General features: G+C 38.3%; 6 protein-coding genes across 11 annotated transcripts; 3 read left to right on the forward strand and 3 right to left on the reverse strand.

Moving 5' to 3' along the window:
• Window positions 1-28,384: 28,384 nt before the first annotated feature.
• On the forward strand, window positions 28,385-42,358 carry amacr (alpha-methylacyl-CoA racemase). Of its 3 annotated transcripts, none has more exons than XM_042396239.1 (7): window positions 28,385-28,466; window positions 29,228-29,309; window positions 30,988-31,244; window positions 32,217-32,360; window positions 33,696-33,856; window positions 38,852-39,038; window positions 40,981-42,358. In XM_042396239.1, exons 3-7 carry the CDS (start codon window positions 30,998-31,000, stop codon window positions 41,388-41,390), a joined length of 1,149 nt encoding a protein of 382 aa, XP_042252173.1. In that variant the 5' UTR covers window positions 28,385-28,466; window positions 29,228-29,309; window positions 30,988-30,997; the 3' UTR covers window positions 41,391-42,358. The 3 variants fall into 3 exon arrangements, with proteins under 3 accessions (XP_042252173.1, XP_042252174.1, XP_042252175.1); XM_042396240.1 differs by lacking the exon at window positions 28,385-28,466 and adding an exon at window positions 29,016-29,126; XM_042396241.1 differs by lacking the exons at window positions 28,385-28,466; window positions 29,228-29,309 and adding an exon at window positions 29,377-29,401.
• A 14,939-nt stretch (window positions 42,359-57,297) lies between these two features.
• Window positions 57,298-76,705, forward strand: slc45a2 (solute carrier family 45 member 2). 2 transcript variants are annotated; one of them, XM_042395642.1, is made up of 8 exons: window positions 57,298-57,679; window positions 57,910-58,362; window positions 61,648-61,824; window positions 68,009-68,382; window positions 70,824-70,967; window positions 72,961-73,084; window positions 74,239-74,444; window positions 76,484-76,705. In XM_042395642.1, exons 2-8 carry the CDS (start codon window positions 58,017-58,019, stop codon window positions 76,703-76,705), a joined length of 1,593 nt encoding a protein of 530 aa, XP_042251576.1. In that variant the 5' UTR covers window positions 57,298-57,679; window positions 57,910-58,016. The 2 variants fall into 2 exon arrangements, with proteins under 2 accessions (XP_042251576.1, XP_042251575.1); XM_042395641.1 differs by having other exon boundaries at window positions 57,298-58,362.
• A 4,272-nt stretch (window positions 76,706-80,977) lies between these two features.
• rxfp3 (relaxin family peptide receptor 3) lies at window positions 80,978-83,097 on the reverse strand. The gene has a single exon (XM_042396113.1). It carries the CDS (start codon window positions 82,542-82,544, stop codon window positions 81,342-81,344), a length of 1,203 nt encoding a protein of 400 aa, XP_042252047.1. The 5' UTR covers window positions 82,545-83,097; the 3' UTR covers window positions 80,978-81,341.
• A 5,192-nt stretch (window positions 83,098-88,289) lies between these two features.
• Window positions 88,290-94,885, reverse strand: btc (betacellulin, epidermal growth factor family member). 3 transcript variants are annotated; one of them, XM_042396115.1, is made up of 6 exons: window positions 94,596-94,885; window positions 93,645-93,752; window positions 91,284-91,398; window positions 90,812-90,958; window positions 90,397-90,539; window positions 88,290-90,257 (listed from the first exon to the last, which is right to left on the reverse strand). In XM_042396115.1, the coding sequence occupies exons 1-5, from the start codon at window positions 94,633-94,635 to the stop codon at window positions 90,398-90,400; spliced, it is 552 nt and encodes a 183-aa protein (XP_042252049.1). In that variant the 5' UTR covers window positions 94,636-94,885; the 3' UTR covers window positions 88,290-90,257; window position 90,397. The 3 variants fall into 3 exon arrangements, with proteins under 3 accessions (XP_042252049.1, XP_042252048.1, XP_042252050.1); XM_042396114.1 differs by having other exon boundaries at window positions 91,284-91,401; XM_042396116.1 differs by lacking the exon at window positions 93,645-93,752 and having other exon boundaries at window positions 91,284-91,401.
• A 5,518-nt stretch (window positions 94,886-100,403) lies between these two features.
• On the reverse strand, window positions 100,404-102,542 carry gng10 (guanine nucleotide binding protein (G protein), gamma 10). Its single transcript, XM_042395689.1, has 3 exons — window positions 102,207-102,542; window positions 100,741-100,877; window positions 100,404-100,638 (listed from the first exon to the last, which is right to left on the reverse strand). The coding sequence occupies exons 1-2, from the start codon at window positions 102,285-102,287 to the stop codon at window positions 100,752-100,754; spliced, it is 207 nt and encodes a 68-aa protein (XP_042251623.1). The 5' UTR covers window positions 102,288-102,542; the 3' UTR covers window positions 100,404-100,638; window positions 100,741-100,751.
• A 2,903-nt stretch (window positions 102,543-105,445) lies between these two features.
• nxnl2 (nucleoredoxin like 2) lies at window positions 105,446-108,219 on the forward strand. Its single transcript, XM_042395418.1, has 2 exons — window positions 105,446-106,077; window positions 107,890-108,219. The coding sequence occupies exons 1-2, from the start codon at window positions 105,776-105,778 to the stop codon at window positions 108,056-108,058; spliced, it is 471 nt and encodes a 156-aa protein (XP_042251352.1). The 5' UTR covers window positions 105,446-105,775; the 3' UTR covers window positions 108,059-108,219.
• Window positions 108,220-109,249: the final 1,030 nt, after the last annotated feature.

The raw sequence follows: 109,249 nt of genomic DNA on the forward strand, positions 1-109,249 counted from the left end.
AGTGAAGCTAAAATGGGAGAAATATGATCTCTTTTTCTAGGGTTTTTCAGTACACGTGCAGCTGCATTTTGGACCAGCTGGGGAGTCTTTAAAGACTTGTTAGGGCAGCCTGAAAATAAGAGATTGCAATAATCCAGTTTAGAAGTAACAAATGTGTATACTACTATATCATGAGATAATGTGTTTCTAAGGTGTTTAGGACCAAGCACAATAACTTCAGTTTCATCTGAGTTTAGTAGCAGAAAATTGCAGGTCCATGTCCTTAGAGCATGCTTGGAGTTTAGTTAACTGATTGGTTTCATCTGGCTTCATTGATAAATATAAGTATTGTCCACATAACAATGAAAATTGTCATGCCAATTAAATGCTCCAATCTCTGTAATAGGATGTGGTCAATGGTGCTACGAGCTGCCAGCCCTGGTAGTTTGCTGAGGTTTAAGAGTCACAGTTAACTATTAAACATAATTGTCATAAAAATTATTACACTGTGTATGTGAGTTACTATTTTACATAGATCATGATGAATTGTTCCTGTCTTGTACTGCAACTCTGCAACATCAGCAGACTTATCAGCTAAGGTTAAAGGCAGTTCAGCATTCTATTTGTAAAGAGGACGATGTAGAAATTAAAATTTGTTGGAGACAGGGTGAGACATGTTATCTGGGGGTCAGTTGGGCAAGTTCACTCCCGGACAGGAGAACTGAAAACAGACATATTATCTATAAGTCTGTATTTGACAGATTAAGAAAAGAACTGTAATGCCCACTTAAGTTATATAAAACCCTATTGTAGGTGCTCCTCTGGGAGCCTTTTTCTTTTTAACCTCATCCTGTGTGTTGCATTGTGAAACGCTCCTTCTTGTACAAGAAAATAAATTCTGTTAAATTTTGGCACTTTGGCTCCGGTCTCTATTGTTTGATGGTCATTAAGAAGAAATTTTTTTAACAATAATAGTTGGAAAAGGTCAGCCTTTGCTTTTTATTTTCTCCAATACTACCTACCCTTGTTGTGAATATAATAAAATATGGTTATTTATGTTAGAGGGAGGGTCATGCATTTTTCCCCAGTCAATCGAGGAGGTTCAAGGAAAAATATGTGTAGCTCTGGGGACGGTCAAGATAAAAAGAAAAACCGACGTCACACCCCAGCCATCCCCCTCCCACTGATAAATAACGAGCAGTCCCTAAGGGGTAGTAATAGGTGCCTCCTCTGTAAATACTGCGCCCACTGGCCTATTTCTATGAACTAAAATATGAGGCAAGCTCTATAGCCTATAAGCTATGGCTATTGCTGTGAAGCCCTTGTTAATGCAAACCGAACATTTCCGGCTACTGCTTCATATCAAAAGTCCTTAGACACCTAATTGAATGGAAGGAATCTGGTTGGCACAGTATATGTGACAGGTGCATTATGCTGTTTGGGAGAACTACCGCTTTAAAATAGCAAAGCAACAGCTGGTATCCAACCATGTGGAACTGGGGGTGCATATTATGAAAATGACAACTATCTTATCATCACCCACAATAAATTATTTGCATTTTATACACGCTCTCTCAGTTTCAATAACTAAACTTTATGTAAAGCAAAAAGATAATAAAACTTTAAATTACAGGTTTTCAAGAAAGTAGTCTATTCTGTTCTATTATACGGGCTGAACCTGTTATATTTATATTTTTTCCTTGCAGCAAGGTAAAACATAAAATGCATATAGCCTTGAAGAATATAGAAAATGTGATAAAATATGTAAAACATATCATATAGTAGGCTATGTAAAACATATGAACTATTAACTTAAAACCTGGAACCTACCACCACATTAAATACAGTGTATAGAAAGTGACAGCATAATATAAAACCTGGTGAACATCCAGCCACCATCATACAACTAAGTCATCATGTTTAAAATATCATCACCCACCAGCTGAAACATCATGCGCATTTAACAATATGATGTCATGAGAGATAAAATGATTAGACCTGGCCCGTAATACACTTAAATCTCTGTCCAAGGGCAGAAATTCAAACTCTCCTAAAACAGGATGTAGACAACACAGAGGGATTCAAGCCTTTGAAATTGCTCTCTTGCTGAAGTTGTGAGACGGATCAGGAAGATTAACACCAATGATTTTACTGGCCGCTTTATGTGATGCAGTCTGACCTTGTCACCCCTGGATAGTTTACCAGAATCTAGTAATAATATGAAGACAGTACAATCATCCTGTCCCCAAATAGTGGTCTGAGTATGAGTATTGGGCTTCTGCTAGAATAAACACACGTCTTAAGTTTTCATTACATTCAGATTGAAAGAACCGCTCACACTACTGAACATAATCATCTTACCCCACCTTAACCACGGGATTGTAAGCACAGCACCACCCCTGTAACAGACTCACAATGACTGAATGAACTGGAAACTTTTGAACTTCTGCAATTGTTAGTCAATTGTATGCATAAAGGTCATAGGACACATACCACACAACATATCACACATCTACCCTGACACACTAGGATCTGTCCCAGGTCAACAATTATAAATATCAGTATCAGACTCTGTACTTGTAGCATTCAGAATTGAATTATTAAAAAAAGTCTACTATTGCAATGATGGTGAACCCTACACAGAGGCAATGTTTGATGTGGCCTCTATTGATCGGGGAGAAACATTTGCTGAGCACACTTGAGCACAGCGCTGTTTCACATTCATATAGTCATGCACCGTAGAGCTGCCTGCCTGTAATGGAAAATCTTCAATGAAATAAAAGTCTCAATACAACTTTATTCAATGTGCACGGGAAGTAGTACATTAATGCCAGCTTCAAAGAATATGTGTGATCAGTAACTTATGTACCATATTTGTGTGAACTTTGACCAACTCTGACTCCTGTCTCACTCCTTGGAGTTTCACTACCCCTTAAATAGCAATGACTTCTTGAATCAGGGTCATCATATGAATCAGATGTACTTAAAAAAAGCTTTTTTGGTTCCCTTCCTAACATATTTTGCCCACACAAGATAAAGCACATGACTGGCATAACATCTAAATGTGATTACATCATACAAAGGTCATAGATTCAAAAATCAGTGATTAAATGAATTACTTCAGTTACAGTATGCAGGTGTTTAATAAGTATGACACATAGTCTAACAATTCTATCAATACTGTTGTATCTAAATTTCCACAACTTGCCAGTACTAGTTTGTCTGCCACTGAGCAGTTTGAAAGGAAGAGCTGAAGGCACCTTGAAGAGTTTACTTATTTAAATGCCCTTTTCACTATAATTAGTGTAACGGCTTCACTGTATAAGTCCAGAGGGTGTTTAGTCTTAACGCCACAGTAGTTTTGAGAATGCAAATGGTGCATCTGGCAAACAAGTGTTAATGCAAACACAGACAACATATACTGTGACTTCAAATGGCAACCTTATTGAAGAACAATATCAAGAGTCTTTTTCATCTGCTGTCCTAATTTTTATAAATAGGCTATAGGAAACATATCCATTGTCACACTGTCCCTCTGTAGTTTGCATTGTATAGGCCACGGCAGCCTAAACATCAAGCCTATGTTACACGCAACAGGAAAATGCAATCAGTAGCGCACCTAGTTTCAATAGGATGTTGCTCCTTTGAATGACCATTGTTTGAAGCAACAGTGACAGAGGTGACAGGATATACATATCTACAGTTTAACCACAAAAGAATTACAGTCTCAAGTAATTGGATACTAGATATTTAAGTAGGCCTTCATTGAATTTAAGGTGTATGATCTTTGTTTGGATTTTTAGAAATGTAAAATACGGTTAAATGATAATTTCCTCTGGTAACGTAGAGAGAATGGTTCTGAAGTTTACACACATACATATATATGTACATATAACATTTGATTTGATTTTCGGGTAGCATCACTGCACAGTGGCACAACATCTCAGGGTTAAAAGAGACTATTGAGCTAAACTGGGCTACCTGCAAAAGATTACATATAGAACTGATTAGTCATAGTGCGCCTGTGTCTGTTTGTCATATGTTTTTGCTGAAGTATAGTAGTATGTGGAAATGGAAAAATATCATTCTTTAAAAAAACAACAAGAAAAGAATACAATTTCACAAAAAGCCACACTATTCAATTAGTAGTTATCCTGTTCTGTCAGACAGATCAGATAATCTTTTGTTTACTGTCTCAACTGTGGACTCTATCTTACTATTAAGTAATGTTTACATCCACAAACTGCTGCTGTGCTACTATAGGCTTCTCACTACACCTCCTGTACTGACCTCACTTCATTGGCTCTCATGGAAGCTGATTTGAATGATTTATGGTTTAGGGCACTGACTGGGTTGGCATCTTCTTATAACCCTGAACTCCTCCGCCCTATTTTACCTCTTGGGTCACTCAGGCCCTCTGATCAGCTGCTTTTGGGTCTTGCATGTGTTCAGAAGCAAAGCAAAATAAAGATCATGGCCTTGCTGCAACTGTCCCAGAGGTGTGGAATATTTGACCCATGCACAGTAGCTTTTGCTCTGGTTTAAACTATCTCTTTGGTCTTTGAGGGTGATTGACTACTTTATCATGAGGTTCAGAGAAGTATCTGCTATCAATGTAACTAACCCTATCCCTAACCCTAACCCTATTTTCTTGTAGGTTAAAAGAAAGCAAAACATGTGTAATTTTATCCTGTTTTTTTTAGGATGCTGGGATTAAATGTATGCCAGGCTATTTGAGTTGAAATTGTGAAACTGTGAGTTTACTGGCTATCCACGTTTTCTTATTTTCATCAGAACCGTGCATTCACAGTGCAGCAACACCAAAAACCAGATCATATCTTATGTTAAAAATATTTGATGTCATTCTTCTTTGTTTTGGATATCTTGGCATTGCTGCTATTATTTTAATGGGTATTTAATGCTGGGAAATCCAAGGGAAAGCAATGCAAGTGACTCCTCACTCACTCGGACTCAAAGACACACACACACACACACACACACACACACACACACACACGCACACACGCACACAAGCCAACAAACTCAAAAAAAAAAAAAAAAAACATACAAGAAGATAAAATTCCTCAATAATCACCATGAAATATGTGGCTTCCATATGAGTGAACTTATCTGCCCTCTCTGGCAGGGTACGTCTGTTTTTTACATTAACATTCTGGGAAAAAAGGTCCTGATCGCGTCATCTGACCTGAGAGAGCCCTACAGCAGGAGAGGTGAAAGACTAGACTTTGACATGTTTCACTGAAAGTAAATAAAACGATAAATGCAAAAACAGAGGAGTTTTGCTTACGTTTGACATAATGCAATGCACACATTTTTTATGTACATGGCTTTTTGTGCTTATTATCAGTTATTGTATCTCACTTAAGGTTCAGCTGTGTACACACAAACATCTTGGCATGGTTCTCACCGGGGGTGAACCTGTTAATTTAAGCCCACAGAACAGTTAAGCATCAGGGTGCAATGTCAAGTTAAGAATAGTTCACTCATGGGGGAGGGTTCAAGGAAAAAAGATGTTAATAACATAGGCATTATGTGTATTGCTTATGTACACATTGGCTGCTGCTCAACATTCCTCTATACAGATACCATGCTCCCAGAAAATTCAGTATATAATTCAGGAGTACACTCTTCAGCATGTATTTTGTATAATGTCTTCTGTGTGTTTTTTGCTTTGCACTGTTTGTTGTTGTGCTGTTGTATGTTTTGGTTGTGGGGGACTACAGATGTACATTAGCTTTGAGCTAACTCTGGTACAGTGCATCATTTACTTTAAAAACTGTACACTGTCCCGATAAATAAATACAATACAATTACCGTTTAACTTTATGATGCATTAGGGAAGGTTGTAAGTTGTATGTTACTGATCATGTACATGCAACTTATTCTCACTGTAAATTGTTTCCTATTTTATTCCTTATTGACTGTTGTGGGTTCCTGGTTTGAATTTTAGTTGTCAACAAATCATTATTAATGTAGTTGTTATTGTTCCTACAAATTTTAAGCTTTCGTCTTTCCTTTAGTGAAATATATGTAGGATACAGGGACATGAAATATATAGTGTCCTATTTGAAGGTCTTATCTTTTTTCAAAGAATGGCTTAATAATAGTCTTGTTATCTAATTCTTCAGCTTAGTGCAGAGTTACATACATTTGGGCAGTCTTTGGGTAATGTCCTATTTTTTTCATACATATGAAGAAGGGCAGATGAGAGTCCATGGCACATTTGTTGGTTGATATTTTCACTGCCCTCATCTGCTGATTTAAGTGGAAGATATTTATAATAATAAAAAAAACAAGTCTACAGCCTTGCTAGCAGCTCTATGAGGCTGCACTTAGGCACAGCAGTGATGTGAGCTAAATGCTAATGTCAGCCTGCTAACGTGTTGTTGCTTGGCGGGTATAATGTTTTCTATATTTACCATCTTAGTTTAGCGTGTTACTATGCTAACATTTGGTAATATTATGAAAGTGGCCCTAAACACATGAGACCATAAATGTCTATTTATAATAGCAATCTATCTCATAGTTGTTGAGATATTTCAATTTGAACCAAAATGGTGGACTGACCAACAGACCACTATTGCCATCCCTAGAGCCGTGCTGCTAACATGGCTGAAAAACAAAGCTTTCCTTTGTCCTATGCGGTACTGCCACACAGGAGAAAGGTGGAGCAGCAGCTGTACACACTACATGTTAGTTGTTATTTCAAGCTTGAAATGACCATGGAACCATGATAAAACTGCTGCTACAGTCACTGTTAATTCTAAGGCTGTAGTTTCCTGGTCAACTAGTTGGTCGATATGCTCTCGTCCGACTAAATTCTCTTTGGTCGAATAATCTCCGTGTTACAAAAGATATTATTTTAATGCCAAAAATAACGCTAAATATCAGTAGCGTAACTCCATTTAGGAATAGGCCAGTGCTTAGTATGTTTGTGTAGCGAGTGGGAAAGAGTGGCAGGAAAGTGACGGTGGATGCGAGCGGAGCAGAGGAAAAGGTTAGCGGTAAGTTCTCAGTCTGGCAATAAATGTACAGCACAGACTCCAGTGCAACAGTTAATAAATGATAAAAAGTCAGGTCTGTTGTTTCCCAAAGTACTGGAAAAGTGAATGGGGTTAGCTCCAAAGTTAGCAACAATAGATTAGCCTAACCTGAAGAGGCAAAATGGAGAAATGTGAGTTCACTGTGCACTCTGTCCTGGAACAGCAACTAATCGATTACTTGAAGATTATGTATTTTCTTTGGTTGACTAAAGCCCTAGTTAATTCCCTTGAGACTATGACTCTACCTTACTCATACAACTGCAAAATCAAGGTGGCAATCTGTTAATCTCATCAGACAGGCTGTACACAAATATAGATTGCAGTGGGTTTAGATTACAATCTGTAAGGTTAAGTTCTGCCCAGTTAAGGCTGCATGTTTGGTCATAATGTTACAAGCTCTGAAATATGCATTTGCATGCACTAATTTGTAATAAATGTAGTTAATGAAAGAGGTCTAATGCTTTTACTGTAGGTATTCTTTTCTATTCTACTGAAGGCATTTGCTCCGTTAAGCATATCATCATGAGCACTTCTTGTGTTTTGACTGTGGGAGAACATCTGTAGAGCGCCAGTCAAAACATTCTAAATCAGTCTTTATCAGCCTTCGAAAAGAACTTACCGGTCTCACTACTTTTTAAATGATGCAAGAACAAATGCATCCAACTTCTCTCATTATCAGCCTGGAACAGTAGGAAACACATTTCCCAAGGAAGATGTGAGAAGTGAACTCCCAATGTTTATTTTTTACCAATTTCTAACGCATGTTTATCCATTCTACCAACTGCTTGATCGTCATTTCCAAGGTATTGTCCAAGAAACTGCTCAGAAGATTGATATGCAGTGACACAACAATCAATCAGCTGTATAGACAGGGTTCTTAAATGAGTATCAGTATTGATTTTAAGGGCAAAATAATTATATTGAACATCACAGTGATATTTATATTTAAATCAATGTGTCACTTGTCACTAATTGCTGCAGCATCGTCCGTGAACAGATGCTGCAGTTTAGCTGTTTTGTCACTGTTTTGTCACTGAATTAATCCAAATTTCGCAACAAAACATGCCTCGGGATTTTAAGTAAATGGTATTGTGATGTAGGAATCACCTTTGTTCAACTTTTAGACGCCCATCATCCACTGTACAGGATGTATCATGTCCTTGTACATGGCCCTTATGTTTATCTCACTTCCTAATGTTTTTCCACACAGTTTGAGGATACAGGATAGGAAACATTGGGGGGACTACAGTGAGGAACACCACACCCACAGCAATAGGTTAATACTGACATCAGAGCATACAATGCACTATTGATGCAAATTCAGTTGTTTTTATAAAATTAGGAAACATACTGTATTATGTTTATTGATATGTTTGTTCATATTGAAAATTAAATATTTAGGGGAATATCTGACTATTTGTCACAACATATTCAGTGACTGATATTGTCACCACCCCAGCCTTTGTTACTAATTGGCTGAGACATTATTGGAATGCCCTGAACAGCTGGCAACGCAGTTACAAGATGTCTGTATTTCCAATTAAATATATTCTAGGGGCTGTTCTTCATGAATGAATGATTGATTGTTTCCTGTTCGAAACAATAACTTGAGTATATCTGAATTGCTATCTGCTGATGTAATAATATTCTGAAAAACAACAATCACAACAACAGCTTCATTACCACTTATTTCTTTTTGTAATTGAAATTCTTCAATATATACAAAATGTAAAAAACACAAGCCCATATATTACAGTAATTTAATGAAAAATAAGTTATAAAAAAAAACAAAACTAAATAAATAAAAAGAAAAAACAATAAATTAAATACCACATAAATAGGATAGTACATTTTCCTTAAAAAAAAAGTACAAGTATTTACTTACACTAGGTTTCTTCCTTTATATACATCAGAAAATTAGACCAAACTTCACAAAACTTCTCTTTGCAATTATTGGTCCTTGTGATTAGAGATTCAAAAGATGCAATGTCTGTCATCAATTTTAACCATTCAGCAAAATCCGGCTTTGTTTGACTGAACAATGAAGTGGCAATGAAGCCTGATTGTCATGTATTTCACGTAATATCTAATGGGTACCACATGTTGGCCATTGTGTGTATATTGTGCTGTGACTTTATAATAATGTTATTTTATATCACTCATACATTATTTGTAATATGCAGATATTGGTAAAATATACATTTGAACATAACACAGCTTCATTTTCTTGATGAGCACATTTGTTATTGGACAAAAACTGTTTTCCTTCTGACCTCTGCTGACCTATCAGCATGCAATAAAGGCATTTTTCTAGTCTAAAACATTTTGCATTGGGCAGTTTAAAAAAATAAGAACCTATTGTGTGCTAATATTTACCTTTATTTTAATAAAATGTTTTCGGAAATGTCTCCACAGACTTCCATACAGAATGTCCGAAAATATCTGAAAATATCTGTGGGGCAGATTTCCAGTAATAATAATAGTACAAATACCGCAATAGAGATGGGTCACTCTATGACAATGGACTTTTGGAGCACATCCTGAGCTCCTTGCCAAGGCCACTAAGGTTAACTTTTTTTAACAACGACAAAACACTTCAAGATATATGACTGATTCACATTGAAATCATGAAAGTTAATTGTAACATTTTGGTCACCTAAGAAAGTCTTGTTCAGCGTTTGGTTGTACTAAAAGACCCTCTGAGGAGTCAGATGTTCTGTTTTTCCGGTAAGTACATTTTGTTTTAATGGTCTTAAGCCCATTTTTAAGTTTAAAAGAATAAGCTAGAACCATCCATTGCCACTCTATGACAATGGACTTTTGGAGCACATCCTGAGCTCCTTGCCAAGGCCACCAATGTTTACTTTCTTTAACAACGACAAAACACTTCAAGAACTATAGACAACATGCAAAGTCATGCACTTGGTTTCCCATCAGTGGTTTGTATGGCACTATTGTAGGTGATACTGGGACAGTTATATTATTATTATCATACATCATGTATTTATATTTTAGATACTTGTCTGCTTTTCTATAGTTTAAAATGATTAACTTTTAAGGTGTCAAATTACTGTTGTACAAAAATATTAGAGAAGTCATTCTCTAAATTGCCTGGCTTCAGCAACAACTGATAAGATACTCTTTGGATTGTGAAATAAACAAACTGGTAAAGAAATGATTCAGAGTTAGTTAGTTATTGCTGCAGCCTGCAGTAACAGATGCAGATTTATTGTAAAGACAGAGGGAAATACCTGCAGGTTACATGAGTAATAATGCATTGTAAGTACTGCAAACAGCAACTACCATAGACAAATGTTAGAGGTATTAGTGTACATCCATGACTGTCACTGACAAAACAATCACCATTGTCATGAGTAAGACACTGATACAGATAACGTGAGGCAAGACTGTTTTATTCATTTCACTACAATACACCTGACTGAATCTTGTGTCATCTGTAGTTCCTTCTGCCACAGCAGCTGCACGTGAGTTTTCTTCCTGTAGGTGGAATGTAGTTAATAAAGTTTATGACACACTTAGGTTAGTACTTTATTACTGTATGAACCTTCATGTTGGTTTTCATTGTACGTCATAGCCATATATGTAGGTCATATCAGTGCGGCTGAAGCTGTTAACCTTTGTTTGCCAAGATCCAACATAGAGATGGTTTGCTGAGTAACATTTTCTTGGAAAATTACCAATCACATTGGTATTTGTTACATATACAAGTGGGAATTTTGGTCAGATGGTGGCACTCCAGGAAAGCTCAGAAGGTCACCAAAAACATTATCAACCATCTACTGAAGACAGAAAATATTGACTGCAAACTACATGGAAAATCTTCTTGTATTTTGTGGAATACCTTAACTGTTGGTCACAGGGAATATTTTGTACCTCACAGCAGTAGCACAGGAAAGGTCAGGTTGCAGAGGTCACCGAAGATTGTGAACAATCCTTTGGGAGCCATCACAAATTTCCTCTCAATCTAGTCCTTGTTGATGTGTCTCACCCTTCACCAAAGTTCTGGAGCGAGAGAAAGAGACAGACCAACCAACTTACATCCTGTTATTATCTTTCTTACAGATGGTATGCTAGCAGGGCAAGAAAGGTTCATACTGTAAATTAAAGAAAACAAGCGGTTTTCTTCTACCTAAACACATGTTTTTTTAAAAAGCTAAATTGTGTCCCTGGCTTTTGTGTCTTTAGTTTTTTATGCCCATATACTACTGATTTGGACAGTGGATCTGACTATACATCTTTGTTAATTTTCTTTATTTAACTTTTCAAACTGCTGCTGCTGCTTGTTATAAAAATAGTTAGAGCAACTCTGACCTTTGAGACCAAAGTAAGTACTTTTTTTGAACACACAATTTTGTGTATAACCTGGTAATCCTGAACAGTTGTGTTTAATTACTTTAAAATGTTAAATACAATCACATTTTTGTTTGGAGGATTGAAACAAACAGGTGGGATCTGTCCTGGTACCTGGTATTTATGTATAGACATGGAGTGTGTTTACATGCACATTAGTATCTCAGTTTTGAGGGTTATCCTGGTTTTGATCATATTTAGGATATGGCACTTACATGTAACATGAGAAACCTGGTTATTTGTCAGAAATAAGGGTACAATAGGAGTCCATTTCTGTCCCCCAATGTTCAATCTACACTAATGTTACCCCCCCAGGGCTCACTACTGGACCTCAAGGTAAGTGTACCTTTTTGAGGGCCAAAAAGGTACATATATGTTCCCAAGCAGTAAAAGGTACATACATGTACCGTTTCTTCTAAATGTTAAGGTGCAATATCAGGAGACAGTGTGTGTTAGGCCAAATACAAAAAAGTTAGGTAAAATATTAATTTTACTTAAATTAGATTAGATTAGATTAGATTTGACTGTTTCCTTGCTTAAGGTTGATTTTAACTTGTAGGCTATGGTTGAGTAGCCTTGACATAAAAGAAATAAATGTTTTGTAAGTAGATTTGTGGATATGAAAAATTGCTAATATTATCCAGTAATTATGATATGATATTGACTGTAAGTAAATGAAAAACTACACACACACACACACACACACACACACACACACACACACACACACACACAGAGCTAAATCCTGAGAACAGATATATGACTGATTCACATTGAAATATATATTGGACCTATTTTACATGAGCAACATTCTGGCAATAAATTGGTATTTTTTCAGACAAACAAATCTTCATTTCCTCTTGTGTTTCAGACAAAACAAAACACATTGATGTAATACATTGGAAAAATACATGGAAAAATGAAGCCAATGTGGAAGTGCCTTAAACTTGCATTGTGGTTGGTTAGGTAACGTAAACATGGCGTAACCCCAGATTCACAGAGTATAGGCGTAGCTGTAGCTGTCACTATTTCAGTGTGTTTTCAGTTCATGAAAGTTAATTGTAACATTTTGGTCACCTAAGAAAGTCTTGTTCAGCGTTTGGTTGTACTAAAAGACCCTCTGAGGAGTCAGATGTTCTGTTTTTCCAGTAAGTACATTTTGTTTTAATGGTCTTAAGCCCATTTTTGTTACCGAAAATTAGCATTAGCATTATCACAGTTAACCATAGACAGTAAATGCACCCTGCTAACCAAGCTAGCAGCTAGCATTAGGGTCAGCTCCACCCTCTCGTCCAAATATGGTCACTTATCATCACTTCTGGCTCCAAAAATCCAAGATGGCGATGGTCAAAAGTCCAAACATGAGACTTCAAAAACAATGTATTATAAGAGCTCTTATAATATGTGAAGATGTATCTTGAGGTGGTAATTGGGATTCTTACCCACATATATAATGGTACAATGTGTTCAAAAAGGCAAAATGTGTACAAAAGTGTTCCTAATATTTTGCCCCCCCCCCCCCCCATGTATGTTAATGGAGTGGACAAAATATTAGGAACAACATTCAATATAATGCACCCCAGTACACCACCACCCACTACGACCTCAATAATATACATAAAGTAGAATTACCACCTTTCTGACAATGTCAACAAAAACTGAAAATGTGTATGGCGGGTGAGTGAAAAAACATTTTACACCATATAGTAAGGCTGTTAAGTTCCTTTGCTTTGTTTGTCTTTTTTCCTTTTGGTTTTGAATAGTGTGATCCCGACAGCCTGTACCAAACTGTTCAGTTGACTGATCAAGACTGGAAAGTGGATGACATCGAGGTGTGTCGCAGCTCAGGATTAGACTAAGGGATCATCTTAGCCTTCTGCATGTACTTCGTCTTCAATCTTGCATAACCAAAACACCACTCTCATGTTCCTCCAAAGACACATTGCCAAAATAGTTGAGGATGGTGACCAGCCTCTGCCAATATCTGTCACTCGGCAGATAAATCTCCTCTATTGGCTTCACCATGCCTTCTTTATTCACCATGCCTAGTCCATACCAGTGCTCCAAATGCACCAGGAAAACATTCACCTTGATGATACACAAAATTTCGGCAGTTATGGGTAACCATTTTAAAATATTGGTGCTTGCCCCCAAATTTCATGCATCATAACAACACAGTGACCCATATTTTTCTATCAGTCTTGCGTAATGGATTAAGTAATGACACTTGGGTGTAATAACATCCCCAAATGTCAACTGTCAGGAACTCAATCAGTCAATTTAACAAAAAAAGAGTCTTTCCTCTCACCTTCAGAGACATCAGAATCTCAATAATTTCTTGACATAACAGAAAAAGTAATATTTGCCATCAGTAGCAGTAGGTTTCAAGATGACATTCAAACCACGCTGTGACATACGAATAGTGTACCAACAACACTACATGTAACTTATCAGACAATGCTGGGAGTTTCCTTCACAGAGTATGCTAAGTGAGTTTGAAAAGGTGCCTGGAAAAAGTGACCACTCCATTTTTGTCTTAACCTGTGGAACTGCAGAGAGCCCTGACAATCGATCACAATCTCTGTAATGTAGATTTTATGGACAAAACTATCCAATGTGTGTCTGAAGTAACAGTCAACAATATCAAGTATGCCATCAGAGATGTATTTGTCATAGATGTACTGCATTTATAGATAATTCCACTATTTTGGCAAATCAAGTACATTTTAACATAGACACCATGTGGATCATTTGTGGTAAAATGCTGGTTCCTCTGTGACCGTCACTTTCATGTATACAGTGTCAAAGTTGATGGAGAATGGACTTTACTGAAACCAGGAGATGAAATGGACTTCCAGGGAAATGACACTTAATCTGTAGATAATAGTTTATATGTCACAGTTCAACACTGTGTTTAAAAATGAAATTAAATTGAAATGTGAAAAAGAAAAGGATTTAATAAATTCTGATGAGTTCCATTCTGTATTTGTCCTGTAAATAAATAACATTATATATGACAGGGTTCTACGGTACTCTGTAAAAGCCAAATTTGTACCCTTTTTAAAGGTCCATTTTTGTACTGTTAAATTAAGGTATAGAATTATCACCAGAGGTACAAGACTGGTCTCTATAAGGTGCAAACCACAAGGGTACAACTACCCAATGTCAAGGGTACAAAAGCTGTACCTTAGAGCATACCGCCCAAGTGACAAGCCGTTGTACCCCTAAAGGTACGATGATATACTTACTTACTTTCTGAGAGTATACATGATTCTATCAGTATCCAGGTTTCTAATCAACTGTGTATATCTTAATTTCTCACCATTTCAACCACTATGTTCTGTACTAGTAAAGAATGTTCAGAAAACAGGATAAGGTGTTAACACACGACAGTATCCTGGAATAGTCCAAGTAGCACATCCAAAATCAGGATAAGGTGTTAATTTTAAATGTGCAAAACATAACCAGGATACTCCAAAAACCCGGTCATTACCAGGATACTTATGTGCACGTAAACATGCTGAGTGTCTGCATTTTTATGATTTTATGATTTTGTCACAACACCTTAATCTATAATAGTTTAAATGTCAAGGTATTAAGTCAGTATATGTTCTAATTATATATCAAGATATTTAGGTATGTAAACCACTACTTTCATTTGAAAATGTGTTCTTTTAACGTTTAATCATTATATTGTAGCAGCTGGCTGAGTGATGCTATTCACGCTATTCATTTACTTTTAAATCCAGTGAAACCTACTTTCTACAGACTGACAATGAGATAGCTAATGGATTTAAGTGATTTTTCATTAAAGCCCTGTATTCCAATTCTTGTCACAACTGCAAAATACTATTTATAGAGCATGATGAGATACTTATTAAGCTTTTGAGCATGTGTGTAGGGCAGGAAATAGCTCTTTCATGTTGAACTCTGGAATGCTAAACAGCTAGACAACAGTTTTGGAGACCATCAGGGTCAAGTGCCCACCTGTCCTTACAAACAGGGTCAGCAATTACATTTTCACAGTAAGATGACAAATGGAAAACAAAGGAGAAAAAAAAGAATAGCTTTACAAACTTTTAACAGTGTTCTTACATTATGTACTGTGAAAGTTAAATCTGTAGCTTGTTGGTTATGTATAATGCTCATTCTTGTCTTGTATCTATGACCCCATGCATCACCTCGCACTCAATCCTCTCATCCCTCCCCTCGACCCTCAGTCACCCCACTCTGCCCAACCCTCATCCAACCCTTTCCAAATCCACCCGCCAAACCAAATAAACAATTTTGTGTACACCATACAAATGGCGTGGTCTTTGTTAGTGAAATAGCAATATAATGTGAACAGCAGATGGCATCCAGGATAAGAATGTTCAAACATGTTCGATGGGGTTGAGGTCAAGACTGTGTTGGCCTCGACCTTGACTGCCTCGGAAAATCATTTCCCTATGTACCTGACTATTTTGTTGTGTTTATTGTCAAGTTGAAACAGGAAAGAGAATTCCCCATACAGCTGCTACAAAGTTGGAAACATCTCTCTATCTCAGTTTTAAGATTGTCCTTAAAGTGACCTACAAAATGCTTATCTTAAAGGACCAGAGGAACAGGAAATGATCATGTTAATTATTGTTTACACAAGGATTGATGATAATGACTTTGGAGTATATAACACCCAGCAGTAACTTTGCTTATTACCACTAATGAAGTCATCACATCCGGGTTAACCTTTGTCACATAGCATCTGTAAGTCAAAGCTATCTCTCAGTGAGCATAATTTGTGACCCAGGGGTTTATTATCCATATTCTGAGACAAACCGGCATCTACATTCAACAACTGCTACTTCAGATTCGCTACAAAGGTTAATGTCAATGTCAGAAAATGGTGAAAAATGTTGATCGCTGTTTCCCAAAGCACAAGATGATGTCCTCAAATGTCTTGTTTTATCCCGACTTAGAGTCCACAACCCAAAGATATTTAATTTACTATCACAGAACACTAAGTCAACTAGAAAATATTCATATTTGAGAAGTTGGAACCAGAGATATTTTTTCTTCAAAAATTACTCAGGGTGATGACTCGATTGTAAAAAATAATTGGTTTCGATTGACAAATTGTCGTGGCTCTTGTCTGAGTCAATGGATGAGTTGGTAAACCTTGGTTCCGTTTCTTTTCACACAGGAAAAAAAGTCATGGAAACTGTTAAAAATGCAGACTGCAATTTGTCTTTGCATCACTGTTTGTTTCCTGCAGGCTCTACTGTTGCAGAAAATACATAATTTGTTTACAGAAAGAGGCTAGACATCAACACTAGCTAACAACTAATAATAAAATGAGGATCACAGACACCCATTGCAATAGCAACAGGCCAAATACTTAATGTATGAAATCATTCTACACTTACCTTTTATGTTGTTTCAGGAGAAACATGGACAATGCAATGTTTGCTAATTCTAGCTTCTATAGCAAGCACTAAAACAATACAGTTCTTTAGGTTATAACATTAGGAATACTGCTAGGCTGGCAGATGGAAAATACTGAAAACTGAACCATAAACAAAATTGTGAACTCTGTGAGACAAAGGAGGAAAAGGTAAAAGCAGAGTGGACATCAGCTATTTCATGCTATAATTAGAGGATAAATAATTACATGACTGCAGGTTGCAAGTTTCAGTTTTCTTGTTTTTCAATCATTGTTTTCATTTACGGTACCAATTTGGGTTCATGATTTAGATAATTTGACACCATAGAACCAAACGACACGCTGCTAAGAAAGGTTAACAGAACCCGGAAGCTCTTTATTTGCTTTATAGAGTTAAATAACAAGATCGATACCATGCTAATGTCTAATAGTGGTTTTAATCTTCTCATCTGACTCTCAATCAGAAAACACAAACGTGTATTTCCCAAAATGTCAAACTGTTCCTTTAAACTGCCCCATAAGACTGTAGATACTGGACTGTTTCCAGAAGTGGAATTATGTAACTTTGGGAAGGCACTGCGGGAAAAGTACATCCATGGTAACTTACCCTGATAAAAAAAGGTTCTCAGAAGGAATCTCAGACCTTGACGACTCAAAAAACCTACTGCTGCCAGACAGCAGTTCATGCCTCTATGCTCACTCAGCTGAAGCTTCATATTAGCTTCAAATAAACTTTTAAATACATTTTTGCATGAAAAGAGGGCCTTGGATTTTGTCCTCCATCACTTACACAGTAAGTGCATTATGAAGGGATATGTTAATGGCCAGAATGAAAAGAAGGAATGACTGCAGTTAGAAAAACGTGTAAATATTAATTTGAGCAAGTGACTATTGTTTTAAGACAGACCTGAAAAATTGTGAACGTCTCCTTTAAGAGTGGCAGTTCACTTTAATGACAGGGGGATTTACTGTTATACAAATGTTATAAAAATGAGATTCTGGTTTATGACTAGTTTATGACTTACCTGTAATCACTAGTGGTAATTTGTTTATGCAGAACAGACTGATTTAATGTACTGTATGTTCCATGATTTCCAACCTTACCTGTGGAAGATGACTGTGCGCACCTCTGAAAGATCTTTTGACAAAAAATGAGTTGGCCAAGCCAGTGTCAGAACAGTATCAGGGTAAATCATTTCTTTTAAGACTGCTCATGATGAAACAAAAATGAAACACAATTCAATACGGTGGGACACTTTGAAGATAACAATGCCAAGATATACATGGTCCTGGTTTATTTTTTCTATATTCTCAGGCTAAGCAGCACCAAAGACATCCCTTGTTCCTCTTTTACCAGAGGGAACATTTCATCAAAGTTCATTCCGAGCATAAAAATCCACTTAATGTCACATCAGAGATACATTTCACAGCGAGCTTTGAAGTTCGTCTGCATACCTAGAGGTATTATAGAGATAATTTTCTGCAGGAACACACACACAATGAGACACACACAGTAGGTATTACAGCACAGTCCAGCAGTAGCGATTATTATAACATCTTGATCTGTGCATTTCTACTCCACTATCTTGTGAATTTTCCAACTCATAATCGAACACTTTTGTCTCTTTGCTTTGCATTTGCAGTCAACAGAGGGCAGCAGAGCTTTGCAATGTCCTTTCACTCTTCCTCCTCTTATCCCATCAGCTGAACCAAACCTCTAGCCTATGATTTGCAAGATGGTATTTTTGACCACATCCACTCTGATTGTGTTGCATTTTTTTTTCATAGGCCTCTAAACAGGTGTCATTAGAAAGACTCCGTCCTTTATGTGCTACTACTGCTGCTGCCACTGAACATGCAAGAGCAAATTTATTGTGTCAGAGCTGTTATTGAGCTGTTGTTAAGAGGCCAAAAATTGACCCCTTCTGGAGAAAGAAATGACTAACTATTAGCCTTCGCCCCTTGTGTGTCTTGTGTGTGGTTGGATGAAAATTTCTTGGGAAATTGCATTCAGCCAACCAGGCTTTCTGCCATTCAGTTTTTCAAATCCAAAGAGCTGCTTTTACTATGAAAGCTCTAATAGTGACAAGGTCCTGTTACTCAGTGCACCCAACTGTGGAAAAAAGACTTAACTCTTTTAACTTTGATATGATCAATATGGCATTGGATTTTTTTCTCAACATTCATGTCTTCCAAAATCTGAAAAAAGTCAAATAAATTCATTAGTCCATGTGCCTCATCCCCATAATTGCCATTGGTTTCAAGGCAGACTTCAACACTGTACAGTAATTTGAATTTAAACCCACTTCACTAACTATTATCGAGGCAATACTCAAGATACAAGAACTGTGCTTAATGCAAATATGTTTTGATGTGCAGTATTTCAACCATACACCATAGTACCACATAGTACCATCATAGTAATTACTTGTGGGTGAAGCACTGAAATGTCATGGTCTCTGTTGGTTTAAGTGGCATTACCAAATCAATTAAGCAATGGCTCATTTTGCAATTTAATATTGCCAATTTTAAGCCCAAAACAGCAACAAAGGATTCAATGAAGAAGGAAGTATGAAGGGGTTACAATGTAATTGACCTTTTCAGAAAAAATACACCAATCAATCATTCCTTCTCTTAATTGTTATAACCCCACAATGTTTCATGTAACCCAGGAATTCTGCTGTGGTGCTACAATTTCCTTTTTAGTGTAATCAACCAGCACTGACAACATGCTAGTTAGTTTAGCATGTTAATTAGTAAGGCTGGTTAACTTAACTTTATTAGTTACATGCCACAGACATGTCAAAGCTTGGCATGTTCATGACTGTACAAAGTCTGGTGACTGGCTTATATGTGCCTGGTGATGTTGGCTATTATAAGTCTCCATTGTTTGATGGTAAGAGTACTTTGATGACTGGCAAGGATAGGCTTTTTGCTAGCAGAGGTAGCATGTGTCTCAGACATTAGTCAAACAGTGTTCATTTCCTTTGGAGGACTGTTGAGTGTGTAGCTGCAGGTAAACATGCGGTAGGCTCTACTGGAACACACAACTCAAACAAAGTTGAGTTGGGGCCCACCTGACGACCCCAGAGACTTGCCTGCACTCTCTAACACTCACACTCAGCTTGAAATTCAAACCATTTTTTCTTTTACTAAGGCAGGTCAAGGGGTCAAGACTCCAGCAACACCCGCAGTATAAGTAATTTGAATTTATTATGAAACCAAGACAACACACAACAAAGTAGTTTGTTGCTGGAGTATCGATCCCTTCGGACTTCTTTCCTTCTCCATGAGCCTTGGAAGTAGGTGAAGTTGTGCCAGAAATCCCTACTCTGGGTCAAGGGACAGGATTCATGTGTGGAAAGTTTATGATACCAGATGGGTTGCTATTAAGGGTGTATTAGTGGAACTAGATAAACAGTCATGTTGGCTGGACAGCTGAATAGGCCATGGCGTTCAGACAGGGCTGGTCCTGACTATGTTGGTGCCTCAGGTGAGATTTTAGATCGGAGCCCCTGTAGGTTTAGAGTGGAGCCCCTAAAAAAGTGCAACAATAGTGCGTCCATTCCAAGAATTTCAAATATGAATTCACACACAAAAGAGCAAAAATTATATTTCCAGTCAATGCAAGTCAATAGGGCTAAAATAGAGAAAAATGTTTAACAAAGGGTACCAGTGCATATTTCCAAAAGCTGTATACAAACACACCTGTAGGTAAAAAAAACCAAAACACATCCCCCTCATTTGGCGACCTATGCGACTGCCTATGTGGCCTATGCTACAGGCTGTCCCAGCATTTAGATTAAACTGCCTATCAAGCCAATTGGGCCAGCCATTATAATGTAGCCTAAGCAGATAGAGTACAATGTAGATAAAAGGCCTGGTTAAGCAGCCAATATCTTTTCTTTGCTTGGTTACAGGTTAAAGGTACTTTAGGTCAGGGCTTGAGAATGGTTTTGCCTGTCAGAGTGCTCAGAAGATTTATGATGGCCCACTGCAGGGCCTAATGATAGGTCAAAACATTTAACATTACTACTAGGCCTCCATAGGAATGCTCATATTTCACCATGTGTATGTTTAATTAATGTCTATGACAGTTAACAATTTCCTACTCTTTGGAGCATGGCTTTTAACAGCTTCCTGGTTGGATTAACCTCCTAGGGAACCCTAGGGTAATAATTAGCAGCATGCGTACAGGTAACAAAGCACCTATCTTCAGACCTTTATCAGTCAAATTTCTAAACAAACCCCAAGCTTTAAGGGACCCTGGATTTCTGTGGCCTTGGGGCAATTGTCTGGTTTGCCTAGTTGACAATCCAGCCTTGTTCCTAAGAAGGAAGTTCTCCTCTGTGCTTTAGGGACAGTTCTGGCTCCCAGTAGCAGCAGAGAAATCAATATTGCTTCCTCTTCTGCAATTGATCACTTACTATATTGTGGAATGTTGCAGCAAATGAACGAGGTGGAAGCAGCGCAGAAAAATAGAAGATAAAGAAAATGAGTAAGTAAGTAAAGTTTATTATTACTTTTAGTTTATTACTATTTATAGCACCTTTCACTGAGCAAGGTCACAAAGTGCTTCACAAGTAAAATTGTTGAAAAAATAAGACCATAAAATAGTAAAAAGAAACAGACAATCAAACATAAACAACAGACCTTTAAAACACAAAATTATTACACAGTACAAGGCCAGTTTGAATAATTAAGTCTGCTTTTTAGGACTTGAGATAAAAATGGACTTTCCACAATACTTAAGAAAATTAAAGAGATGGTTGGTTAAAATCAGATGTGGTCAACCTGGACTGTTGAAGAACTGTGTCATTTGTTTTCATGTGGACTATTAGTCTTTTAATGGAGGACTGGCATGATGGCAGTAAACCCTGGAGCTTTTTTTGAATGTCAGAGGCACCAGGGAAATACATGACACACATTCCAAGTAATGGAAACACAGACAATTAGTGTTGAAGGGGATAAAAGTGGCTGAGGGGGTGAAAAGCTGGGCTCTGTCATGAATAAACAGAACACGTTCAACAGCATCCATAGTGTGCGCTGCATTCACCGACCATGGACGGATGAACTCATTGTACATGAACTTTCAAAGGCATTAACTGGATATTTCCCTTTGAGACTGACAGGTAGACGCAGGGAAATTCTTTATTTAGAAGAAACGGTCTGGCAGCTTACCCCATGGTCCATAATACAATGCACTAATCAGATGCAGAGAAAGGTGGTTCAGGTGTGATGTGCAGTACAGGAACATGTCTAATAAGCACAGTGAGTACAAGCAAAAGGTACCCCATATGTAACTCCTTGGTCCTGATCCTCAACTCAGAGTGTAAATAGTTAAACAGGTTTTCAAGGTTAAACTTCTGATGTCTTGTCATTATTAATAAGAATCATTGTCCAAGAAAGGCAATGAATTTTACATGAGTCAACAGGATGTGACTGACTCCTATCTGACATTGGACCAGAATGTTAAAATTTATCACATTTATTTTCACTTGTGGAAAAAGGAAGTCATAGAATTATTAATTTACTCCAGTACTTCAACTATATTTAACTGAGATATCAATAGTTGAGATACAAAAACCAAGTGGAGTTTTCTGTCATATCTTATGATGGAGTTTGCCCAGCATGAATAGATTTTCAAATTTCCTTGTTCTCTTAGCAATTTAGGGACTGCTAAGAGATCACAGAAACAGCTGTTGTCAAAACAGTCTCAATCTAATTTGTGGGTTCATTTGGAGACTAACTCTAACAGAGCTTACAAGTGGTTCAGTTGTTTTGTAATAAGGTTTAATAATCACAGAAGGACAGATTTTCCTCTCCGGCAGCATTGTAAATAGACATTATAACACAGTGCTGGAAATTTCAAATTTAAGTGATCTAATTTCCCGTTTCCCTTGATTCAAGCTTGCTTTGATTCTCATTCAAAGGGCAGTGTAGCAGCATAAAAAAGAACAAAAATATCACCTTGACTGTCCAGGAACCATGCAGATCACTGTAATCCCTCAACATAATAGCTATAAATTTACTCTGCAGTAAATATCAGAGAGATATCAACAAGGGTGATACAGTTATTCAAAGATACAGAAAACATTGGTTTCATTTTACTCATTTTAAGCTGAGTTTTCATGTTACAGATGGCATCATTTGAGTGAGGCTTTGTATGGAATAAATATGGTGACTCATGAGAGATAATTCAGCTGCAAGCTGTAATCATCTGTTATGTAGGTGATGAATGTGGGTAAGTGATTTCCCCTTCATTGGGATGATCACAATACAGAAACCTCCTCTTTTCTCCTCTCCTGCTCCTTTTCTTTTTGAAATGTTGAGAAAAAAATCTTAGTATAGGTACACCTCTTTCTAACTAATCTTCAATATAAATTGGCATTTATGAAATGATCCATATAAATCTTGCATAAACCTGGTGTCCATCTATACCGGTATCCATCTGGGTTGTGTAAAAGTTGACATTTCAGTTGTTGTAGATATTTGCACCACAAATGAATAGGCACAGTTGCTCTAAATCTCAGAGAGGTTTTTCTTTTAACTGACCATGAGTCCCAATGGCAGCAACAAGCTCAGTCTGATCGATATATTTGAGACAACCTGTGACATAATCAAGGTCACACTATTTCATTCTTCCTGACCGCCAGAGATGGTATGTACCCCCCAGACACCCAGCAGTCATCTCCTTTTCATCTTCTCGCCTAAATGTGCAGGTTGTATATGTTGTTACCATTAGCTAACATCAGTGCTTTACTGCCTATGCCAGTAGCCCCATAATCTATCAGTTAGAGCTATGTTTCGTCCTTCAGAGGCTGCATAATTGGTGCTCATCTCTGCTGAGAGTTTTGCTGCAACTCCAACCACAAAGCGTTGGACTTTCCCAGGTAATTGGCCACCTTGATTTCCCTGGTGGGCTTGCCTTGCTAACTTACCCACTTAGCACCTCTACTCATTGTGGGTGAATTACTATTGTGTGCTGTATTAGCTTGTTGTTTTTATACTTGACCGACCAGTCTCAAGAGGTGTTTTTGCCTCGTTATGATGACTGTGTCGACAGTTAGGGAATCATAGTGGAGAGGTTTTTTTTTTGCTCCTTGGCTTCAGACTTAACACTTGTCAATGGTAAACATTGATGGTAAGGGTAACTTGTGTGAGTTGCCTGGCGTTATAGGTGCTGGTTTATTTCAGATTTGTAGATGAGTGTGTCTCACTCTACTGCTATAATCAAACTATAGGGTGCTACACGTGCTGAGGTGTGCTCACCTTGGTGGTGTCTCTGTGGGGTAGGAATGGCTTCAATACCCCACCACCCATTACACCATCTTATTCCTCAGGCTGCTGGTTTATGATAGTAACTCCGTCCTGAAGTCAATTATGTTCCAGAGGATGGCCATGACAGATGTTGTGTCTCGGCATCGAACACCTAAGGCAGGCACTGACAGATAACTGCTGCTTGCACTAATTGCAGCAGCATGTCGTTAACGAGGACCATAAGGGTGGCCAGGTATGACAGGAGCATTGCTAAGGCTGGCTTACCTCCTTCAGGAATGCCTATACTCAGCCCCCATTCAGGTTCTAAGCACCACACACACACACACACAAGGTGACACCTCCAATAATAGGGAGAAACAGAAGTGTGATGAACCTTTGGCTTTAAAGGTGGACACATTGGCCTCTGAGTTTGCCCAGATTAATTTACATCCAGGCCTATAATGAAAGTGATGTCCTAGCTACTTGGCCTATCCTCATTATGGCCTAGCATAATGAGGATGCACTATCTGTTGCAGCCTCAGGGAATCTTTTTACTGAAAAGGAAGCAGGAGACCAGGTGGAACTGGAGAGGGAGTGTGCCCTCCCCTTGGTGACAGGTTCTCAAGGGTCAGAAGCAGATTCTTTGAAGGATGCTGAGGCTGGTCATTCCACTTGTAAGTAAGCCAATTAAACAAGCCAATTCAGTTCAATTGGCCATCTCACGACTTGGTCTGGATGCTCCCCCTGTAGAGGCTGCTCCCTCAAGTGCCTTTTTCAAGTGCACTCCACAACCATCTGCCTTCAACTCTGAAGGCAGATGGTTGATGTGTTGCACCTGTGTCTCATTGTCTCCCCTCCCCCGGAGTATATAGTCTCACTGTTCCCTTCCTTCTGTGACAGTTCGTCTTGTTTCCTGTGTGACAGCGTTCCAGCCTATTTCTCCTTGTGAGCCTTCTAGTTTCCTGACCTGTTTTTGCCTTCGACCTTGCCTTTAGCCTACTGATTTGGATATCTTGTTTTGCTGACTGATCACCTGTGTACCGACCCAGCTGTGATTAAAGGACTGACTTTTGAACTTGCCAACTGAATCTGTCTGCATTTGAGTCCAAGCCGTTGTTTAGTTCTTGACAAGATGTTTTAAATGTCACTCAACCAGGAGTGTCTACACTTCTTTGGCTGCCTTGAGAGGTGTTCCACTGAGTGACATCTGTGCTGCAGCTACGTGGGCTTCTTCCTGTACCTTTGCCTACTTCTACAGAGTTAACGTGGCTGCCCCTCATCGTGTGGTGACAGTGGTCTTGTCTGCTCCTTTGGTCTGCAACTGAGGCATAGTGACTACAAATTCCTTGTGACTTTGTCGGTAGGGGTCATCCAGGTATTACATACTGTCTCTGGTGGTCAGGAAGAATGAAACAGAATGAGAGTTACGAATGTAACTAAGGTTCTACGAATTCTGGATGAATGCCAGAGTTCATTGTCATGCGGAGTCTTGATGAAAACGTTCTGTAGGAGTCAACTGTTGGGTGCCAGGCCCCTTTATCAGGTTGCTTGTTTCACCCTGGTCACATGACTTTGTTGACCTTCTGTGCATGCATATCCAGGTATTACATGCCGTCTCTGGTTGTCATCCAGAATTCATAGAACCTTAGTTACACTCATAACTCTCATTTTACACTTTATACATTACAACTGTAGAAGATGAACTGACACAACACAGTTGGGAGTAACTGTGTAGAGGTGTGGGAAAACAAAAACAGCTAAGCACACTACAGAAAAGAGCAACAAGAATTATAAATAAGGTGGATCCAACAAACCAACTAGTCACAAGTAATAAAACTGAATAATATAGTTGAATTTAAAACATTTTAAACTATTATTTATGTACAGAGCCAAAAACAGATTATTGTCTTAAAATGTGTTTGTGTAAAGATCAGGTGATGATATTCTCAGGAGGAAATTTCATTCCAAAACTCACATACTGCACTGAAGTACTACATTTAAGCATATGTGTAGTTCATCATCTTCCTGTTGTACTGGACAGCTACAGCATTGACAAAACTTTCTGCTGTCAGTAAAGCATGATTCAATAATATATTAACATAATTTCCTCACAAACAACAATGAATCAGAAACATTAGAATTGCACGGCATGAAAATAAATCTTTATCCCTGAAAAAAGCTTTCAAACAGCATGCTGGTGAACAGGCATTTTATAGTAAATAGTGTTTAATTGGACTACAGGGACTCTCTTGAAGAAAGAAATTTAATTTAAACACCTAAAGGATTCTCAGAGGTAATGGTCTGTTATTTCTTTAGTACTAACAGCATTTTAAAGGCCATTACCCTCAGCCTGTAAAGCTAATTTCTCTCAGATCTGCTGATGCACTAAAATGAAACAAAATGAAGTAAAGCTACCCACTTCCTAATGGAACAGCTATGTCAGAATATTTTGTAAAAGAGTACAGCTTTTCTCCCATAAAATAGGAAAGCAGTGTAATATAGATTAACATACAAGGGCTACCCAGCTGTTGAAAAATAAGACACTGCTTTTGACACCGCTCATACAGAAACTGAAAAAAATTGTTTATTTTGAAAGTTCTCATGTACTTTTCAGATTTGTGGGAAAATATGCTGCTTAAAGATCCTCTCCAGACATGTTGTAAGATATATAAATGTAGCCAGTGGAATTAGATGCCACACAGGACACAATTACTTCAGGAGTTCTTGTAGCTTTAATTTTATTATTGACCACGTTTGCAACAGGTCATTTTAACAGAGTGTGTAAGCTATTGAGTCCTTTTAGAGAGCAGCTCATGTGCTTTCACAGCTTGTTGCAGATTTAACACAAAAAATGATTTAAAAGAAAAATAACAAAAACAAAATACGGCAGTGGGCTATGGCTATCGACAGAAAACATAAAATAGAACCAGATTAATACATATTTAACAGCCATAAACCCACAAAAATAACCTGTGAATGTACTACATATACTTGTAAAGGATACTTACATTTCACAGTTTCACCAAACCTACATGGAACTCTGGAGATTGCACAACTCAGCACACTGTCGTTTACCTTCAAACAGAGTTCAAATGAATGTAAAACCTGTACAATTCCTCTATTAATGAAGTACAATAGCACAGTGGGGCGTCATGCATGCTAACATTACCTTGCTATGCAATTGAGAACACAGTGGTTGACGTCTGGCGCCAAAATTCCAGGACATGAACTCCAGTAGTGTCTAAATCAAATCATCTCGTCAAAATATCGACAGATAACGTCCCTCAAGTATTTGTACAGGAATATTTTACAAGGTTTGTGTATTTACCTAATACTATATAAAATGGAATCACAGCTCCGTCCACTCTGTGTAAGTTGCATACTGAACCATGACTAGCCTCCAAACTAGTTGCAATGTCACAAATCATGCTCATAGGCCCACTCCTTAAACTCAGATTTTCAATGAGCACAGGGGAGCTTTCTACTTTCAGCAGATGAATGTGAAAACAGCTTACTGGTGTCAAACTCTGCACATACATCTCAAACATCCAAATGAAGTAACAATAAAATTTTGTAGATCAATAAAGCAATCCATCAACAAAAGAAGAATATATATATGTATATATATATATATATATATATATATATATATATATATTCTTGAAGTCAAATGACACTATATTGGTACATATTGCAAGTGGATTCCTTCTAGGCATTCAGTCTTTTAACATACTATTACACTTTTCAGTGTCAATATACTGTATGTTTGCATTTATTAACATAACTGGTTTTCTGGAAATATGTTTCAAACTTTGGTTGTTCACCTTGACATAACTGCTCCAAAGGCATGTTAATTCATTCTTGCCCTTGAAGTTAACTCAGTAAAGTCTCGCAGAAGTTAAATGGGGAGAAAATCCTATTTGATTGGTTAAATTTCAGCTGCTTGTGTGTCAGGGTTTTATCACAGCAGTATGTAAAATCAAATATAGTTTTTTTTATTTCACGAAATTTCTGTAGATCACTGAGAGCTGTCTGGAACTAAAAAGGGGTTACATATAGGAAACACTTTCAGCCAGCACTTTGTCCTGCATCCTGTTTGTGATATTGGTAGACAGGATATCTCAGATAATTAGTTTGCAGCTAAGTATTATTGAGGGTCATGAGGGTCATCACCTCCAAATATGACGTCATGGTATTCTCCTTGAAGGACGTGGGCCTGCCCTATCCAGGTAGAGAGCTACAACCTCTTTACAGTCTAAGGTAGTGGAGGAATCTTGGTGTCTCAAGGATGGCTAAGGCTCAGGTGCATCAACTGCAAGAGATATGTTGGAAAGAAATGCAGTGGTGAGGAGAGAGCTCACTTATGGGTTTTTGTGAGTATAACATTCACACTTATCTGTTATATAGAGACCAATGTATTTCAAGAGTGTCCCAGAATGTCACAAACTTAAGAAGAGTATTTAATTGTGCGAGTGTGCATGATATGATATATGTGATATATGAATAAGCAGTTATATATTGGGTTCTCTGTTTATTGCTGTAGCCTATGGCTTTTTCGTTGTAACATATCAGGCTGTGTTAAAGTTATAAAGGAGAAGTGCCCCTATTCATAGTAATTTAATTTTGGTAGCAAAATAGCTTGATCGTCTGAGTAGTCTCATTTCATCAAGAGCTGTTTTTTATACACTAAAATATTGACTAACTTCATTACTTTCGCTGCCTTGTGAAGTCTGTCATATTTTTTATACATCCATAAACAGTAGACTTTATTATCAACAGTGTTTAATTACTTAACGCAAGTGAAATCATAAAAACTCCGTTTCCCAGAAATCTTGCGAGCGCCGCGCTGAGGTCACCAGGAAGCAGCTAGTAAGAGAGTTCACTGTAATTTCTACCAGCGTATGCCGATGGCCCTCTGGGCAAGGCGGAGTCGGCAGTCAATATTAAAACGGGCTTCACTGGAGGATAATTTTTGTCATATTAAAGTTCTTAAACTGCTCAACAAACGATATTAGCGTATCGTACATGTTTAAGTAGGCTAAATACTTTATTCTCTGTATGTATGTGTTTGTTTTGTGTCACGTGACCCGCCGATGGTTGCGTTTAACACATTCAACGGCTCATTTCCTTCCAGTTTGAGTGCTCCGGCGTGCATACGAGTGCAACAAAACAAACCGTCCGCAAAGGTGTCCTCCTGTCCCCGACCTGTTGCAAAGGTAGGCTTGTGAACTGTGGTTCATGTGTAACTCACTGATGTATCCTAAATCATATCGCTGTTGCAGCAGACTTGTTGTTTTACCGTTTAAATGTCAGTATTTTTCATAAAATGGTCAAACCAACTGGCCTGTTTTTTCTCAAACTGCACAGTGGTTGTGATGATGATTAAAGTAACTTAATGTCAGAGAACGGTTTAAAGTACTTTAAGCTTTTTTACTGTGTACAAACATAGCTAGTACTTGTTAACACAAATATTTCAGTGTAGATTTTTTAACAAGCAGCCTTGTGTTGTTGGTATCACTTCTTGATAAAGTTTGTCACTTTGGACTTTGTAAAAAAGTAGGTACTTGGCACAGAGTCTAAAGTCTAAAGGTCATTGGCACAGCAGGTCTGGATGTACTATAATGAATTGTAGTACTCCTTTCATGGGTCTGTGTTGGTCTTTTCTATCACCAGTGGTGGAAAAAGTATTCAGATCCCTTACTCAAGTAAAAGTACCCATACAACAATGTAAAAATACTTCATTATAAGTAAAAATCCTGCATGAAAAATCCTACTTAAGTAAAAGTACATAAGTATTAGCAGAAATATATAGTTAAAGTATTGCAGTAAAATTAGTGGTTTGATCCCTCTGACTGATATATTATTATATATGACATTAGATTATTAATACTGAAGCATCAGTGTATAAGCAGCATGTTACTGTTGTAGCTGCTGGAGGTGGAGCTAGTTTGAACTACTTTATATACAGTTAGCTAGTTTAGTCCAAAAAAAAAGTTGAGTTGTGTTTCAGGAAGGTAACCTTCTTTGTGACAGATTTTATTTGTAGAGCTTGGTACAGAAGACAGTTCTTTGTTTGCAATTCAATGTACGTGTCATGTTTTGTTCTTGTATATGTTTGACAAATGTTTCACCACTGCAACTGTATTTTGGAGGTCTTGTAAGTCCATATGGGTTGGAAACCTGTATGTGCATGACACACTAACTACAGCTCTATACAGACAGGCTGACCACCATCTTCTGTTTTAACATCTATCAAAATTTGAGACCCTAAATTTATGTAGTGGCCAGAAAATGAATCTGCAACACTTTTGGTAATCTATTCATAGTTTATGACATTTTTTGTCATGGTTGCAGCTGGTTCCACCTTCTAAAATGTGAATGTTTTTTAAGTCTTCTTTAATAGTAAACTTAATAACTTTTCAGTGTTGGTTGGACAAAACAAGCAATTTGAAGATGTCACCTCGAACTCTTGGAAAATGTGGAAGGCATTTTTCTTAAAAACTGTTTTCTGACACTTTATAGACTCTTACAGATGTGATTTGTAAAAACATTTTGTGTAGAAAACTTGACTTTTCTTTTCTTTTGATAAAATTTAGATGTAGGTGTTAATGGGTTTTTTTGTGTGTTTTTTTTTTTTTTAGCTTTAGCCCTTTTGGGTTTATTCAATTTTACCAGCACAGTCCTTTTTTACTCCTTTAATGAATTATGTTTTTTTGTGTCTTGTTATTTGGGCGAATTAACTAATAAACTATATAACATTAGTTATGTAATTAGTAGTGAAATTTCTAATGACATCACAGAATCTGATGTGAGCCCCTCTCACCTGCGTCTGCTATTAGTGTTGCATCGGATTTTATTACACTTACTAACTGTGTCTAATATCCTTTCCTATAGTCCCTTCATCATGGCACTGGCTGGGGTGAGAGTTGTTGAGCTGGCGGGCCTGGCTCCAGCACCGTTCTGTGGTATGATCCTGGCAGACTTTGGGGCTAAGGTGATCCGTGTGGACCGCACCAAGGTTGCCATGGCTATGGACACTCAAGCCCGCGGGAAACAATCTGTGGCCATCAACCTAAAGACACCAGAGGGTGTAGCCGTACTCAGGAAGCTCTGTGTCCAGTCTGATGTGGTGCTGGAGCCCTACCGTAAAGGTCAGAGCACCAACAGTGTGATAGCTGTCATGAGCTTTGTAACACATGGTAGTCAGAATCAGTGGTGGAGGAAGTGTTCGAGTCTTTTACCTAAGTAAAAGAACCAATACATTAATATTTAAATACTCAATACAAGTAAAAGCCTTCAAAATCCTACTTCAGTAAAGGTACAGTAGTATTATTAGCAAAACGTACTTAAAATAACAAGAGTAAAAGTGTTTGTCTTGCAGAGAAATGGCCCCCGTGACTCCTATATAGATACTGATGTATCAGTGCATCAGTAGGTAGCAGATAGCATTTTACTGTTGTAGCAGGTTGAGGTGGAGCTAGTTTTTCATATACAACTCAGTAGTTTAGTTCAGCGGTTCCCAACCTAGGGGTCAGGCTCCCTCCAAAGGGTCATAAAATAAATCTGAGGGGTTGGGAGATGATTAATGGGACATAAAAGAAAAAAAAACATCTTGGGCTTCAAACTATTATTTAAATGAGACCATCTGAGAAATTTAGGAGTGAAATCACTCTTAGTGGAAATGCTAATAACTCGTAGACACCAGATGTGACATGGCGGCCCAACTAGACACTGATTTTTTTGTAAGGGCTCACAAACCAAAAAGCCTGGAAACACCTGGTTTAATCTTTAACAATGTATTATATTTTATAAGCTCATCATATGTTTTTTTTTAATATGAAATCTTACTGTAACTGTTAGATAAATGTAGTGCAGTAAGAATTTCAATATCTCCCTCAGAAATGTTGGACTTAGGTACAATACTTGAATAAAAAACACTTTTGTGATGTGATATTCAAAGATTACACGTATACTGATGAAAAAAAAAGTATATTCCAGTATCAAAAGTGGTTAAGGGAGACAAGACTGTTGCTAGCTCACATGGTTCAACCTGAGTGAGAACCAACACTGATGGAAAAATGTTTTTGTTGAAAGTATAGATTGACTCTCTTCTGACCTCCCAGGTGTGATGGAGAAGCTGGGCCTCGGCCCACAGGAGCTGTTAAAGGAAAATCCTCGTCTGATCTACGCTCGCTTGACGGGGTATGGACAGAGTGGATCTTATGCCACAGCAGCTGGACATGACATCAACTATCTCGCCATGTCAGGTAGTAACACACACAACCGTTGATATTTTTGTATTAAATATTTACACACCTTACATTGCAGACTGATGGAACTGCATCAAGTTTTTATATTCTCTTCTGAGAGGTTAGTGGTTGTTTTTCCTCTGTGTACTGACATTCTGTTTCGATCCGAGCTCTTTTTTTTTTTTTTCATGACCATGGAAAACTTGTGAAAGGACAAAGTTGAACTTTTGTGTAGCACGTGTGCAATCACACCTAATAGAGCCTTGGAAACCTTGTCTATAACTTGACAATAATCAGCAATTTACAATTTAATGGAAGGTCCACAGAAATCAGACACAACAAATCAATATCTATCTTGAATGGTTACTCTGAAATGACTGCCCACTCACACAAGACGGTCTTATATGTACTGTATATGTACCACCCTATAGATGCATTCCCATCTGTCTTTCTTATTTCCATCAATAAAGCTGTATTCAAAGCTGAACCTCTTCTTATTGTAATACAGCCCTCATAAACTACAAAATTACAGGCTTTCAGGCGAGTAATCTGTGGTGCTTTTGTCCCTCTGAATGTTTACTCTACTGTAAAACCCATCCAGTAGAGATTTTCCTGTAATATTGCTCTAACTATAACGAGTTTAACAGCGATTTGTCGCTTTAATGAAACAGCTGGTGTTTCAATGTGTTTAATGTGCTTGTTAAGAAGTCCCGATTTGTTTAAAACGGAGAATAAAAGGCAGTAACATGAATACAAGTCAGGGTAAAAATGCTTTTTTAAAATATCAACATCATGCTGAGAAAACCATCAGCTCCATGATCAACACAAAATATAAAGATTTGCTGTAAAAACTGACCACAGTAAAACTTTAATCTTAGGCCTATTTAGACATTGATAACAAGCCTGGATATTTCAGTGAATAAATGTAATATTTAACCAAATGTGTGTAATATTCAGAACACGGTATGCCTGCTGTCAGTAACTAATGATAGATATGTAAACACTTGAGAACATTACTATAATGGGTTGTTCAAGGCTATTTGTAATGTCTGTTTGATAAAAGAGAGGCACAAGTACAAAGAGTTCCTGTGCAAAAGTTACATGCTGATTTAACAAAGTAAGTTTTTGTCAGAATAAATTTAAAAAAGAAGTGCACTTGTAACCATTCCTTTCTGATTTCTGTTACCTTTCTTTTTTGATTAATTTCGGTTACTGAGCTAATTAATTTTCTTTCATTTTCAGGGCTGAAGACCGGCCAGATATTCCATCGTTCTCCACTTGTGGAGATGTCATTAAATTTTATGTGAAGGTTTCACTCCATTTGTTGTTTTTGTCTCGCCTTTGCTATCACAGGCCTTTTATCCCGGCTGGGTCGTAGCGGAGAGAAGCCTTATGCTCCGCTGAATCTGGTAGCGGACTTTGCAGGTGGCGGTCTTACCTGTGCCATGGGGATAGTTCTGGCGCTGTTGGAAAGGACAAAGTCAGGGAAAGGACAGATCATTGATGCTAGCATGGTAAGCATATTGTCAAACGCTAGTAAACATATATTGTTGCACTGAGTCAGCCGCAGTTGTGACATACCACGTGCTCCACTTGTGTGTTGTTTTGAGAGTGGCACAGATACATAAACATATTATTTTTCCTTTTCATGAATATGCATAGGTATGTTTGATTTTTTTTTCACTAGTGTTAACAAAAACCTTAAACAGCTCAAACAAATCACAATGAGACTCTTTGCATAAACTGCAGCCAGGCAATATCGTAGGCCGGGATTAGGGACAACAGCTATCCAGCAAACATACGCAAGAGTGTTAGTGTGGGCGTATTGCTAGAGGAAAGAGATAAAGATGAAATGCAAACCAGGTAGTTTAGGTTGATTTTACAACTCAGGAAAGTTACCACAGCAGAAATGTTTTTCTCCTCTGTCTCAATACTTGTGGTGTAAACAGTTCGATAAGTGAAATGCTACAAGCTATATTTTGTGTTACAATGCAACATGTTGCCAGATCATGTTGCATGGCACCGTGGCAAACACTCGGGAGTCGGGATCAAGTCTAACTGGGATACGTGATTAGTTGGACAGCCCTTAGCGGAGTTATTTGAAAGGAACATCAAAGTTTCTGAATCCCGCTGTGCCTGACATACTGGCTCTAATGGAGCTGGGAAGTTATAAAGCAGAACCAGTTTAATGAACTCCTGGAGGAGGTGGGAGTTTTTAAACTTTGGAACTTTTTGAATGTCTAGCAACTCCATAAAAAGTGTACATTTACAACATGCAACTCAATGCACATAGCGCACCCTATTGTGTACATTTATTTTATCATGAATTAAGCATTTTTGCAAAATTCTGTTTTTATGTTTAGCAATTGCTCTCATGGCATCATCAGGGTTATTTCTAAAATTTTAGAAGACAGACAATACATTATACAGTTGTTTTAACTTATGAGTGGACAAACAAACTGACCCTTATGTGTAAAATGGTGAAGTATACCTTTAATCTAAGGTTTTCAAACCTATAGTTCATTTGATCTGGTCTGTATCAGTAGATGAGTTGGTAAACTTGGTGCATTTTCCCCTTGATTCGGTTTCAAACAAAGCCGCTTAGCTCAAACTTGCAGACTACGGCTAGTAGTTGGGTTGGATCGAGGTCGGATCACGTCACCACTGCAAACAAACCTCTCCAGAGTTTGTTTGGGGCCGGACCTAGACCACATCCTCAATGGGTCTCTATACGGTTGTTTTGGTCCACACCCGAGTACGATTACTGTGTTTAGATCTGCCCAAACAAATCGCACAAATGTGAAAAACAAACCAGCGTCCAATTCAACCGGACTAAAAAAAGCACAGGTCTGAAAAAGCCTCAAGTGTAGAAACAACTCAACTCCAGGAAATGTGCTCTCACTGACTGTCTATTGTTTTTCTTTATTTCTTGAAGCCAACTGTTTAATTCAGGTTGGCATGACTTCATTACTTTAATAGATATACCTTTATTAGGTTAAGTAATTGAATGTTGAGTGTGGGTGGTGTTTGCTCCAGTGATCAGACAAAAACTAAATCATTTGTTGTTTATGTATGTAGTGTTTGTTGCCTCTTGGCTCTTCACCCCATTCCCATCACTCCATCTAATGTAATTTAACTATTTTGACTCATACACGCCTACAGTCAGTAGGCTAGTATTCTTTCCTTTTTTTTCCCCTGTGTGTATTCTACCATACATCATTTCACAAAGCTCAGGAGAATAATGTGTTTCTCTCATAGTAATTTGCTGCAGGTTTCATTTTTTAACGCGTCTCCATGTTCCACTGTGCCACTAAACTTGTGGGTGGCGGGGCATAAACACGCATGCATAACTCACCAGAGAGAAATAAGACATGGGTTGTTGCTGGATCACTGTTTATGTGCCCAGTTTAATTTTGTATGAATGGGATTATGGCTCTGTTTATGGCCTTAGCTTTTGTATGACTGAGGATTTCTCATTCGCTCATTCATATTCACATCACCAGCTGTTTCACTCACAGCGTATGGGTGACAGTTTAGGTAAGGAGTAGCTTGCGGCATATTGCTTATCGGGGAAATAAGGCTGTGTCTGTATTCATAACATCCAGCAGGTCAGCTTGCCTCCTCATTTTGATAGCCAAACACAATCTTTAAGTAACAAATTGCCTCACCGCTCAGTCAGGTTTCTATTTGTATCCAAATGCACTCACATCATAGACTATATAAAGATGGAAGCAGCGAGGTGTGACGTTGGTTAGCATTGAAGCTGGTTTGAAGCCCAGAGTTGCAGCATATGGTCAGTGCCATCTTTTCCATTTGAAGCCAGGACCTTCCAAACAAGGAGGTGTTGCCTTTCACGCTCTGGAAACACGACTCACTACCTCGCACCAAAGCAAACACTTGGACACTGGGAACACTTACTGGTGCACACTTAAGCTAATGTTAGCTACTTTAGCTAAATTGTGCGAACAGGGCAGGTATCTTAATCAAGTAACATGAAACTTATTGAAATATTGCGACAATAGTCCGACTCAGTGTGAGTCCTGGAGATGGGGAGAGCAGCAGGTGAGCCAACTGTCAATCACAGCTGTCAATCAATGCCCACACGGCAGACATCAAAGCCACTATAAGTCTTCAAATCTGATTAATAATTTCCAAAATGACCACCAACACACTTATTAGAGGGACAGAATTTAGCAATTGAGACCATAATGACAAGTTGAAAAAAATGATTGACTTAGTATTTCTAGAGAGAAGTTAACCCTTTTTGAATGGGAGTCACTTGGAGCCAGGGATTTTATTGGGACCAGCATCTAGTGGCCATTGGTGGCATTGCACTTTAAGGTACCTCCACATTGGCTTCAGCCTCAAGCCGTGGTTGTTGCTGCTTGGCTCACACCTGGCACATTTTCAATATTAACTCTCTAGAAACAAGCTGCATTCTGACATATAATCTATTACTTTATTAAGGGGATATAGTGAACTAGTCAGAAAATACTAGTTAGTTTATACATCCAGCCTATACAGAGAAAAAATCCCGCTGTCTAAATTAATTGCAATACCAACTAAATAGTTGTTTTTTTTATTATTACAGGTGAAGACTTATTTTTGGTGTAATTGGCCGTTCACAGTACAGAATATCAATTCATTCTACATATTATTTTGCTTAAATTTGCCATATTGCAATTTATACTCTATAAATTGTGAAAATATTCTTGATATCATGACAGGAATTTCAGGCATATTACCCAACTACAATGCGAAGTGGAAAAATACTGAGATACAAAAAATGTGAACCATCACAAAGTGCTCTTGAGATTCAAGCACTTTACCTTTCAGTAAATGGAGCCTTGAAGCTCCCTTTGCAATAAAAGCAAATCTTCACAGTGATGACAGACAAACACCTGCTCTGGTCCATGCTGTACCATGTAATTGTGATGATTGTGATGAACAGAGAGGCCAGATGCAATCACATGCGGGACACTATCTGCCTCAGAACGATCAACTGTGACATGTCAGGGCTGAGTGAACATTTCTAAAATTACATCTAATTTTCCCTCAACCCGGCTCGAAAGATCTACGTGTAACAACACCAGTTGAGCCCATTAAGTCAAAAGCATGTTATCAGTCACATCATTAGTATCCATCTCTAATTACTGTCTATCCTTTAGAGGGTTGTTTGGGCTGGAGCCAATTAACACCCAATTCGACAGTTTAACACACTTTGACACATTTCACACCTTAATTCACACCTATAGAGAGTTTAGAGGCAATTTACAGAGGTGTTAAATTGTTTTCACTGGGGACTAACTATCCCCAACACTGACTAGGTGGTTAAGACTTTTTTGTAGGCTTTTGCCTACAAAAGATTTCAAATTGGAGTCTGTGAACGTGAAGACAGTGAATTAAAGTGGTTGTAATATAGCAGCAGCCGGTGTTACATGCTCAGTCCTAAAGCGTGGATGTAACTTACAGAGAGAGAGGGAGCAAGAGGCGTATTTAGACTAAAAAGACTGCCTCCCATTTCTCTCACCTTATTGATTATTTTTTATAAAATGGTTTCACCTCTGCTACTGTAACTACATTAACTGACTGGAGTCACATACTGTATCTTCTGTATCCTGTATTTTAACCACTTAGCTACTGCAAAATGTGTTTATCACAGTATCATGAAAGAAAATATAGATATAAAGCACAGTGTCGTCATTCTCAGTGTCATTTTTCAATTCCAACGCCTGCTCATGACCTTGTATTTCTTTGTAAGTCTCATATTACATGACAGAAACGCATCAAAGAAGGGAGGGAATTGTCTCAGGTTTCCCAAAGACTCAATATTTTGTGCACAAGTATTGGTTTTGGTCTTGAAGCACTGAAGCCCTGACTAGCGACAGAGCTGTCTTCTCTACTGTGACTTGTCCCTGATGACTCACAGAGCAGCAATTTGGTAGAAAATAGCTGAGCAGTTTGAGCAAAGCCCAGTATACACACAGTGTGTTGTGTTACTTCTTCAAACATTTAAACCCCTTTTGTACATCAGGCTGTTATTGTTTGCCCATTTAAATTACTTTTGAGGAATTGATTTGTGAATAGACTGCAATCAACCTCCTTTATGTGCTGTATGGTGACATTATCCGTACTGTTGATATTCCCATAGGATGATAATTTTGGAGGTGACTGATATATTACAAATTTAATCAAGTGCATTTCATTTTTGGTGTTTGATCAAGTATGTTTTTCAGCAGCAGTAGTAGCTTGTGCACAGATAGAGACTCAAATAAATTATCAGTCTAGGCAGCTGGTAGTTTACACACTAAATGTCAGCAGAATAGCCTTTGTGCAGTATTTTCACAAGCTTTGCTGAAAAGCTTAGTTTTCAATTTTAAAATTTTAACGTGCAAAAACTGCATTTTAATTCACGTATGGCTGGAGTGATCATGCATAAAATATAAGTAAAAACATAGACCCGTCTGACCTTGTTTTCTTTTTCTCTTCCTCTCTCTCACTGTCATTAGGTGGAAGGAGCAGCATACGTGGGTTCATTTGTATGGAAATCTCGTAGGATTGGTATGTGGGACCGCTCCAGAGGAGAGAACTTGCTGGACAGTGGAGCGCCCTTCTACGATACCTACCAGACTTCAGATGCAAAGTACATGGCTGTGGGTGCCATAGAGCCGCAGTTCTACAAACAGCTACTTAAAGGTTCGTAGTGTGCAAATACTCTAAACCTCTAAGACAGTGGTCGCTTTCTCTCTTATGTCCAAATATAAGCCAGAAATATTGGCCCATAGATATATGCCATGCCATGAACAACTGCGAACTAAGGCACAGCAAGGAGATGGCGTCAAATAAACACCCTCCAAATAGCAGTGATCTGTGATCACTTTGGTGATAAATACGAAGCATTTCTAATACAGGTCTAAAAGGTCCTATTTTAAATGACCAGCGGTAAAAGGTAGATCTTTGGGCACACTGGAAAATAGCGAACTTGCTATTTTGGTGCAAGTGCAAAAGGGCTGAGTGAAGGGGATTATAGATTGAAAGGTGTGGTGATTAATAAATACACTGTCAGCCAGTCATATCACTGGTCTCATAGTTTGGAAACAGCTGCTAATCACAGTGAAATATAACAATAATAGTTCAACAAATCATATTGTTTGGATTGTGGTGAGCGTTGTGATGTGAATACACAGCACCACAACATGTTAGTTTGTTCAACAGATAATTAGTACAATGACAATATATATACATGAAGAAAAATATAGTTTGGCGAAGCTGTTTATGATTGCATCAATCCAAGCCTTTGGTTGTCTTAAGTGTCATAAATGGCAGCGTTTTCACTGTAATACATTTTAAAAATAAAAAATGAAGCTCTGGAAAAACTGCATAAAAATCTGGAAAGGAGGTCAAGATGCACAGGACTAATGATCCCTAGTAATACGATATCTCCCACATAAACAAGCAGAATACCCAGTTATAACTAAACAGTCTGATGCGTGTAGAGCTGGGTGAGTTTATTGGTGTCATATCTGTCCTGCTGCCTGCAGATCAGATGGCTGCAGGGATTTAATGAACTGAAGGAGATGGTTTTCATATGATATGGACAACAGATACTGTAAGAATCATGCATACTCATAACAGACTGCTTTACAGACCTTCCTTTGCTTTGAGCATATTAAACATTCATTTTTGACGATCATTTATATGCATGTACTGATTGGAGACTGTTTAATATGTTATTTACATTTAAAGCATTATTCCATTATTGCTGCGTATTTGCTCTAAGTATTTAGTTTGCTTTAGTAACAGACATGGTTCAGAGATGTATATTCTCGCCACAAAAATGTGATTTTCTTATGCAAAGCTTTTAGGCTACATACGTTTTTGTTTTAAAACGCATAACTTTTGCTACATTTACACCTAGCGTCCACACCCCTAAAACAGAGACTTTTGAAAACACTCCAGGATTGCGTTTTAGTCTGGACGAGCGGAAAGGAGACTTTTGAAAACAATGATGCAGACACCCATGTTGGCTTCCTGATTGGGTCTTATCAATCACGATTCAACATGGATAACAAATTACAGGTGTTGCTGACCTTGTTGCTATGCTACATAGCAGCTGTTGTGCAGTTAAATTCTGCATGTTATAATGCCACTACTGCCTACATTTGCAGGCAAGCTATTATTTGAGTGATTTGCATGCCCAGTGTATATGAATGGTCATGTGATATGTGTTTTCATTCGTGTTAGTATGGATGGAGATTATTTCTGAAACAGTGTTAAAATGCTTGCGACAAAGATCGTTTTCGTTTTAAAATGCTGTTTTAAAATGAAAACGTATTAGTGTGGACGTAGCCTTAATGTGAAACGAGTAGCAGGAAGTGACTGAATTAGCAATAACCTAATACAAGCGAAGCACTTCAGCCAATACGGCTCTAAGAGCGCAATCCTCATTGGTGAAAGTGAACAAATGACCTTTCAACAGAAATACTTCACAATCGACTTGGAACTCCACAAAGGTCAACAGGTGAAGTTCTCGGGCTGATTACCACTGCTCTAAGACGTTAAACACTTATTTATTTTACATCATTTGCTATTGACACAAATTTCTCCATGAGGTTACATAACTATTTTTTTTGTCTAGGCTTAGAATTGGACGCTGCAGGATTACCTCCTCAGATGAGCTTCACCGATTGGCCAGAGCTTAGACGGATCTTCACAGAACGTTTTGCCACAAAGACCCAGGCGGATTGGTCAAAGATTTTTGATGGGACTGATGCCTGTGTTACACCTGTGTTGTCTTTCGACCAGGTGAGCTCACACCCACATAACCAGGAAAGAGGTTCTTTCATCAAAGACCCCAGCGGAGAAGAAAGTCCCCGACCAGCTCCGGTTCTCTCTCGGACTCCTGCGGAGCCTTGCCTTGCTTCTGACCCTGTTATTGGAGAACACACAGTTAAGGTTTTACAGGAGTACGGCTTTACATCAGCACAGATAGACCAGATGCTAACAAAAGAGATTGTAGAGTGTAATGCTGTCAAGGCAAAGTTATAAGGTCTAAACCTTAGTTGGAAATCCAAACTTCACTATATCTTTTAGTGTTGAGATTTTGGGAAGACCACATGGAAGAGATGGACCTTGATAAGACCAATTATGAGTTGTACCATAGAAATAATTGATGTGGGCAAAAAACAAAACAATATGGATCCAAAATCATCATTTGTGATTGAGTGATTTAAAGTAAAACCTGCCATTTATATTATTTCTAACAACTGTACTATATAAGAATCAAAGTAGAAAGGCAAAGTAGGAAAAGGAAGAAATTATTTTATTTTCATGAACATTCAAACTGAGAAATGTTGTGTAAGAAAGTGTGGAATACTTCTCCATCTCACCTATTTGCATTCATTCTCTCAGGCCTGAGGTACCTGATGTTCACATATCCCACCTTGATAGGTTGAAGTGAAAGGCCAAAACTGTTTCACATTCTCAGGGTACATGGATGCTGTTTGGGTTTGTCAGTTGGTTACAGTTGTCCGTTTGAATAGCTGCCTCCTCTATTTTATTGCCACTGCTGCCCTCTGAATGTTTGAGTTTAAAAGATAAACAGTCTCAGTCAGTTTTCCAGCTCAGAGTCAACCTGGTTTCCACTCGCCAAAAGAGGTTTGTGTGCACAGCTTGATAGATCAACAACACTGAAAATTGAGTAAATACAGCATTTATTGTTTTGTTCCTCCTCCAGGGAGTGTTAGCCTCGTAATGCCTGTGTGTCCACTGGATCCGGCAGATCTTCAGCAGCCATGTTCCTATATATTTAGAGTTATTTTGCTGACATTCTTTGGGTTTTACATTACATTACAGATGCTTTGTGGCTGTACTTTTGTTGCCTCTAACTTTCTCTGTGATCAGTAATCATTTTAACGTCAGTATAGTCTATCTCATGGCACAGCTGTTGTCATTACCCTCTGTTTTTGTTTATTTTGTCTGGTGATGTCTTGATAATAAAGTAATTATTTAATCCACATCCTACAGGTTGGGAATGATTGCCTGGTTAACAGGTAGTATTTATGAGATACAATCAAATTTCATACTTGTTTCATCGTCTGACAGCAGAAACAGAAAAATATATAAACAAGAGCAAGTGATGACAGAGAACAGAGGAGACAGAACAGATAAATCTCTTCCTTTCTCTCACTTACTACAAACATGACAAACTAGTTTTGCTCTGTATGTGTCGAGACAAAGTCAGTAACAAATGAAAAGCATAATTAAATATTCATTTGAAGTCAACTGTTGATAAATATAGACATTTTAAGACATTCCCAAGTGAATTTCACACTCCGGCAGAAAGAGATAGCGGAGCAGAGAAAAAGACGAAACGGGTACAGTGGATGTCGGCTGTTCTGTGGTACGTTATATGTTTTATTTACAAAGGTCACAGTTGCTCACACATTAAGGAGTTTAAGGGGAGTTAAAGTATAAATAACCACATTACAGTTATTTATTTTCTGCTTATTTAATGATGAAAACAGAGAATAACTAAAACACAATATATACTAATGGAGTATTTTTTTTATTTAAAACTTTGTTTACTCATCAGTAAAGTAGATTGTAATTTATTCAGTTGGTGTCACCTGCACCTGTGCACTAATTATTCTGTCACTTCACTGCAGCCCACAAGTGCTACCATAGGTTCAAATGATTAAATGCTGAGACCCTCTGTGCTCTCATGCCTTATGATAATGTATGAACTTTACTCATATAAATCATATGCAGCATGGGTATACTTTAAAGATTTTCTTGTGTTTGAAAAGTCGATTGACACCTCCAGAACACCTTTGCTTAAGCTTGAGAGCAGCGCTGCAGTTATGGAAAATCTTGAACTGTGAAATTAGCCAAAGAAGACACATGTACATTTGAGCCTTACTTATTAAATATCTTGTAAAATAAGCACAAAAATGCAAATATGTCCCATGCATGAAATGCTGTATGTTATTCCACCATGAACACATGATGTGAAGGAGAGGAGATGAGGAACAGCATAAGAGAGACTGACTGTTGGAATGACTTTGTAGCTGTACAATAAGCCTATGGATTTTAGGTAATAGGATATAGTGCAGATTATAGGTTAATTCCACTATGCAATTAATCATGAGCCAATTTCTTTTAAGCTATATAAGGTCAACATCAAGAATTTCATGACTTAAAAAAACAGCCTCCTCAAAAGACTCAAATATGAGTGTGCATGTGACTTGAGTTACAATTTTGAAGCAGTAGAGAACTGAAATGAGCAAAGGTTTAAAGGGTCATTCAAAGGAAAAGAAGAAAAAGAAAACTTTCCTTACCCTCCTGGCGGTATCTAGCCATGCGGATCATTTTTGATTTGAAGTTTTGAGATCTGTGAGATGAGGTGAATGTAATTATTGGTGCTCAGTTCAATGTAAAAATGCCATTTGAAAAACTCAGCAGCAACATGTCTTTTCAAGACTCCACAGATTCCATTGTGATTCATTAGATCTACTTTCAACTGAAGAAATAGTCTAAATGAGAAGTGTATCCTGCTAGAGGGCTTCAGCAAAAAACTAGCTGCTGGGCCCCTATTAGACCCCCATTTCTCCCCCTCTCCGTGCAATGTGTACAATTTGTTTATACTAGAATACTACCTGGTTCCAGAGTGGCTTTGTGGTAATTTGTTTAAACACAAATTAAAGGTGTTCAAGATTATGTAATAAAGTAGGACCAACCTTGAAGGAATAGTTTGACACTTTTGGGAAATTTGCCTGTTTGCTTTCTTGCCACGATAGAAAGATTGATTCCACTCTTATGCTTGTACGTTAAATATGAGGCTTCCACCAGCAGCTGATTAGCTTAGCTTCCCAGACTGTAAATGAGGAGAAAACTAGCCTTGTGCTAGCTGCAGGTAACAAAAGCCACCCAGAGTCCTTCTAAAGCGCACCAATTAACATGTTATATCTTTGTTTGTTTAATCTCTTGAAAAACCAAAGTGTAAAAATGACACGTTTATGTGGTTGCCAAGCAAAGAGAGACTCCAGGAGGGTCAATGTGCCCAGCCAAGAAATAATCTGGCACAATGTAATTAATTAGTGAGCTTTAGAGATGCTTTTAGGTGGATTTTGTTACAGTTAGACAGAGCCAGGCTAGCTGTTTCCCCTGCTCACGTATCTCTTTAGCTTCATATTTAGCATACAGACATGAGAGTGGTATCAATCCTCTCATTTAACTCTTTACAAGAAAGGGAATAAGGGGATTTCCACAAAACGTCAAACTATTTCTTTATAATGTTGGTATTGTGCTGTAGTTGTTTAAATTCCCAAACATATGTTCAGTCAAATTTGCACATACCACTTGACACGCAGTCTGCGAATTGTGGGGCTCTGGAGCAGTTGCCGGCTTTGTCTGGTTGGTGATCCAGACAGTGACGTCTGTAGAATATGTAATTTCCAAAACTGGATTATGTAATTATTACTTGCTTTTAGTACAGCACAAACTACTGTGCTGTACTAAATGTGCTTATTGATGTGATGATACAATTTCCAGAGGAAAATATCTCAGAACAGCAGAACATAATAAAGGCTGCATTTAAAAATAAAATACATAACAGAGCTTTTGAAAAAAATGTGCATTTTAAAATAAAGTGGATCAATCATATTGGGCTCTTAGATCATTTAGTTTCTGTGTCTTCAGTTTGGATTTGAATGGGTTTGTTTGCTCAAAAGATTTGTGCTTTGTCTGCGGTGGCGCTTCACAATCGCCACGGTCTCGGAACATATGAGACATAATGGTTTTGAACTGACTGTGGGAAGAATGAGTCTGTTGATCCTTGATTAAAAGCCCTGTTTTCGCTGTCTATTGTTCTCTTTTTAGAGCACACCGTGTGATTTCTCTGACTGTATTTCTCTCGTCTCATCTCTCCCCTGTGTGTGTATGTGTGTGTGTGTGTGTGTGTGTGTGTGTGTGTGTGTGTGTGTGTGTGTGTGTGTGTGTGTGTGTGTGTGTGTGTGTGTGTGTGTGGGTGGGTGGAAAGGTATGATTTAAGTCACTTTCAGGTTGCTTGTACAATTGGGGACAAAAGCTGTGTCCCCAATCGGTAAAACACTGATTTTTGGGTCAGTGGTTAAGGTTAAGGTAAAGGTTAGGTTTAGGCAAGTAGTGGTTATGGTTTGGGTATGTCTCCAGGAATTGAATGTAAGTCTCTATAAATACCCCTCTGTTTACGCTGTCTACTCTTCTCTTTTTAGTGCACGTTATTTCTCCGACTGTATTTCTCTCGTCTCGTCAGCCCTAAAGCCCCGCCCCGGCTGCTGCACAGAGCTGACCGCTGGTTTATTCAAAGTTAATTAATACTGAATGCGTCGCGTGTCAAAATTGCACCAAATTCAACACTGCATGTCCTTGGGTCCCCAGCGATACACCCACCAAGTGTGAAGTAGATCAGATGAGCAGTTCTTAAGATATGTGACACACATACATACATACATACATACAGACAGACAGAAAGACAGACATACAGACAGACAGACAGAGAGTCCTTGCTTTATAGTTAGATAGTTAGATAGTCAGGTGCTCAAATGAACATCGAAACTGTTTTTTCTTGCCATAATCACTCTTCGTGTTCATACCGATCCCTTCATAATGCACTTACAATATAAGTGATGGGGGTCTTCCTTCTGTGTGAAACTGTATTAAAAAGTTAATCTGAACCTAATATGAAGCTTCTTCCATCCAAATTAGTTAAATCAAGTAGATATCTTTCAATGTTACAGTGTTTTTAGTGCTAAAGTCCCTTTTTTGTTACTATACTTCCACCACAGCTCAACAGGGAAACACTGTCAGAGGAAACACAACAAGGGAATTTGATGCTAAAAAGATGTTAAATGTGGCAGATATCCACTTCATATGACTAACTCAGATTGCTGAAGCCTCATATAAGCTTCAGATAAACTTTTAAATGCATTTTTGTGCAAAATGACTGCGTGTCTCCCATCACTTACATTGAAAGCACATTTGAAGGGGATCTTTTAATAGCCAGTATGAACAAGAGGAATGATTACAGTGAAGAAAACCTCTTTCAGTGTTCATATGGACACCTGACTGTTTAAAGACAGACTTGAAAAACTGTGAACCTGTTCTTTAAGGAGTATAGTGACTGTGAGTTGTGCTGTAATGAGATGTTTGTAATTTCCAGCAAAGTAAAATAGTGACAAGGTCATCTGCTTGTCACTAAGCAACCTGTAGATGCGACAGTGGTCTGTAATGGCCTTTTACAGACTTACCAACTTTCTTGCTTGTGGGCAGTTGTGTGTCATGTCACTATTCCCTGGAGAAACTTATATAACTGTTCTTCGCAACAGAACGGTTCACTCCAGCTTTGTTCACCCAGCCATCTTTCACTTGTTCATTATGTACAATCTCACACACAGTTGTGGTGTTGTAAGGCCTTAAGGCAAGCAGGTATGTGAGGAATGTCTGCTGTGTGACTCCAAACATCTGACTTACACCGTGCCAGGCCAAACACAGGGCAACTGAGTGTAAGCATAGCATGATGGTAGCGTTGCATAGCTTCAAACAGCATTTGATATATATGTAAGCTGAACTGTGCACAGTATTTTTCACTAGTTAATCTCCATTGTGAAACAAGTTGAGTAAAAATACCAGATGAGGAGAAAGTTTCACCACATGTTGTATCATGAGTTGGTGGACTATAGACTTTATGGTAATGTGAAGTGTTGAACATAATTATGGAGATGCATTTAAATGGAGGACATTTTTGACTTGGAGCTACTTATTTACACATTCCAGTAACAAATCATTTGTCATTTAATTTGCTGCCTTTAAAGGACAGGTTCACAATTTTTCAAGTCTGTCTCAAAACAACAGTCAGGTGTCCATATGAACACTGAAAGAGGTTTTCCTCGCTGTAATCATTGCTCCTATTTGTACTGGTCATTAAATTATCTGATTCAAATGCGCTTTCAATGTAAGTGATGGAGGCCAAAATCCACAGTGTGCCCACACAGTCATTTTGCACAAAAATGCATTTAAAAGTATATCTGAAGCTTATATGAGGCTTCAGCAGTCTGAGTTAGTCATTTCAAGTGGATATCTGCCACATTTACAGTCTTTTTAGCATCAGATTCCCTCATTGTGTTTCCTTGGACAGTTTTTCCCTGTTGAGCTGCAGTGGAAGTATAGTGACAAAAAGAGAGACTTTGGCACTAAAAAGACTGTAACTGTTATGGCTCTGTTCGCAGTCTAACTCTGTGTCCCTGGCTGCCATTCTCCACCAGTCCACCAGAGACCCTCAGTTTTTTTCCCTGTGATGCATAAATCTGGACTGAGTGGGAAATGGACAGATAAAACGGGCTGCAGATTATATTAAAGGACCACTTGAGGTTTTGTTGCTCAGTGCATTGAATCTTTGACTTTAAGAATTTGCATGTCTCAGTTTATCTTGCAGCCCATTTAGCTCTGTAGCACAGAGTATTTTTTGGCCTGCTGGCATTTAGGGCTTTCTTGAGCCTACTTGTGTTTTCTGTGTTTCTGGTTGTCTGTTTGCACTGTTTTCCCTCCTGTGTTTCTGTGCTCCTTCCCAGCCTACTTTTCTCTCACACCTTCCCTACACACCTGCCCTGCATTAGTCTTGTTAGTCTTTCTCTGCTCCCAGTGTCTCCCTCTGCCTATCAGCTCCCTGCCTGTTCACCTGTTCCCCATTTCTTCATTAGTTCTGTTTGTATTTTAGTCCTGGTTTGCAGTTCAGTCTTGTTGGATCATTTGTTTGGTTTTGTTCTGTTTAGTCTGCACTGCTGTGTCCTGTTCCTGAGTTGCACTAAGTGGCACTTGACATTTGTTTTAAGACAGACTTGAAAAATTGTGATCCTGTCCTTTAAGTGACAGACTAAACTTTTAACACAATAACTGCATAGAGGTTAATTTTAAATACGGAGCGTGAGGTCGCATGATCTGTTTCTTATACTCAAATTCTAAATTTCTTGTTTGTTTCAAAGCTTCTGAGTCCAGGATCTGATAAAACTGTGTCCCTCGTTGTATTACATGAGCCGATATGTAGAAGTTCAGCTGTGATGACAGGAGGAGGATCAGATCAGGATCAGCTCATTTGAATCTGCCAGATGATGGTACATATGGACGTGCATGTGTTCTGTATGTCTATTTGCACTCGCATGTGTATGTGAGCGTGTGAACTCAGGGCTGATGAATCATGTTTGTCTTTTCCCTCATATGAATATTTTCTTCTAAGCAGTTAGGAAACAGAAAATGACCTTTTCCTTCTGCTCACCTCCTTCCTGACTACTCCCACCTTTCTCTTTCTGATCAGTAACCCTCCCCAAGGATCACATGCGTCATCGCTTGCTGTAGCCGACCACAAAAGAGCCCTTGTGATTTCATGGTGTGGTGAAGAACTCATCCATCAGGACAATTGGTTTGGGGGAAGGGGAAATCCTTGCATTATTCCAAGATTTTGAATTTCTGGGCAAGGCAGTTCAATAATTACAGTGCTGAAGGATTTTCAGGTCCTCCCCAATAATTTGTCTCCCTCAATGACGAGTATGTAGTTCAAATATATTAGAGGAATGGCCACTCTAAACACCCATGATACCCTGTAATTGCCTCTCAAGTACTGATGCCGACAAGACTAAGAGTCTACAGCCATGCTAGTGGCTCTGAGGCTGTACTTAGGCACAGAGATGTTTAAGCTAAGCTGCTAATGTCAGCAAGCAAACATGCTCACAATAACAATGCTAACATGCTGATGTTTCGATGGTAATATCTTAGTTTAATGTGTTAACATTGCTAATTAGCAGTAAACACAGTATAGCTGTTCTTGAAATATAAGTAGTTTTGCAAATATTAAGTCCAAAAGTATTGGACAACTTGAAATTTTGACCAGATGATGGCGCTAGATGAAAAGTCAGGGGATCACCAAAGTTATTACAATTCATCCTGAGGGGAACATGAACATCTGCACCACATTTCATGGCAAATTCATCCAATAGTTGTTGAGATATTTCACTCAAAACCAGAAATTTGAAATGTCTTCACAAAATTTCATGGCAATCCATCCAATATATTGAGATATTTGTTGGCCCACCGACATTGCCGTCTGAGCCAATATTTTATTAAAATGGTGTGTTTTCATGTAGAGCAAAAATGATGATTTTCCTCATAATTTATAGTTTATAAGGACTATACTGTAGTCTGTCTAGCACTTATGACACAAGCCTAGCTACTTCTACCTTTGGACCTTTACAGCTCATTCAAAATATTGTCTCGTCTTCCCTGAAGACTTTCATTAGACTGAAAAAAGCTTGTTATTATTGCAACTCTGCCTCCCTAATCACGACCTTCACAAAGAGATTTCGCCCTCAGGTGGAGGGTATAGGCTTCCCAAATGTTTCATAAACGGACACAATCTTTTAATCTTTTATTTTTAGGGCCACTGTTAATCAAACTGATGAACAAAGATAGTGAAGATTAATTATCTTTTTAATCCAGTCTTCAGTTGAGTTATTAAATTTGCCTAAAGCTCATCTTTTGTGCACTGCACTGTTTTTTAATATTCTGTCATGTAGTTTTTATGTAGCCTGCTATATATATTATGCATTGTATTATTTTATATTGTGTGTACATATGTGATGCACTAGGCTATGGTGTGTGTTAGATCCATGCATGGATCTAACAGCATCTTTGATGCCAACAAAACTAATTTTTATCTACCGCAGAGCACAATAAAGTGAATCTTGACCTTGAGGAGTTTTTATATTGAGGTCAGCTCTACACTGAAACTTCTCAAAATTAACATTTATATTTATGAATATAATCAAATGTCATTATTAAAACACTAAAACCTCTGAGAATAAAGTTCAAACATTTTGTGTGAATCATTGTGTCAGTTTTAATGGTCTAATTAGGAGGTTTTCAACAGTGTTTGTGCTAATTTTGACATGGCTTGTCACAAGAGCTGTTGTGTTCAGTATAAATGATCTAAAGGATAAAACGGACAGACTATTTGAATAGCTTCTTTATTTAACAAAGAGAATATCAAGATGTCATTCTGGCTTTGATTTCCAGCAGCACTGATGGGAAGATAACCTTTAACAGTTTCAAGGAATAGCTGCTGCCTTATGAGCTGATATATTAGATATATATAATGAAAACCTTTAGATGTGGAAGAACAAAACTTCATTACATTTCTCTTGCTGGAAGGGGGGGGGGGGGGGGATGAGTGGGATTTTGAAAACTGCGTCAGCAATGTTGGTGAAATAGGATGGTGTAACATTTTTAGTCATGCTAGCAGCATGACTCAATGGTAATGTGTCGGTCTGTTGGTCGGTCTGATCTACTTTGGTTCAGACAAATATCTCAACAACTATTATACTAATTTGGTACACTTATTAAAGCCCTGCTCAAGATGAATTGTAATAACATGTATGACCAAATAACCTACTTGGTTTTGAGTGAAATATATATATATTTCTTACTATTGGATGGATTGGCATGAAATTTGGTGCACAAATTCATGTTCCCCTTCGGATGATTTGTTATCACTTCGGTGTAACTTCTTCTAGTGCCATCATTAGCTCAAAGTCTTAATTTGTTTAATACTTGTCTCATGTTCAGATACCTGCAAAACTAATGACATTCCCATCAGCCTCAGCCAAAAAAGTTTTCTAGCTTCTGGGTTTGCTTCCTCATTGTATGTCACACTGAAAACGCGCAGCAGTGTTTGTCCCGCTGGTCCCCGAGTTCCTGCTCAGCCCATAGAGTTTACATCAGGATGATAAAATGGCTTCTCAAGGCTCAAGGTTAGTTTTACAAATATAAAAACCTTCATGGATTAAAAATGAATAATTCAAAGAGTAATAATTTAACTTATTTGCAGTTTGAAATGTCCTGTCTACAGTTTTATAGATGTCTCTTTTGTAATGGATTTTTTTCCCTGCAATACCACGACGGACCTCTAGGTAAAATTGGCCAATTAGCCATATCTGGTTCTCTTAATACATCCATGGTTACAATTATTTTACTGCAGTTACACATGCACACAAATTTTCAAGGATATTTACTCTATTAGAAGTCTGTATATGAACCGTCACTTTCAGGCACAACAAAACAAAATTGTAGTGTGGTTGAGCTTTCCAAAAGCTTATGAGACATGTTTTAAAGCAATGGTTTGACAGTTTGGGAAATACGCTTATTCTTGCATTTCTTGAGTTAGATAAGAAGTTTGATACCACTGTCATATCTGTCTGTTATGCTACAGGCAGCCACCGGTTAGCTTAGCTTAGCATAAAGACCGGAAACAAGGGGAAACAGTTGCCCTTGCATAACCACAATTTGTGTCTGTTGGCCAGTCTGTTGGTCGGTCACACTTCAGTTTTTAAAGGATTGAACAAACGAGATATAATATGTTAATTTGTAAGCTTCAGAGATGATGGTAGGCGGATTTTGATACTGACAGAGCCAAACGAGATTCATCCAGTCATTATGTAGATCTAAGCTAACTGGCTGCTGGCTGTGGCTTCATATTTACTGGAATGATATGAAAGTGTTATCAGTCTTTTCATCTCAACTCTAACAGCAAGAAAGCGAAAAAGAATTTGTTGTCGCATAATGCAGATTTTCTCTGTCATACAGACAAGAAAGAGGATGAAACCCTGCCTAATCAGAAGCTCATTTGCCTGTGATTGCATAACCACAAGCCTCTGTGTTGGCAGGCAGGGACCCTTCCTCAGCTGTTTGTGATGCGGTATAGACATGTTCACACGAACATGTTTGCAGGAGATTTGTGCAGCAGTATTGTGGTTCGACACCCTGACAATTCATCAGGTTTTACAGCTTTCACTGAGTGCTGTCTGCTGGTGTTTGAAACGAATAGCTGATTAATTGATTAATTTGGGTTTTTCACTGTTAGTAGGACCAAACAAGTATACTGAATAAAATGGTGACACTGCTGATGAGCTGCTTCCGATGCTTCTGTATGAGACAGGCAGTGGTGGAAGAAGTAACCTATTCAGATCCTTGAAGTCCCCCTCCGCTCAAAAATCTGTTTTCCTTCTTGGTCCTTCAGTTGGATGTTTGAGCTCCACTGTGCAGAATGATGTATGTGTAGAGTTTGACACTGACAGACTGTTTTTTACATTAATCTGCTGAAAGTGGAACGTTTCTCTGTGCTCACTGATAATCCTACTTTAGGAGGGTGGGCCTATGAGTATGATTTGTGACATCACAGCTAGTTTGGGGCCAATCCTGGTCCAATATTCAACTTACACCAGTGTGATGTGGACACTTGAAGCCTCCAGTACACAAACACTGAGAATGAACTTTACAGTGAAGTAGGAGACGTCTTGTTTCCAACAGTTAAACTTCTGAAATTGAATATATTTGCATATGAATAGATCCTTGAATTTTAATGAGGGAGAAGGAGTAGATGTCATTTTAAGGATTTCAACAAGATAATTGAACTTTTTTGTGTGGAAAAATCATACCAGACACAAATTATTATTCAAAGTAGAGTATTTTACATCTTGAATGATATCTGTAGGGGATCTTTAAGTAAAAGATACAATACCACAATATAAAATTAATGTATATAAAATGTTATATAAAGAATAAGGTTGACAATAGTTAACATTTTTGTTATTCTAAACAAATCCAATGAAAAGACCAAAAATAACAAGTCTGTCCCTTAATATTTTACAACTACTCCACTTTCTGTGGCACTCAGCCTCAACCCATTTGTTCCTACTGAGGATGCAAATCTTTAAAAATTGGTCATGAATATATACTTTAAAGGATAGGTTTTCAAGTCTTAAAACAACAGTCAGGTGCCTGTATTAACATTGCAACAGGTTTTTCTTGCTGTAATTATTCCTCCTGTTCATACTGGCCATTAGAAGATCCTCCTCCAAATGTGCTTACAATGTAAGCGATGGAAGACAAAATCCACAGTCCTTGTTTTGAGAAAAAATGTATTTAAAAGTTTATCTCTTCCACAGTTACAGTCTTTTTAGTAAAAAATTCCCTCTTTGTGTCTTGATGGACAGTAATACCACTGTTCGGTGCATTTGTCCCCCATCTCTTACATTGTAATCCCTTCCCTGCATTATGAAGGGATTAATGGCCAGTATGAACAGGATAAATAATTACAGCAAGCAAAGCCTGTGTCAGTGTTCATTTTTGTGCCTGACTATTGTTTTAGGACAGACTTGAAAAATTATGAACTTATCTTTTCATTAAAAAAAAAGACAAAATAATTTCCTGAAACAGCAGGGCACTGTTGTTTTCCGTAATCGTTGCTCAAACAGGAGCAAATGGTTTGAGACTTTTAATCTGCAGATTCGGTTCATTACACAGCAAACAGTGTATGTGGGATTGACTTTCCAGATTCATGGTAATGAAGAAATATATCACCCAGTGCACCAGTGTGGCTCATTGATGTGTTTTTAATAGGTTTTTGACAACAGTGGAGCTCTATGGCGCAGAGGAATGCTATATCATGTGTTGGCTACACAGGGAACACAACTTTTTTTATTAGATTTGCTGAAAATAACAAAAATGAAGAATATCATCAGCCTTATAGTTTAAGTAAAAGTATTAATTGTAAGATGTTTAATATCAACCGTAAAACTACTTGTTATGCTTGAAAAATTATCTCATCAGTATTTTATTTTATTATTAGTGATACATTCATGTGTAAGCAACGTTTTATGTTGCAGCTGGTTGAGATTAAGCTAATTTTTATTTATATACTTTAACTGACAGCTGCTAGATAAATACAGTGGAGCAAAAAGTACAATATTTCCATCTGTGATGTATTGGAATAGAAGTATAAAGAATTATGAAATGGAAATACTCAAGTAAAGTACAATGCTTGACTAAATGTACTTAAAGATGTTAGTTTCCACCCCTGGAGGCAGGTCAGGATTGGGTTTCCTTCTTTCGTGATTCAGACTTTGCGTGTTGGATCAATCAAGAGTGGCACATCACTCCAGGCTGACCCATCATGCTGTTTAGCACTGATTTGTACTCGCAGATTAATCTGGTGGCTCTAATAAGGATACAGGTGCAGAAAAAAACAATCATTCAGCACAGTGGGACCCAATCACTGTCCGGAAAAAATAGGTCATCACAGTGGGAAGAAAAGTGCGTAAAGATTTAAGTGGACTAACAAAGTGTGTAAAATTCAAGAGAATGGAAGACAAAGAGTGTTTTTATGTCTCTTACTCGCTCACACTGTGTGTATCTGTTTGCGTGTGATTGAATCCTAATGATATTCTTGTGATTTGCAGGGCCAGTCTGCTGATTCTGAGAAAAAGGGGCACCTGACCTTAACCTGATCTTTCAAGGAAACTGATAGCAGTCAGTAAATGAGGTTCACAGTGAAGAGCTAGACGTAAATGTCTCCCTTGAAAGCTAATTTAAGGTCAGAGCATCACGTTATCACTATGGCTTCACCTCAGCTTAAGAACGGCAAACACAGATCAGCAGACCAACTTTGAGAAGAATAATTAAAAGGATCCCAGCAAGAGAAGGATTTTTTTGTGGTAATATTTTATGGTAAACTACGATTTCTTGGTTATAGTTAGTGAAACATGTGAAACATAATATTTTATATATAACATAGCTTGAAGGTATTTCTTCAAAAGAAAAAACATGCATTCTGTTCAACTAGCACATGATAATCTGATGACACATGCAATAAATAACAAGAGACAATGAGCAAAAGCTATTCAGCTCCCTCTGACAATCTTTTAACTTAATTGATGTGCATTGACTGCCTTCCCTGGAGCCTCTGAAGAGTCACACACAAACCTTCTGACAATAGTCTCAGAGAGCTGCTAACTTAGCCTAAAAGTTTCAAGCGAGGAGTCCTAGTTTAGGAGTGATTTAGGAAAATTCTCAGAGCAACTCTAAACAAGAAAAGGACAGAAACTTTTACCTTAGTGAGGAGATAAAAATGCACTCTTACATAACCGATAACCGGTGTTATTGTGTTGGGTCGGAGATGTGAGCGTATCTTTAATGAGATCAACCACAAACATTATCCCTGCACGATTTAATCTGTAGCGTTTCATTAATTTACTGTCACTCAGCATTTGTAGAATATTTCTCCTACGTCTTTGTCTTTCCGCCATTTTCTCCTTTGCTTAAGAAACTCTTAAGCTTCTTAAAAGTTCTCCTCCCCACTCCTAACAGTTTTTCACCTTAGGAGCTCCCTTCAAAGGCTAAGATGCTTTGTGAATAACTTTTATCTTTACAAGGATCTAGTCTTAACCGTAAAGGCCCAAACGCACTAAAAGAAATAATTGTCGCGCCTCATTTGACATGCGTCAAAGGAGGTGAGTTTGGGCCTTTTGGGGAAATTCTTAGAAAACATCGTAATTATGAAAATTTTCTTAGAATTTTGTCACTATGAGCAACTCTTTGTACTAGGAAGCTTTATGAATACGACCCCTGTCTATGCAAAAGTGAGTTTCCTTTTACAGACCACATGATCACACACACTATAAAATAATTTTATTATTCATTTGTCACCAATTTATTTACTTCTCCTAAAAAATTATACTTCAGTCATATTATGTGACAAATTATGGAGCGAGGAGTGGAGAGTGGAGTGGGCAATTATAATTATAATTATAATAGTCAGTTTTTGAATTATTTTTTGTAAATAACTTTTAAAAAGAAATGTGTGAATAAAACAGAAATTGCAAATGTATGAGAACTGTGAGATTCATTGTGGTAAGAAAACATTAGTGCAACAACACAACAAAAAAATCTAACACTTAAAAAACACATTTTATTCTTTATTTAAAATGCTGGCATGAAATTATTAAATGGCTCATTTCAATATGTTTTTACTACTTTTTGGCTGGACCACAGAGACCAGCCATATAAGCATGAATGTCTGTCCACCACTGACTCACTGACTGAGTGATGAAGTTACACCATCGGTTGGCCTACAGCCAAGTATCCCAGAATGCTTTTCGCACCAACCAGCAGCGATGGCGGAGATTTTGAGACAGTGACAGTTGTAATTATCGCTGTAGGACTGTTACTGTCACTTTAAGTTTCAATATTTTTTCAGGCTATAAAGTAACCATTTAGATTCCCAATATGTGGTCAGTTTATCCAAAAACGCCTATTTGGAAACTTGCTCTGATGTTCTTGGAGATGTGAGGAGCTGCTGGCCGGGTTAGACTAGCCGGTTATCTCAGCTGCTAGCAGCCCGACTCCTGAGCTGATTGGCCAGTCAATGTCTATCGTCATCCCAGGGAGAACGTGGTCCGATGAACTGATCTATGTAGCTCTTTGGTGATTTACCGATGGCTCTAATGTCTCCGTAGCATTTTGATATATGATGTAATTCCTTTTGGAAGATACATGTCTAGAACAACAGCGCTACCTCTGGGGCTCTATATGTACAGGTGTCACCACATTTCAATAAATATAAATGTTTTAAAAATGAACAGATCAGTCTATATTAAATTTTGTTTTATTTATTAAGCTGCATAACAGTTTGGATTTTTACTTTAGCTACATTACAGACTGAATAACATAATTTATTGCATTTCTCTGTCAATGAGGTTATTTTTTTGTGAGAAAAAGTGTTAGTGGAGCTTTGAGTTTTGTCACAGTACAGTCAGGTAGTTGTGTCGAAGCTGAGCTGCTGCTGTTAGCAAGTACGCTGCTGTTCCAACTGCAGAATGACCGTACTGCGCCCTCCCTTTCTTGGAAGTTTGTATTCCTGAGCCGAACTTGCCAAGTCTGAACTTTGTGTACTTAGGTTTGAGAAAGGCCCTATGTCAAATTGGCTTCAGTCAAAGCCTGGCACACTTTCTCTAGCATTTCATACATGGTCCAGCCTTATACTAGGTTTTGACCTAGTTTTGTTTACTAATAGTTTGCCATTTGAATATTACATTTGTAAATTTGATTAACTAATTTCAATTAGCTTTTAAATGTGTCACTAAATGAATTAAGTCTGGTGGCATCAGCTTGTCTGCTGAAAGAACAATAACTACTATCACCAAGAAGTAATTACTACTGGTTAATCATTAGTGTCTGTGGAAACAATAGAATAAATTACCTCTTTAAGACACATATCACACACTCTCATATGCATGTAATTTCTCACACACATTCCCATAAACTGCCCTGGACCTTACTACAATACTTTGAGGACCTTCGGTAAACTCTTAAATACACCCACTTCTTTCTCTCCTCCCCTCTTCCTCTCTTCTTCAGTGAGTCCCGCTCTGCTCTGCTCAGACCAGGAGGCAGACCTTCACATGTAAAGTAAAGAGGTGTGGATCTTGGACTTTTTGCTCAGCTATGCAGTAAAGAGGGGGATTAGCTCAAGCTGAGCAGCAGTGCGAGGATTGGGCATTTAGCCATTTATCCATCTTCTGGCTGACGGAGAGGGACGCTATTATTCTTTCTGTCTCTGTGTCTTTCTCCTCTTCATTCCCTTTTCATTCTCCCTTCCTCCTTCTTCCCCTCTCCCCCCCTCTCTCAACCATGACCCTTTTATCAGAGGACCAGTCCGTCAGGCCCCAACCCTGCCGGCTCTCAGAGCCTGGCAAACACATCAACTCTTTGCACCAGTACTCAACAGACTACACTGGCTCCAAAGAGGACTACATGGACAGTGTGGAGACCTCTGTGTTTGGATCTGTGGAGCCCCCCAGGCGCTCACGGGGCCGCCTTATCCTCCACGGCCTGGTCATGTTTGGAAGGGAATTCTGCTACGCTGTGGAGGCAGCATTCGTCACACCGGTGCTTCTGAGCGTGGGCCTACCCCGCAGCATGTACAGCTTGGTGTGGTTGATCAGCCCCATCCTGGGCTTCCTGCTTCAGCCCATCATCGGTTCAGCCAGCGACTACTGCCGATCGTCGTGGGGCCGGCGGAGGCCTTACATCCTGGTCCTGGGTATCCTCATGCTGGTGGGGATCACCCTCTTCCTTAACGGAGATGCTGTCATCTCAGGTGAGGATGGGCGGGAGAATTTGAGGAAGAGAGGAAATGAAAGAGAGACTTTTAGAGCCAGACAGTGAGAGGGGGAGGTACAGTTATATTTTTAGTCTTGTCATATTTTGGGGCTGACTGTGCCTTTGAATCAAAGGGGAAAATCTGAGAAATCACAATTTGTGCTTGAAAATATGAAGAGGAAGAACTGTGACTCAACTTATTAACTCAACAAATGCAGTGCAAACATACGGTTTTATCTTCAAGTTTCTGTCAGAATATGAACACTAACCATTACCATTTTAATCTCATAAATCATAAAGTGATTATAACTTATACTTTTTGCCCTCAGGCACAAACAGACATAGGCACATAGAACTACATCAGTATCTGCTCACTCACAGATTTTGCAAAGACTGTGACACATCCATCAAGAAAAAAATAACCTGTTAAATGTGTGGGCATGAGGTCTTCAGCAGCTCTTATGCTCACACTTTGAACTTGTGACTGAAGTTAAATGTGTGACTTGTCTTGTTGCACATTCATTTTGAAACCGCTAACATTTTTCTTTGTGAAAAAGGCTGAACCTTTTTCACGAGAATCCGCCGGGCTCCAGGCAGCATCACGAGAAGATGGCTGCACAAAAGAATCGTTGACTTTTATTAACAAAGATAAATTAAGTAAAGAACACTTTCTTTGCCGAGTAGCCACATGAACTGATTCACTGCTGAGAGTTACAGTACTGCTGTATTGTTACCTACCAAACAGCTGGCACAGGATCAGTAGGGATTAGGTGCATATTCAGTGATAATTCTCTGATTTTCACAGGTGGCCCCAGCAACTTTTAATCATGAGGCCTGAAATACCTCAATCATAGCTTTTGATTGGAGTAATTATTGAACAGGACATTGAAAATACCACAAAAAGCATATTTCTAACAGCCTGCTACACAGCTCTGCACATTTTAGCAGATATCCAAAACTTTCTCTGCAAATATATTGACCATTTTAAGTTTTAGGAAATGTTTGGTAAGATTTAGAGGTCTTATTTTATTTTAAATCAATATATAATTATACAAGAGAAATAGCAGCACAATGTTTATTTGTGTTACCATAGCTGCATACAGGCTGAATATTAAAGATCATGCAAATCTGGCAGTGGGAGAAAATCAGAAATCAAGTCTTTTGAAATGCACTTTTCCTTTGTTGAATGCTGCAATTGTTGGTTGAGTTCCTAATAACAGGGATCTGGGCTTTTTTTCTAATCATAATATGGACTATAAAGTATTTCTTTCTTCTGACGTGTGCCGGATAAGCTGATTATCTTTCCATGATTCTCAGGGTTGTAGTAAATGCCACAGGAATCGTGTGACATAATGTTTGCATTGTTGTAACTGCCGTGTGAAGGAGAGAAAAGAAAATCTGTCAGCTTCAGTTTGACCACGCTCAGAATTGCCCTTTCAATTCTAAATAGTGTTTTTTTGTTTAGTAGCGAGGAAAAGGTCAATTCAGGCCTCATGTAAATCGAAAACAGAGTGACAGAGAGATGTGTTGTGTTCTCGGATTGCTACTCCATAAAATTTCTCTCAGCTGCAGTTCATATATTTTGAGGGGTTTTTTTTAGCAACAATAGCAGCATGGCTCTAGGAGATGGCAATGGAAGTTGGTGGGTCAGCCCACCACTTTGATCCAGACTCAAATATCTACTCTCAGATGGACTGCCATGAAATTTTGTACAGACATCCATGGTGCCCAGAGGATGAATCCCATTGACTTTGATGATCTCCTAACTTTTCCTGTAGCGTCAACATGAGGTTGACATTTTTGGCTTTTAGTGTTGACAGCTATTGGAAATAGTTACAAACATTCAGGTTCCCCTCAGGATAAATTGTCATAACTATGGTGATCATCTGACTTTTCATCTACTGTCATGTGGTCTAAATTTATATTTGTCCAACACTTTGGTTTTTGACCAAATAACTGTCAAACTGATGACATGTACTTAGTGCTAATGATCAAATGTTAGCATGCTAACGTGCTAAATTAAGATTTTGAGCATGGTAAACATCATATTTTAGCATCATCATGTCAGCATCATCATGTTAGCATTGTCATTGTGAGCATGTTACTGTCAATCTCCCCCAGTGGCCACTTGTGATAGTGCAACAAAAAAAATGTCCTGTGACCATGAAGGATTTATATTTGTAAAGCTTTCCCAGAGCCATAGTTTTAATGTCCACAACATCATCTTAAAGAAAAGTCTATGGGCCAGCACAAAAAAAGCACTACTGCACATTTTCGGTGAGCAGCACAATGCAGAAGCAAATCCAGAAGCTAGAAAACATTTTTGGCTTATGCACCAGACAAACAATTTTCATTTGAGTGATCAGGCGCCATCTTTGAGTCCAGTATCAAGTTCCTATAATACATCCATGATGCTAATTTAACTCAAACTCGGAAACCACTGGCTATCGTCTGGCAATGATTTAGAACCTGGGGGCAACGGCTTATATTTCAGGGGTTCAGGTGTAGCCAGTGGGTATCCAGGCTTGATTGTTTCACAAATAGCCAATTTACACTCAGTTAAGAGTTTAAAATCAAACAAACATTGGTACTTTTTGTATGTGTTTTAGGTCCAGACAACATTTCAGCCAATGCATTCTGCCTCTTTTGCTCCCCACGGGACTGTTAAGCTACCTGCATGCAACCGAAGCATGTTCCTGTAGAAATCGCCGGTAATGGAAACCAGAGAGCTTCTAATCCCAAAATCTTGTCCCTTGCCTACAAATTCTGCACATATCTGTTTATAGAGATTACATGTAACTCAAAGCCCCATTGTGCTTAATTCTCACACAGCTGCTAGCATGGTTTAGTCTTGTTGTTAATAGTTTTATATTGCTCCTCCATTTCTAAACTCATCCATACTTCTTACATAAATTATAACCTTCACTTCACTGTGTTCTAATTTCATGCATTTCCTTGTGATATGTTTTTTTTAGCCTCCTTCATATCCAGAACACAGAACAAGATTAGGCTTTGTGTTCACACAGACAGGTTTTATAATATAATTGTTACCTGTCAAGCATAATTGGCTTTCTTGGAAAAAGCAATGTTGCCTATTGTCCTCATTTTTGAAACGTTCTTAGGTGCATTTTAATGTGCTGTTCTTATGGTATTTTCTTGTATCTCTACAGTGCCAAATTAAACTTGCAAATTTGACACTTCAGGTTTGGTGTCAACATATTATCATTTACGTCATTTGCTGCAGTGCTTAATGAATAATCAAATATTTTCTTTTGTTTTGCAGGACTCATCAGTGACAGGTCATTGAGGAGTATATGGGCCATTGTGGTGGTGATGTTCGGAGTCGTGCTGTTTGATTTTGCTGCAGACTTTATCGACGGGCCCATCAAGGCCTACCTGTTTGATGTGTGTTCACATCAAGACAAGGAAAGAGGTCTGCACTACCATGCTCTACTCACGGGTATGTAATACGAGCATGCACATAAACACACACTGTTTATGCTTATTTCTGTCATAAATTTCTCCTTGCTGCTTGTTTGCATCATACATCTTGATGGATTTGCACTGAATTAATCAGCATAATTTGTTTTTTGAGCAATTCAGTGGTAATAGTTGCCTCATGGACATTTTGTGACTATGCAACTCACATAAAATGTATTAATTGTATGGCAGTGATTCTCTGAGTTAAACTGGATCTTCTTCTGACTGGCCTGAGTACACACTGGTGGGTGGAATAGCACGTACTAAAGATTGTGTGAACAGCTCCAGCTGTCTGTGTGTTGTTTGCATGTTCAGTGAGACTGTGGATGACATTTATCTCTGTCTTTTGATAGATATGTAAGTAAGGTTGATTTCAACAGAGCCAAAAGAGCATTTAAGTGTGACTCCTTCATCTTGTACAGAATTGAATCACTCTGTATGACAATATGTTGAAATAAATTATACTGAGATGTTTTCATACAGCACAGATGATCATTTATAGTCATTTTAAAGATAAAAACAAAAAATGAAGAAAAAAGTACTACTATAGTTACTGAATACCTTTTTCTTAAATAAATATAATATAGGGGATGTTTTTTTAGAGGTGTTTGAGTAGTAACAGTTTGCTGCATGACTCACAGTGTGACTGGACAAAGACGAAGTTAATGAAGGAGAAAGGGACTTAATTGCTCAGTAAATTAAAGATTTTTTTACTTTTGTAGTTATAGTATTTGAGATAGGAGAAACAGAAGTGATTTTGTCGTACATTACTGTGATAATATATTTACCCTTGTGTATCATTTTCTACAGTTTTCACTTTGAATTTGAACTTAAGTATGTAATCAGTAAAATAACACTATTTAAAAGTTGAAAAACTGAACTCTGAATGCGCAAACAGCTCAGTTTTTTGATAAATTTTTCTCTAGTCTGTTTCTGAAATCTTGCCAATCCAATGCCCCTATGTGAAAAATATCCTTCCCTTGGTTTTTACCACCTTGGGATAACCAAATGCAACCAAATGCTTCCTTTTTATAATAAGTCTCTAAGGGAATTACAGTTAAAATTATGCTTTCATGTAGGATTAATTAGTGAGTTTTTGAACATGAGCATGAGGGTGTTTGGTAGCCTCTCCAAAACTTGAAATGATGTATTCCTCAGCTACTCTGATACAGACCTACATGTTTTCTTGATGGATTAACCCATCTGAACTTCACCTTCAGTTCATGGAAATAAGGCTGAATGGATGACTGGATACTCCTCTTGTGCTGTCTGATACAGTGCAGTGAGTTTGGATGCAAAGTGTCTCCAAAGTTCAGGTTCGTACTATGAAAAGGAATTTGACGCAGAAAGCAGACACACTGGATTGAGACTGACATAAGCCAAAGACAGCAGCTGCGTTTTTGACTTCCTGGAGTCAGGTTTTTTCAAATATGTCTTGATTGTGATTTGGCGGGTTCTTTAAACATTATGTTCAATGCTCCATTCAAATGACAAAATCAGTGCTTTCCAGGCGGTAAATTGCAATTACAACCTCCATCCAACCAAGTGGTCCATTTCTGACAGAACAAGGAAGAAAGATGGACATTCATGACATTTAATTTCCCCATATTTCTGTATACAGTAGTTCTGCATGCGATAGCTAATCATTCGACAGCTCAATATTTCAGTCCTTCTTTGCACTGATTTACAGCAAGTGCAAGTTCAAATTTTCAGCTAAAATTAAATGTCTAACCTTTTTGCTTTGCATGTGTTTAGACTGATCGTAGGTTGTAAAACAGCTAAGTATAGTTTTATGTAGATTAACATAGGATGCACCAAGATTTCTGTTTAAGAACTTTTTTCCAACATTTCCAGATGGCAACATTGGAAACCATTTTGGGGTCTTCTAAAAAGTGATATGAAGACTTGAGGAATCTTTTATGATTTCTTTTTAAGGTCCTTTATATTGCTTTATCTTGAGGTGAGAGTTAATAGCAACTATATCTCTACTTTCATTGGTTTACAATGTATGAATTGTGATAACACAGCTGAACACTGCACACTTTATTACCTTATGTAGCATTCATGAGAGAAGCCCCACATTTTGGTATCATTTTTCTCTTAGACTCCTTCTGTAAAGCACTATAGCCCCAAAATATGTTCCAAAATAAGTCTATAATGAAACATTTAAAACTATACAGGATCAAGCAAATATTTTTTCATACGCTGCTTGGGGCAAGATGATGTTTTCAGTGTAAGCATCAGTGGTGCGCTCAGCTGTCAGCAGGCACAGGGTGGTGTGAGCATGCTAGTCAGGCTGTAATCCAGCCCAGAGCTAGTCATGTGCTGCAGTCATGGGTCTGAGCTGAGTGAGACAGAGGCCAGGCACATGACTCCTTAGACGCCCCTGCCACTGCTGGTATGTGAGGTTTGAGGAGGAGGGAGCAGTTGTGTGTTTCTTTGTGATTTGTGTACCTTTTTTGTATGAGCTTTTCTAATCACAAACCTTGGGAGTGAATGCCAGTTATGTAATATTGCTGTTTCACAGCCGCTGCTTGTGTCAGGGGGCGAGCAAACCTTTTTAATTTTCTGCTGGACAATAGGTCTTTAATTAGTTTCTTACCAGACCAAATGAGTCATTACCAATAAGTAACAGGAACAGTATTTAAGGCATTTTTAACTATGCTAGCAGTGTGGCACTATGGATGGCAACGTCGGTCTGTCGGTCAACCACAACCACCAATTTGTCACTTGTCTAATGAAATATTTTAACATTTATTGGATATGTTGGCACAAAATCTTGAACAAACATTCATGGTTCCCAAACGATATCTCCTAATGACTGGTGATCCCCTGACTTTCCATCTAGTGCCACCATGATGTTGAAATTAGTGGTTTTGAGTGAAATTACTTGACAGCTATTGAATGGATTGCCATGAAATTTGGTACACAAATTCATGTTCCCCTAATGATGAATTGTGATCACTTTGTATGAGACTGTCACTTCCTCTAACCCCATATTTAGGTCAAAATTGTATTTTTTCCAATATTTTGGTTTATGTCGATATAGATGTGCCTGTTACTGAACTTAAACACACGTAAACACAGACTACTCAAAGGATCATTTGAGAGTTTACATGTTTTTAGTTTAAGCATCACAGCATTTCACTGCAACAACCAGACGTTATAATACAAAAAACCATAAGAGAAAAAGAGAAGAAAAAAGAAGGAGAGACCCTGCCCTGTGCATGAATTTTCTTATTTTCTAATTATTTTGCTGTGTTGGTCGGGACTTGTAGCGTAGTGACCAGGTTACATCACTGTCTCTGTCTCTCTCCTCTGCTCTCTCTCTGTGTGTCATGGATGTATAAAGAGAACAGGTTTCACTGTTTGACCGAGGTCAACACACACACACATGCACGCACGCAGAGCAGAGAGGCCACAGCGGACAACCTGCACTTCGGCTGCATGCACACAAAATCCGGCACCTTCCCACAGGGTTGTGTGGAGGTGTGGGCGTGTTTATTTGTGCTTTAGACTATAATCACTATGCAGCGATCAGAAAATAACATTTTATTTATCTGATTAACGGCTTTGTTCTTGCTACCACCGCTCCCTCTCTTTATTCACTCTCTAGCTCTCTCGACCACCACTCCACTGCTCATGCTGTCTCTCTCTGAGATAACTTTTGTTGTGATTTGGCACTACATAAATAAAACTGACTTGACTCTCGCTCTGGTGTCTGAGCTTGGGGAGAGAGGCCAACTTTGAATGCTGTGTTTACGAACACCAACTGACAAATCCTGTATAGTATGCCTTTTAAATTTTGTTGTTTAGGTTATTTCCATAAATATGCAGTGCTCAGGTCGCCCTCTTGAGTGTGATGAGCTTGTGCAGCCTTGCAGAGCACAGTTTTTGCTGGCATAATGTGAAACTGTTTGAGTTTAATTGATTCATGACAAACTATTTACATAAAATTGCACCTTATTGATACTAAATCTCAATCTCTCTGTGTATATTTTTGAGACTGCTCATGTGAATCACAGCGATATCCCTGTTTTGCTCTATCGCGCTGTGCTGCAATAAAAATCAGAGTTATTGCAGGGGCAGAAATGTACATGCTTAAGCTGATGTTAATGACACACTAAGAAAGGGGAGAAGGATTTTGAAACAGAGTAGAGTGTTTGATGTGCTGCACAAACAACAATGTTCGGGTTATGCGGACACAAGTGAAGTGTGACTCCTTAAGTGCTTATTACTTCACCTGCCAGTTGCCGAAATGTTGAAAAATTGCCTCCATTTCAAGTGCCCAACGGCAGAACGCTGCAGTTGTGAAGGTCAATGAATGATTGAGTAAATCAATCAATCAATTATTCAGTTAGTCAGTAAATAAACCCATCAAGTATATTTTTGTTATTTAATTTTGTTTTTTTATATGTTTATATTTTTTATATGTTCACTAGTTGAAATCCACCATAATCTTTCACTTATTTACTGTACATTAAATCAACATAAAAAACAGTGAAGTATCAATTGCGCTACCTGTCCATCTGTCCATATTACAGTATAACAAAGCAGTTGTTTTCGCTTTACTTCTTGAAATACTAATTAAAGAAACGGTCAGTTTCTCACCTTTCTTGAAACTGTGAGGCCTCAGCATTTAACTTTCCTTTTTTGTTAAGGAGAGGAAATCCAGTGAGAACAGAGAGAGATGTGACATTGAACGCCACACCAGAGTACATGTTACTTTCATGTGGCACTTGTTTCCCCTCTTAGTGCAACTGGTGAGCCTCAAAGGACCAGTGTGGAGGATTTAGTGGCATCTAGCTGTAAGATTGCAACAAACTGAATACCCCCTCCAAGCATGTAGGAGAAGCTACGGTAGCCGCGAAAAATGTGAAAGGCCCAGCCAGTGATTGGTTTGTCCATTCTGGGCTACCGTAAAAACATGGTGGTGCAACATGGCGGGCTCCTTGGAGGAGAACCCACTCCCTATGTAGATATAAACAGCTCATTATAAGGTAATGAAAGCACAGCAATTCTTATTTTTTGGTGATTATACACTAATTAAAACATACTTATAAATAAGTAAAGCAAAGTCTGTTCCACTAGATGCCACGAAATTCTAAACACTGCACCTTTAATGAAGTGACAAACAGGCTTGAATCAAATCCTTGATGAGCTACATTCAGTCTTTCCAGCTGTGTGTTACTGCGCTGCTAAAAGAAAGTAAACAAATAATACTCTAATCAAAAATAATCTATGAGAATTTTTTTATACTAATGTGTTATTTGTTATTTAAAGCCCCCCACCAATCATTCAGAAAAATGTATTTTTCTTCTTGTTGTTACAGTTGAATGTTTGAGCTTCATTGTGAATGAAGTACCTGCAGAGTTTGACACTAAAAGGTTGCTTTCACATTCATCTGCTGAGGGGGGAAAGTTTCTCTGTGTTCACTGAAAATGGATTTTTCAGAGTGAAGTAGGAGACATCTTTTGGCTGGCAGTTAAACTTTATATATATATTTTAATACTTCATTGCAAGAGTGCAAGAGTTATACATATGATATTGTTCATACCTACATCATTCCTACAACATTTATATATTTTATAGTGCAAAATATTAATAGTAAAAAAGGAGAAATAAAATAAATAACTCAATAGTAATGATAATAATACTTAGTAGAGTAGAGTGTTTTATATGTATCTTAAAACATGTGTGGAGGGGATCTTTAATGTAGATTTGTAATTTCATTATCTGTGCAGCATGCAATATGTTGTTTGTTAACTTCCTTTATACCTCTTTTTCCAGTGGTGTGTACCAGTGAAAATATTAGGATGGCATTGGATATTTTTTCCCCTTTGCGTGACAGTATGTGCAGTATACGTACTGTGCTGTACACACATTATCTGATTATCTTATTACCCTTCACAGTGCATTCAATAATAGCTGCTACAAAACTAAAAGCACTATTCACACATGTATGAGAGGGCGGATAATAGCTGATTCCATTTGGTTACTATTTCTGATGTATGCAGCACTACAGTAGCTGAACTATCACCAAATATAAAAGCAGGGAACACACTGAAATACATCCATCAGATCGAGCACACATCCCATTTTTAAAACAAGCGCACTTTTCTGCCTGGATAGTGTTTTGATATTTGCTGCTGTGTATATTCCAGGTCTGGGTGGAGCCTGTGGCTACTTGGTGGGAGCTATGGACTGGGGTCACTCTATGATGGGTCAACTGCTGGGATCTGAGTACCAGGTCATCTACTTCTTCTCAGCAATTACCTGGGGCATCCTCCTCACCGTTCACCTCTTCAGTATTCCAGAGCAACCTCTGGGCAAGGACCCTGCCGCTGACTCCTCACCTCCCAGTGCCCTCCGCCTGTTGGCCTCCCACAGCAATGGATACGGAGCACTGGCTAAAGAACCCATCTCACCTGTCTCTCCTGTTGTCCCAGCATCAGTCCCGGACCTCAGGCCGAGGTCTTTCTCAGCTCTGGGGGAGGCAAACTCGGTGACCTCCAGCGCTAAGCAGCCAAACAAAGAGGTTTGTGATGTGCAGGATAAAAAACCTCTGAGGATACAATTATAAAAGCATCTGTGGAATACAGAATATATGTTTATCCCTGAATTTTCTAAACCGCTCATACTGAGAGGAGAATTCAATAGAGAGGTAAAGAGGAGAAAGTGAATGTCTATTAATTACGGTACACATCATAAAAGTCAGTTCTATTCAAGGCCGGAGAAGTGTCCTGCTCAAAAAAGGACGTCCAGGTGCCTTTGTTCAAAGATTGAATTGCCTGTGTATGTGGGCAATATGATGTGTACTGTATATACGTCTTCATCTGTTATCAGTTTTGAGTGGTATGACAGCCTTAAGATATGGTATGGCCTCGACCTTAAGAAAGTAAACCTTTAGATAGACAGTTATAATAACATTTTCTTCATCATATTCTATCTTTTTGTTACATTAACATTAAAGAAGGCAGAACTGAAAAAATACCAAGGAGAAATGTTACACAAAACAAAACCTGCTAGTTTCCCCATCCACCCCTACTTGATGTCTATTGACTACCTCGATGCATACTGTGTGTTTCACGAAGAAATTTTATGTTGCACAGGATATATTCATATTACTGTATATGACAAAGTTACTAGAAGAGTTCCCTCCGCAGAGCTCAGCCTCTACTCCTACCCAATGTCCATTTCTTCTTATCGCCCCCATGCCTCCACCAGGCTGTCCATACATAGAAAAACTACATAAAATAAACATGTAGAACAAATAAACTAAAAAATAACAATAGCAGAACAAACAATTACAATAAATCCAGAAACAAAAACAGTCCGCAGCTATAATAGAGATAATTTTAATAATAGTCCACTTCATTCATCTCCAGAAATTTTATACATACACATACACTGACCGAGCATTTTATTAGGAACACCTGTGCAATCTAATGCAATCCAACACAACAGCTCTGCCATAATTTCTACTTCTACGCAGCTTATACATTTTCAGTTTTTGTTGACATTGTCAGAAAGGTGATAATTCTGCTTTATGTTTATTATTGTGGTGGCAGTGGGTGCTGGTGGTGTACTGGAGTGTATTATATTGAAAACTGTTCCTAATATTGGTATGTTGTTAATAGGGTGAACATATTACAATATATATTATACAACAATATTGGGATATCATGCTGATGGGAATGTGATTAATTTTGCAGATATAAACCAAAGTATTGGACAGATTGAAAATTCGACCTAATGATGGCGCCAGAGGAAAAGTTTCCAAAATGATTTGAATTCATCCTGTACAAAATTTCACTCAAAACCACAAATATCAACCTTATGGTGGTGCTATAGAGGAAGAGTCAGGAGATCGCCAAATTCTGTAGGTTTCATTCTCAGGGTGCTATGAATATCTGTACCAAATTTCATATCAATCCATCCAATGGTTGTTGAGATATTTTAGTCTTGGTGGATCAACCAACAGACTGACTTTACCATTCCTAGAGCCATGCAGCCAGCCTGGCCAATAAAAATACTTTGAAGGTGCTTGTGGGAAACTGGGAGAATTGAGGATATTCTAGTTCAAAAGGTTAATTAGGTTATGCTCTGCAGAGGCAACTCTTCAAATAACCTTGTGATATACAGTAATAATGAATATATCCTGTGCAAGATAGAAATTTCCATGTGACACACACAGTATGGATCGAGGTGGTCAATGAATACAGATGAGTTAATTTTTAATTCTATAAAATCTGGACATCAAAGCATCTAAGCTGAGTTAATTCCTAACTATGTATAACATTTCTTGATCAAAAGGAAGAGTATATGTCAGAGGAGTTTGTATCATCTTTGAACTCATTTGTAGCTCAAACGTAAAGATGCTTGATAAATAATTTTTAACATTTCATGCTTTTGCTTTGATGGTTTTTGTCTTGCTCTAATTGCTTGGCTGTTTTTCTTTTGTTTCACAGAGCACATTAGTCAGTTCATATAGTGTGTGTATGAGGTGTACACATTTTTTTTTTTTTTATGATTACCGAAGAAGTAAGCAGGGCTTATTTCTTTTTATTTATGAAAGCAAAAGATGGCAATGTCATGTCAGCTCATACTTCGTTTAATGCTTTTGTGTGCTATAAAATCAAAATATCTGTAAAACTACAATAGGGTGGTATAACTGAAGGTTTCAAAGATCATCTCTCTAACCCTTGAGCAGAGTCTTTAAGTTGAGTCCTCTGAGATCTTAATGTTGAATCCCCTCATTCACTCTAATTGAGGTCTTGATGGCGCAGGCATGTTTTGTGTTATTGTGAAAGCTTTTGAATTGTTGTCAGGCTTGAGCTTAGGTGCCACTAACAATGAAATACCAGGAAAGTAATGAGGGCTTTAGAGGAAAAGGAGTTTTTTTTTTCCCTATCTTGACTGTTGTAGCTATTAGCACTGATGGGCAGTCGTGTCTGTGATGTTTGTGTGTATCTGCAGGCCCAGAAGCGGATGACATTCAGGTCACTACTGAAAACTATCATCAACATGCCAAATCACTACCGCTGCCTGTGTGTCAGCCACCTACTGGGATGGACAGCTTTCCTCTGCAACATGCTCTTCTTCACCGATTTCATGGGACAGGTATTGATTTGTGGATGGATGGTTTTGTGTCTGCATGAGTGCTGACGCAAAACCATCCATTTTCTTTACTGTTTATCTTCTAGAGGGTCGCTGGGGAGCTGGAGCCATTATAAGCTGACATTGGGCAAGATGTGGGGTGCACCATGGATAGGTTGCCAGTCAATCACAGGCCTAATTCATAGTATAGAGACATACAACCACAAACTCACATTCACAACTACAGCCAATTTAGAGTCACCAATTACACTTACCTGCATGTTTTTGGTCTGTGGGAGGAAGCCAGAGTACCCGGAGAGAACCCACACAGGCACAAGGAGAACATGCAAACTCCACACAGAAGGGCTCCGGCTGGGGTCGAACCCAGAACCCTCTTGCTGTGAGGCGACAGTGCTAACCACTGCACCACCTTGCCACCAGAACAATTACATCAAAAACATAATCCAAGAAATATAAAGGTCTTAATTTCACATTGGCAATTTAAATCCATTTTGTAGTTGCCCATCACTACTTTCCCCCTTTAGCTCCTAAAATCAGCTTATTTTCCAGTCAGTGATACAGATTTTAACTCAACTCCAGTGATTAGTGCCATTGAACTCTCAGCGCACTGTGTTGCAGACATCGTTTCTTGCTCTCCACTCTGATACAGATTTCTATTCTGATAATCAATGAATCGTTTGAGTCATTTTTTAAACAAAAATGCCAAACATTTGCTTGCTCCTGTTCCTCAAACATGAGGATTTACTGCTTTTCTCTGGTATCATTGTATATTGAATATTGTTAGGTGTTAGACTGTAGGTCAGACATAATAAGACATTTGAAAATGTCACATTGGGCTTTGGGAAGGTGTGAAAGGTATTTTTCACACACAGAAGAGAGCTGACAGGAAGAGAAAGTGTGAGAGAATGACAAGGAGTGGAACCGGGGACATTATGATTCATGGTCAACACCTTCACCCCTTTCTGTTATTTTCTGACATTCATAGACAAAACAACTAATTGATTAACTAAGAAAAAGCTACAAAACATTTTGATTTTACAATTTATTTTGTATACAACAGTTCAGTACGCCATGTTTGCTTTGTGTGCAGATAAAGTGTGTGCTGTATGTGGTAAAGTAGCATATACATATATAATGCATGACATTATTATAATGTAAAAAATCTGTGTGAAGAAAAAAACAAACAGGACAGAATATAAAATTTTGTGTTTGTATATTAAAGTGTCCATTAAACCTGCAGTGCAGAACTTTTGTCTCCCCCTTCTGGCAGTAAGAGTAATTACACAAACACTGTTGACCTCATCGCTGCAGACCCCTGATGCTTTTTACGTGAGCCGGTCCCAGCCCTGGCGATGTGCCCCATTCTTAAGACTAAACAATGAACTGAAGAAATAATCCTTATATAAAGCCCTGATTCAGTGTCAAATGAGGCAAGATGAAAACTGAGAATAACAACATTAGAGGTGAAGAACAACCCACTGCAATATTTATCCGCATTCAAGCTTCATTAATCCCTGTTTGTGAGGGGGCAGAGGGCTGGTTAAGAGGAAGGCACGAGTCTGTTGTTGTGTGTAATCTCCTGTTGACATGTGTAACACAGTAATGATGAATGCTTGACAAGTTCCCGGTGTGCACACTGATCAAAGGACGTACTTCACACCATGACGTAGTGCTCACTGCCACGATTCATTGACAACCAATGTGCCAACATATAATCCAAAACTGCAGGAATTGCTATTAGGGATAAGAAATATATGGAAATAAGCTTCCTGCCAAGTTATAAGGAATTTGCCTCTTTTTATAGGTAAAAGAAGATAAAAGCATGTATAAAAGAGATAGTGGGCGACATTTGATGTCTATATCAATTAAGCTGTGTGCTTGGATCTCCTCAGCTTTTACAATTCTTTGACTTTACAGTTTCTTCCTCGAAAATGGTGCTATATATTCAACACCCTCTTCTTCAAATTCACTCTCTCTTATCTCCTTTTATTTGCAGATTGTATACAGAGGAAATCCTTATGCCGACCACAACTCCACAGCCTACATCACATATGAGAGAGGAGTGGAAGTGGGCTGTTGGGGACTGTGTATTAATGCTGTGTCTTCTGCTCTCTACTCCTGTAAGTATCTGTCTGTGTGTTATGTGCTTACTTCTACATTCATCATAGCAGCCAGAAGCCGCATCCACTAACATTAACACGTCCTGCACCGACATCATTAGCTCATCTGTGAAGGACAGCTTGGCGAGTTTGTGCAGGGAAACAGCAGTGAGCAATTACCACTTCCTTCTCTTTCACTTTGGGATTACAGGCTGGAGCGCCTCGGCACAAATGAAACACACGTCTTCTCCCAGAGGCATGCTGAGTTGCATTACTATGTATATTAAAATCTGAAAGCGGATCCGCTATAGCGATATCCATGTGAGATAACGATTGTGAAAGGGAGAGAAATAATGTGTATATGCCTTAGAAAATGGTGTTTTCAAATGTGTGTTTTTTTCATTGCTGTTCAGAAACGTAAGACAGTCACTCCCCTAAAATGTCCATTCAACTATTGCAAATCTTACACAAACCATGAAGAGTTTTTAAATGTTTATGACAACATGTTTGAGAGGTGCAAACCATATAAGACAATCAAATTTCTACCCTGAACCAACACACATCCTGTTGCTTTGCTGTAATTTCTCAGTAAATTTGATGCAGTTCTGTAACTGCATTTTTTTTAAAGCAGCCATAATCAATATTTTATAATAAGGATGTATCAAATGACAACGTTGCTGCAACTTTACATTTTTGGTTAACTCTCACCGCTCTCATAACATCATTTTTGGCCCCAGCAGGCAGCTGTTTTCAGAGAAGAAGCTCTAAAAACACACTGGTCACTACCTGCTCAGCACCAAACAGCGAACAGACACAGTGAGCGACTAGCTGGTGCGACATAGTGGAGCATTTAGCAGCTAAAGAGCCAGATATTTCCCTCAGGAGCTGGTAGAGAGCAAAAATAGAGTTAAAAGAGACTGAATATTGGACTTACATTCACCAGGTGGATAGAAACACGACTCCAAATGAATCATATTGTTGCTCTGTAACTGCTGGATGTGTAAAGAAGTAACTGTTTGCTAACAAGTTCAACATATCATCTTAAAAGGTGATGATGTCAGTGTTTCTGCTGCCACCAAGTGGCCAAAAAATCACTTAATGCAAGTTTAAAGTCAGAGTGAATACATGTTCTATCTGCTTGTACTAAACTAAACTATGTGTGGGTGTGTTTTCAGATGTGCAGCGCTTCCTTCTCCCATACATCGGCCTGAAGGGGTTGTATTTCATGGGCTACTTTGTGTTCGGCATGGGCACCAGCCTAATCGGCCTCTTCCCCACCGTCATCGCCACGCTCATCCTCTGCAGCGTGTTCGGCGTCATGTCCAGCACACTGTACACCATCCCGTTCAACCTGATAGCAGAGTATCAGCGTGAAGAAGAGGTACGTTTGAAATGCACAACAGTATCTGAATGGCATAAATCAGCGGTATGCAAGTAGTGGCCCGTGGTCCAAATCCGGCCGTCCAACAAAAATATATGGCCCCTTAATGAAAGTTTTCCCTTTTAAACATTTCATCAAATGTTTTATATTAATCTTCATAACAATGTAAACACAAGCCTCATGTAAAAATCCACTAAATATCAACGCGTATATGCGTAACATCATATAAACTTATGAGATGAATGAAACAGAACAGATTTGTTTGTAATTAAAGGTTTTTATTACCTTTTCCAATATATACAAAACATAATGAAACACAAGATTACTTATTACAGTGGATTAATGAAAAATAAGCAACAGAAATAAAAGAAAGACAGAATAAAAGAAAATAAATCTGGGCAAACAGAATTAGCTACAAGTACAGTAAGAAAAAAACAGAAATGAAAAATAAAAAATAAGGGGAACCATCTATCACTAAATACCACATAAATGAGATAACACTTGTCCTTTAAAAAAACAAACAACAACAACAAAACAAATTGTAGGATTATTTACTTCCTGTTAGGTTCCTTCCTTTATATGCAGCAGTATTAACATGCTGCTATCACCATGTTTGGGAATTGAAATCTGCCTTCAGATACAGCCCTCAAATTGTTTAATAAAGCAATTTTACTCTTGAATGAATTAAAAGTAATAAAGAAACATTTTGTCCGTACAATGTTGCTCCGCCTCAATAAACAGTGCAGAAAAAAATGACCCGGGAGCAGTTAAATGTAATTGCTCCTCTGGCTTAAATGAAAGATTCAGTTTAAAGAGATTTAGTATTTTACTTGCATAAAGTTTTGGGGGACGTGATCGGTTAAAACAAGATATCCTTTAGTTTACTTTTAGTCATCAGCATGAGCCGAGCCCCCAAAAACTCCTACACTCCTACACTTCCCATAATGCAACTGGATAGCATCTTTCATTACATTATTATCACCCTTCCAGTTTGTAAGACAGGCTTTCTGTTACATTTTTTGATATAATGCTGGAAAGCTCTCTCTAGAGCCAGAAAAGACACTATTCAACAATTCTCACAGGCTGAACACTCCTCATGGCAACTGAAAAGATCTTCATGTGTAAAATCTGTTTAGACCCTCTGTAATTTAATTTACTTTATTACACCAGGATAATCCATTTAGCATCAATACTGTTTTCTAGGAAGTCCCCGGTACATATATTATACCATTAAACAATTACAACTAATAGCAACAGTCTGTCAATCAAGTAGACATCCAGATTTCAGATTAGTATGTTCCCTTCTAGGCCTGTGTGGTTGATTCCACAGATTGGCACCATAATAGTGGAGGCTGCTCTTGAACGCAGCACGTTTGGCAGCAGGAATTAAACAATAATTTGTGTTGCTTATATTCAAAACTTGCTGTCATTTCACCGGCATTTGGTAAGCTGTGTTTGAGTATGTGAAAGAAAATAAGATTACATTTTAAATTTGCAGTTTATGGGCTCTGATTTAAATGTAACTTGCAATATTGCTGTTTGATTCTAGTTTTGAATGTAATTATTCTCAATCAGAACATTTTATTTGACATAAATGACAACTGGTCATAATTTTTGCACATAATACTAGAAAACAAGTATATACACCAAAATAAATAATAAAACACAATATTTTCCCCTCAAGCTGTGGTTCAAAAATCAATTGTTTGCAGAAAAACATGTTTTAAACATGTTTTAAAATGTCCTGGTCTATACCTCATTAAATCAAGTGAGCTGCTGATGAAATTCAACATCACATGGCGCCTGAGGAGAGCCGCAGGAGTCATATGAAATATACAGATATATACTATATACTATAATATAGAAAATATATATGAAGTGGTCTCTCAATATTTACCAGAGCTGAATCTTATTGCCCAACTGTTGCTTTGAACACGAACACTTCTGGTCATATAGAAACTGATGACATCTTATTTCTATCTTGGTTTTTCCTTCTTCCTCGTCTCTAATCGCCCCCACGTTCCCTACTGTGTTTCCAGGAGCAACTGAAGCTGCGAGGAAGCAATGAAAGTCCGCGAGGCAGCGGGGTGGACTGTGCTGCGCTCACATGCATGGTCCAGCTGGCTCAGATTATTGTGGGCGCGGGGCTCGGCGCTCTGGTCAACATAGCAGGAAGTGTAATTGTTGTGGTGCTCTCGGCCTCGACCATGTCCCTGTTCGGCTGCATCTTCATCGCTCTCTTTATCAGATATGTTGAATGATTCTGCTTGTAAAAGTATTTTAATGATATTGTTTTAATAAATAAAGATTCTTTATTATATCCTTAAAATGTCTTTGATCCTCATGAGTCCATTAACTTTATTTATATGACATTCGTGACTCTTTAAAAGGTTTGTCAACAATGAAGGATCCAAAAAGTCTTTGGGGATGGCATAGAAATTAATGTTTTGATCTGTTTATTTCATTATTGAAGGAATAGTTTGACATTTATAATTTTGGAATATGCTTTTTTGTGAATAAATATGCTTATTCACAAAAAAAAAGGGTTAGATGAGACTATTGATACCATTCTCATCTGTTGGTTAAATATTAAGTTAGAGCCAACAACCGGTTATCTTAGCTTAGCACAAAGAAAATGTAAAGAGGGGTAAAAAGCAAGCCTGGCTCTAATATTCCTTTAAGGGTCACATGCTGTTTTCATAATGGGGTTTTCTTTTTTATGACATGAGAGCTTCAAGATAAATCACATATATCTTTTGACTATATTGGATTGATATATTTCTGCTGTACATAATGATGTTGATTTTTCTATTTTCTAATTAGTGCTTCATGATTTTCTTGATATTTTTACGTCTTTAAGCCCACAATTTTTTTAAAACGAAACAACCTGAGAGGGAAAACATCTCTTTGATTGAACAGGCAACCCCATAGCAACCTTTGCGACTTGTTATGAAGTTATGAAGAAGACATATTGTAGCTTTATTTTAAGGGGTCACAAGTAAAAAAGGTTGCACACCACTGTCTCAATCAGTGGAGGTTAAATAAAGTTTGATTATCCCCAAAATTTGGGTATGAAAATATGTAAGTAGAATATGTAAGTTCCTAATAGTCTTGTGGGCAGAAATAATACAGACAAATTTACTATTTAACCCTCTGTAGCATAATTTTTTATTTCTTGGTGGAGCTTGGGAGTCCCTGATAATATATCCATCATAAGATCCACCCCTACAGCCCCCGCTCCCCTTCCCACCTGTTATTGGTTTGTTGCCTCAGGGCAACAATGTGCTACCAGGGTAATGAAACAACAAGGTTTTGTGGAATAAGTGGAATAAGGAAAAAACAAGCATTTTGACAAATATCAACCAGAGATGGTTTCAGTCAATCACAATATGAAGCTTTAATGTCAAAACATGTGTGTGTGTGTGAGAGAGCGAGAGAGAGAGACTGAGCAGCAGAAACATTATAAAGCGCTTTAGATAAAAGTGCTATATAAGCAGCCATTTACCGTTACTTTACTGACGGACCCCTGACCTCCTAACTGTGTCTCAAACCTCATCCTGGGATCCAGTTTGTAGATAATAAAGTAACTAACTCTGCATCCCAGCACATCTCTATGCATGATATTGCCTTAACAAGAGTGGTCTAACTGCACAGTGTTGCCCTGAAGCAACAAATGAAAAAACAATGTTTTAGTATATAAATAAAAACAAAATATGTCAATCAAATATACCCATCTTTACATTCTCATTCACATGCATATATTTTTATGTAAAATTATTTGAATTTAAACATGTTAAAAAGTAATATTCATCTGCTTCCTGAAAAGACTCCATCCCCAGACAAAAGGTCATACTTACTTCAGACCCTCATTTCATTGGACACAGACATGTCTTGTGATATCATATATATGTTTATTGTTTTTTTTTTTATTAAAAATGTATAGGGGCGGTGTGAGGTCCAAAAAGGTGCTTTGTTGTCTAAGGGTAACACCATGCCATTAAAGGAACCTGCAAAGAAAGTTCCACCAAAATGCCAAAGTAGAACAGCAACTTTGAAATTTCAGAACCCACTAAAATTTAACAAGTGTAAAAACGTTGTGTCCCCACTAACGTCCCCTTCCACTTAAAAAAATGTTCTTGCTAATCGTTCCTTCATTGTTTGAACTTCACTGTGCAGAATGACGTATATGCAGAGTTTGACACTAGAAAGCTGTTTTCATATTCATCTGCTGAAGGGGGAAAGTTTCTCTGTGCTCACCTTAAATCTGAGTTTAAGGGGTGTATTCAAGAGCATGATTTGTGACATCACAACTAATTTGGAGCCAATCGTAGGCCAGTATTCAAGTTAATGTGATGTGGAAACGTGAAGCTTCCAGTGCACAAACACTGAGTGTGTCTTGTATTCAGTTCTTTGAGGGAGAAGGAGTAGATGTCATTTAGAAAAGTTTTAATGAGGTAATTGAACTTATGGAAAAGTTAATGTTAAAAGTTAATGTCAATTAGTTAATTGTTTTTTAAAAAAATGCAATAGTCGTACACAACAAAAACTGTATTCTGAATGAAAATCCTTTTCTTAGACATTCAAAATCATCAAAGGGTCTTCATCAGCGCCGCAGGGGATAAATGAAGATGTCAGCTTGTCTCTTGAGGAATACACACTGGTACATTTGAATTTCTAATCATGATTTTATTAATTTTTTTTCCCTCAAAAGGAATTTTACTAACAGATGAAATGCGTGTATGTGTGTGTGTGTGTGTGTGTGTGTGTGTGTGTGTGTGTGTGTGTGTGTGTGTGTGTGTGTTTGTGTGTGTGTGTGCGTGTGCACTGTGGGTGATAGATTCAATATCCACATGTCAGATTGTTCTGGTGTACCAATTTAATACACAGGTCCTGCAGCCATTTTTCATTTATTTCTAATTAGATTAGCCTGTTGATATGTGCATTAATTAGTCTCTTTGCTTTTAGCTGCTTAATTTAAAAAAAAAAATCAATATGTTATTTATCTCATGAGTGTTATTTGTTAGAGTGGGTTTGCAAGACTGCTGCAACACACACACACACACACACACACACACACACACACACACAGCTTTGAGATGTAAGAGATACCAGTAAAATGAGCTTCGTGAGATGTTTTTAGACAGTATTACTTAATTGAATCCTGCACTTTCTGTTGAATAAGGGATTTAAACTGTCTATTAATCCTCAGAGAGTCCCAATTAAAAAAACTTCTATCCATCCATGACGACACCCTCCTTCAGCTACACTGCATTAAAGGATAGTTTCACAACTGTCAGGTACCCAAATTAACATAGAAACAGGTTTTTCTTGCTGTGATCATTCCTCCTGTTCATACTGACCATTAGAAGATCCCCTTCACAAGAGGCTTACGATGTAAGTGATGGGGGACAAACGTTTATCTGAAGCTTATATGAAGCTTCAGCAGTCTGAGTTAGTCATATCAAATGGATATCTTCCACAGTTACAGTCTTTATGGAAAAAAAAAATCCCTCTTTGTGTCTTGACAGTGTTTTCCTGTTCAGCTTTAGTGGAAGGATCATAACAAAAAGAGGGACTTTGGCACTAATTTGGAGCCTCCTAATCTTCGGGAAAAAAAAAATGTTGCGCACAAGGAGGACTGTGGATTTTGTCCCCCATCACTTACACTGTAAGTGCATTATGAAGGGATCTTCTAACGGTCAGCATGAACAAGAGAAATGATAACAGCAGGAAAAACATGTGTCAGTTTTTATTTGGGCACCTGACTGTTGTTTTAGGACAGACTTGAAAAACTGTGAACATTTCCTTTAACTGATTGTGGTTGCCATGAATTGGCAGTATCATCCATCTATGCTGCTGTTGCTGCTGTTCAATTGTATTTTTGAAGGGGTGATACTGGCAGGGAAGAAATAGTATGATATAATATGTTTCTGCAAATGGCCCTAAATATATGTAAACATCAGTGAGAGGAGATAACCCCTTCTGACTTTCTGCACACAGCAACATTTACTGTACATTAATGGCAAAATAAAGGATTTATTTATTTATAAAAATATTTAGAATTAATGTATTCTTACAATAACTCTGTTAATTAATACATTTAAAGGAGTTCTGTGTTGATTATGAGAGAATTAGTGTAAATGAAAGGTTATTGAAAGGATATTCAAACCATATGCTGCAGGATTATGACACAGGATGATCTTTATAATGAGGATGCAGGGATCCAACTTTGTCTCTCCTGGTACTGATTCAGATACCTCAACAGTCTGAGTACAATCTGAGTACAAATCCGATATTAATGCACTCTTTTTTTAATGTATGTAACTCATTGGACATGAGGCAAGGGGGTTGGTGTGTCCTATTAAACTCAATGAAAGTGCAGTAAGAGCACTCGAGTGTTTTCTGCACTTTCTTATCCTGAACAAAGAGAAAAACCATGATATTGTCTCACATATTGTAGATGCACTTTACTTGCACATTAAAAATATTTCTGGACAGACGCAGCACATTCAAAATATACTCTCATAAAATTACTTCTCTTCTTCCTTAACACACAACATAAACGTCTCTGCCTCGTTCGTCACAAAGAGCAGCAAATTACAAAATCACAGACACATGTGAAGTGGCCAGAGTAACATTTCTGCGGACAAGCATAAGTCATTACTGATCACTGACAGGTATCAGTGTGATAAACTGGCATGTAGAGGTGGCACAGTATTTGGCAATTTCTTATTTTCTCGCCTTTAAATGCAGATCCAATTTGAGATACAGCTTTCATGATAATACACGACCTGAATTAAATAGAAATAGTGCAATTAATGTAGACAAAGAGGATTTGAAACCTTCTCCGTGGCACTTTAAGCTATAAAGTGCTGTTTTGAGGCAGGTTACGTCTTTCTACATAACAGCCCCCGGAGGATAAAACACCACAGCGGGCAACTCGGGGGCGCTGACGGGGACCAGGACGCGCCCTTGCTCGTCCATCTCTGGTTTTGTGCTGGCTGTGATCGGCCTTATGGCGGTCAGAGTCGGCGAAGTCATCCGCCAGAAGAGTTTTTTCAGCGCTTTCCTGAACTCCCGCCTCATCAGGCAGTACAGGATGGGGTTCAGGCAGCTGTTGGAGTGCGCCAGGCACACGGACACGGGGAAGACATACACCTGCGTGGTGTAGTACTCATAAGTGAAATGAACCACGTTGAGTTTGATGAGGATTCCCCAGGCTGTAAGCGCCTGGTTGGGCAGCCAGCAGAGGAAAAAGGATAAGACCACGATGGTGACAGACTTGGTAACTTTGGCGCGTCTTTTGGCGCTCGATGTGTTGGTGTTTTTGGAGGCGATGACGCGCAACAGGAGCAGATAGCACGCTGAGATTATTCCCAGTGGCACCACAAAACCCAGCAGCACTTTCTGAGAGTGATAGAGCCCCAGCCAAAACTGCGCGGTCCCGTTGGTTTCCGGGAATTTGACGAGGCACAGGTCCTCGTTGGAAACTGTGACGGTTGTGGAGAAAACTGCGTGCGGCAGCGCGGCGGAGACAGCGGCGAACCAGATGAAGACGGTGATGCACCGCGCGGAGCAGCACGGTGGCCGCCGCCGCCTGCCCTTCAGGGCAGAGGCGAGCGACCAGTACCTCGCCACGCTCATAGCAGTCAGGAAAAACACACTGGCGTACATGTTCATAGCGGTCACATAGGAGACTATCTTGCACATGGCTTTGCCGAAAAGCCAAGTGAAGTCCAGCGCGTTTTCCACCGCCCAGAACGGCAGAGTCAGGACGAACTGGAAGTCAGTCACTGCCAAACTAGTTACGAAAAGATTGATGGAGGATTTTTTCCATACTTGTTTAGACTTCATGAGGTACAGGACCAGTAAGTTCCCAACCAGACCCAGCGCACAAACCAGAGAGTAAATGACAGAGATGACAATCCTCACAACAGCGGCGCCATCTCCCACAACATCAGTTTTGTCAAAGTCTGACAGGTGGAAGTCATCGCCGTATGAGCGGTTGGTAGTGCTGAAAATGCAGCTGAAGTTGACGGATGCAGCATAAACTGTCCCTGCTGATCGTTCGCAGTTAGTGTCGGTTAATTCTCCAGACATTTTAACTTTTAATCCAGGACCTCGAGGATGTCCACTAAAGTCATTTGTAGATCCAAATGCTTCATTTGTTGGGGGAAAAAAATGATGAAAAACGGATTTTAGGTTCTTGCACCAGCTTCTGTGCTATTTAAATAACAGCATACATTGAAAAGCAGTCTAGGTTTTTGAAATTAACACAAAAAAACAGATATGTTGCTGTGCATCCTTGATAGGTGACACAGCTCCTCAGGTTGTTGTGTTGCTCTGAGATGTTCTTTGTGCGTCTCCAGCTCTCCAACCGTGAAAAGACGTCCTGACGCAGCTCTCAGGCGCAATCTGGCGCTGTCCTTGGTTCTGATTAGATGCCACGTGGGAAAAACGTAAAAATCTGTCGTTTTGAGGTGGATATAGAAGAATTTAAACGGTGTGAATTTCATTTATGTTCCAATGTGAATCATTTTACCCTGTAATGACCATATGATTTACTCTTTGCAAAGTGGACACACATACACACGCACATGCAGTATAGTCTATATATGTATATATATATTTAACTGTAGTGAAGGTTGCAGAAGTTGTCCTCAAACGCTTTTTATTAGCTTTCATGAGTAATCGTCTCTCCATTGTGAATTCAGCCCATCATTACTTTTAATTTGCTTCCTATTGATTCCACTTTGCTGTGGATGGGACTCAGCAGCACTGCTGCTTCATCACTTTTTCCTGGGCCCACCTGGCTAGATGGCACACATGAAGGGGGAAATAATTTTAAATTATGATGAAAGTTGAACTGTAGCAGGAGGGTAGAGACATGACCGGAGTTGGAGAGGATAGATGAAAAGAGGAGATTATGATATATTTCTGCACAATAAATTTCCTTCACGGTCAAAACTGGTAAAACATTTCAGATGAGTTTATATCAGGGATATACTGTACTGTACATACTACTAACTGGCTGTCAAGGCTGGTTTGATGATCTGATTGATAAATGCTTTGAATACAAAAATGTGAAGTTTAAAGGAATAGCTTCACATTTTGTGGAATAGACTAATTCGTTGAGAGTTAGCTGAGAAGATTTATACAACTCACACATCTGTATGGTGTCACAAGCTGGCTCAAAAGTGTGTGACAAAAGAAGGAGACCACACATAGTCCTTAAATAATGCAAAACTTTTAATTAAGTAAATTAAATAGCAGGTCTAGCAGCTCTGATGTAAAGCCTCCTAAGCTCAGCCTGCCCAGGTGTGTTGCATCTCTGAAACAGTCTCAGCTCCACCCATCAACTTCCTAAAACATAGGGAAAAGCACAGGGAAGACGGGATAGGGCCAACCCAAGGCCGTCACAATGGTAAATATGAAGCTTCAGCCAGCAGCTTAGTTTATAGTTTAGCATGAAGAATGGATCAAGAGGAAACAGCTAGCCTGGCTCTGTCTAAAGGTAACAAAACCAGCACCTAAAGCTAACTAATTAGCATGTTTAATAGTGATAATAATGATAATTTGTGGTTTCTGGAGTTTCTGAGCAGCACAGTCTTTGTGAGGTTTTATGCTAAAATAAGTTAATCTGCTGCTACAGCTTCACATTAAACAGACAAACATAAAAATGGTATCAATCTTCTCATCTAACTCTCAGCAAGAAAGTGACAAAGCTATTTCACAAAGTAAAACAATTATTCTTTTAAGTGCTGAAAACATTTTGTAACTATAAGGATAACTGAAATTAATTCAAGGCTAACTGCGTACATTTAAAAATGGAAATTTATGTGGAAATGTAATTAAAGAAGTTCTCATCTATTTTAGTCTCTTCCTTTTTTGTGACCGGTGTGTTGCACTTAGTTTGTGGGTCTTCTGTCTGTTACCCAGCAGGAAAGCGGAAGGAAATGATTCCCACAGAGTTGAAGCTTTTTAGTCAAGTCAAGTCGAACTTTATTTCTAAAGCACAGTTCACACATACACAGGGCAAATGTGCTTCACATAAAGTGACAATATAATCGCAACATAATCATAGAGGTGCAAGTGCAGAACATACAACACACACATTCATACATACACACACACACACTAAGAACTTAGCCATAGACTGATGTGAAAAGTATGTTTTTTAACCTGCTTTTAAAAGTGTACCAAAGACAGCCTTCCTGCTTTAGAGTTAGTAGGAGGGATGGTTAAAAGACTGCTGCCTGTGGATCTGAGAGTACTTGCTGGCTTGTACCTAATGCATGTATTTTTATACACTGAGGTGCAAGGCCATTTAGAGCTTTGTACATGAGCAGCAGAATTTTAAAATTGCTTCCGGTTTTGACGGGGAGCCAATTTTGAGATCTAAAAACAAAGTTTAATGTGTTCAGACTTTTTAGTTCCGGTGGGAATGCGTGCAGCTGCATTTTGAATTAACTGCAGTCACCGCACAGCTGATTGTGGGAGGCCGGTGAAAAGACCATTAAAGTAGTCTAGTGTACTTGTTATAAATGCATGGATTAATTTCTCAGAGTCTGATTTTGATAGAAAGCCCCTATGTTTTTTGTTTTTTTTTAGATGGTAGAAGGCTGATCTTGTGAGATAATTGATGGCTCTTAAAATATAGATCGCTGTCTATGATTACACCCAGATTTCTAGCCTCACTTTTGCTCTCTAGAGACAGAGATGAGCTGAGATGAGCTCCTATTGAATTAGGCTCCAGTTCAGCAGGACATGAATGTCTGCATTAAAATTCATTGCAATCCATCCAATTATTAAAAAGGGGAAAACACACACCTATTCTAGTGAGGTGCTGGTTTGCATGCAGAGACCAACAAAAAGAAATGAAAAAGATAAAATTCAAAAATAGAAATTTATACTACTTTTCTGGTTTGTATTTTATGGTTTCTTGATTTATGTGGACTTGTGTTTGGCCTCAGGCTTCGCCTATCACCAACTTAGGTTAATTACCCTGATTTGTAGCCGATAGTAATGCCAGTTGGATGACGGCTGTGTTTTTTCCTGAAGAAGGCAGTGTGCCAAATCATTGATTTTCATCTGTAATATAAATTTATCTGAGTTATTAGTTTGCGGCTTCACTTTTTTTTTTTAATGCATCCAATAGTTGCCAAGACACTTCGTGCTGGTGCTATAGAGAACAAGCCAGAGGATCTAATTGTCATAATAGATGAGTTTCTAATGCTTCCAAGTATTAATCCCTGTCCCCTGTTGATCCACCAGGGGTTGCTTCCTGCCTCCCTGGATGTAAGCTCGGCCTTCGCAGCTGCCTTTAATCAGCCATCAACCCTGCTCAATCAGCTTGCCAAGTCTGAGGTTGTCCCTTCACATCATCAGCCACTTTGAGTGTAAAATCTATGCAACTGAGCTTCCAGACCAAGTTTTGCTTTTCTTTGGTTCCTGGCTGCCTGAAACCTTCAGTACAACCCAGAAGAGTGAAACTGCCTCAGTCTCCTGTCTGCTTACTGCGTTTGGGTCTTCATTCTCTGCCGTTATCACACTAACGAGTCACTTTTGTAGTTCTCCACTATTTTCCTTGCAGACAAGTATAGAACAACTGGCTTTTTTAAAAATATTTTTGTGGGATAAGAGCAGCTGCCACATTATTTGGCATTGTTTTGGTGAACCAAAGCTGCACAGAACTAACCAACCAACCAAGCAACCTCTTCACATCACAGGGGTTGATTCAATTAAGTGTTAAAACCAAACATATTGCTTAATACAACCATGACAAAAGAAGAAAGTTATCTTTGCATTGCTTGTCTCATATATATATGTATATATATATATATATATATATATATATATATAATTTGGCATTTAGTTCAGTGGATGCAAATCAAAAATGTAGATGAAAGAATATCTCAGCTCAAAAGGAAACATGAGATCAGAGTCAGTAAATGTCAACATACTGTATAAGATCCATTTTTTAGAAGCAATTTTCCAATATTCGTCCTGCCGTGTAATTTGATTTGATAAGCAGGATTATGTGGATGAAATGATGCATCATCAGTGCTGATGATGATAATAATGAAAAAGAAACCAAATCTATTTTCATCATCCCAGAAGTCAGCAGGGCAGCAGCTCCATCTCTACACGTGTTTGGTGCCTGATCCTTTTTTTTTCATATTTGTGGGAATCAAAATGAAATTACGGCAAACCTGAAAAACTTTTGCCCTTTCTTTCATGCTTATATACCACAAATCCTCCTCTGGAATCAACATTTCAGTTCACCTCTGAACCTCTGCAGCACCAAGGGAGACAAATAAAGGTCTGCGACAGGAAAAATCTCTGCTATAAGTGGTATCTGTTCCAATCACAGCTACCCGCCCTCCCTGCTAATGGTTTCCTGATCCTCTTAGTTTTGGAAGAAATCTTCACATGACAGCTGATGTCATGAAGTGGATTAATTTACTGGAAGAGAACGATAATTGCTGTATCCACAATACATTGTGGATACAGCCACCTACTCTTATTGCAAAACACACGCAGCCATGAAAATGTGCTTATAATCATAACCATTTCTCTCTGCTACATTTGAAGAAAGAATAGTGTAGCCGCTCTCACATCAGGGTATGGTATGTGTGATTGTAACTCTTACAAGATTGGAGCATTAAAATAACTTGTGAGATGAAGATTTTAGAGGGCTGTTGTATTCAGAGTTCTGCTGACCTCCGGTGGTATTCATGCAAACTACAAAAACTGAGCACACACTGTACAAGGAAAGATACAAAACACATTTAACACAGCCTGAACTGCTCCCTATGTTCACTTCCAGTGCTGATGTGGCACCCTGTGTGGTGCAACAGCTTCCAGTCAAACTGTTTGGTAGTCACAGCACAGCTGTTGGAGCCACCAGCTTACACACATACCAGAGTAGAACAGATGGAGCTGTTAGCAGTCAGTGTGAAAACTGTATTGAATGAAGCGTGCAGTCACATCTACACTTCATCCCAAGGTCTAATATCCACTTGAAGTCTACTGAAGCGATAAGTTTGAGGTGTTTCAAAATAACAATGAAGGAAATTTTACTGTGTCTTCGTTCCAAATCAAACATCTACTACAGTTAGGCTGGTATCTGTTTTTCTTATCAGCCTCACTTCTAAGTCCTGCAGACACACCCCTCATATAGAAACTAGAAGCATTCCACAGCTGTCACTCTTTTGAAGACAGCGGGCCACACAGGTCACCTGAAATTAGGTCGAAGATCAGAACACCTTCATTGTAAACAGAGCAGAGAATAGATGTCCTTGAGAATAATAAAAAAAGATTGTGTTCTTAACAGGCAAAACATTAAACCTCAATTCTGTTATATGAAAACTAATATCCTTAAGCCAAAATAATTAGGTTATGAGAGAAAAAATGCTTTATCACTTCTTGTCAGTGTCTTTCCAATGCATTTTAATCCATTCTCCTTGTACTTAATTTCATAGTTGCCTTGGTCTAAATGTTGAGGATAGCTGACTTTTTCAGCCAGTTTCAGCAAAGCAGCTCAACAACAGAAGCCAAGCACAAGTCAAGCAGGTCTTTGCCTCTGTAAAATGAATTAAAGTTGGCATATTGCAAAACACACACAGCCAAGTGTCTTCCCCCCATGATTAAATTATAGCAGGCAGTGACAAAAACAATTCTTGAGTTTTTCCAAGGAATTCAAAAACATTTAAGAAATGCTGCAAACTGCAGCTGCTGAGAACTGTCATGTTGGTACACGCCAATACTGATATAGTGAAAAATAAGCAACAGACAAAAGGGAAAATGCAGTAACTTAAAGGAATTGTTTAACATTTTGGGAAATATGCTTATTCTTTTACATATAATTTATTCTTAGATAAGAAAGTTGATATGTCTCTTAACGTCTGTGTGCTAATATGAAGTCCCATATTTACAATTTCAAGTGCTGATTTGTGTATTTGGACAAAAAAAAGGATAAATTAAGAAATGGACAGTTAAAAGTGATGCTAAACTAAACAGATTGCAAAATTTACTATACATACTGTGCTGTGTATGAATATAACTTTGCCAAATGTTCAGCCACTTTTCATTGTGGCGCTATCAATCTCCTGTATTTGAATCTTCATATATAAAAGGTTACTCTGTCACACAGACATGTCACTGATATTTAGCAGACTGCACATTTTAAGGAACAACATATGAAACAGTTTGTGAATCAAGGACAAAGCAAGACATGATAATTCCCACCAACAGGATTAAGGCATATTATGTAAGAGGACAATACTGTATTATCGTCACTCTGTCACACTGGAATTTGTCGGCTCCTGCAACATCACACAGCCGACTCCGGCTGGTAATACAGTACCATGGCAACACAACAACACAATACAACTGAAACCAAAGTACAATCGCCTGAGAGGGAGCATAATCATTACTTAATCTGAGTGTGTATGGCGCAGTTGTTTATGTGGGGATATTGTGAATATTGCATGTTTTCAATTAAAAGTTTGGAATTGGAACTGATCATCTGGATGGAGGGTTAGTTTTTGAGAATCAGTGACATTTATCTGTGTGGGAGTGAAAGTCAGCAGAGGTCTTTTGAGCTCATTGGTCTGTGGTGAGATCAAAAATTATATTACACAGTCTTCAGGGAGGTCATGCTGAGTAACATTTTTTAGAAAAAACCATGATAACGTTGAGTAACTTAGTCTTAGTACAGTTATTTTTTTAGCATTTTGTGCTGAATTTTTCTGAAAAATGATAGAAATGGACAGCATGGATTATATTTAAACAGCAGGAGCAGACCTCACTGACTTTAACTCTCTTCATTTTACATTTAGATGCAGACTTAATACACATACAGATACACATTAAACCCAGTGAAAGGCTGGCAGTTTGTCTCATACAGTGGAGCACTTTCACCTCAGTTGAGCCTTCACACACAGGCTCGGCTGTTCTGTCGCTGTAGCTCGGAGGCTGCTCGGCTCCAAATATACAGATCAAAAAAATCCTCCAGCACAAGTTCTCCTTGTCCTCCTCCAAACCTGGGAGTCCAGAACTGCAACCTTTCATATATAGAAGGCTCTTCTTGCATTGCTAATGTTGATGAGTAACAATATTCTGTGTGAGTCTACACAGGGACGTAAAGGATATGAAGGAAGCATAAAGGATGATAACTGCTGATTTTTTTTGATTCTGAAATATCAACACTGTGCATTTGTGAGATTAAAAGCAGCAGTAAACAAAGTATAAACAATATGACATACAAATACAGCATACTGAAACAGTATACTGCAGCTGCTGGTACTCGGCATATATCTATACATTCAACGGATTATTTAGTTAAGAGTTACCCAAAGAGAGCATGGAGTGTAGCATCTTTATACAGTCCCTCTCCTCTCATTTTCCAATGTCTCTGTGTCTCCCAGACACACAGACCAATAATTTTATCAACTGTTATCACCAGCTGCCAGCTGGTGTCACAGCTTTTTCCAACATAGCAACAATTTATTTAGTGCTGTGCATTAAGCAGCTCTAAGTGAAAGGCTACAAGTGCCTGTTGCTTTTTAACAGCGGAAAAAAGCGTCTCTGCTAACATAACGCCTGCTGAACACTGTTCTCCATCTTGTGTTTAGCATAAATCCAGGAAAGCATCTTCTTTGATATTTCAGGCAGGGCTTCCCCCTTTAGTGAAGGGTGCAAACTCCTTTGTGATTGAACACAGCCACACTTCTTCCAGAAATGTCCTTCCTTTGAGCAGGCTTCATTCCTGTCCAGCACAGAGGGGCCTCCTACAGCACATTGCTGTCACTGTGAGACAAAAGGCAGCAGCTGTCATATGAAGGACAAACTCCTTAATGTCTAAACAATCCCTAACAGACTGGTGGATACACACACACTCACACACACACACACACACACACACACACACACACACACACACACACACCTCATACAGTATTAGTGTGTGGTGGCTCTGTCGAGTCTGGCGTTATGGTTGTTCGTGTTTTATCCATCATACTGAGCTTCTCTGTCCCGTTCCTTGGTTCTTCCCTCCGTCTTCCCCTCCGCCGCCAGAGTCTGCACCTACGACTGACAGAGAAACAGCCACACAAATACATATTATGAATATGTAGCATCACTACTTTGGACAGAGTCATGCCAGCTGTTTCCCACTGCTTCCAGTTTTTATGCGAAGCTAAGCTAACTCCAGTTTCCAGCATCATATTTAGCATACAGACATGAGAGTAGTTACAATCTTCTTATTTAACTCTCAGCAAGCAAATGTTGAACTCTTCCTTTTAGTACATTTTCCTACAGTGGGAAATCACTTTTTTTTCCGTCTTTGAAACACAAAGGCTCACTGTGAACAGATGCAGATGAATACAATGAGAAGGATGAGGAACACGAGCCCCGCAATGACGCAGGCAATTATGATTTGTCGTTTCTCTCCTATCCGCCAGTCCAGGTCCACGTATTCACACCTGGAACCAATGAAACCATGCTGACACCTGAGAGGAAGAAGGAAAATAAAGACTTTCATTTTCATATGATTCCATGTGAATTTTCCTGGCACCCACCTGTGCTAGTCTGCTTCTCCTAATATATCACATTTAAAACCCATTATAGTGCAGGAAGGTAACAGGCCATGAAACAACTCTACTGTCTTTCGTTCATCTTTTCTGTTTTCAACTCCTTGTCGATTTCCTCCCTCTTTGTTTCCAAGCTCTTAACTTTGAGTCTCCCCTTGCTGTTCTTTTAACTACTGCACCTGTCTCTTTATATTTCTCAATCATCATACAGTATCTTCATCTTTTAGCAGTAGAAGATTCTCACCTGCAGGACGGTGACTTTTGTTCTTGAATGTAACGACACTCCCCGTGGATGCAGTAGTGCTTGAGGTCCTCTGGACATTTCGAAAAGTGGCCGTTCCACTGCCCCGTATCTATGTCTGCTGGAAATATGAAATGACAACCTTTTACAATTAGTTTCAGAATGACTGTTCAATGTGATTGCATTTGATTATCCATTAAAATTCACAGCATATAAATTTATGAACAGTGAAAGTTTCTTGAGTTAAATGGAATTGTTTGACATTTTGAGAAATAGGTTTATTAGCTTTTTTGTTGAGAGTTAGATGATAAGATTAAACCACTCTCGTACACTATCTGTCAGTTTAATCTTAGGCTACACCCAGCAACCAGTTAGCTTAGCTTAGCACAAACACTGGAAACAGAGGGAAACAGCTAGCCTGGCTCTGATCATTATAAAATCTGTCTACATGCACGTCCAAGGCCTATAAATTATCTCTCTTGGACAAAAAAATAGGTCCAAACATAACTCTAGTAAAACTGCAAATTGTATTTTTACACTTCAGTTTTAATACTAGTTAAACAAACAAGATATAATGTGTTTAGAGGTGCTGGTAAGCATATTTTATTACCTTTGGTCAGAGCCAGGCAAGCCATTTTCCCATTTCCAGTCTTTATGCTAAACTAAGCTAATTACCCGCTGGCTTTTGCCAAATATTTAGCCAACAAGACTTCCAAATTAAATAATCATTGGTCCAGGCTCTTCAGAACATCATATACAAGCATTTTCTGATCTGACGCCCAATCAGCAAAATGAAATCACTGCAACCAGTAGAGGGCTTTGTCACTTCAGTTTAAAAATGTCGTTTCTGGGCATTTGGTGAAATGACTAATAATATTGTTTTCCTGGAAGGACAGTGGTTTCGATGTTTTCATCCAACTCTTGTCAGGAAATCGAATGACCTAATTTCCCAAAATGTTCTGTCAGCTTGCTTCTCTGACCGAAGCCTTCACCTTCTGGTATGACCTGACGTATAAATAGACTGTTTGCAATACGATCTAGTGAGGAAGCCTGATGAATCTGTGCCAGAAAAAGCCTGGTGTCATCAAGTTCTCATTAGCAACTGTATGTGTCTCAAATACAACAATTCTTCACTAAATGAAACACATGCAAAGTTAGGATACAGCTATAGTGCAATACCCACTCTACCTGTACATACACTGTATCTCTGTCTACCCTCCTCTGTCTAGTTTGCTCACACTCACACACTAAAACACACCCTAACACAGCTGCTAGTAGGTCATAATTGTGAACTTCTGACCACCGGTTACACATAATGCTTCTTATACCAGAGGCTGCCGCTATCTTTACTGCACATTCCCATCTTTGAAAATGAGCTTGTAAAAGAATACTGCTGTTCAGGTGACATCAAGGAGAGCACTTCAGTTGTTAGCTGAAACCAGAGAACAGGCTTGCTGCCATGACCTCAGTGCTGAAAAGAAAAATATCCAGTGACAAAGTGTAAAAGAATAGTTTGACATTTTGGGAAATGCTTATGCTTATTATGCTTTCTTGTCTAGAATTCGATGATATCACTCTCTTGTTATTCTGTTAGATAAGAAGATAGAGCCAGCAACTGGTTATCTTAGCATAAAGACTGGAAACAGGGGGACACAGCTAACCTGTCTCTGCAGATAACAAAATCCACCTACCAGCACCTCTAAAGCTCACTTATTTATAGTTATATCTTTTTTGTTTAATCTGCACAAAAAATGAAGTGTGAAAATGACAAATTTTTCGTTTTAGTGTGAGTTACATGCTGTGTTTTCCCTGGTTTCCATTCTTTATGCTAAACTAAGCTAAGTGCCTTCTGGTCCTAGTATTTAATGTACAAACATGAGAGTGGTATTGATCCCCTCATCTAACTCTCAACAAGAAAATGACTAAGTATATTTCCTTAAATGTCAAAGTATTCATTAGAAAAAAGTGAATTTTGATGAAGCAGATCCTTTAAATAACTTGTTAAAGTGAAAAATGTTTGATGTTTTCTCCGGTTGATTCAGTTACTTTGAGAAAACAAAGACAAAAGCAATTATAAGGAAATTAATTGCAAGGTTGTAATTTGTTGATCCTGCCTCCCCCCACACAGAGAAGTTGCTAACAATTTGTCCAGGCCACTGATTAGTACAGGGACTTTAATTACTACTCTGCTCTCCACCTCCTCCACAACTGCCTCCCTATCGCTGTCTCTCTATCTTTCTGGTTTTTCATTTGCCGTTGAGCGTGTTTGCATCCACATCTGCGCCTTCTCTACCTTAAAATCCTTCAAAGCCACCACTTAAGACACCGCAGAGGAGCCGCCCCATGCCTACCTCCCATATCTACCTGTGCAATTGTCTCTGTTGCCATGGTGATGACAGTGGGACACAGTTCGATTGGCAGACTCGTCGGTGGTATTCCACTCTGCCAGGGAGTATTTGCATAAGGCCAGAGCTGCAGCCAGAAACACAAACAAAAGCTGATCACACACACACACATGCACACACACACACACACACACAGATGTACACACTCACAACAAATAGACACACATGCACAATGCTCATACATTTGAGCTCATCTCTCGCCACATCCCACCCACGGGATCTGCTTAAGAGAGCACCATGACAGGGAAAAAATTTGTGAGTAGTTTCTGCGTCATGATGCCAACCAGCCTTATAGGGAAGGAAGAGGAGAGAGTGTTCACGCCCACTTCTGTCTCAGTCGCACTCTTTCAATAACAAACACTTTTACTATTCCAAACAAAAACCATTTTAATTATCCTGTCACTCTCAAAGCAGTTTGATTACATAATGTTAGTGACCTCAAAGATTTTCGAGTAAATTTGGTATCCAAATTTCATATTTCATTCCACATGAGGGAAGCGTGTTTTGACTATGATCAGTAATGACAGGGGGTATATTGCTGGTGTATGGACTCTTCACTCAATTATTAACCAACACTGAAGTCTACTGTACAATTATAGCACAGAAGGGAAAGCACTGTCCTCAAACCTGCTTTGGCTGCCTGACTTTTAAAGCACATGGGTGTGGAAAAGTGCGTCAACAATCAAAACAATATCAAATGACTACATAGAGTGGCATTCTTTTATATGAGCATGATGTCTGCTAAGGAGAAAACATGTATAAAAAATTCAGAAAATTCTTCATAGCATAGCATATTATGCACATCACTCCTGTGTATCTGTCATGGTTTACTAAACTCTTCTTAAGTCACTTTACAAATACAGAGTAGTGAAGGTGGACACTGATTCAAGTAAAAAACTGTAATTCTTACCTGTTACTATTCCTACACAGAGTCTGTACACCTTGGCCATTTCCTCACTTGATAAAAGTGCTCATCCGATACATGAAAGTTCAATCGGATCAGTGGGTCCTAAGAGGTCATTGACCTTTTGAAAAAGGTATGGACAAGCTGTGGAAGTTCCCCAGTGGTGAGTCGAATTGTGGTCCTTCATTGATGGCAGTTGAGTTCATAGTCAGCCGGGAAAGCTTGAGGCTAACCAAAGCACACACGCAGGCCAAAGTGCCTCCATGGAGTGTGACTGGAGTGCACTACAGTGTGTGTGAGAATAGAAAGGGGGTGGCACTGAAACCCAACTCTGCTCTCTGCTCCCCGCCCACACCTTTAAAGGAAAATACCACTCCATTCAAGCTATTCACTTTATTTCCTTGTCAAAGAACAACTGCAGCTTTCCTTTTCTTCTGAATGAAATGTCTGGTGGAGCATGTATTGACAACAATGAATAGTAGCCTGTGTGATAGAAAAGCATTCCTGAATGTGCTAAATTTTCCATTGTGTTGTCCTGAACTTTAAGATGAACATGCTTATTTGGTGACCGGTTGATGTTGAAACCTACAAGGTATTTCTGCTTACAGCTGCAGGGTCTTCAGCTGGGAGCCATCCTTCACCGATGTTTCAGTCCTTTAATCATCTCAGGATGGTAGGGCAGCGGTTAGGCACGTCTCCCTGCCACTCCCTGCAGCTGGATTTAGATTTAATTTTGCAGGTTAAATCCCCAGGACCAACAGAAAGTAGAGAAATGACAAAATCAGATGCCAAAATATCTCTTTTTGGTCTAGACTCATTCCTGCAGGGTATGAATCAACTGGAAGACTGTTTAAATGATGGGTTTACAATTTTTTTTTTAAGTCTGTCTTAAAACAACAGTCAGGTGCCCAAATTAACATTGACACATGTTTTTTTTTTTTTTTTTTGCCATAATCATTCCTTTTGTTCATACTGGCTATTAGAAGATCCCTTCATAATGCACTTACAATGTAAGTGATGGAGGCCAAAATCAACAATCATCCTTCTGTGCAAAAATGTATTTAAAAGTTTATTTGAAGCTAATATGAAGCTTCAGCCATCCAAATGAGTCAAATCAAGTAGATATCTTTCAACGGTACAGTCTTTTTAGTGCCAAAGTCCCTCTTTTTGTTACTATACTGCCATCGCAGCTCAACAAGGAAACACTGTCTGAGGAAACACAAAGATACTAACAAGATTGTAATTGTGGCAGATATCCACCTGATATGACTAACTCAGACTGCTGAAGCCTCATATAAGCATCAGATAAACTTTTAAAGCAACATTATGCAACTATTTTACCTTGAAATAACAGCTTCAAAATAATTTTGATGGTACACTGACTTGTGATAAGGAGAAGGGCGCCTCTTTCATTCCTACTCTGCGCCCTGAACGCCTGTTCTTGTACTATGTAACTTGAGTTGAGCGAGTACGATCACCTGCGAGAAGTAGTAACTTAAGTTACATGGATGTAACTCCATTCACATTAAAGGCTTTCCGCTGAAATTAATGGAAGGCTTTTATTGTGAAAAACTTCGTTAGCAGTGCTATTCTTCACTAAAAACAAATTGACACAACAAGATTTGGAGACGACATGTTCTTAGTGCATTTTCAGTAGTAATTTAAGGAAGCTTAAAAAACTTATTTTACCTTCCAGCGAGGGTCCTGCACTATTGTAATGTGAGGGAACACTATTTGAAGGGGGACAGACTTCAACACTGTTGTGACATCCCTCGCTGTGCTTCTGACTGATCTTATTTCCTGGATTGTCAACATCTGAACCCACAGCAGCTAAAACGCAGTTGCTAACAGCCATTAGCTGTTATACTGAGTGACTTACGTTACGATCCACATCATCTTAACACACTGCGGAAAATACAGTCAGGTGGCTGCTAGTATGTATCTTGGTTCTGTTGATAACAATTGGAGAGATAACAAGTGATTGTAATTCACCAAAGACCCACCTGCACATACTCATAGAAATTTTTTCATCAGCAGTAACTTAACAAGGGTCCGATACAGCTGAAAACAATCAGGAAACAGTAAAATAAGGCTGATATCTGAAAGTACAAACATAGATTAGCATCCTGTAATTACCATTTGTGGCAGCAAAGGCCACTTTTGCTACTTCTCCGCAGATGTTACATAGTCATACTTTAAATGCATTTTTGTACAAAATGACTGTGTGGACACACTGTGGATTTTGGCCCCCATCACTTACATTGAAAGCGCATTTGAAGGGGATCTTTTAATAGCCAGTATGAACAGGAGGAATGATTACAGCAAGGAAAACCTCTTTCAGTGTTTTATATGGGCACCGGACTGTTGTATTAAGACAGACAGAAAAATTGTGAACCTGTCCTTTAATATGAAAGTTCAAATGGCCACCACTAATTGTGTAGTATTTCCTTTTCATGCTACTTTATATGTCTATTGTACTTTTTACTCCACTATATTTATCTGACAGCTGTGGTTACTTGTTTTACAGATTAAGAATTTACAAATAAAACATCTGATGATCATATAAAACAGTATAGATTGTTACAGATTAAACTATTTAACAGTGTAAAAATAAACACTTAAAACTACCTCCACCTTGTGTAACACAGGGGTCATTTTTCTTTTCTTTTCGATACTTTATATATTATTTATATTTTGCAAATAATACCTAATTTACCTAAATAACGTCGTCAATGCAGGACTTTGGCTTTAATATATAAGTAAATGAGCATTTCTACTTTATGGTATTTCTACTTTTACTGAAGTAAAGACTCTAAATACTTCTTCCACCACTGGTGATATCCAATCATCAGAAATACTGCTTTGGGAGAAATGAAAGGTGATAATTTTTGTGCTCTAAACATGACCAGCAGATGGCATAAGTTCTCCTAAACAAGTAAATATGTGCTTTCAACATGTATGACACTTTCAATTTACCTTCAGGTCAGCAACAAAACATGTACTGTAACAGCATATAACTATTGCATTTAAAGTCATAGTTAATAACTGAACCAGCTTCTCTCTGCCTCTCTCATGCCTTTTCTATGATTAAATCTACATGTGAGAAACCGGCAGCCCGTTTGGAAAAGGGAAAAGATCAAAAAGAACATGAAAAAGAGAAACACTGTGTGCATGCTGTATCAAAAGCATCAAGCTGTGCTTGATTTTGTTTAACATGCACTTGCAAAAGAGAAAATTTCTCAGAGAGCAACTGGAACCAAAATGTAGTTTTCTAGATTTATATCTATCTATACAGCTGATTACACACATTCAACCCTTGTGAGCTGTCTAGTATCACTGCACAGACAGATCTTTTTCTTGATGGCTCAGAGGGAGACATTCAACAAACATCCAGATATAATCTCCAGCCCACAGCTCACATCATAAACTATTGAACCACCACTATAGCATGGAGGTTTAATGGATCAAGGTGCATTATCTGTTCTTTTTTTTATTGTGTTCCATTATAAGAGAATATGATTGTGAGGCTGGTGTAAGAGGATAGTTTGCCCGCTTGTAGTTGATTGAAAGTTTCAAGTGTCATCACAGACTGCAGCCAGCAGTGAGGTGGTCAGAAGTGTGATCTGTTGCACCTGTAACCACACCTAACAGTGATGTCACAGTGTACTGACACACCCTGGACTACACTGCTACATCAGTGCAGCAAGACAATAGTCCGTTCACACATACAATAGAAAGTAGTAATCAGTCTCTGGCCTCTTATAAATCTGTAGTTCTGTGTGTGTGTTGCGTAATTTACATACTCTGCTCGAACTTTTCTGACGTAGCTGCCGTACCAATGAACCAACAATGTTGGCGATTTCTTTTCACACATTGTCATTTTTTTACCAATCTTGGTAGCTTGTTAAATACATGTTGTAGAGAGACCACAACGATCAGCTTTTCCTCCTTTTTGTTTCAAGTTATTTCATGTAGTGGAGTAGTAAACAACTCTGTGTCTATGTTTCCACAGGAATCAAAACTAGCACGATTGGCTCACACTGCTTTAGAGGACATTTGCATAAAGTTAACCTTTCTCAACTTTTCCCTGTATTTTTTGTTATTCATGGTGGCACCTGCCCCATCTCGTTAATTTACTGTTAACAAAGTGAAAAATTAATGACTTGAAGTGACAAGTGGGTGTAAAACACTGTGTAAAGTTCCATTGAACAACTGTTTGGATATTTTTAACACTAAACCTGAATTTTCATGTAATGTAAAAGGTTTGTTTTGGAAAAATAGCAAAGTACAAATGGCTTTAACTAAATGTTTTAAAGATTTTTAAAATACATGTATATCCTGACATTCTGAGATGCATCTGAGACATGTAAATGCGGATATGGTTAATAAAACATTGATATAAATAATAGACTTTTCATTCATTTAATTTAATTTTCATTCCACCTGAGGGGTTTAAATCATCATGGACTCATTGCTTACTAAAGGTTTACTATATGAACGCCCACTGAAATGATTTAAAAGAGTGCAAATCATGTTAATATACCATGTGCATCTTAAATAGAGGTTTTGGTATCTTCAGAAATATGTTAATATTACATGAAATACTTTGTTTTAAAATGAACTTTGCAAATGTATTCTTCAATTCCACTTTAAACTAATAATACAATTTAAAACTAAATATTATCAAGCACATGTAGAAATATACCCCAGATTAGTACATTATGAATAAATATACCAGGATGTATTGTCTGTTTGTCTGTTTAGGTTGTATAACTTTCAGAAATATTCTAAAACATTGAAGGTACATTACACATGACTTATGTTCAGATTAAAAGTAAGACCAGAAGTGGAAAATCTATTTTGTGGCTCTAAAAATAATCTACTGACTTTTTGAAAATGGACTTTGTCACTCTTGATTTGTTTTTCTTCTGTCAATCTCATGCATTTTGCAAATTTGGGGTTCAAAATTATACAATATTGATGTTCACATGTGAATCAGCTTCACATTATTCTCTGGTTTCTGTCTTTTCAGACACAGATAGTGTTCATTTTCAGCCCTCCGTTCTGTTTTACATCACATAAAAATATTTCTGCTCAACTCTCAAGCAAGGAGAGTCAAAATAGAGGATCCCCACAGTGCACATACGGTATTTTTGAACAAAGGTTGTTAAGAGAGGAGGCATCACAACGCGGAGACTATTGAGACGCGTCCAAGAACATTGTACCAAGAGGAAAAGGAAGTGACAAAGCAGAGAGCTGTCTCATGACTGGCTAGACCTCTGTTAGGCTGATCTAGACTGTTTCTGAGGAAACTGTCTACATCTTCAAATATCTATGTTTTAACTTCCATTTTACACAATATATACAAATAAATAAATTAAATGGATACTGATTTATGTGACTAAACACGCTTAAATAAAATAGAAAACATGATTCATAAAATCCAATCTCTACGTCATGGCGATTCATATTTTATTCCTAATCTAGCATAGTTTTGATCTTGTAAATACGTTAAAAGATCTCTAAAAACCTCAAAGACTGAGTGAGACGTAAAACTCTGTCGAGTGTCTTTGCAGTTTTGAACAGGAAGACCCAGTTTCCTCTCTCTGCCCGTGCTCCTAACTTAGACTGAACATCAGGAAGCTCCGACGCTGTGAGATTCCAAGGGATAATTTAGAGCCTGGCCATAAACATCCGCTTAGTATAATCCATAGACAATCCCTATATATCTCTGACACTGTCCACTGTATAACACAAAGATCACACTTAAAGAATTAGCTTTCAAACTTTATTTAAATAAAAACTAAGATGGAGTAGGTTTATATAACACCCTTTAATGTTTTTTTTTTTTTTAAAAAGCCTTGATCAAAATATAAAAATTTGTATGGCTATACAGTAATGTAGTAACAGATTTTAGTTACAACAAATATTCGTCAATTCTTATGTATTTCTCAAAAAACATTAACGTAGAATCTTATAGTATGTAAAAAATGCAGCAGAATTCTTCAGCGAGATGCCACAGTGCCAATTGTGTCCATTCCTTCTTCCTCTGCAAAAAAGTGCAAATGTTTTTATTCTCCTATTGAAATTCTTCCCCCAAAACACATCCACAGTAGGTGTTACTTACAATTACAATTAATTGGACTCTGACCTTCTTTGGCTTCACACTACAGCACATGAACGTGGTTCTCTGAAGGGGTTGCTGCCTGTGGGGACTCCGACCAGCAGGGCGTCCTTGCCTGCGTTCTGCAGACAGTACTGCTGGAGCTCTGCAGCAGCCTGGGACACCTGGGGGCACAAACGCAGAAATATACATTATACTGTATGTATATACTTTCTCTTTTACAGGGAGAATGCAAATTTATCACTGTTAATGTGCCAGTGTTTTCAACTGTTGTACCTTGGCCAGACATAAAATTTGCATTTAAAATGACAATAAAACAAACAATATGTAAATTTATAACAGATGAGAGCAGACAAAAATATGGAGCTGCTGAGAATAAAAAGTTAAAAAGAACAAGGAGTAAGGCAAACATGCAGTGTAGGAAATGTACAGTACAATGTAAGCAATATATACAACATTTTCACACATGAAACATATAAATTAGCCAGTTAATTGGAGAAAAAAGGCCTTTTATCAGGTTAAGCTATAGATATGTAACAGTTCTTTATCATGAACATTTCATTTGGAATATTTTGGGGGTTTTCCCCCCCTTTGTCCATGTTTTTCCATATATATCACCGGAAAAGATACATGTTTTGTAAAATAGTGCTGTCTAATGGAATGGGCCAGAAACTTGCCATGACACAGAAGGAAAAATAAAACTATACAAAACAAAAAAAAATGTTGAGCAGACAATCGATGCACGCAGAGACTTAAGCAGCATCTCCGCTTCCAAGAAATACGTAAGAATACATCCTAGCTCAGCCAGCAACTTTTGATTAGTCTATTGTGTCCAGTATGACAATATTTATGTTCACATCACCTTTAGTTACTGTTTAATACGATACTTTTATAGGCATCCTGCTTTTATGACGTATTTTAAGGGTGTGGACCCCAGTAACACTAGCAACCAGATATAAATACATAAACAAACAGTTAAAACATGACAACATTACATTACAGATAAAACCATCAAGATAGTAGTAGTCTGAAAAGGATAAGAGACAATATCTTAATACACAAAACACATTCTAACTTTGCTGAAACAGCCTGACTGACTGCAAATATTTAGACTATCTGTGACGTGTATTAAACTTCTTGTGAAGTATGTTTTGTGTTCTACAAACATCTTAATCTGTAATTATCACCTTTTGATGTGTCAAAATACACGTGGAGAGCATACAACTGTTTTAAGTACAACACAAATATAATGCGCATAATGTGTGGGCTAATATAATTAAAGCAGTAGAACAAAACAAATGAGACTTTATAAGACAATATGACCGCGCTAAGTAGTACGTGGCTTATATACTGTTTAAAATGAAAGCATTCAGTCATACTGTAATGTTTTTCATGGGTGACAGTTTATAGATACAACAAATTCAACCTCAAACTCTCACATTCTTTAAAGATATGAGCATGTTCCACCCTCTGTTTTTATTTCTTTCCTTTACCTTGATTCTCTCCACACTGGCCTCGAGCTTCAGTTGTTCTACCAGCCGCCGCATGTTGGATAAATTGGAATTAGAGGTCATCTTGGTGGAAATTGTTTTTGGGAAATAAGAATTCCTTGTAAAAAAAAGAGTCCCTTCAGTCCTTCAGCGTGGTAGCTGACTCCACTAATGGGCAGCAAATGCTTGCCAAGACAGAGTGGCCGAGTTTCTTTCCAAATGCCCTCAGTCCACTCCACTAAAGAAGCAAGGAGAGAGAGAAGCACACTGACCTCCACATGTGCTTGATAGGCACACTTTAAAGATTGTGTTAGTCCTGTTTTCTTAATGAGAAATGAGACAGAGGACTGGACTCAGATATGTTAGACACCAAGCATGTCAAAACACATAGTGTGGATTAGTGGCTATTTTATCACCATGCTTGCTTTGCAATGCAAAACATTTAAATCTTGCATATTTAGTACTTTGCATACACACACACACACACACACACACACACACACACACACACACACACACACACACACACACACACACATACTTGCTCCAAAGGACATAGGACAGGAAAAGTGTTGAACTTATTGAGGATGCTTATGGTTTAATTTTTGGTTGGATGCATCAAATTATTTTTATTTTTATTTTGGCAAAATTATTTTTTAAATCAGGGAAGAAATATACATTTTCATAAACTTTAAACTAGTGTACACACTTTGAACTTCATTGCGAACAGCTATTTAATAAAACATTTTGCACTTCAGTATTTATCTTTTCCTTTATGTCAACCCAGCAGCCGCAACAGGAAATATGTTTTCATCAGCAGTAACTTAACGCGGCGCTGATATGGCTGACAGCGATCAGGAAACAGTAAAATAAAGCTGATATCTGAGAGTACAAACGGAAACATTCAGTTAGATGCCGCAGAAGTACTGAGAGCTGAACACACAGAGACTTTTAAAATGTCTTTCTCTCTGGTCTCCAGCACAGACATGAGTTGAGTCTCACAACACAACTTGTTTGAGGGGGAGAAGCAGGGAGATGAGGGGTTGTCATGGGTTGGCTGCGGTTAGCAAAACATCACCTGCAACTTGCTTGGAAGCAGGTCGGGCACGCTTTGGCTTGACTCTGGAGATGGTCCATCTCGGGTGCGACTTGGCACAACTCGGCACATTTAAATTGGTTATGGACACGCAAATCAACAGGACACGGTTGGACTTGGCACGGCCAAAAGTGCCAATAGAAAAACACTATTGGAAGAGGGGGGGGTATTCAGTTTGTTGCAATCTGCAACCTCATCGCTAGATGCCACTATCCTACACACTGAACCTTTAAGTGTGTGGGCAGCACACAAAAGCATACAGTGTATGACTTGCCACCTTGCCTCTGGGACTATCCTCATAATTGTAAGACTGACACTCACTGTGGTCACTGACAACACTATTGGTGCGTTCCACTTCAGCCCTAGTGCATCCTATTTTGCACCGGTGTTCCTAATAAAGTACTCCGTCAGTGTATGTGTATGTATAAAATCATTTAAAATTTCCGGAGATAAATGAAGTGGCCTGTCTGGTATGAATATCACATGGTGTTAAATTTTTCTGTATTACAGCTGCAGTTAATATTAATAGCTAATTTGTTCTATGTGTTTATTTTATGTAGTTTTTTTTATGTATGGCCAGCCCGGTGGAGGCATAGGGGTAATAAGAGGAAAAAGACATTGGGTAGGGGTGGAGGCTGAGCTCTGCAGAACTCTTCTAGTATCCTTGTGATATACGGTAATATGAATATATCCTGTGCAACATAAAATTTCCACGTGAAACACATCGTATGCATCGAGGTAGTCAATGGACATTGGGTAGGAGTGGATGGGGAAACTGGATAGATAGAAGAAGATGAAGAAAAGGTTATTATCACTGTCTATCTAAAGGTTCACTTTCTTAAAGTGGAGCAAGACTGCCATACCACTCAAAGCTTGTGACAGGTGAGAAACATATATACAGTACACACCATATTGCCCACATACGCAGGTGATTCAGTCTTTACAAAAAAGGCACCTGGACTTCCTTTTTTAGTCACCAGCACTTAATTAGGAAGCTTCTAAATCAACATTGAATAGAACTGACATTTATAATGTGTACTGTAATTTATGGACATGTAATGATGACATTACGTGTCCATTCTCTCTTCTTTTAATCTCTGTTTAAACTCTCCCTGTGACCATGAATAGTATGAACGGTTTACAAAATTCAGAGATAAACAGATACATTCTGTTTTCCACATATGGTAAAATAATTGTATCCTCAGAGACTTTTTATCCTGCACATCACAAATCTCCTTGTTTGGCTGCTTAGCGCTGGAGGTCACTGAGTTTGCCTCCCCCAGAGCTGAGAAAGACCAGGCCTGGTGTGATGGGTTCTTTAGCCAGTGCTCCATATCCATTGCTGAATGTATGCATTGCATTTAGAAACTCATTCACATGGTCACCTTTATAAAACACTATACTGAAATACTAATGTGTCTTGATGATAATAAACCACTGAAAGAGTTCCTACTGAAAATTACTTGTTGAAAGAGTGAACCAAGCAACAAGTTTGAATGCACACATGTGCTATAACGTTACATGGATCTGCTTCTGTCAGTCTGTCATTAATTAAGTTCTTTTTTTTGATAAGACATTAGAAGACATTACAATAATTTAAAGGAGTACTCCCATGAAAACCTATACTTTGGTATCAAAGACCATGTAAGCTTGAGAGGCAGCTTGAAAATGTTGTAACTTGCTCCTACATAATGGATCTTTCTGTTACAATCAATACCAGTTGGTATCCAATTTCCATAGAAACTTTGAAAAGCATGATGAACTTCTGAATTGTCCATCCATATGCTCAGTATTTATTTATTTTTTAGTTATTATTGTTTTTGTATTTTGATTTATGACAAGTGGCTGCTGTAAAACTTAAATTTCATTTGGGATTAATAGAGTTCTCTATTTATTTGAACAATTTAACACGTTTCTATACATTCCTAAGCATACTTACAACTTTGGACAAATAAATAAAAATATTTTGTTCTCCATTTGTTTGTTACTGCAGTAACAGAATCTAATTTGCAGCCAAAAATATATAAATATATATTCAGGCAGAACTTCAATTGCATTTCAATAAATGCTGTCCTGTCTGTTCTGCGCATGCGCCAGTCTGGGTCGCTACCTGCCTGAAAGTGTTGTGAGACGTCGTGTTGTTGCTGCTGAACTGGAAATTACTAGCTTAGAAGCAGCGTTTGAATGCACCTTTGGCCCCTCTGAAACCCACGTGGCTAATGAACTACAACATTGTCTCCTCGTGTCCTCATTGGTCCGCAGGTGATTACCGGGATTGGCTGTCAGTAAGTAGCTTTTACAGAAAGGTAAACATTTCAGGAAAGTAGGACCTTCTTCTTCAGAGAACCAACACTTCTGAACAACAGAGAGGAGTCGAAAGTGGCCAACGTGAGGAAATATGAGCTAAAACGACACTTTGAGCTGTTTAACATCCCTTTAAATTAAGTTGCAAGTGTGCGTGAGAGTTTTTGCAGACATGGTAGAGGTGTTTTCCGGGCGGACTCTCGTGAATAAAGACGGGGATTTTGTCGACCCCGAGGAGGCGTTGAGGAACAAAGTGGTGGGAATCTACTTTTCTGCAGGATGGTGTCCGCCTTGTCGAGACTTCACACCCATCCTGTGTGATTTCTATACGGAGCTGGTGGAGGAGGGTGAGCCTCCTGCTCAGTTTGAAATAGTTTTTGTCTCCTCTGACAAGTCGACTGAGGACATGGTTGAATATTATCATGATATGCACGGAGACTGGCTGGCTCTACCTTGGACGGATGATTACAAACAGTAAGCATCAAATCTTAAAGAAAAGTCAATGAAAAAATGGTTATTTAACTTTAAAAAGCGTGTGAATATTAACCTTAGCGCGTACATATCTTGCACTAACATTTTGAGCTCAACATTATATGTCAAAACGAAGTTAGCTGCACTAATTAGTGCTTTATTGGGCTTTAACATAATTATCTATAGAGCTTATTAGGCTGTGCTCCTGCTTATGTAAAATACTTTTGAGGGTGACCCTCTCAGGGATTAGTTTCGCTTTAAATACAGACTTACAAACTTCCTCTTACAGCTGAGCCTGGCAGACTTTAAGAGTGAACTGTTCCGTTTTTAATTAATGCACCTTGATCTGCTATTTATTAACTGTTTTGTTTGATTTTCATAGTTTTTGTCTTTGAATGTTCAGATCTAGGACTGCGGCTAACCATTATTCCCATTATCGATTAATCTGCCAATCAGAGCTGCAACGATTAATCAGTCAATTAGTCGATCGACAGAAAATTAATCACCAGCTATTTTGATAATCATTTAATCGTTTTGAGTCTTTTTTTTAACAAAATAATTGTACAATTCTCTTGTTGCAGCTTCTTAAATGTGACTATTATCTGATTTCTTTAGTCTTCTATGATAGTAAACTGAATAAGGTTGCACTTCAGGTTTTGGGAAACATATTTATATATATTAAATGTAAAAATAACCGACAGATTAATTGACAAGGAAAATAATCATTAGTTGCAGCCCTATTGCTGATCTTTTTCTCAATGAATCATTTAGTCTATGAAAAAATGGCATTCACAGTTTCTCAGAGGCCACAGTAATGTCTTCATTTTACTTGTTTCGTCTGACTTGGAGCCTAAAATGTTTAATTTACTGTCATATGTGATGAGGGAAAAACAGCAAATCATCACATTTGAGAAGCCGGAAACAAAGAATATTTGGCATTTTTGCTTGAAAAATAACTAAAATGATTAATTGATTATCAAAATAGTTGCAGCTCCATTCAGGTCCCACGTTGGATTTAATCTTTTGTTTTGATTTTCCTCTATCTTGTGTGTTGTGAATATTTTGTACAAGTGTGTTACACATGTATGTTATTTAGGACAGACTCAAATCCAGTCTGTATCTATAGATGTGTAGTAGCCAGTTCTTGTACTCTTATATAGACATTATCAACAGGTCAAGAATACATATACATATTAAAGTATCAATACAGTGAAGGTCAATAAAAGTTTTATTTAGGCAGAGGTACAGACTTATTACTTGTTAAATGTACTTAAAGTAGTTAGTCTGCTGATTATTTTCTCAACTAATTGACTCACATTTTGGTCTATAAAATGTCACAGAATAGCAAAAAACGTGATGACATCTTCAGATGTCTCGTTTTATCCGACCAACAGTCCAAAACTCAAAAATATTCTGTTACAAATGACAGATCACAAAGAGCAGCAACACATCCTCCAAATCTGAGAAGCTACAACCAGTCAACTTTTGGCTTCTGTTGATCAACTAAGTTTTGTATGTCTCAAATATTAACCTGTAAAGCATCTTGTAGCTTTAGTTGTTAGATAAATGTAGTGAAGAGAACAACGTTTCACTCTGAAGTCAAATAGAAGTATAAAAGAAGTATCTCAAATGTGTGTTTAAGCACTATACTTGTGTAAATGTAGTTTTTTTATATTCCACCACTGTCAAATTTATTGCAAGTATAAAAGTAACGCTGGCTGGTTTAATGTATTAGTAGCTATAGCAGTATAATGACATTGGTATATTAAAAGCTATATTAACGTCTTTGTCATCTTTCTTTCATCTGTCTGGCAGCGAGTTGAAGCAGCGCTACAAGATCACCGCAGTGCCCAAACTGGTGATAGTGAAGGAGAACGGCGACGTGATCACAGACAAGGGCAGGAAACAGATCCGAGACCGAGGCCTGGCCTGCTTCAGGACCTGGCTGGACGCTGCAGAGATCTTCCAGAACTTTAAGGGTTAGAAAACGACAGCAAAAAAAATGAGAGATGAACAAAACCAAAGTAAAAACCTTTCTATGTTCACTTTAGTTCATTAAGATGATTCTGAAGGGTCACAAGATGATTTAAACGGATATAAATGAACAAATTATATTTCTGTTACACAAACTCTTGTTTATTTATTATGCTTTTTTTCTCTTCTTTACCTCTTTAGCGCTCCTAAAATCCTTCAAATTAAACAATCTGAGAAGGAAAAATCTAACTTTTGTTCAGTTGCTCACAAGTTTGGGAACCGCTGCTTTAGTTGCTGACTCCTAACAAACATCCTATGCATTTAACACGAACCTCAGACGTGTCCACTGTCTTTAAGAAGCTGCACATGTGAAAATAATACAAGCCAGCTGCAGTAGTTGCTCAGTTGACTTAAATTAATTAAAAAAAAACCTTGCCTATACTAAGTAGATACCAGAGAGCTTGCCTTTATTTCCATATATTTGGTTAGTAGGTTTACTCTGAGCTGCCTGTATATTTTTATATTTTGTTTTTTATGAGTTGTTAAGACTGGTTGTTATTAAAAAAAAATCTATATATTCTGTGATTTTGTTGTGGTTGTTTGTTTTATCTCACATGTCTGTTTGTCCTGCTGTATCACTGTGGTGTTAAAGTATCGAGGAGCCTCTGCGTACACGTTTACACAAACAAACAGGCTCCCTTTTGCCTCGTTAAGGTGCAGAAAGCCCGCAGGACATTGTTTCCAACATGCTAGCACATTTCGCCTTGGACCTAATTGCCTTTTTCCCCTGTGTGTGTGCTGACGCTGCTTTTACCCTTTTGTACATAGAAAACTTAACAGGTGTGATGTCATTATGATGAGCCTGCACGGCCCAGTCTCTCCAGGTCTGTCTGCTTTGTAATATTAAATGCTTAAAAGTCCCTAAAGTGTAACCCCCGAGGCTTTGTTCCGGTGTAAAGTCAGGTGGGGAGGGGGCTTCTCCTAAAATCATGTCTCTTTACAGAGACGGAGCCTTCCTGTATCTCCCAGTCTGTCGTGGAATAAAGTGATGCAACTCCATGAGGTAAAATAGAGGGGGGGAGGAGGAAAATGGAGCACAAGACTCAAACTGGTATGTTAGAAAGAAACGCAACAAACCTACTGACATCTACTACGCTTCAAAGTGAGTGTTATGACATCCACTAGTAACTTTATTGATTCA

The sequence above is a fragment of the Thunnus maccoyii genome, chromosome 19 (genome assembly GCF_910596095.1).
Source record: "Thunnus maccoyii chromosome 19, fThuMac1.1, whole genome shotgun sequence".
Classification (NCBI taxonomy): domain Eukaryota; kingdom Metazoa; phylum Chordata; class Actinopteri; order Scombriformes; family Scombridae; genus Thunnus; species Thunnus maccoyii.

Bases quoted from the DNA above. Each gene is read 5' to 3' on its own strand.
- nxnl2 (XM_042395418.1), top strand. From the start codon at position 105,776: ATGGTAGAGGTGTTTTCCGGGCGGACTCTCGTGAATAAAGACGGGGAT. The intron at 106,078-107,889 runs GTAAGCATCAAA...TCTGTCTGGCAG, and splicing joins TGGACGGATGATTACAAACA to CGAGTTGAAGCAGCGCTACA.
- amacr (XM_042396239.1), top strand. From the start codon at position 30,998: ATGGCACTGGCTGGGGTGAGAGTTGTTGAGCTGGCGGGCCTGGCTCCA. The intron at 31,245-32,216 runs GTCAGAGCACCA...CTGACCTCCCAG, and splicing joins GCTGGAGCCCTACCGTAAAG to GTGTGATGGAGAAGCTGGGC. The intron at 39,039-40,980 runs GTTCGTAGTGTG...TTTTTTGTCTAG, and splicing joins CTACAAACAGCTACTTAAAG to GCTTAGAATTGGACGCTGCA.
- rxfp3 (XM_042396113.1), bottom strand. From the start codon at position 82,544: ATGTCTGGAGAATTAACCGACACTAACTGCGAACGATCAGCAGGGACA.
- gng10 (XM_042395689.1), bottom strand. From the start codon at position 102,287: ATGACCTCTAATTCCAATTTATCCAACATGCGGCGGCTGGTAGAACAA. The intron at 100,878-102,206 runs GTAAAGGAAAGA...TTGTGCCCCCAG, and splicing joins CCAGTGTGGAGAGAATCAAG to GTGTCCCAGGCTGCTGCAGA.
- slc45a2 (XM_042395641.1), top strand. From the start codon at position 57,894: ATGACCCTTTTATCAGAGGACCAGTCCGTCAGGCCCCAACCCTGCCGG. The intron at 58,363-61,647 runs GTGAGGATGGGC...TTTGTTTTGCAG, and splicing joins CGGAGATGCTGTCATCTCAG to GACTCATCAGTGACAGGTCA. The intron at 70,968-72,960 runs GTATTGATTTGT...TTTTATTTGCAG, and splicing joins TCACCGATTTCATGGGACAG to ATTGTATACAGAGGAAATCC.
- btc (XM_042396114.1), bottom strand. From the start codon at position 94,635: ATGGCCAAGGTGTACAGACTCTGTGTAGGAATAGTAACAG. The intron at 91,402-93,644 runs GTAGATATGGGA...TCATATTTCCAG, and splicing joins CAACAGAGACAATTGCACAG to CAGACATAGATACGGGGCAG. The intron at 90,540-90,811 runs GTGAGCCTTTGT...TTTCTCTGTCAG, and splicing joins TTCATCTGCATCTGTTCACA to TCGTAGGTGCAGACTCTGGC.